General features: G+C 44.1%; 17 non-coding genes across 17 annotated transcripts; all 17 read left to right on the forward strand.

Moving 5' to 3' along the window:
• The first annotated feature begins 839 nt into the window (after positions 1-839).
• On the forward strand, positions 840-946 carry LOC138567927 (U6 spliceosomal RNA). The gene has a single exon (XR_011302305.1). It is a non-coding gene; the product is annotated as a U6 spliceosomal RNA (small nuclear RNA).
• An 8,415-nt stretch (positions 947-9,361) lies between these two features.
• LOC138567928 (U6 spliceosomal RNA) lies at positions 9,362-9,468 on the forward strand. The gene has a single exon (XR_011302306.1). It is a non-coding gene; the product is annotated as a U6 spliceosomal RNA (small nuclear RNA).
• A 2,456-nt stretch (positions 9,469-11,924) lies between these two features.
• LOC138567929 (U6 spliceosomal RNA) lies at positions 11,925-12,031 on the forward strand. Its single transcript, XR_011302307.1, has one exon. It is a non-coding gene; the product is annotated as a U6 spliceosomal RNA (small nuclear RNA).
• An 11,392-nt stretch (positions 12,032-23,423) lies between these two features.
• On the forward strand, positions 23,424-23,530 carry LOC138567930 (U6 spliceosomal RNA). The gene has a single exon (XR_011302308.1). It is a non-coding gene; the product is annotated as a U6 spliceosomal RNA (small nuclear RNA).
• Positions 23,531-25,998: 2,468 nt separating this feature from the next.
• Positions 25,999-26,105, forward strand: LOC138567931 (U6 spliceosomal RNA). The gene has a single exon (XR_011302309.1). It is a non-coding gene; the product is annotated as a U6 spliceosomal RNA (small nuclear RNA).
• Positions 26,106-28,553: 2,448 nt separating this feature from the next.
• LOC138567932 (U6 spliceosomal RNA) lies at positions 28,554-28,660 on the forward strand. The gene has a single exon (XR_011302310.1). It is a non-coding gene; the product is annotated as a U6 spliceosomal RNA (small nuclear RNA).
• Positions 28,661-31,108: 2,448 nt separating this feature from the next.
• Positions 31,109-31,215, forward strand: LOC138567933 (U6 spliceosomal RNA). The gene has a single exon (XR_011302311.1). It is a non-coding gene; the product is annotated as a U6 spliceosomal RNA (small nuclear RNA).
• Positions 31,216-36,608: 5,393 nt separating this feature from the next.
• LOC138567934 (U6 spliceosomal RNA) lies at positions 36,609-36,715 on the forward strand. Its single transcript, XR_011302312.1, has one exon. It is a non-coding gene; the product is annotated as a U6 spliceosomal RNA (small nuclear RNA).
• Positions 36,716-39,161: 2,446 nt separating this feature from the next.
• LOC138567935 (U6 spliceosomal RNA) lies at positions 39,162-39,268 on the forward strand. The gene has a single exon (XR_011302313.1). It is a non-coding gene; the product is annotated as a U6 spliceosomal RNA (small nuclear RNA).
• A 2,446-nt stretch (positions 39,269-41,714) lies between these two features.
• Positions 41,715-41,821, forward strand: LOC138567936 (U6 spliceosomal RNA). Its single transcript, XR_011302314.1, has one exon. It is a non-coding gene; the product is annotated as a U6 spliceosomal RNA (small nuclear RNA).
• Positions 41,822-44,263: 2,442 nt separating this feature from the next.
• Positions 44,264-44,370, forward strand: LOC138567937 (U6 spliceosomal RNA). Its single transcript, XR_011302315.1, has one exon. It is a non-coding gene; the product is annotated as a U6 spliceosomal RNA (small nuclear RNA).
• A 2,456-nt stretch (positions 44,371-46,826) lies between these two features.
• LOC138567938 (U6 spliceosomal RNA) lies at positions 46,827-46,933 on the forward strand. Its single transcript, XR_011302316.1, has one exon. It is a non-coding gene; the product is annotated as a U6 spliceosomal RNA (small nuclear RNA).
• Positions 46,934-52,351: 5,418 nt separating this feature from the next.
• LOC138567939 (U6 spliceosomal RNA) lies at positions 52,352-52,458 on the forward strand. The gene has a single exon (XR_011302317.1). It is a non-coding gene; the product is annotated as a U6 spliceosomal RNA (small nuclear RNA).
• A 2,452-nt stretch (positions 52,459-54,910) lies between these two features.
• On the forward strand, positions 54,911-55,017 carry LOC138567940 (U6 spliceosomal RNA). The gene has a single exon (XR_011302318.1). It is a non-coding gene; the product is annotated as a U6 spliceosomal RNA (small nuclear RNA).
• Positions 55,018-60,425: 5,408 nt separating this feature from the next.
• On the forward strand, positions 60,426-60,532 carry LOC138567941 (U6 spliceosomal RNA). Its single transcript, XR_011302319.1, has one exon. It is a non-coding gene; the product is annotated as a U6 spliceosomal RNA (small nuclear RNA).
• Positions 60,533-62,977: 2,445 nt separating this feature from the next.
• On the forward strand, positions 62,978-63,084 carry LOC138567942 (U6 spliceosomal RNA). The gene has a single exon (XR_011302320.1). It is a non-coding gene; the product is annotated as a U6 spliceosomal RNA (small nuclear RNA).
• A 2,450-nt stretch (positions 63,085-65,534) lies between these two features.
• Positions 65,535-65,641, forward strand: LOC138567943 (U6 spliceosomal RNA). Its single transcript, XR_011302321.1, has one exon. It is a non-coding gene; the product is annotated as a U6 spliceosomal RNA (small nuclear RNA).
• Positions 65,642-144,179: the final 78,538 nt, after the last annotated feature.

Below are 144,179 nucleotides of genomic sequence, written 5' to 3' on the forward strand. Positions count from 1 at the left end.
AATGGATCTGTTAAAAAATGAAACAGAAAGCCTGGAACATGTCGGAACTGGTAGTGTTTGGATTTAGCACATTTGACTGTGAGTCAGTTTATTGTATCAGTTGACCCACTGACCCCCCTTACCTCCTGTGTAATACTTTTGCTCTCGGTAGGGTTGTCCAAAGTTCCCTTCTTAAAGTGGCTTTCTTATAAAAAATACTAGACCTGCTTTTTGTGGCACACAAGCCTCATATCCCGTTGCAGTTGATAAACTCACATCATCTCCCACCAGTACAAGCTGTAAAGGAATTCCAGGGCTTATCTAAACAAACTAGACGTGGGTCAAGGTTGAGCAATCCTTAAATCAGCAGCAAAGTTAAAATTGAAATCAGCCTCAGAATCTTTTAAAGGACGGTCCAACATCTGTTGCTTACAGGGCTCAATCGGACACCCTCTGGTGCTGACGCCTTACCCACCTCCTGTTCTTGCCTTGTCCTTGATACAGCCATGGGCCCACATACACTCAGATGTACAGAGTTTTTCTCATGTCTATGGGTCTATTGTGATGCTCTCAGGCTTGCATCACCCAGCCATTGTGATGGGGAGGGGGTGTCATTTTGCAAGCACCCTGGAGCATTAATCTTTCTATCTTTAAATATAATTGGCATTAAACTAAAACCCTTAAGGACCAGATCAATACAGCAGCAACAAATGCTTATTCATTGTTGTTTGCCTCTTCATTTCATACCACCCGATATCTAAATGATGTTTGGACTTTCTGCCCTCTGACATAAGGACATTTGGAATGGCAAACCTTTGACCTGAGATCCTAATGAATGGTTTGATTGACTCTCCCTTTGCGCTTGCTTCTGCAACACATGTACTAATATTGGAATGATAATGGGAAAATTAAATTGGCCCCTGCTCTAAAGGATGACACGCACATTCGTAAAGCATTCACTATTTTTGGCACATGACAGGACAGAAACTTTCTTAATTTGCAAGTCTTTATTTTTTAATAGATCTTTTTTAATGAAGATTGAAATTGTATGTTCATTCATATTACACGACAACACAATACATTTTGCGCCAAATTCAACACTAATGCCTCAGGAGCCTTTTACTTGTGAATCCTCTTGACTGAATGAACAGCCACGTCCCCTTGAATTTCTTGACTTGTACTTTTAGAAGTGGCATGCTTCTTTTGTTTTTTTTATCCCATTCTACCAAACTCAGTATTATCACTTTCCCCCTTGTTCTGCACTCCAGCGTAAACTGCTTTGAGGTGATATTTGCAAAGATCGCTCTGAACTACAGCTTTACTTGCTTCTGGGCCTTAATCTTTAATTGGAGCTGAGCAGTGTACTCCGGACTTGGCTGCTTATAGTTGGTTGATTTCTTTTTTGATTTCTGTAACTTTCAAACAGTCCCATTGTGAAATACCATTGTCACAATGTGCTGCAGTGCATGAAAATTTAAATTTAATGGGAGGATTGAGGGAGAGGGAGAGGGGGGGAGAGAGAGGGCGGGAGGGTGGGAAGGAGTGAGTGAGTGAGGGAGGGAGGGAGGGAAGGAGGGAGGGAGGAGAGAGACAGAGAGAGAGAAAACAAAGAAAATATGGTATTTGGTGGCTATGTATTTGCATGGAAAAGATTTTAGGCTTTTAATCAAGGGGAAAGGGGCTCTGTGGCTGGTATCTCAGCCTGTTGATGCTTTGTTGAGTTGCTTGGAACATGCAAGGAAGGAGACCTGAAGCACTCCCGACCAGGTTGCATGTCTCCAAGTTACTGAAATCCCACAGACCTCCTCCCTGTGCCACAAAGTTCTGGGCACTGAGCTCTGCAGTTGTTTCCCACAGGTCGCCAAGTGCCCCAGATTTACTTTCTCATAGTTGCTAGTTACTGCTACCCCACCTCGACCACTATATTTTCCCCAGATACTTGCTACTGTGGAGTAAGCAGGGCTAAGAGAGAGGGAGAGGGGGTGTGCCTATGCAAATCATCTGCCAGTATGCTTCCTGGGAGGTCATTCCATCTCACCAGCTGACACCTGGGCAGTGGCAGGTAATTTGGAGAACAGACATATACGGACAGGCCACAGAGCAAAGGCTGAGCCGTTGATTGAGGATCCCTCTAGCCATGTCTCCGTAAGTTACCGAGGCCCAGAAAATTCCACCCTCAGCTCTCATAGAGAGGTCCTTGGCCGATCGTGGCCGATCAGGGCAGTGAAGGGTCAGGGGTGACTGCACACTGCCTCACTTTTTCACTGCTTTCTACAGCGGTAATGCCTTTGCAGAAGGGGCCTGTACAAGTGATGTTGTCCTGCGCTATGGGAAAGTGACATTTATCCACTGACATTAACCAAATTACTTGCGCTGTTCAATGCACATACATGCATAGAAATCATGTTGTGTTTTTTTGGGGAACGTCTAGAGGGTCCTGCTGATGATTTATTAAGCTGTCTGCTACTCTTGCTTTTACATAGTCCTCCCTGCCCAGGCATGTTTAAGTCATACTGTATGTCCCTCCATTACAATGAAAACTCTGTTGAAAGCACAGAGGTACATAGGAATGGATCTGTTAAGAAATGAAACAAAAAGCCTGGAAAAATGTGGAAACGGGTAGGATTTGGACTTACAATTAACTAACAGTTAGATGTGCTATCCCTTGACCCACTGACCCCCTTTCCTTTTGTGTAATCCTTTTTTTCTCAGTAGGGTTTTCCAAAGTGGATTTCATATAAAAGATCCTAGACCTGCATTCTCTGGCACACATGCCTCATATCCCGTTGCTCTTGATAAACTCACATCATCTCTCACCAATATAAGCTGTAAAAGATTTTCAGGGCTTAGCCAAGCAAACTAGACGCGGGTCGAAGGTTGAGCAATCCTTTAATCAGCAGCAAAGTTAACATTGAAATCAGCCTCAGAATCTCTTAAAGGATGGTCCAATATCTGTTGCTGGCAGCGCGCAATGGGGCAGCCTGGGTGCTGACACCTTAAGCCATCTCCTGTTCTTGCCTTGTCCTTGATCCAGCCATGGGCCCACATACACTCAGAGGTACAGAGTGTTTCTCATGTCTATGGTTCTTCTGTGATGCTCTTACGCTTGCATCACACAGCCATCGTGATGGGGAGGGGGTGTCGATTTGCAAGCACCCTTGAGCATGAATCTTTTTATCTTTAAATATAATTGGCATTAAACCAAACCCTTTAGGACCAGATCAATACAGCAGCAAAGAATGCTGATGAATTGCTGTTTGCCGCTTAATCCCATAACATCCGACATCTAAATGGGGTTTGGTCAAATGTTTGCCATAACAAATGTCCTTATGTCAAAGAGCAGAAAGTCCAGAGGTCCTAATCAATGGTTTGGTTGGCTCTCCCTTTGCGCTTGCCTTAAGGCGTCAGCACCAGAGGCTGCCCGATTGCGCCCTGCAAGCAACCAGTGTTGGCCCATCCTTTAAGAGATTCTGAGGCTGATTTCAATGTTATTTTTGCTGCTGATTTAAGGATTGCTCAACCTTCAGCCCACGTCTAGTTTCCTTGGCTATGCCCTTGACATCTTTTACAGCTTGTATTGGTGGGAGATGATGTGAGTTTATCAAGAGCAACGGGATATGAGGCATGTGGGCCATAAAAAACAGGTCTAGGATCATTTTTATAAGAAAGTCTCTTTAAGTAGGGAACTTTGGACAACCCTGCTGAGAGCGAAAGGATTACACAAAAGGTAGGGGTGTCAGTGGGTCAAGGGATAGCACATCTGACTGTGAATCAGTTTATTGTAAGTCCAAATCCTACCTGTTTCAACATGTTTCCAGGCTTTTTGTTTCATTTCTTAACTGAACTTAACTTCCTATGTACCTCAAGCAAAACATGTACTAATATTGGAATGAAAATGGGAAAATTGAATTGGCCCCTGCTTCAAAGGATGACACGCACATTCGTAAAGCATTCACTATTTTTGGCACACGACAGGACAGAAACTTTCTTAATCTGCAAGTCTTTATTTTTTAATACATCTTTTTTAATGAAGATTGAAATTGTATGTTCATACATATTACACGACAACACAATACATTTTGCGCCAAATTCAACACTAATGCCTCGGGAGCCGTTTACTTGTGAGTCCTATTGACTGAATGAACAGCCCCACCACCTTCAATTTCTTGACTTGTACTTTTAGAAGTGGCACGCTGCTTTTGTTTTTTTATCCCATTCTACCAAACTCGGTATTATCACTTTTCCCCCTTGTTGTGCACTCCAGCGTAAACTGCTTTAAGGTGCTATTTGCAAACATCGCTCTGAACTACAGCTTTACTTGCTTCTAGGCCTTAATCTTTAATTGTGGCTGAGCAGTGTACTCCGGATTTGGCTGCTTTTAGTTGGTTGATTCTTTTTTGATTTCTGTAACTTTCAAACAGTCCCATTGTGAATTACCATTGTCGCAATGTGCTGCAGTGCAGGGAAACTTAAAAGTAATGGTAGGGAGAGGACGAGGGAGAGGGAGGGGGGTTGTGGGTGGTGGAAAGGAGGGAGGGAGGGAGGGAGGGAGGGAGGAGAGAGACAGAGAGAGAGAAAACAAAGAAAATATGGTATTTGGTGGCTATGTATTTGCATGGAAAAGATTTTAGGCTTTTAATCAAGGGGAAAGGGGCTCTGTGGCTGGTATCTCAGCCTGTTGATGCTTTGTTGAGCTGCTTGGAACATGCAAGGAAGGAGACCTGAAGCACTCCCGACCAGGTTGCATGTCTCCAAGTTACTGAAATCCCACAGACCTCCTCCCTGTGCCACAAAGTTCTGGGCACTGAGCTCTGCAGTTGTTTCCCACAGGTCGCCAAGTGCCCCAGATTTACTTTCTCATAGTTGCTAGTTACTGCTACCCCACCTCGACCACTATATTTTCCCCAGATACTTGCTACTGTGGAGTAAGCAGGGCTAAGAGAGAGGGAGAGGGGGTGTGCCTATGCAAATCATCTGCCAGTATGCTTCCTGGGAGGTCATTCCATCTCACCAGCTGACACCTAGGCAGTGGCAGGTAATTTGGAGAACAGACATATTCGGACAGGCCACAGAGCAAAGGCTGGGCCGTTGATTGAGGATCCATTTAGCCATGTCTCCCTAAGTTACCGAGGTCCAGAAAAATTCCACCCTCAGCTCTTATAGAGAGGTCCTTGGCCGATCGTGGCCGATCAGGGCAGTGAAGGGTCAGGGGTGACTGCACACTGCCTCACTTTTTCACTGCTTTCTACAGCGGTAATGCCTTTGCAGAAGGGGCCTGTACAAGTGATGTTGTCCTGCGCTATGGGAAAGTGACATTTATCCACTGACATTAACCAAATTACTTGCGCTGTTCAATGCACATACATGCATAGAAATCATGTTATGTTTTTTTGGGGAAGGTCTAGAGTGTCCTGCTGATGATTTATTAAGCTGTCTGCTACTCTTGCTTTTACATAGTCTTCCCTGCCCAGGCATGTTTAAGTCATACTGTATGTCCCTCCATTACAATGAAAACTCTGTTGAAAGCACAGAGGTACATAGGAATGGATCTGTTAAGAAATGAAACAAAAAGCCTGGAAAAATGTGGAAACGGGTAGGATTTGGACTTACAATTAACTAACAGTTAGATGTGCTATCCCTTGACCCACTGACCCCCTTTCCTTTTGTGTAATCCTTTTTTCTCAGTAGGGTTTTCCAAAGTGGATTTCATATAAAAGATCCTAGACCTGCATTCTGTGGCACACATGCCTCATATCCCGTTGCTCTTGATAAACTCACTTCATCTCTCACCAATATAAGCTGTAAAAGATTTTCAGGGCTTAGCCAAGCAAACTAGACGCGGGTCGAAGGTTGAGCAATCCTTTAATCAGCAGCAAAGTTAACATTGAAATCAGCCTCAGAATCTCTTAAAGGATGGTCCAATATCTGTTGCTGGCAGCGCGCAATGGGGCAGCCTGGGTGCTGACACCTTAAGCCATCTCCTGTTCTTGCCTTGTCCTTGATCCAGCCATGGGCCCACATACACTCAGAGGTACAGAGTGTTTCTCATGTCTATGGGTCTTCTGTGATGCTCTTACGCTTGCATCACACAGCCATCGTGATGGGGAGGGGGTGTCAATTTGCAAGCACCCTTGAGCATGAATCTTTTTATCTTTAAATATAATTGGCATTAAACCAAACCCTTTAGGACCAGATCAATACAGCAGCAAAGAATGCTGATGAATTGCTGTTTGCCGCTTAATCCCATAACACCCGACATCTAAATGGGGTTTGGTGAAATGTTTGCCATAACAAATGTCCTTATGTCAAAGAGCAGAAAGTCCAGAGGTCCTAATCAATGGTTTGGTTGGCTCTCCCTTTGCGCTTGCCTTAAGGCGTCAGCACCAGAGGCTGCCCGATTGCGCCCTGCAAGCAACCAGTGTTGGCCCATCCTTTAAGAGATTCTGAGGCTGATTTCAATGTTATTTTTGCTGCTGATTTAAGGATTGCTCAACCTTCAGCCCACGTCTAGTTTCCTTGGCTATGCCCTTGACATCTTTTACAGCTTGTATTGGTGGGAGATGATGTGAGTTTATCAAGAGCAACGGGATATGAGGCATGTGGGCCATAAAAAACAGGTCTAGGATCATTTTTATAAGAAAGTCTCTTTAAGTAGGGAACTTTGGACAACCCTGCTGAGAGCGAAAGGATTACACAAAAGGTAGGGGGGTCAGTGGGTCAAGGGATAGCACATCTGACTGTGAATCAGTTTATTGTAAGTCCAAATCCTACCTGTTTCAACATGTTTCCAGGCTTTTTGTTTCATTTCTTAACTGAACTTAACTTCCTATGTACCTCAGCAAAACATGTACTAATATTGGAATGAAAATGGGAAAATTGAATTGGCCCCTGCTTCAAAGGATGACACGCACATTCGTAAAGCATTCACTATTTTTGGCACACGACAGGACAGAAACTTTCTTAATCTGCAAGTCTTTATTTTTTAATACATCTTTTTTAATGAAGATTGAAATTGTATGTTCATACATATTACACGACAACACAATACATTTTGCGCCAAATTCAACACTAATGCCTCGGGAGCCGTTTACTTGTGAGTCCTATTGACTGAATGAACAGCCCCACCACCTTCAATTTCTTGACTTGTACTTTTAGAAGTGGCACGCTGCTTTTGTTTTTTTATCCCATTCTACCAAACTCGGTATTATCACTTTTCCCCCTTGTTGTGCACTCCAGCGTAAACTGCTTTAAGGTGCTATTTGCAAACATCGCTCTGAAGTACAGCTTTACTTGCTTCTAGGCCTTAATCTTTAATTGTGGCTGAGCAGTGTACTCCGGATTTGGCTGCTTTTAGTTGGTTGATTCTTTTTTGATTTCTGTAACTTTCAAACAGTCCCATTGTGAATTACCATTGTCGCAATGTGCTGCAGTGCAGGGAAACTTAAAAGTAATGGTAGGGAGAGGACGAGGGAGAGGGAGGGGGGTTGTGGGTGGTGGAAAGGAGGGAGGGAGGGAGGGAGGGAGGGAGAGAGAGAGGGAGGGAGGGAGGGAGGGAGGAGAGAGAGACAGAGAGAGAGAAAACAAAGAAAATATGGTATTCGGGGGCTATGTGTTTGCATGGAAAAGATTTTAGGCTTTTAATCAAGTGGAAAGGGGCTCTGTGGCTGGTATCTCAGCCTGTTGATGCTTTGAAGAGTTGCTTGGAACATGCAAGGAAGGAGACCTGAAGCACTCCCGACCAGGTTGCATGTCTCCAAGTTACTGAAATCCCACAGACCTCCTCCCTGTGCCACAAAGTTCTGGGCACTGAGCTCTGCAGTTGTTTCCCACAGGTCGCCAAGTGCCCCAGATTTACTTTCTCATAGTTGCTAGTTACTGCTACCCCACCTCGACCACTATATTTTCCCCAGATACTTGCTACTGTGGAGTAAGCAGGGCTAAGAGAGAGGGAGAGGGGGTGTGCCTATGCAAATCATCTGCCAGTATGCTTCCTGGGAGGTCATTCCATCTCACAAGCTGACACCTGGGCAGTGGCAGGTAATTTGGAGAACAGACATATTCGGACAGGCCACAGAGCAAAGGCTGGGCCGTTGATTGAGGATCCATTTAGCCATGTCTCCCTAAGTTACCGAGGTCCAGAAAAATTCCACCCTCAGCTCTTATAGAGAGGTCCTTGGCCGATCGTGGCCGATCAGGGCAGTGAAGGGTCAGGGGTGACTGCACACTGCCTCACTTTTTCACTGCTTTCTACAGCGGTAATGCCTTTGCAGAAGGGGCCTGTACAAGTGATGTTGTCCTGCGCTATGGGAAAGTGACATTTATCCACTGACATTAACCAAATTACTTGCGCTGTTCAACGCACATACATGCAGAGAAATAATTTTATATTTTTTGGGGAAGGTGTAGAGGGTTCTGCTGATGATTCTTTTAAGCTGTCTGCTACTCTTGCTTTTACATAGTCTTTCCTGCCCAGGAATGTTTTACGGCCTACTGTATGTCCCTCCCTTACAACGAAAAATCTGTTGAAAGCACAGAGGTACATAGGAATGGATCTGTTAAAAAATGAAACAGAAAGCCAGGAACATGTCGAAACTGGTAGTGTTTGGATTTAGCACATTTGACTGTGAGTCAGTTTATTGTATCAGTTGACCCACTGACCCCCTTACCTCCTGTGTAATACTTTTGCTCTCGGTAGGGTTGTCCAAAGTTCCCTTCTTAAGTGGCTTTCTTATAAAAAATACTAGACCTGCTTTTTGTGGCACACAAGCCTCATATCCCGTTGCAGTTGATAAACTCACATCATCTCCCACCAGTACAAGCTGTAAAGGAATTCCAGGGCTTATCCAAACAAACTAGACGTGGGTCAAGGTTGAGCAATCCTTAAATCAGCAGCAAAGTTAAAATTGAAATCAGCCTCAGAATCTTTTAAAGGACGGTCCAACATCTGTTGCTTACAGGGCTCAATCGGACACCCTCTGGTGCTGACGCCTTACCCACCTCCTGTTCTTGCCTTGTCCTTGATACAGCCATGGGCCCACATACACTCAGAGGTACAGAGTTTTTCTCATGTCTATGGGTCTATTGTGATGCTCTCAGGCTTGCATCACCCAGCCATTGTGATGGGGAGGGGGTGTCATTTTGCAAGCACCCTGGAGCATTAATCTTTCTATCTTTAAATATAATTGGCATTAAACTAAAACCCTTAAGGACCAGATCAATACAGCAGCAACGAATGCTTATTCATTGTTGTTTGCCTCTTCATTTCATACCACCCGATATCTAAATGGTGTTTGGACTTTCTGCCCTCTGACATAAGGACATTTGGAATGGCAAACCTTTGACCTGAGATCCTAATGAATGGTTTGATTGACTCTCCCTTTGCGCTTGCTTCTGCAACACATGTACTAATATTGGAATGATAATGGGAAAATTAAATTGGCCCCTGCTCTAAAGGATGACACGCACATTCGTAAAGCATTCACTATTTTTGGCACATGACAGGACAGAAACTTTCTTAATTTGCAAGTCTTTATTTTTTAATAGATCTTTTTTAATGAAGATTGAAATTGTATGTTCATTCATATTACACGACAACACAATACATTTTGCGCCAAATTCAACACTAATGCCTCAGGAGCCTTTTACTTGTGAATCCTCTTGACTGAATGAACAGCCACGTCCCCTTGAATTTCTTGACTTGTACTTTTAGAAGTGGCATGCTTCTTTTGTTTTTTTTATCCCATTCTACCAAACTCAGTATTATCACTTTCCCCCTTGTTCTGCACTCCAGCGTAAACTGCTTTGAGGTGATATTTGCAAAGATCGCTCTGAACTACAGCTTTACTTGCTTCTGGGCCTTAATCTTTAATTGGAGCTGAGCAGTGTACTCCGGACGTGGCTGCTTATAGTTGGTTGATTTCTTTTTTGATTTCTGTAACTTTCAAACAGTCCCATTGTGAAATACCATTGTCACAATGTGCTGCAGTGCATGAAAACTTAAAATTAATGGGAGGATTGAGGGAGAGGGAGAGGGGGGAAGAGAGAGGGCGGGAGGGTGGGAAGGAGTGAGTGAGTGAGTGAGGGAGGGAGGGAGGGAGGGAGGGAGGGAAGGAGGGAGGGAGGAGAGAGACAGAGAGAGAAAACAAAGAAAATATGGTATTTGGTGGCTATGTATTTGCATGGAAAAGATTTTAGGCTTTTAATCAAGGGGAAAGGGGCTCTGTGGCTGGTATCTCAGCCTGTTGATGCTTTGTTGAGTTGCTTGGAACATGCAAGGAAGGAGACCTGAAGCACTCCCGACCAGGTTGCATGTCTCCAAGTTACTGAAATCCCACAGACCTCCTCCCTGTGCCACAAAGTTCTGGGCACTGAGCTCTGCAGTTGTTTCCCACAGGTCGCCAAGTGCCCCAGATTTACTTTCTCATAGTTGCTAGTTACTGCTACCCCACCTCGACCACTATATTTTCCCCAGATACTTGCTACTGTGGAGTAAGCAGGGCTAAGAGAGAGGGAGAGGGGGTGTGCCTATGCAAATCATCTGCCAGTATGCTTCCTGGGAGGTCATTCCATCTCACAAGCTGACACCTGGGCTGTGGCAGGTAATTTGGAGAACAGACATATTCGGACAGGCCACAGAGCAAAGGCTGGGCCGTTGATTGAGGATCCATTTAGCCATGTCTCCCTAAGTTACCGAGGTCCAGAAAAATTCCACCCTCAGCTCTTATAGAGAGGTCCTTGGCCGATCGTGGCCGATCAGGGCAGTGAAGGGTCAGGGGTGACTGCACTGCCTCACTTTTTCACTGCTTTCTACAGCGGTAATGCCTTTGCAGAAGGGGCCTGTACAAGTGATGTTGTCCTGCGCTATGGGAAAGTGACATTTATCCACTGACATTAACCAAATTACTTGCGCTGTTCAACGCACATACATGCAGAGAAATAATTTTATATTTTTTGGGGAAGGTGTAGAGGGTTCTGCTGATGAATCTTTTAAGCTGTCTGCTACTCTTGCTTTTACATAGAGTCTTTCCTGCCCAGGAATGTTTTACGGCCTACTGTATGTCCCTCCCTTACAACGAAAAATCTGTTGAAAGCACAGAGGTACATAGGAATGGATCTGTTAAAAAATGAAACAGAAAGCCTGGAACATGTCGGAACTGGTAGTGTTTGGATTTAGCACATTTGACTGTGAGTCAGTTTATTGTATCAGTTGACCCACTGACCCCCCTTACCTCCTGTGTAATACTTTTGCTCTCGGTAGGGTTGTCCAAAGTTCCCTTCTTAAAGTGGCTTTCTTATAAAAAATACTAGACCTGCTTTTTGTGGCACACAAGCCTCATATCCCGTTGCAGTTGATAAACTCACATCATCTCCCACCAGTACAAGCTGTAAAGGAATTCCAGGGCTTATCTAAACAAACTAGACGTGGGTCAAGGTTGAGCAATCCTTAAATCAGCAGCAAAGTTAAAATTGAAATCAGCCTCAGAATCTTTTAAAGGACGGTCCAACATCTGTTGCTTACAGGGCTCAATCGGACACCCTCTGGTGCTGACGCCTTACCCACCTCCTGTTCTTGCCTTGTCCTTGATACAGCCATGGGCCCACATACACTCAGATGTACAGAGTTTTTCTCATGTCTATGGGTCTATTGTGATGCTCTCAGGCTTGCATCACCCAGCCATTGTGATGGGGAGGGGGTGTCATTTTGCAAGCACCCTGGAGCATTAATCTTTCTATCTTTAAATATAATTGGCATTAAACTAAAACCCTTAAGGACCAGATCAATACAGCAGCAACAAATGCTTATTCATTGTTGTTTGCCTCTTCATTTCATACCACCCGATATCTAAATGATGTTTGGACTTTCTGCCCTCTGACATAAGGACATTTGGAATGGCAAACCTTTGACCTGAGATCCTAATGAATGGTTTGATTGACTCTCCCTTTGCGCTTGCTTCTGCAACACATGTACTAATATTGGAATGATAATGGGAAAATTAAATTGGCCCCTGCTCTAAAGGATGACACGCACATTCGTAAAGCATTCACTATTTTTGGCACATGACAGGACAGAAACTTTCTTAATTTGCAAGTCTTTATTTTTTAATAGATCTTTTTTAATGAAGATTGAAATTGTATGTTCATTCATATTACACGACAACACAATACATTTTGCGCCAAATTCAACACTAATGCCTCAGGAGCCTTTTACTTGTGAATCCTCTTGACTGAATGAACAGCCACGTCCCCTTGAATTTCTTGACTTGTACTTTTAGAAGTGGCATGCTTCTTTTGTTTTTTTTATCCCATTCTACCAAACTCAGTATTATCACTTTCCCCCTTGTTCTGCACTCCAGCGTAAACTGCTTTGAGGTGATATTTGCAAAGATCGCTCTGAACTACAGCTTTACTTGCTTCTGGGCCTTAATCTTTAATTGGAGCTGAGCAGTGTACTCCGGACTTGGCTGCTTATAGTTGGTTGATTTCTTTTTTGATTTCTGTAACTTTCAAACAGTCCCATTGTGAAATACCATTGTCACAATGTGCTGCAGTGCATGAAAATTTAAATTTAATGGGAGGATTGAGGGAGAGGGAGAGGGGGGGAGAGAGAGGGCGGGAGGGTGGGAAGGAGTGAGTGAGTGAGGGAGGGAGGGAGGGAAGGAGGGAGGGAGGAGAGAGACAGAGAGAGAGAAAACAAAGAAAATATGGTATTTGGTGGCTATGTATTTGCATGGAAAAGATTTTAGGCTTTTAATCAAGGGGAAAGGGGCTCTGTGGCTGGTATCTCAGCCTGTTGATGCTTTGTTGAGTTGCTTGGAACATGCAAGGAAGGAGACCTGAAGCACTCCCGACCAGGTTGCATGTCTCCAAGTTACTGAAATCCCACAGACCTCCTCCCTGTGCCACAAAGTTCTGGGCACTGAGCTCTGCAGTTGTTTCCCACAGGTCGCCAAGTGCCCCAGATTTACTTTCTCATAGTTGCTAGTTACTGCTACCCCACCTCGACCACTATATTTTCCCCAGATACTTGCTACTGTGGAGTAAGCAGGGCTAAGAGAGAGGGAGAGGGGGTGTGCCTATGCAAATCATCTGCCAGTATGCTTCCTGGGAGGTCATTCCATCTCACCAGCTGACACCTGGGCAGTGGCAGGTAATTTGGAGAACAGACATATACGGACAGGCCACAGAGCAAAGGCTGAGCCGTTGATTGAGGATCCCTCTAGCCATGTCTCCGTAAGTTACCGAGGCCCAGAAAATTCCACCCTCAGCTCTCATAGAGAGGTCCTTGGCCGATCGTGGCCGATCAGGGCAGTGAAGGGTCAGGGGTGACTGCACACTGCCTCACTTTTTCACTGCTTTCTACAGCGGTAATGCCTTTGCAGAAGGGGCCTGTACAAGTGATGTTGTCCTGCGCTATGGGAAAGTGACATTTATCCACTGACATTAACCAAATTACTTGCGCTGTTCAATGCACATACATGCATAGAAATCATGTTGTGTTTTTTTGGGGAACGTCTAGAGGGTCCTGCTGATGATTTATTAAGCTGTCTGCTACTCTTGCTTTTACATAGTCCTCCCTGCCCAGGCATGTTTAAGTCATACTGTATGTCCCTCCATTACAATGAAAACTCTGTTGAAAGCACAGAGGTACATAGGAATGGATCTGTTAAGAAATGAAACAAAAAGCCTGGAAAAATGTGGAAACGGGTAGGATTTGGACTTACAATTAACTAACAGTTAGATGTGCTATCCCTTGACCCACTGACCCCCTTTCCTTTTGTGTAATCCTTTTTTTCTCAGTAGGGTTTTCCAAAGTGGATTTCATATAAAAGATCCTAGACCTGCATTCTCTGGCACACATGCCTCATATCCCGTTGCTCTTGATAAACTCACATCATCTCTCACCAATATAAGCTGTAAAAGATTTTCAGGGCTTAGCCAAGCAAACTAGACGCGGGTCGAAGGTTGAGCAATCCTTTAATCAGCAGCAAAGTTAACATTGAAATCAGCCTCAGAATCTCTTAAAGGATGGTCCAATATCTGTTGCTGGCAGCGCGCAATGGGGCAGCCTGGGTGCTGACACCTTAAGCCATCTCCTGTTCTTGCCTTGTCCTTGATCCAGCCATGGGCCCACATACACTCAGAGGTACAGAGTGTTTCTCATGTCTATGGTTCTTCTGTGATGCTCTTACGCTTGCATCACACAGCCATCGTGATGGGGAGGGGGTGTCGATTTGCAAGCACCCTTGAGCATGAATCTTTTTATCTTTAAATATAATTGGCATTAAACCAAACCCTTTAGGACCAGATCAATACAGCAGCAAAGAATGCTGATGAATTGCTGTTTGCCGCTTAATCCCATAACATCCGACATCTAAATGGGGTTTGGTCAAATGTTTGCCATAACAAATGTCCTTATGTCAAAGAGCAGAAAGTCCAGAGGTCCTAATCAATGGTTTGGTTGGCTCTCCCTTTGCGCTTGCCTTAAGGCGTCAGCACCAGAGGCTGCCCGATTGCGCCCTGCAAGCAACCAGTGTTGGCCCATCCTTTAAGAGATTCTGAGGCTGATTTCAATGTTATTTTTGCTGCTGATTTAAGGATTGCTCAACCTTCAGCCCACGTCTAGTTTCCTTGGCTATGCCCTTGACATCTTTTACAGCTTGTATTGGTGGGAGATGATGTGAGTTTATCAAGAGCAACGGGATATGAGGCATGTGGGCCATAAAAAACAGGTCTAGGATCATTTTTATAAGAAAGTCTCTTTAAGTAGGGAACTTTGGACAACCCTGCTGAGAGCGAAAGGATTACACAAAAGGTAGGGGTGTCAGTGGGTCAAGGGATAGCACATCTGACTGTGAATCAGTTTATTGTAAGTCCAAATCCTACCTGTTTCAACATGTTTCCAGGCTTTTTGTTTCATTTCTTAACTGAACTTAACTTCCTATGTACCTCAAGCAAAACATGTACTAATATTGGAATGAAAATGGGAAAATTGAATTGGCCCCTGCTTCAAAGGATGACACGCACATTCGTAAAGCATTCACTATTTTTGGCACACGACAGGACAGAAACTTTCTTAATCTGCAAGTCTTTATTTTTTAATACATCTTTTTTAATGAAGATTGAAATTGTATGTTCATACATATTACACGACAACACAATACATTTTGCGCCAAATTCAACACTAATGCCTCGGGAGCCGTTTACTTGTGAGTCCTATTGACTGAATGAACAGCCCCACCACCTTCAATTTCTTGACTTGTACTTTTAGAAGTGGCACGCTGCTTTTGTTTTTTTATCCCATTCTACCAAACTCGGTATTATCACTTTTCCCCCTTGTTGTGCACTCCAGCGTAAACTGCTTTAAGGTGCTATTTGCAAACATCGCTCTGAACTACAGCTTTACTTGCTTCTAGGCCTTAATCTTTAATTGTGGCTGAGCAGTGTACTCCGGATTTGGCTGCTTTTAGTTGGTTGATTCTTTTTTGATTTCTGTAACTTTCAAACAGTCCCATTGTGAATTACCATTGTCGCAATGTGCTGCAGTGCAGGGAAACTTAAAAGTAATGGTAGGGAGAGGACGAGGGAGAGGGAGGGGGGTTGTGGGTGGTGGAAAGGAGGGAGGGAGGGAGGGAGGGAGGGAGGAGAGAGACAGAGAGAGAGAAAACAAAGAAAATATGGTATTTGGTGGCTATGTATTTGCATGGAAAAGATTTTAGGCTTTTAATCAAGGGGAAAGGGGCTCTGTGGCTGGTATCTCAGCCTGTTGATGCTTTGTTGAGCTGCTTGGAACATGCAAGGAAGGAGACCTGAAGCACTCCCGACCAGGTTGCATGTCTCCAAGTTACTGAAATCCCACAGACCTCCTCCCTGTGCCACAAAGTTCTGGGCACTGAGCTCTGCAGTTGTTTCCCACAGGTCGCCAAGTGCCCCAGATTTACTTTCTCATAGTTGCTAGTTACTGCTACCCCACCTCGACCACTATATTTTCCCCAGATACTTGCTACTGTGGAGTAAGCAGGGCTAAGAGAGAGGGAGAGGGGGTGTGCCTATGCAAATCATCTGCCAGTATGCTTCCTGGGAGGTCATTCCATCTCACCAGCTGACACCTAGGCAGTGGCAGGTAATTTGGAGAACAGACATATTCGGACAGGCCACAGAGCAAAGGCTGGGCCGTTGATTGAGGATCCATTTAGCCATGTCTCCCTAAGTTACCGAGGTCCAGAAAAATTCCACCCTCAGCTCTTATAGAGAGGTCCTTGGCCGATCGTGGCCGATCAGGGCAGTGAAGGGTCAGGGGTGACTGCACACTGCCTCACTTTTTCACTGCTTTCTACAGCGGTAATGCCTTTGCAGAAGGGGCCTGTACAAGTGATGTTGTCCTGCGCTATGGGAAAGTGACATTTATCCACTGACATTAACCAAATTACTTGCGCTGTTCAATGCACATACATGCATAGAAATCATGTTATGTTTTTTTGGGGAAGGTCTAGAGTGTCCTGCTGATGATTTATTAAGCTGTCTGCTACTCTTGCTTTTACATAGTCTTCCCTGCCCAGGCATGTTTAAGTCATACTGTATGTCCCTCCATTACAATGAAAACTCTGTTGAAAGCACAGAGGTACATAGGAATGGATCTGTTAAGAAATGAAACAAAAAGCCTGGAAAAATGTGGAAACGGGTAGGATTTGGACTTACAATTAACTAACAGTTAGATGTGCTATCCCTTGACCCACTGACCCCCTTTCCTTTTGTGTAATCCTTTTTTCTCAGTAGGGTTTTCCAAAGTGGATTTCATATAAAAGATCCTAGACCTGCATTCTGTGGCACACATGCCTCATATCCCGTTGCTCTTGATAAACTCACTTCATCTCTCACCAATATAAGCTGTAAAAGATTTTCAGGGCTTAGCCAAGCAAACTAGACGCGGGTCGAAGGTTGAGCAATCCTTTAATCAGCAGCAAAGTTAACATTGAAATCAGCCTCAGAATCTCTTAAAGGATGGTCCAATATCTGTTGCTGGCAGCGCGCAATGGGGCAGCCTGGGTGCTGACACCTTAAGCCATCTCCTGTTCTTGCCTTGTCCTTGATCCAGCCATGGGCCCACATACACTCAGAGGTACAGAGTGTTTCTCATGTCTATGGGTCTTCTGTGATGCTCTTACGCTTGCATCACACAGCCATCGTGATGGGGAGGGGGTGTCAATTTGCAAGCACCCTTGAGCATGAATCTTTTTATCTTTAAATATAATTGGCATTAAACCAAACCCTTTAGGACCAGATCAATACAGCAGCAAAGAATGCTGATGAATTGCTGTTTGCCGCTTAATCCCATAACACCCGACATCTAAATGGGGTTTGGTGAAATGTTTGCCATAACAAATGTCCTTATGTCAAAGAGCAGAAAGTCCAGAGGTCCTAATCAATGGTTTGGTTGGCTCTCCCTTTGCGCTTGCCTTAAGGCGTCAGCACCAGAGGCTGCCCGATTGCGCCCTGCAAGCAACCAGTGTTGGCCCATCCTTTAAGAGATTCTGAGGCTGATTTCAATGTTATTTTTGCTGCTGATTTAAGGATTGCTCAACCTTCAGCCCACGTCTAGTTTCCTTGGCTATGCCCTTGACATCTTTTACAGCTTGTATTGGTGGGAGATGATGTGAGTTTATCAAGAGCAACGGGATATGAGGCATGTGGGCCATAAAAAACAGGTCTAGGATCATTTTTATAAGAAAGTCTCTTTAAGTAGGGAACTTTGGACAACCCTGCTGAGAGCGAAAGGATTACACAAAAGGTAGGGGGGTCAGTGGGTCAAGGGATAGCACATCTGACTGTGAATCAGTTTATTGTAAGTCCAAATCCTACCTGTTTCAACATGTTTCCAGGCTTTTTGTTTCATTTCTTAACTGAACTTAACTTCCTATGTACCTCAGCAAAACATGTACTAATATTGGAATGAAAATGGGAAAATTGAATTGGCCCCTGCTTCAAAGGATGACACGCACATTCGTAAAGCATTCACTATTTTTGGCACACGACAGGACAGAAACTTTCTTAATCTGCAAGTCTTTATTTTTTAATACATCTTTTTTAATGAAGATTGAAATTGTATGTTCATACATATTACACGACAACACAATACATTTTGCGCCAAATTCAACACTAATGCCTCGGGAGCCGTTTACTTGTGAGTCCTATTGACTGAATGAACAGCCCCACCACCTTCAATTTCTTGACTTGTACTTTTAGAAGTGGCACGCTGCTTTTGTTTTTTTATCCCATTCTACCAAACTCGGTATTATCACTTTTCCCCCTTGTTGTGCACTCCAGCGTAAACTGCTTTAAGGTGCTATTTGCAAACATCGCTCTGAAGTACAGCTTTACTTGCTTCTAGGCCTTAATCTTTAATTGTGGCTGAGCAGTGTACTCCGGATTTGGCTGCTTTTAGTTGGTTGATTCTTTTTTGATTTCTGTAACTTTCAAACAGTCCCATTGTGAATTACCATTGTCGCAATGTGCTGCAGTGCAGGGAAACTTAAAAGTAATGGTAGGGAGAGGACGAGGGAGAGGGAGGGGGGTTGTGGGTGGTGGAAAGGAGGGAGGGAGGGAGGGAGGGAGGGAGAGAGAGAGGGAGGGAGGGAGGGAGGGAGGAGAGAGAGACAGAGAGAGAGAAAACAAAGAAAATATGGTATTCGGGGGCTATGTGTTTGCATGGAAAAGATTTTAGGCTTTTAATCAAGTGGAAAGGGGCTCTGTGGCTGGTATCTCAGCCTGTTGATGCTTTGAAGAGTTGCTTGGAACATGCAAGGAAGGAGACCTGAAGCACTCCCGACCAGGTTGCATGTCTCCAAGTTACTGAAATCCCACAGACCTCCTCCCTGTGCCACAAAGTTCTGGGCACTGAGCTCTGCAGTTGTTTCCCACAGGTCGCCAAGTGCCCCAGATTTACTTTCTCATAGTTGCTAGTTACTGCTACCCCACCTCGACCACTATATTTTCCCCAGATACTTGCTACTGTGGAGTAAGCAGGGCTAAGAGAGAGGGAGAGGGGGTGTGCCTATGCAAATCATCTGCCAGTATGCTTCCTGGGAGGTCATTCCATCTCACAAGCTGACACCTGGGCAGTGGCAGGTAATTTGGAGAACAGACATATTCGGACAGGCCACAGAGCAAAGGCTGGGCCGTTGATTGAGGATCCATTTAGCCATGTCTCCCTAAGTTACCGAGGTCCAGAAAAATTCCACCCTCAGCTCTTATAGAGAGGTCCTTGGCCGATCGTGGCCGATCAGGGCAGTGAAGGGTCAGGGGTGACTGCACACTGCCTCACTTTTTCACTGCTTTCTACAGCGGTAATGCCTTTGCAGAAGGGGCCTGTACAAGTGATGTTGTCCTGCGCTATGGGAAAGTGACATTTATCCACTGACATTAACCAAATTACTTGCGCTGTTCAACGCACATACATGCAGAGAAATAATTTTATATTTTTTGGGGAAGGTGTAGAGGGTTCTGCTGATGATTCTTTTAAGCTGTCTGCTACTCTTGCTTTTACATAGAGTCTTTCCTGCCCAGGAATGTTTTACGGCCTACTGTATGTCCCTCCCTTACAACGAAAAATCTGTTGAAAGCACAGAGGTACATAGGAATGGATCTGTTAAGAAATGAAACAAAAAGCCTGGAAAAATGTGGAAACGGGTAGGATTTGGACTTACAATTAACTAACAGTTAGATGTGCTATCCCTTGACCCACTGACCCCCTTTCCTTTTGTGTAATCCTTTTTTTCTCAGTAGGGTTTTCCAAAGTGGATTTCATATAAAAGATCCTAGACCTGCATTCTGTGGCACACATGCCTCATATCCCGTTGCCCTTGATAAACTCACTTCATCTCTCACCAATATAAGCTGTAAAAGATTTTCAGGGCTTAGCCAAGCAAACTAGACGCGGGTCGAAGGTTGAGCAATCCTTTAATCAGCAGCAAAGTTAACATTGAAATCAGCCTCAGAATCTCTTAAAGGATGGTCCAATATCTGTTGCTGGCAGCGCGCAATGGGGCAGCCTGGGTGCTGACACCTTAAGCCATCTCCTGTTCTTGCCTTGTCCTTGATCCAGCCATGGGCCCACATACACTCAGAGGTACAGAGTGTTTCTCATGTCTATGGGTCTTCTGTGATGCTCTTACGCTTGCATCACACAGCCATCGTGATGGGGAGGGGGTGTCGATTTGCAAGCACCCTTGAGCATGAATCTTTTTATCTTTAAATATAATTGGCATTAAACCAAACCCTTTAGGACCAGATCAATACAGCAGCAAAGAATGCTGATGAATTGCTGTTTGCCGCTTAATCCCATAACATCCGACATCTAAATGGGGTTTGGTCAAATGTTTGCCATAACAAATGTCCTTATGTCAAAGAGCAGAAAGTCCAGAGGTCCTAATCAATGGTTTGGTTGGCTCTCCCTTTGCGCTTGCCTTAAGGCGTCAGCACCAGAGGCTGCCCGATTGCGCCCTGCAAGCAACCAGTGTTGGCCCATCCTTTAAGAGATTCTGAGGCTGATTTCAATGTTATTTTTGCTGCTGATTTAAGGATTGCTCAACCTTCAGCCCACGTCTAGTTTCCTTGGCTATGCCCTTGACATCTTTTACAGCTTGTATTGGTGGGAGATGATGTGAGTTTATCAAGAGCAACGGGATATGAGGCATGTGGGCCATAAAAAACAGGTCTAGGATCATTTTTATAAGAAAGTCTCTTTAAGTAGGGAACTTTGGACAACCCTGCTGAGAGCGAAAGGATTACACAAAAGGTAGGGGTGTCAGTGGGTCAAGGGATAGCACATCTGACTGTGAATCAGTTTATTGTAAGTCCAAATCCTACCTGTTTCAACATGTTTCCAGGCTTTTTGTTTCATTTCTTAACTGAACTTAACTTCCTATGTACCTCAAGCAAAACATGTACTAATATTGGAATGAAAATGGGAAAATTGAATTGGCCCCTGCTTCAAAGGATGACACGCACATTCGTAAAGCATTCACTATTTTTGGCACACGACAGGACAGAAACTTTCTTAATCTGCAAGTCTTTATTTTTTAATACATCTTTTTTAATGAAGATTGAAATTGTATGTTCATACATATTACACGACAACACAATACATTTTGCGCCAAATTCAACACTAATGCCTCGGGAGCCGTTTACTTGTGAGTCCTATTGACTGAATGAACAGCCCCACCACCTTCAATTTCTTGACTTGTACTTTTAGAAGTGGCACGCTGCTTTTGTTTTTTTATCCCATTCTACCAAACTCGGTATTATCACTTTTCCCCCTTGTTGTGCACTCCAGCGTAAACTGCTTTAAGGTGCTATTTGCAAACATCGCTCTGAACTACAGCTTTACTTGCTTCTAGGCCTTAATCTTTAATTGTGGCTGAGCAGTGTACTCCGGATTTGGCTGCTTTTAGTTGGTTGATTCTTTTTTGATTTCTGTAACTTTCAAACAGTCCCATTGTGAATTACCATTGTCGCAATGTGCTGCAGTGCAGGGAAACTTAAAAGTAATGGTAGGGAGAGGACGAGGGAGAGGGAGGGGGGTTGTGGGTGGTGGAAAGGAGGGAGGGAGGGAGGGAGGGAGGAGAGAGAGACAGAGAGAGAGAAAACAAAGAAAATATGGTATTCGGGGGCTATGTGTTTGCATGGAAAAGATTTTAGGCTTTTAATCAAGTGGAAAGGGGCTCTGTGGCTGGTATCTCAGCCTGTTGATGCTTTGTTGAGTTGCTTGGAACATGCAAGGAAGGAGACCTGAAGCACTCCCGACCAGGTTGCATGTCTCCAAGTTACTGAAATCCCACAGACCTCCTCCCTGTGCCACAAAGTTCTGGGCACTGAGCTCTGCAGTTGTTTCCCACAGGTCGCCAAGTGCCCCAGATTTACTTTCTCATAGTTGCTAGTTACTGCTACCCCACCTCGACCACTATATTTTCCCCAGATACTTGCTACTGTGGAGTAAGCAGGGCTAAGAGAGAGGGAGAGGGGGTGTGCCTATGCAAATCATCTGCCAGTATGCTTCCTGGGAGGTCATTCCATCTCACAAGCTGACACCTGGGCAGTGGCAGGTAATTTGGAGAACAGACATATTCGGACAGGCCACAGAGCAAAGGCTGGGCCGTTGATTGAGGATCCATTTAGCCATGTCTCCCTAAGTTACCGAGGTCCAGAAAAATTCCACCCTCAGCTCTTATAGAGAGGTCCTTGGCCGATCGTGGCCGATCAGGGCAGTGAAGGGTCAGGGGTGACTGCACACTGCCTCACTTTTTCACTGCTTTCTACAGCGGTAATGCCTTTGCAGAAGGGGCCTGTACAAGTGATGTTGTCCTGCGCTATGGGAAAGTGACATTTATCCACTGACATTAACCAAATTACTTGCGCTGTTCAACGCACATACATGCAGAGAAATAATTTTATATTTTTTGGGGAAGGTGTAGAGGGTTCTGCTGATGATTCTTTTAAGCTGTCTGCTACTCTTGCTTTTACATAGAGTCTTTCCTGCCCAGGAATGTTTTACGGCCTACTGTATGTCCCTCCCTTACAACGAAAAATCTGTTGAAAGCACAGAGGTACATAGGAATGGATCTGTTAAAAAATGAAACAGAAAGCCTGGAACATGTCGAAACTGGTAGTGTTTGGATTTAGCACATTTGACTGTGAGTCAGTTTATTGTATCAGTTGACCCACTGACCCCCTTACCTCCTGTGTAATACTTTTGCTCTCGGTAGGGTTGTCCAAAGTTCCCTTCTTAAGTGGCTTTCTTATAAAAAATACTAGACCTGCTTTTTGTGGCACACAAGCCTCATATCCCGTTGCAGTTGATAAACTCACATCATCTCCCACCAGTACAAGCTGTAAAGGAATTCCAGGGCTTATCCAAACAAACTAGACGTGGGTCAAGGTTGAGCAATCCTTAAATCAGCAGCAAAGTTAAAATTGAAATCAGCCTCAGAATCTTTTAAAGGACGGTCCAACATCTGTTGCTTACAGGGCTCAATCGGACACCCTCTGGTGCTGACGCCTTACCCACCTCCTGTTCTTGCCTTGTCCTTGATACAGCCATGGGCCCACATACACTCAGAGGTACAGAGTTTTTCTCATGTCTATGGGTCTATTGTGATGCTCTCAGGCTTGCATCACCCAGCCATTGTGATGGGGAGGGGGTGTCATTTTGCAAGCACCCTGGAGCATTAATCTTTCTATCTTTAAATATAATTGGCATTAAACTAAAACCCTTAAGGACCAGATCAATACAGCAGCAACGAATGCTTATTCATTGTTGTTTGCCTCTTCATTTCATACCACCCGATATCTAAATGGTGTTTGGACTTTCTGCCCTCTGACATAAGGACATTTGGAATGGCAAACCTTTGACCTGAGATCCTAATGAATGGTTTGATTGACTCTCCCTTTGCGCTTGCTTCTGCAACACATGTACTAATATTGGAATGATAATGGGAAAATTAAATTGGCCCCTGCTCTAAAGGATGACACGCACATTCGTAAAGCATTCACTATTTTTGGCACATGACAGGACAGAAACTTTCTTAATTTGCAAGTCTTTATTTTTTAATAGATCTTTTTTAATGAAGATTGAAATTGTATGTTCATTCATATTACACGACAACACAATACATTTTGCGCCAAATTCAACACTAATGCCTCAGGAGCCTTTTACTTGTGAATCCTCTTGACTGAATGAACAGCCACGTCCCCTTGAATTTCTTGACTTGTACTTTTAGAAGTGGCATGCTTCTTTTGTTTTTTTTATCCCATTCTACCAAACTCAGTATTATCACTTTCCCCCTTGTTCTGCACTCCAGCGTAAACTGCTTTGAGGTGATATTTGCAAAGATCGCTCTGAACTACAGCTTTACTTGCTTCTGGGCCTTAATCTTTAATTGGAGCTGAGCAGTGTACTCCGGACGTGGCTGCTTATAGTTGGTTGATTTCTTTTTTGATTTCTGTAACTTTCAAACAGTCCCATTGTGAAATACCATTGTCACAATGTGCTGCAGTGCATGAAAACTTAAAATTAATGGGAGGATTGAGGGAGAGGGAGAGGGGGGAAGAGAGAGGGCGGGAGGGTGGGAAGGAGTGAGTGAGTGAGGGAGGGAGGGAGGGAGGGAGGGAGGGAGGGAGGGAGGGAGGGAAGGAGGGAGGGAGGAGAGAGACAGAGAGAGAAAACAAAGAAAATATGGTATTTGGTGGCTATGTATTTGCATGGAAAAGATTTTAGGCTTTTAATCAAGGGGAAAGGGGCTCTGTGGCTGGTATCTCAGCCTGTTGATGCTTTGTTGAGTTGCTTGGAACATGCAAGGAAGGAGACCTGAAGCACTCCCGACCAGGTTGCATGTCTCCAAGTTACTGAAATCCCACAGACCTCCTCCCTGTGCCACAAAGTTCTGGGCACTGAGCTCTGCAGTTGTTTCCCACAGGTCGCCAAGTGCCCCAGATTTACTTTCTCATAGTTGCTAGTTACTGCTACCCCACCTCGACCACTATATTTTCCCCAGATACTTGCTACTGTGGAGTAAGCAGGGCTAAGAGAGAGGGAGAGGGGGTGTGCCTATGCAAATCATCTGCCAGTATGCTTCCTGGGAGGTCATTCCATCTCACAAGCTGACACCTGGGCAGTGGCAGGTAATTTTGAGAACAGACATATTCGGACAGGCCACAGAGCAAAGGCTGGGCCGTTGATTGAGGATCCATTTAGCCATGTCTCCCTAAGTTACCGAGGTCCAGAAAAATTCCACCCTCAGCTCTTATAGAGAGGTCCTTGGCCGATCGTGGCCGATCAGGGCAGTGAAGGGTCAGGGGTGACTGCACACTGCCTCACTTTTTCACTGCTTTCTACAGCGGTAATGCCTTTGCAGAAGGGGCCTGTACAAGTGATGTTGTCCTGCGCTATGGGAAAGTGACATTTATCCACTGACATTAACCAAATTACTTGCGCTGTTCAACGCACATACATGCAGAGAAATAATTTTATATTTTTTGGGGAAGGTGTAGAGGGTTCTGCTGATGATTCTTTTAAGCTGTCTGCTACTCTTGCTTTTACATAGAGTCTTTCCTGCCCAGGAATGTTTTACGGCCTACTGTATGTCCCTCCCTTACAACGAAAAATCTGTTGAAAGCACAGAGGTACATAGGAATGGATCTGTTAAAAAATGAAACAGAAAGCCTGGAACATGTCGGAACTGGTAGTGTTTGGATTTAGCACATTTGACTGTGAGTCAGTTTATTGTATCAGTTGACCCACTGACCCCCTTACCTCCTGTGTAATACTTTTGCTCTCGGTAGGGTTGTCCAAAGTTCCCTTCTTAAGTGGCTTTCTTATAAAAAATACTAGACCTGCTTTTTGTGGCACACAAGCCTCATATCCCGTTGCAGTTGATAAACTCACATCTTCTCCCACCAGTACAAGCTGTAAAGGAATTCCAGGGCTTATCCAAACAAACTAGACGTGGGTCAAGGTTGAGCAATCCTTAAATCAGCAGCAAAGTTAAAATTGAAATCAGCCTCAGAATCTTTTAAAGGACGGTCCAACATCTGTTGCTTACAGGGCTCAATCGGACACCCTCTGGTGCTGACGCCTTACCCACCTCCTGTTCTTGCCTTGTCCTTGATACAGCCATGGGCCCACATACACTCAGAGGTACAGAGTTTTTCTCATGTCTATGGGTCTATTGTGATGCTCTCAGGCTTGCATCACCCAGCCATTGTGATGGGGAGGGGGTGTCATTTTGCAAGCACCCTGGAGCATTAATCTTTCTATCTTTAAATATAATTGGCATTAAACTAAAACCCTTAAGGACCAGATCAATACAGCAGCAACGAATGCTTATTCATTGTTGTTTGCCTCTTCATTTCATACCACCCGATATCTAAATGGTGTTTGGACTTTCTGCCCTCTGACATAAGGACATTTGGAATGGCAAACCTTTGACCTGAGATCCTAATGAATGGTTTGATTGACTCTCCCTTTGCGCTTGCTTCTGCAACACATGTACTAATATTGGAATGATAATGGGAAAATTAAATTGGCCCCTGCTCTAAAGGATGACACGCACATTCGTAAAGCATTCACTATTTTTGGCACATGACAGGACAGAAACTTTCTTAATTTGCAAGTCTTTATTTTTTAATAGATCTTTTTTAATGAAGATTGAAATTGTATGTTCATTCATATTACACGACAACACAATACATTTTGCGCCAAATTCAACACTAATGCCTCAGGAGCCTTTTACTTGTGAATCCTCTTGACTGAATGAACAGCCACGTCCCCTTGAATTTCTTGACTTGTACTTTTAGAAGTGGCATGCTTCTTTTGTTTTTTTTATCCCATTCTACCAAACTCAGTATTATCACTTTCCCCCTTGTTCTGCACTCCAGCGTAAACTGCTTTGAGGTGATATTTGCAAAGATCGCTCTGAACTACAGCTTTACTTGCTTCTGGGCCTTCATCTTTAATTGGAGCTGAGCAGTGTACTCCGGACGTGGCTGCTTATAGTTGGTTGATTTCTTTTTTGATTTCTGTAACTTTCAAACAGTCCCATTGTGAAATACCATTGTCACAATGTGCTGCAGTGCATGAAAACTTAAAATTAATGGGAGGATTGAGGGAGAGGGAGAGGGGGGAAGAGAGAGGGCGGGAGGGTGGGAAGGAGTGAGTGAGTGAGGGAGGGAGGGAGGGAGGGAGGGAAGGAGGGAGGGAGGAGAGAGACAGAGAGAGAAAACAAAGAAAATATGGTATTTGGTGGCTATGTATTTGCATGGAAAAGATTTTAGGCTTTTAATCAAGGGGAAAGGGGCTCTGTGGCTGGTATCTCAGCCTGTTGATGCTTTGTTGAGTTGCTTGGAACATGCAAGGAAGGAGACCTGAAGCACTCCCGACCAGGTTGCATGTCTCCAAGTTACTGAAATCCCACAGACCTCCTCCCTGTGCCACAAAGTTCTGGGCACTGAGCTCTGCAGTTGTTTCCCACAGGTCGCCAAGTGCCCCAGATTTACTTTCTCATAGTTGCTAGTTACTGCTACCCCACCTCGACCACTATATTTTCCCCAGATACTTGCTACTGTGGAGTAAGCAGGGCTAAGAGAGAGGGAGAGGGGGTGTGCCTATGCAAATCATCTGCCAGTATGCTTCCTGGGAGGTCATTCCATCTCACAAGCTGACACCTGGGCAGTGGCAGGTAATTTGGAGAACAGACATATTCGGACAGGCCACAGAGCAAAGGCTGGGCCGTTGATTGAGGATCCATTTAGCCATGTCTCCCTAAGTTACCGAGGTCCAGAAAAATTCCACCCTCAGCTCTTATAGAGAGGTCCTTGGCCGATCGTGGCCGATCAGGGCAGTGAAGGGTCAGGGGTGACTGCACACTGCCTCACTTTTTCACTGCTTTCTACAGCGGTAATGCCTTTGCAGAAGGGGCCTGTACAAGTGATGTTGTCCTGCGCTATGGGAAAGTGACATTTATCCACTGACATTAACCAAATTACTTGCGCTGTTCAACGCACATACATGCAGAGAAATAATTTTATATTTTTTGGGGAAGGTGTAGAGGGTTCTGCTGATGATTCTTTTAAGCTGTCTGCTACTCTTGCTTTTACATAGAGTCTTTCCTGCCCAGGAATGTTTTACGGCCTACTGTATGTCCCTCCCTTACAACGAAAAATCTGTTGAAAGCACAGAGGTACATAGGAATGGATCTGTTAAAAAATGAAACAGAAAGCCTGGAACATGTCGGAACTGGTAGTGTTTGGATTTAGCACATTTGACTGTGAGTCAGTTTATTGTATCAGTTGACCCACTGACCCCCTTACCTCCTGTGTAATACTTTTGCTCTCGGTAGGGTTGTCCAAAGTTCCCTTCTTAAGTGGCTTTCTTATAAAAAATACTAGACCTGCTTTTTGTGGCACACAAGCCTCATATCCCGTTGCAGTTGATAAACTCACATCTTCTCCCACCAGTACAAGCTGTAAAGGAATTCCAGGGCTTATCCAAACAAACTAGACGTGGGTCAAGGTTGAGCAATCCTTAAATCAGCAGCAAAGTTAAAATTGAAATCAGCCTCAGAATCTTTTAAAGGACGGTCCAACATCTGTTGCTTACAGGGCTCAATCGGACACCCTCTGGTGCTGACGCCTTACCCACCTCCTGTTCTTGCCTTGTCCTTGATACAGCCATGGGCCCACATACACTCAGAGGTACAGAGTTTTTCTCATGTCTATGGGTCTATTGTGATGCTCTCAGGCTTGCATCACCCAGCCATTGTGATGGGGAGGGGGTGTCATTTTGCAAGCACCCTGGAGCATTAATCTTTCTATCTTTAAATATAATTGGCATTAAACTAAAACCCTTAAGGACCAGATCAATACAGCAGCAACGAATGCTTATTCATTGTTGTTTGCCTCTTCATTTCATACCACCCGATATCTAAATGGTGTTTGGACTTTCTGCCCTCTGACATAAGGACATTTGGAATGGCAAACCTTTGACCTGAGATCCTAATGAATGGTTTGATTGACTCTCCCTTTGCGCTTGCTTCTGCAACACATGTACTAATATTGGAATGATAATGGGAAAATTAAATTGGCCCCTGCTCTAAAGGATGACACGCACATTCGTAAAGCATTCACTATTTTTGGCACATGACAGGACAGAAACTTTCTTAATTTGCAAGTCTTTATTTTTTAATAGATCTTTTTTAATGAAGATTGAAATTGTATGTTCATTCATATTACACGACAACACAATACATTTTGCGCCAAATTCAACACTAATGCCTCAGGAGCCTTTTACTTGTGAATCCTCTTGACTGAATGAACAGCCACGTCCCCTTGAATTTCTTGACTTGTACTTTTAGAAGTGGCATGCTTCTTTTGTTTTTTTTATCCCATTCTACCAAACTCAGTATTATCACTTTCCCCCTTGTTCTGCACTCCAGCGTAAACTGCTTTGAGGTGATATTTGCAAAGATCGCTCTGAACTACAGCTTTACTTGCTTCTGGGCCTTCATCTTTAATTGGAGCTGAGCAGTGTACTCCGGACGTGGCTGCTTATAGTTGGTTGATTTCTTTTTTGATTTCTGTAACTTTCAAACAGTCCCATTGTGAAATACCATTGTCACAATGTGCTGCAGTGCATGAAAACTTAAAATTAATGGGAGGATTGAGGGAGAGGGAGAGGGGGGAAGAGAGAGGGCGGGAGGGTGGGAAGGAGTGAGTGAGTGAGGGAGGGAGGGAGGGAGGGAGGGAAGGAGGGAGGGAGGAGAGAGACAGAGAGAGAAAACAAAGAAAATATGGTATTTGGTGGCTATGTATTTGCATGGAAAAGATTTTAGGCTTTTAATCAAGGGGAAAGGGGCTCTGTGGCTGGTATCTCAGCCTGTTGATGCTTTGTTGAGTTGCTTGGAACATGCAAGGAAGGAGACCTGAAGCACTCCCGACCAGGTTGCATGTCTCCAAGTTACTGAAATCCCACAGACCTCCTCCCTGTGCCACAAAGTTCTGGGCACTGAGCTCTGCAGTTGTTTCCCACAGGTCGCCAAGTGCCCCAGATTTACTTTCTCATAGTTGCTAGTTACTGCTACCCCACCTCGACCACTATATTTTCCCCAGATACTTGCTACTGTGGAGTAAGCAGGGCTAAGAGAGAGGGAGAGGGGGTGTGCCTATGCAAATCATCTGCCAGTATGCTTCCTGGGAGGTCATTCCATCTCACAAGCTGACACCTGGGCTGTGGCAGGTAATTTGGAGAACAGACATATTCGGACAGGCCACAGAGCAAAGGCTGGGCCGTTGATTGAGGATCCATTTAGCCATGTCTCCCTAAGTTACCGAGGTCCAGAAAAATTCCACCCTCAGCTCTTATAGAGAGGTCCTTGGCCGATCGTGGCCGATCAGGGCAGTGAAGGGTCAGGGGTGACTGCACTGCCTCACTTTTTCACTGCTTTCTACAGCGGTAATGCCTTTGCAGAAGGGGCCTGTACAAGTGATGTTGTCCTGCGCTATGGGAAAGTGACATTTATCCACTGACATTAACCAAATTACTTGCGCTGTTCAACGCACATACATGCAGAGAAATAATTTTATATTTTTTGGGGAAGGTGTAGAGGGTTCTGCTGATGAATCTTTTAAGCTGTCTGCTACTCTTGCTTTTACATAGAGTCTTTCCTGCCCAGGAATGTTTTACGGCCTACTGTATGTCCCTCCCTTACAACGAAAAATCTGTTGAAAGCACAGAGGTACATAGGAATGGATCTGTTAAAAAATGAAACAGAAAGCCTGGAACATGTCGGAACTGGTAGTGTTTGGATTTAGCACATTTGACTGTGAGTCAGTTTATTGTATCAGTTGACCCACTGACCCCCCTTACCTCCTGTGTAATACTTTTGCTCTCGGTAGGGTTGTCCAAAGTTCCCTTCTTAAAGTGGCTTTCTTATAAAAAATACTAGACCTGCTTTTTGTGGCACACAAGCCTCATATCCCGTTGCAGTTGATAAACTCACATCATCTCCCACCAGTACAAGCTGTAAAGGAATTCCAGGGCTTATCCAAACAAACTAGACGTGGGTCAAGGTTGAGCAATCCTTAAATCAGCAGCAAAGTTAAAATTGAAATCAGCCTCAGAATCTTTTAAAGGACGGTCCAACATCTGTTGCTTACAGGGCTCAATCGGACACCCTCTGGTGCTGACGCCTTACCCACCTCCTGTTCTTGCCTTGTCCTTGATACAGCCATGGGCCCACATACACTCAGATGTACAGAGTTTTTCTCATGTCTATGGGTCTATTGTGATGCTCTCAGGCTTGCATCACCCAGCCATTGTGATGGGGAGGGGGTGTCATTTTGCAAGCACCCTGGAGCATTAATCTTTCTATCTTTAAATATAATTGGCATTAAACTAAAACCCTTAAGGACCAGATCAATACAGCAGCAACAAATGCTTATTCATTGTTGTTTGCCTCTTCATTTCATACCACCCGATATCTAAATGATGTTTGGACTTTCTGCCCTCTGACATAAGGACATTTGGAATGGCAAACCTTTGACCTGAGATCCTAATGAATGGTTTGATTGACTCTCCCTTTGCGCTTGCTTCTGCAACACATGTACTAATATTGGAATGATAATGGGAAAATTAAATTGGCCCCTGCTCTAAAGGATGACACGCACATTCGTAAAGCATTCACTATTTTTGGCACATGACAGGACAGAAACTTTCTTAATTTGCAAGTCTTTATTTTTTAATAGATCTTTTTTAATGAAGATTGAAATTGTATGTTCATTCATATTACACGACAACACAATACATTTTGCGCCAAATTCAACACTAATGCCTCAGGAGCCTTTTACTTGTGAATCCTCTTGACTGAATGAACAGCCACGTCCCCTTGAATTTCTTGACTTGTACTTTTAGAAGTGGCATGCTTCTTTTGTTTTTTTTATCCCATTCTACCAAACTCAGTATTATCACTTTCCCCCTTGTTCTGCACTCCAGCGTAAACTGCTTTGAGGTGATATTTGCAAAGATCGCTCTGAACTACAGCTTTACTTGCTTCTGGGCCTTAATCTTTAATTGGAGCTGAGCAGTGTACTCCGGACTTGGCTGCTTATAGTTGGTTGATTTCTTTTTTGATTTCTGTAACTTTCAAACAGTCCCATTGTGAAATACCATTGTCACAATGTGCTGCAGTGCATGAAAATTTAAATTTAATGGGAGGATTGAGGGAGAGGGAGAGGGGGGGAGAGAGAGGGCGGGAGGGTGGGAAGGAGTGAGTGAGTGAGGGAGGGAGGGAGGGAAGGAGGGAGGGAGGAGAGAGACAGAGAGAGAGAAAACAAAGAAAATATGGTATTTGGTGGCTATGTATTTGCATGGAAAAGATTTTAGGCTTTTAATCAAGGGGAAAGGGGCTCTGTGGCTGGTATCTCAGCCTGTTGATGCTTTGTTGAGTTGCTTGGAACATGCAAGGAAGGAGACCTGAAGCACTCCCGACCAGGTTGCATGTCTCCAAGTTACTGAAATCCCACAGACCTCCTCCCTGTGCCACAAAGTTCTGGGCACTGAGCTCTGCAGTTGTTTCCCACAGGTCGCCAAGTGCCCCAGATTTACTTTCTCATAGTTGCTAGTTACTGCTACCCCACCTCGACCACTATATTTTCCCCAGATACTTGCTACTGTGGAGTAAGCAGGGCTAAGAGAGAGGGAGAGGGGGTGTGCCTATGCAAATCATCTGCCAGTATGCTTCCTGGGAGGTCATTCCATCTCACCAGCTGACACCTGGGCAGTGGCAGGTAATTTGGAGAACAGACATATACGGACAGGCCACAGAGCAAAGGCTGAGCCGTTGATTGAGGATCCCTCTAGCCATGTCTCCGTAAGTTACCGAGGCCCAGAAAATTCCACCCTCAGCTCTCATAGAGAGGTCCTTGGCCGATCGTGGCCGATCAGGGCAGTGAAGGGTCAGGGGTGACTGCACACTGCCTCACTTTTTCACTGCTTTCTACAGCGGTAATGCCTTTGCAGAAGGGGCCTGTACAAGTGATGTTGTCCTGCGCTATGGGAAAGTGACATTTATCCACTGACATTAACCAAATTACTTGCGCTGTTCAATGCACATACATGCATAGAAATCATGTTGTGTTTTTTTGGGGAACGTCTAGAGGGTCCTGCTGATGATTTATTAAGCTGTCTGCTACTCTTGCTTTTACATAGTCCTCCCTGCCCAGGCATGTTTAAGTCATACTGTATGTCCCTCCATTACAATGAAAACTCTGTTGAAAGCACAGAGGTACATAGGAATGGATCTGTTAAGAAATGAAACAAAAAGCCTGGAAAAATGTGGAAACGGGTAGGATTTGGACTTACAATTAACTAACAGTTAGATGTGCTATCCCTTGACCCACTGACCCCCTTTCCTTTTGTGTAATCCTTTTTTTCTCAGTAGGGTTTTCCAAAGTGGATTTCATATAAAAGATCCTAGACCTGCATTCTCTGGCACACATGCCTCATATCCCGTTGCTCTTGATAAACTCACATCATCTCTCACCAATATAAGCTGTAAAAGATTTTCAGGGCTTAGCCAAGCAAACTAGACGCGGGTCGAAGGTTGAGCAATCCTTTAATCAGCAGCAAAGTTAACATTGAAATCAGCCTCAGAATCTCTTAAAGGATGGTCCAATATCTGTTGCTGGCAGCGCGCAATGGGGCAGCCTGGGTGCTGACACCTTAAGCCATCTCCTGTTCTTGCCTTGTCCTTGATCCAGCCATGGGCCCACATACACTCAGAGGTACAGAGTGTTTCTCATGTCTATGGTTCTTCTGTGATGCTCTTACGCTTGCATCACACAGCCATCGTGATGGGGAGGGGGTGTCGATTTGCAAGCACCCTTGAGCATGAATCTTTTTATCTTTAAATATAATTGGCATTAAACCAAACCCTTTAGGACCAGATCAATACAGCAGCAAAGAATGCTGATGAATTGCTGTTTGCCGCTTAATCCCATAACATCCGACATCTAAATGGGGTTTGGTCAAATGTTTGCCATAACAAATGTCCTTATGTCAAAGAGCAGAAAGTCCAGAGGTCCTAATCAATGGTTTGGTTGGCTCTCCCTTTGCGCTTGCCTTAAGGCGTCAGCACCAGAGGCTGCCCGATTGCGCCCTGCAAGCAACCAGTGTTGGCCCATCCTTTAAGAGATTCTGAGGCTGATTTCAATGTTATTTTTGCTGCTGATTTAAGGATTGCTCAACCTTCAGCCCACGTCTAGTTTCCTTGGCTATGCCCTTGACATCTTTTACAGCTTGTATTGGTGGGAGATGATGTGAGTTTATCAAGAGCAACGGGATATGAGGCATGTGGGCCATAAAAAACAGGTCTAGGATCATTTTTATAAGAAAGTCTCTTTAAGTAGGGAACTTTGGACAACCCTGCTGAGAGCGAAAGGATTACACAAAAGGTAGGGGGGTCAGTGGGTCAAGGGATAGCACATCTGACTGTGAATCAGTTTATTGTAAGTCCAAATCCTACCTGTTTCAACATGTTTCCAGGCTTTTTGTTTCATTTCTTAACTGAACTTAACTTCCTATGTACCTCAGCAAAACATGTACTAATATTGGAATGAAAATGGGAAAATTGAATTGGCCCCTGCTTCAAAGGATGACACGCACATTCGTAAAGCATTCACTATTTTTGGCACACGACAGGACAGAAACTTTCTTAATCTGCAAGTCTTTATTTTTTAATACATCTTTTTTAATGAAGATTGAAATTGTATGTTCATACATATTACACGACAACACAATACATTTTGCGCCAAATTCAACACTAATGCCTCGGGAGCCGTTTACTTGTGAGTCCTATTGACTGAATGAACAGCCCCACCACCTTCAATTTCTTGACTTGTACTTTTAGAAGTGGCACGCTGCTTTTGTTTTTTTATCCCATTCTACCAAACTCGGTATTATCACTTTTCCCCCTTGTTGTGCACTCCAGCGTAAACTGCTTTAAGGTGCTATTTGCAAACATCGCTCTGAACTACAGCTTTACTTGCTTCTAGGCCTTAATCTTTAATTGTGGCTGAGCAGTGTACTCCGGATTTGGCTGCTTTTAGTTGGTTGATTCTTTTTTGATTTCTGTAACTTTCAAACAGTCCCATTGTGAATTACCATTGTCGCAATGTGCTGCAGTGCAGGGAAACTTAAAAGTAATGGTAGGGAGAGGACGAGGGAGAGGGAGGGGGGTTGTGGGTGGTGGAAAGGAGGGAGGGAGGGAGGAGAGAGAGAAAAAAAAGAAAATATGGTATTCGGGGGCTATGTGTTTGCATGGAAAAGATTTTAGGCTTTTAATCAAGTGGAAAGGGGCTCTGTGGCTGGTATCTCAGCCTGTTGATGCTTTGTTGAGTTGCTTGGAACATGCAAGGAAGGAGACCTGAAGCACTCCCGACCAGGTTGCATGTCTCCAAGTTACTGAAATCCCACAGACCTCCTCCCTGTGCCACAAAGTTCTGGGCACTGAGCTCTGCAGTTGTTTCCCACAGGTCGCCAAGTGCCCCAGATTTACTTTCTCATAGTTGCTAGTTACTGCTACCCCACCTCGACCACTATATTTTCCCCAGATACTTGCTACTGTGGAGTAAGCAGGGCTAAGAGAGAGGGAGAGGGGGTGTGCCTATGCAAATCATCTGCCAGTATGCTTCCTGGGAGGTCATTCCATCTCACAAGCTGACACCTGGGCAGTGGCAGGTAATTTGGAGAACAGACATATTCGGACAGGCCACAGAGCAAAGGCTGGGCCGTTGATTGAGGATCCATTTAGCCATGTCTCCCTTAGTTACCGAGGTCCAGAAAAATTCCACCCTCAGCTCTTATAGAGAGGTCCTTGGCCGATCGTGGCCGATCAGGGCAGTGAAGGGTCAGGGGTGACTGCACACTGCCTCACTTTTTCACTGCTTTCTACAGCGGTAATGCCTTTGCAGAAGGGGCCTGTACAAGTGATGTTGTCCTGCGCTATGGGAAAGTGACATTTATCCACTGACATTAACCAAATTACTTGCGCTGTTCAACGCACATACATGCAGAGAAATAATTTTATATTTTTTGGGGAAGGTGTAGAGGGTTCTGCTGATGAATCTTTTAAGCTGTCTGCTACTCTTGCTTTTACATAGAGTCTTTCCTGCCCAGGAATGTTTTACGGCCTACTGTATGTCCCTCCCTTACAACGAAAAATCTGTTGAAAGCACAGAGGTACATAGGAATGGATCTGTTAAAAAATGAAACAGAAAGCCTGGAACATGTCGAAACTGGTAGTGTTTGGATTTAGCACATTTGACTGTGAGTCAGTTTATTGTATCAGTTGACCCACTGACCCCCTTACCTCCTGTGTAATACTTTTGCTCTCGGTAGGGTTGTCCAAAGTTCCCTTCTTAAGTGGCTTTCTTATAAAAAATACTAGACCTGCTTTTTGTGGCACACAAGCCTCATATCCCGTTGCAGTTGATAAACTCACATCATCTCCCACCAGTACAAGCTGTAAAGGAATTCCAGGGCTTATCCAAACAAACTAGACGTGGGTCAAGGTTGAGCAATCCTTAAATCAGCAGCAAAGTTAAAATTGAAATCAGCCTCAGAATCTTTTAAAGGACGGTCCAACATCTGTTGCTTACAGGGCTCAATCGGACACCCTCTGGTGCTGACGCCTTACCCACCTCCTGTTCTTGCCTTGTCCTTGATACAGCCATGGGCCCACATACACTCAGAGGTACAGAGTTTTTCTCATGTCTATGGGTCTATTGTGATGCTCTCAGGCTTGCATCACCCAGCCATTGTGATGGGGAGGGGGTGTCATTTTGCAAGCACCCTGGAGCATTAATCTTTCTATCTTTAAATATAATTGGCATTAAACTAAAACCCTTAAGGACCAGATCAATACAGCAGCAACGAATGCTTATTCATTGTTGTTTGCCTCTTCATTTCATACCACCCGATATCTAAATGGTGTTTGGACTTTCTGCCCTCTGACATAAGGACATTTGGAATGGCAAACCTTTGACCTGAGATCCTTAATGAATGGTTTGATTGACTCTCCCTTTGCGCTTGCTTCTGCAACACATGTACTAATATTGGAATGATAATGGGAAAATTAAATTGGCCCCTGCTCTAAAGGATGACACGCACATTCGTAAAGCATTCACTATTTTTGGCACATGACAGGACAGAAACTTTCTTAATTTGCAAGTCTTTATTTTTTAATAGATCTTTTTTAATGAAGATTGAAATTGTATGTTCATTCATATTACACGACAACACAATACATTTTGCGCCAAATTCAACACTAATGCCTCAGGAGCCTTTTACTTGTGAATCCTCTTGACTGAATGAACAGCCACGTCCCCTTGAATTTCTTGACTTGTACTTTTAGAAGTGGCATGCTTCTTTTGTTTTTTTTATCCCATTCTACCAAACTCAGTATTATCACTTTCCCCCTTGTTCTGCACTCCAGCGTAAACTGCTTTGAGGTGATATTTGCAAAGATCGCTCTGAACTACAGCTTTACTTGCTTCTGGGCCTTAATCTTTAATTGGAGCTGAGCAGTGTACTCCGGACGTGGCTGCTTATAGTTGGTTGATTTCTTTTTTGATTTCTGTAACTTTCAAACAGTCCCATTGTGAAATACCATTGTCACAATGTGCTGCAGTGCATGAAAACTTAAAATTAATGGGAGGATTGAGGGAGAGGGAGAGGGGGGAAGAGAGAGGGCGGGAGGGTGGGAAGGAGTGAGTGAGTGAGGGAGGGAGGGAGGGAGGGAAGGAGGGAGGGAGGAGAGAGACAGAGAGAGAGAAAACAAAGAAAATATGGTATTTGGTGGCTATGTATTTGCATGGAAAAGATTTTAGGCTTTTAATCAAGGGGAAAGGGGCTCTGTGGCTGGTATCTCAGCCTGTTGATGCTTTGTTGAGTTGCTTGGAACATGCAAGGAAGGAGACCTGAAGCACTCCCGACCAGGTTGCATGTCTCCAAGTTACTGAAATCCCACAGACCTCCTCCCTGTGCCACAAAGTTCTGGGCACTGAGCTCTGCAGTTGTTTCCCACAGGTCGCGAAGTGCCCCAGATTTACTTTCTCATAGTTGCTAGTTACTGCTACCCCACCTCGACCACTATATTTTCCCCAGATACTTGCTACTGTGGAGTAAGCAGGGCTAAGAGAGAGGGAGAGGGGGTGTGCCTATGCAAATCATCTGCCAGTATGCTTCCTGGGAGGTCATTCCATCTCACAAGCTGACACCTGGGCAGTGGCAGGTAATTTGGAGAACAGACATATTCGGACAGGCCGCAGAGCAAAGGCTGGGCCGTTGATTGAGGATCCATTTAGCCATGTCTCCCTTAGTTACCGAGGTCCAGAAAAATTCCACCCTCAGCTCTTATAGAGAGGTCCTTGGCCGATCGTGGCCGATCAGGGCAGTGAAGGGTCAGGGGTGACTGCACACTGCCTCACTTTTTCACTGCTTTCTACAGCGGTAATGCCTTTGCAGAAGGGGCCTGTACAAGTGATGTTGTCCTGCGCTATGGGAAAGTGACATTTATCCACTGACATTAACCAAATTACTTGCGCTGTTCAACGCACATACATGCAGAGAAATAATTTTATATTTTTTGGGGAAGGTGTAGAGGGTTCTGCTGATGATTCTTTTAAGCTGTCTGCTACTCTTGCTTTTACATAGAGTCTTTCCTGCCCAGGAATGTTTAACGGCCTACTGTATGTCCCTCCCTTACAACGAAAAATCTGTTGAAAGCACAGAGGTACATAGGAATGGATCTGTTAAAAAATGAAACAGAAAGCCTGGAACATGTCGAAACTGGTAGTGTTTGGATTTAGCACATTTGACTGTGAGTCAGTTTATTGTATCAGTTGACCCACTGACCCCCTTACCTCCTGTGTAATACTTTTGCTCTCGGTAGGGTTGTCCAAAGTTCCCTTCTTAAGTGGCTTTCTTATAAAAAATACTAGACCTGCTTTTTGTGGCACACAAGCCTCATATCCCGTTGCAGTTGATAAACTCACATCATCTCCCACCAGTACAAGCTGTAAAGGAATTCCAGGGCTTATCCAAACAAACTAGACGTGGGTCAAGGTTGAGCAATCCTTAAATCAGCAGCAAAGTTAAAATTGAAATCAGCCTCAGAATCTTTTAAAGGACGGTCCAACATCTGTTGCTTACAGGGCTCAATCGGACACCCTCTGGTGCTGACGCCTTACCCACCTCCTGTTCTTGCCTTGTCCTTGATACAGCCATGGGCCCACATACACTCAGAGGTACGGAGTTTTTCTCATGTCTATGGGTCTATTGTGATGCTCTCAGGCTTGCATCACCCAGCCATTGTGATGGGGAGGGGGTGTCATTTTGCAAGCACCCTGGAGCATTAATCTTTCTATCTTTAAATATAATTGGCATTAAACTAAAACCCTTAAGGACCAGATCAATACAGCAGCAACGAATGCTTATTCATTGTTGTTTGCCTCTTCATTTCATACCACCCGATATCTAAATGGTGTTTGGACTTTCTGCCCTCTGACATAAGGACATTTGGAATGGCAAACCTTTGACCTGAGATCCTAATGAATGGTTTGATTGACTCTCCCTTTGCGCTTGCTTCTGCAACACATGTACTAATATTGGAATGATAATGGGAAAATTAAATTGGCCCCTGCTCTAAAGGATGACACGCACATTCGTAAAGCATTCACTATTTTTGGCACATGACAGGACAGAAACTTTCTTAATTTGCAAGTCTTTATTTTTTAATAGATCTTTTTTAATGAAGATTGAAATTGTATGTTCATTCATATTACACGACAACACAATACATTTTGCGCCAAATTCAACACTAATGCCTCAGGAGCCTTTTACTTGTGAATCCTCTTGACTGAATGAACAGCCACGTCCCCTTGAATTTCTTGACTTGTACTTTTAGAAGTGGCATGCTTCTTTTGTTTTTTTTATCCCATTCTACCAAACTCAGTATTATCACTTTCCCCCTTGTTCTGCACTCCAGCGTAAACTGCTTTGAGGTGATATTTGCAAAGATCGCTCTGAACTACAGCTTTACTTGCTTCTGGGCCTTAATCTTTAATTGGAGCTGAGCAGTGTACTCCGGACGTGGCTGCTTATAGTTGGTTGATTTCTTTTTTGATTTCTGTAACTTTCAAACAGTCCCATTGTGAAATACCATTGTCACAATGTGCTGCAGTGCATGAAAACTTAAAATTAATGGGAGGATTGAGGGAGAGGGAGAGGGGGGAAGAGAGAGGGCGGGAGGGTGGGAAGGAGTGAGTGAGTGAGGGAGGGAGGGAGGGAGGGAAGGAGGGAGGGAGGAGAGAGACAGAGAGAGAGAAAACAAAGAAAATATGGTATTTGGTGGCTATGTATTTGCATGGAAAAGATTTTAGGCTTTTAATCAAGGGGAAAGGGGCTCTGTGGCTGGTATCTCAGCCTGTTGATGCTTTGTTGAGTTGCTTGGAACATGCAAGGAAGGAGACCTGAAGCACTCCCGACCAGGTTGCATGTCTCCAAGTTACTGAAATCCCACAGACCTCCTCCCTGTGCCACAAAGTTCTGGGCACTGAGCTCTGCAGTTGTTTCCCACAGGTCGCCAAGTGCCCCAGATTTACTTTCTCATAGTTGCTAGTTACTGCTACCCCACCTCGACCACTATATTTTCCCCAGATACTTGCTACTGTGGAGTAAGCAGGGCTAAGAGAGAGGGAGAGGGGGTGTGCCTATGCAAATCATCTGCCAGTATGCTTCCTGGGAGGTCATTCCATCTCACAAGCTGACACCTGGGCTGTGGCAGGTAATTTGGAGAACAGACATATTCGGACAGGCCACAGAGCAAAGGCTGGGCCGTTGATTGAGGATCCATTTAGCCATGTCTCCCTTAGTTACCGAGGTCCAGAAAAATTCCACCCTCAGCTCTTATAGAGAGGTCCTTGGCCGATCGTGGCCGATCAGGGCAGTGAAGGGTCAGGGGTGACTGCACACTGCCTCACTTTTTCACTGCTTTCTACAGCGGTAATGCCTTTGCAGAAGGGGCCTGTACAAGTGATGTTGTCCTGCGCTATGGGAAAGTGACATTTATCCACTGACATTAACCAAATTACTTGCGCTGTTCAACGCACATACATGCAGAGAAATAATTTTATATTTTTTGGGGAAGGTGTAGAGGGTTCTGCTGATGATTCTTTTAAGCTGTCTGCTACTCTTGCTTTTACATAGAGTCTTTCCTGCCCAGGAATGTTTTACGGCCTACTGTATGTCCCTCCCTTACAACGAAAAATCTGTTGAAAGCATCGAGGTACATAGGAATGGATCTGTTAAAAAATGAAACAGAAAGCCTGGAACATGTCGAAACTGGTAGTGTTTGGATTTAGCACATTTGACTGTGAGTCAGTTTATTGTATCAGTTGACCCACTGACCCCCTTACCTCCTGTGTAATACTTTTGCTCTCGGTAGGGTTGTCCAAAGTTCCCTTCTTAAGTGGCTTTCTTATAAAAAATACTAGACCTGCTTTTTGTGGCACACAAGCCTCATATCCCGTTGCAGTTGATAAACTCACATCATCTCCCACCAGTACAAGCTGTAAAGGAATTCCAGGGCTTATCCAAACAAACTAGACGTGGGTCAAGGTTGAGCAATCCTTAAATCAGCAGCAAAGTTAAAATTGAAATCAGCCTCAGAATCTTTTAAAGGACGGTCCAACATCTGTTGCTTACAGGGCTCAATCGGACACCCTCTGGTGCTGACCCCTTACCCACCTCCTGTTCTTGCCTTGTCCTTTATACAGCCATGGGCCCACATACACTCAGAGGTACAGAGTTTTTCTCATGTCTATGGGTCTATTGTGATGCTCTCAGGCTTGCATCACCCAGCCATTGTGATGGGGAGGGGGTGTCATTTTGCAAGCACCCTGGAGCATTAATCTTTCTATCTTTAAATATAATTGGCATTAAACTAAAACCCTTAAGGACCAGATCAATACAGCAGCAACGAATGCTTATTCATTGTTGTTTGCCTCTTCATTTCATACCACCCGATATCTAAATGGTGTTTGGACTTTCTGCCCTCTGACATAAGGACATTTGGAATGGCAAACCTTTGACCTGAGATCCTAATGAATGGTTTGATTGACTCTCCCTTTGCGCTTGCTTCTGCAACACATGTACTAATATTGGAATGATAATGGGAAAATTAAATTGGCCCCTGCTCTAAAGGATGACACGCACATTCGTAAAGCATTCACTATTTTTGGCACATGACAGGACAGAAACTTTCTTAATTTGCAAGTCTTTATTTTTTAATAGATCTTTTTTAATGAAGATTGAAATTGTATGTTCATTCATATTACACGACAACACAATACATTTTGCGCCAAATTCAACACTAATGCCTCAGGAGCCTTTTACTTGTGAATCCTCTTGACTGAATGAACAGCCACGTCCCCTTGAATTTCTTGACTTGTACTTTTAGAAGTGGCATGCTTCTTTTGTTTTTTTTATCCCATTCTACCAAACTCAGTATTATCACTTTCCCCCTTGTTCTGCACTCCAGCGTAAACTGCTTTGAGGTGATATTTGCAAAGATCGCTCTGAACTACAGCTTTACTTGCTTCTGGGCCTTAATCTTTAATTGGAGCTGAGCAGTGTACTCCGGACGTGGCTGCTTATAGTTGGTTGATTTCTTTTTTGATTTCTGTAACTTTCAAACAGTCCCATTGTGAAATACCATTGTCACAATGTGCTGCAGTGCATGAAAACTTAAAATTAATGGGAGGATTGAGGGAGAGGGAGAGGGGGGAAGAGAGAGGGCGGGAGGGTGGGAAGGAGTGAGTGAGTGAGGGAGGGAGGGAGGGAAGGAGGGAGGGAGGAGAGAGACAGAGAGAGAGAAAACAAAGAAAATATGGTATTTGGTGGCTATGTATTTGCATGGAAAAGATTTTAGGCTTTTAATCAAGGGGAAAGGGGCTCTGTGGCTGGTATCTCAGCCTGTTGATGCTTTGTTGAGTTGCTTGGAACATGCAAGGAAGGAGACCTGAAGCACTCCCGACCAGGTTGCATGTCTCCAAGTTACTGAAATCCCACAGACCTCCTCCCTGTGCCACAAAGTTCTGGGCACTGAGCTCTGCAGTTGTTTCCCACAGGTCGCGAAGTGCCCCAGATTTACTTTCTCATAGTTGCTAGTTACTGCTACCCCACCTCGACCACTATATTTTCCCCAGATACTTGCTACTGTGGAGTAAGCAGGGCTAAGAGAGAGGGAGAGGGGGTGTGCCTATGCAAATCATCTGCCAGTATGCTTCCTGGGAGGTCATTCCATCTCACAAGCTGACACCTGGGCAGTGGCAGGTAATTTGGAGAACAGACATATTCGGACAGGCCGCAGAGCAAAGGCTGGGCCGTTGATTGAGGATCCATTTAGCCATGTCTCCCTTAGTTACCGAGGTCCAGAAAAATTCCACCCTCAGCTCTTATAGAGAGGTCCTTGGCCGATCGTGGCCGATCAGGGCAGTGAAGGGTCAGGGGTGACTGCACACTGCCTCACTTTTTCACTGCTTTCTACAGCGGTAATGCCTTTGCAGAAGGGGCCTGTACAAGTGATGTTGTCCTGCGCTATGGGAAAGTGACATTTATCCACTGACATTAACCAAATTACTTGCGCTGTTCAACGCACATACATGCAGAGAAATAATTTTATATTTTTTGGGGAAGGTGTAGAGGGTTCTGCTGATGATTCTTTTAAGCTGTCTGCTACTCTTGCTTTTACATAGAGTCTTTCCTGCCCAGGAATGTTTAACGGCCTACTGTATGTCCCTCCCTTACAAAGAAAAATCTGTTGAAAGCACAGAGGTACATAGGAATGGATCTGTTATAAAATGAAACAGAAAGCCTGGAACATGTCGAAACTGGTAGTGTTTGGATTTAGCACATTTGACTGTGAGTCAGTTTATTGTATCAGTTGACCCACTGACCCCCTTACCTCCTGTGTAATACTTTTGCTCTCGGTAGGGTTGTCCAAAGTTCCCTTCTTAAGTGGCTTTCTTATAAAAAATACTAGACCTGCTTTTTGTGGCACACAAGCCTCATATCCCGTTGCAGTTGATAAACTCACATCATCTCCCACCAGTACAAGCTGTAAAGGAATTCCAGGGCTTATCCAAACAAACTAGACGTGGGTCAAGGTTGAGCAATCCTTAAATCAGCAGCAAAGTTAAAATTGAAATCAGCCTCAGAATCTTTTAAAGGACGGTCCAACATCTGTTGCTTACAGGGCTCAATCGGACACCCTCTGGTGCTGACGCCTTACCCACCTCCTGTTCTTGCCTTGTCCTTGATACAGCCATGGGCCCACATACACTCAGAGGTACGGAGTTTTTCTCATGTCTATGGGTCTATTGTGATGCTCTCAGGCTTGCATCACCCAGCCATTGTGATGGGGAGGGGGTGTCATTTTGCAAGCACCCTGGAACATTAATCTTTCTATCTTTAAATATAATTGGCATTAAACTAAAACCCTTAAGGACCAGATCAATACAGCAGCAACGAATGCTTATTCATTGTTGTTTGCCTCTTCATTTCATACCACCCGATATCTAAATGGTGTTTGGACTTTCTGCCCTCTGACATAAGGACATTTGGAATGGCAAACCTTTGACCTGAGATCCTAATGAATGGTTTGATTGACTCTCCCTTTGCGCTTGCTTCTGCAACACATGTACTAATATTGGAATGATAATGGGAAAATTAAATTGGCCCCTGCTCTAAAGGATGACACGCACATTCGTAAAGCATTCACTATTTTTGGCACATGACAGGACAGAAACTTTCTTAATTTGCAAGTCTTTATTTTTTAATAGATCTTTTTTAATGAAGATTGAAATTGTATGTTCATTCATATTACACGACAACACAATACATTTTGCGCCAAATTCAACACTAATGCCTCAGGAGCCTTTTACTTGTGAATCCTCTTGACTGAATGAACAGCCACGTCCCCTTGAATTTCTTGACTTGTACTTTTAGAAGTGGCATGCTTCTTTTGTTTTTTTTATCCCATTCTACCAAACTCAGTATTATCACTTTCCCCCTTGTTCTGCACTCCAGCGTAAACTGCTTTGAGGTGATATTTGCAAAGATCGCTCTGAACTACAGCTTTACTTGCTTCTGGGCCTTCATCTTTAATTGGAGCTGAGCAGTGTACTCCGGACGTGGCTGCTTATAGTTGGTTGATTTCTTTTTTGATTTCTGTAACTTTCAAACAGTCCCATTGTGAAATACCATTGTCACAATGTGCTGCAGTGCATGAAAACTTAAAATTAATGGGAGGATTGAGGGAGAGGGAGAGGGGGGAAGAGAGAGGGCGGGAGGGTGGGAAGGAGTGAGTGAGTGAGGGAGGGAGGGAGGGAGGGAGGGAGGGAAGGAGGGAGGGAGGAGAGAGACAGAGAGAGAGAAAACAAAGAAAATATGGTATTTGGTGGCTATGTATTTGCATGGAAAAGATTTTAGGCTTTTAATCAAGGGGAAAGGGGCTCTGTGGCTGGTATCTCAGCCTGTTGATGCTTTGTTGAGTTGCTTGGAACATGCAAGGAAGGAGACCTGAAGCACTCCCGACCAGGTTGCATGTCTCCAAGTTACTGAAATCCCACAGACCTCCTCCCTGTGCCACAAAGTTCTGGGCACTGAGCTCTGCAGTTGTTTCCCACAGGTCGCCAAGTGCCCCAGATTTACTTTCTCATAGTTGCTAGTTACTGCTACCCCACCTCGACCACTATATTTTCCCCAGATACTTGCTACTGTGGAGTAAGCAGGGCTAAGAGAGAGGGAGAGGGGGTGTGCCTATGCAAATCATCTGCCAGTATGCTTCCTGGGAGGTCATTCCATCTCACAAGCTGACACCTGGGCAGTGGCAGGTAATTTGGAGAACAGACATATTCGGACAGGCCACAGAGCAAAGGCTGGGCCGTTGATTGAGGATCCATTTAGCCATGTCTCCCTAAGTTACCGAGGTCCAGAAAAATTCCACCCTCAGCTCTTATAGAGAGGTCCTTGGCCGATCGTGGCCGATCAGGGCAGTGAAGGGTCAGGGGTGACTGCACACTGCCTCACTTTTTCACTGCTTTCTACAGCGGTAATGCCTTTGCAGAAGGGGCCTGTACAAGTGATGTTGTCCTGCGCTATGGGAAAGTGACATTTATCCACTGACATTAACCAAATTACTTGCGCTGTTCAACGCACATACATGCAGAGAAATAATTTTATATTTTTTGGGGAAGGTGTAGAGGGTTCTGCTGATGATTCTTTTAAGCTGTCTGCTACTCTTGCTTTTACATAGAGTCTTTCCTGCCCAGGAATGTTTTACGGCCTACTGTATGTCCCTCCCTTACAACGAAAAATCTGTTGAAAGCACAGAGGTACATAGGAATGGATCTGTTAAAAAATGAAACAGAAAGCCTGGAACATGTCGGAACTGGTAGTGTTTGGATTTAGCACATTTGACTGTGAGTCAGTTTATTGTATCAGTTGACCCACTGACCCCCCTTACCTCCTGTGTAATACTTTTGCTCTCGGTAGGGTTGTCCAAAGTTCCCTTCTTAAAGTGGCTTTCTTATAAAAAATACTAGACCTGCTTTTTGTGGCACACAAGCCTCATATCCCGTTGCAGTTGATAAACTCACATCATCTCCCACCAGTACAAGCTGTAAAGGAATTCCAGGGCTTATCCAAACAAACTAGACGTGGGTCAAGGTTGAGCAATCCTTAAATCAGCAGCAAAGTTAAAATTGAAATCAGCCTCAGAATCTTTTAAAGGACGGTCCAACATCTGTTGCTTACAGGGCTCAATCGGACACCCTCTGGTGCTGACGCCTTACCCACCTCCTGTTCTTGCCTTGTCCTTGATACAGCCATGGGCCCACATACACTCAGATGTACAGAGTTTTTCTCATGTCTATGGGTCTATTGTGATGCTCTCAGGCTTGCATCACCCAGCCATTGTGATGGGGAGGGGGTGTCATTTTGCAAGCACCCTGGAGCATTAATCTTTCTATCTTTAAATATAATTGGCATTAAACTAAAACCCTTAAGGACCAGATCAATACAGCAGCAACAAATGCTTATTCATTGTTGTTTGCCTCTTCATTTCATACCACCCGATATCTAAATGGTGTTTGGACTTTCTGCCCTCTGACATAAGGACATTTGGAATGGCAAACCTTTGACCTGAGATCCTAATGAATGGTTTGATTGACTCTCCCTTTGCGCTTGCTTCTGCAACACATGTACTAATATTGGAATGATAATGGGAAAATTAAATTGGCCCCTGCTCTAAAGGATGACACGCACATTCGTAAAGCATTCACTATTTTTGGCACATGACAGGACAGAAACTTTCTTAATTTGCAAGTCTTTATTTTTTAATAGATCTTTTTTAATGAAGATTGAAATTGTATGTTCATTCATATTACACGACAACACAATACATTTTGCGCCAAATTCAACACTAATGCCTCAGGAGCCTTTTACTTGTGAATCCTCTTGACTGAATGAACAGCCACGTCCCCTTGAATTTCTTGACTTGTACTTTTAGAAGTGGCATGCTTCTTTTGTTTTTTTTATCCCATTCTACCAAACTCAGTATTATCACTTTCCCCCTTGTTCTGCACTCCAGCGTAAACTGCTTTGAGGTGATATTTGCAAAGATCGCTCTGAACTACAGCTTTACTTGCTTCTGGGCCTTAATCTTTAATTGGAGCTGAGCAGTGTACTCCGGACGTGGCTGCTTATAGTTGGTTGATTTCTTTTTTGATTTCTGTAACTTTCAAACAGTCCCATTGTGAAATACCATTGTCACAATGTGCTGCAGTGCATGAAAACTTAAATTTAATGGGAGGATTGAGGGAGAGGGAGAGGGGGGAAGAGAGAGGGCGGGAGGGTGGGAAGGAGTGAGTGAGTGAGGGAGGGAGGGAGGGAGGGAGGGAGCGAAGGAGGGAGGGAGGAGAGAGACAGAGAGAGAGAAAACAAAGAAAATATGGTATTTGGTGGCTATGTATTTGCATGGAAAAGATTTTAGGCTTTTAATCAAGGGGAAAGGGGCTCTGTGGCTGGTATCTCAGCCTGTTGATGCTTTGTTGAGTTGCTTGGAACATGCAAGGAAGGAGACCTGAAGCACTCCCGACCAGGTTGCATGTCTCCAAGTTACTGAAATCCCACAGACCTCCTCCCTGTGCCACAAAGTTCTGGGCACTGAGCTCTGCAGTTGTTTCCCACTGGTCGCCAAGTGCCCCAGATTTACTTTCTCATAGTTGCTAGTTACTGCTACCCCACCTCGACCACTATATTTTCCCCAGATACTTGCTACTGTGGAGTAAGCAGGGCTAAGAGAGAGGGAGAGGGGGTGTGCCTATGCAAATCATCTGCCAGTATGCTTCCTGGGAGGTCATTCCATCTCACCAGCTGACACCTGGGCAGTGGCAGGTAATTTGGAGAACAGACATATACGGACAGGCCACAGAGCAAAGGCTGAGCCGTTGATTGAGGATCCCTCTAGCCATGTCTCCGTAAGTTACCGAGGCCCAGAAAATTCCACCCTCAGCTCTCATAGAGAGGTCCTTGGCCGATCGTGGCCGATCAGGGCAGTGAAGAGTCAGGGGTGACTGCACACTGCCTCACTTTTTCACTGCTTTCTACAGCGGTAATGCCTTTGCAGAAGGGGCCTGTACAAGTGATGTTGTCCTGCGCTATGGGAAAGTGACATTTATCCACTGACATTAACCAAATTACTTGCGCTGTTCAATGCACATACATGCATAGAAATCATGTTGTGTTTTTTTGGGGAAGGTCTAGAGGGTCCTGCTGATGATTTATTAAGCTGTCTGCTACTCTTGCTTTTACATAGTCCTCCCTGCCCAGGCATGTTTAAGTCATACTGTATGTCCCTCCATTACAATGAAAACTCTGTTGAAAGCACAGAGGTACATAGGAATGGATCTGTTAAGAAATGAAACAAAAAGCCTGGAAAAATGTGGAAACGGGTAGGATTTGGACTTACAATTAACTAACAGTTAGATGTGCTATCCCTTGACCCACTGACCCCCTTTCCTTTTGTGTAATCCTTTTTTTCTCAGTAGGGTTTTCCAAAGTGGATTTCATATAAAAGATCCTAGACCTGCATTCTCTGGCACACATGCCTCATATCCCGTTGCTCTTGATAAACTCACATCATCTCTCACCAATATAAGCTGTAAAAGATTTTCAGGGCTTTGCCAAGCAAACTAGACGCGGGTCAAAGGTTGAGCAATCCTTTAATCAGCAGCAAAGTTAACATTGAAATCAGCCTCAGAATCTCTTAAAGGATGGTCCAATATCTGTTGCTGGCAGCGCGCAATGGGGCAGCCTGGGTGCTGACACCTTAAGCCATCTCCTGTTCTTGCCTTGTCCTTGATCCAGCCATGGGCCCACATACACTCAGAGGTACAGAGTGTTTCTCATGTCTATGGGTCTTCTGTGATGCTCTTACGCTTGCATCACACAGCCATCGTGATGGGGAGGGGGTGTCGATTTGCAAGCACCCTTGAGCATGAATCTTTTTATCTTTAAATATAATTGGCATTATACCAAACCCTTTAGGACCAGATCAATACAGCAGCAAAGAATGCTGATGAATTGCTGTTTGCCGCTTAATCCCATAACATCCGACATCTAAATGGGGTTTGGTCAAATGTTTGCCATAACAAATGTCCTTATGTCAAAGAGCAGAAAGTCCAGAGGTCCTAATCAATGGTTTGGTTGGCTCTCCCTTTGCGCTTGCCTTAAGGCGTCAGCACCAGAGGCTGCCCGATTGCGCCCTGCAAGCAACCAGTGTTGGCCCATCCTTTAAGAGATTCTGAGGCTGATTTCAATGTTATTTTTGCTGCTGATTTAAGGATTGCTCAACCTTCAGCCCACGTCTAGTTTCCTTGGCTATGCCCTTGACATCTTTTACAGCTTGTATTGGTGGGAGATGATGTGAGTTTATCAAGAGCAACGGGATATGAGGCATGTGGGCCATAAAAAACAGGTCTAGGATCATTTTTATAAGAAAGTCTCTTTAAGTAGGGAACTTTGGACAACCCTGCTGAGAGCGAAAGGATTACACAAAAGGTAGGGGGGTCAGTGGGTCAAGGGATAGCACATCTGACTGTGAATCAGTTTATTGTAAGTCCAAATCCTACCTGTTTCAACATGTTTCCAGGCTTTTTGTTTCATTTCTTAACTGAACTTAACTTCCTATGTACCTCAGCAAAACATGTACTAATATTGGAATGAAAATGGGAAAATTGAATTGGCCCCTGCTTCAAAGGATGACACGCACATTCGTAAAGCATTCACTATTTTTGGCACACGACAGGACAGAAACTTTCTTAATCTGCAAGTCTTTATTTTTTAATGCATCTTTTTTAATGAAGATTGAAATTGTATGTTCATACATATTACACGACAACACAATACATTTTGCGCCAAATTCAACACTAATGCCTCGGGAGCCGTTTACTTGTGAGTCCTATTGACTGAATGAACAGCCCCACCACCTTCAATTTCTTGACTTGTACTTTTAGAAGTGGCACGCTGCTTTTGTTTTTTTATCCCATTCTACCAAACTCGGTATTATCACTTTTCCTCCTTGTTGTGCACTCCAGCGTAAACTGCTTTAAGGTGCTATTTGCAAACATCGCTCTGAACTACAGCTTTACTTGCTTCTAGGCCTTAATCTTTAATTGTGGCTGAGCAGTGTACTCCGGATTTGGCTGCTTTTAGTTGGTTGATTCTTTTTTGATTTCTGTAACTTTCAAACAGTCCCATTGTGAATTACCATTGTCGCAATGTGCTGCAGTGCAGGGAAACTTAAAAGTAATGGTAGGGAGAGGACGAGGGAGAGGGAGGGGGGTTGTGGGTGGTGGAAAGGAGGGAGGGAGGGAGGAGAGAGAGACAGAGAGAGAGAAAACAAAGAAAATATGGTATTCGGGGGCTATGTGTTTGCATGGAAAAGATTTTAGGCTTTTAATCAAGTGGAAAGGGGCTCTGTGGCTGGTATCTCAGCCTGTTGATGCTTTGTTGAGTTGCTTGGAACATGCAAGGAAGGAGACCTGAAGCACTCCCGACCAGGTTGCATGTCTCTCCAAGTTACTGAAATCCCACAGACCTCCTCCCTGTGCCACAAAGTTCTGGGCACTGAGCTCTGCAGTTGTTTCCCACAGGTCGCCAAGTGCCCCAGATTTACTTTCTCATAGTTGCTAGTTACTGCTACCCCACCTCGACCACTATATTTTCCCCAGATACTTGCTACTGTGGAGTAAGCAGGGCTAAGAGGGAGGGAGAGGGGGTGTGCCTATGCAAATCATCTGCCAGTATGCTTCCTGGGAGGTCATTCCATCTCACAAGCTGACACCTGGGCAGTGGCAGGTAATTTGGAGAACAGACATATTCGGACAGGCCACAGAGCAAAGGCTGGGCCGTTGATTGAGGATCCATTTAGCCATGTCTCCCTTAGTTACCGAGGTCCAGAAAAATTCCACCCTCAGCTCTTATAGAGAGGTCCTTGGCCGATCGTGGCCGATCAGGGCAGTGAAGGGTCAGGGGTGACTGCACACTGCCTCACTTTTTCACTGCTTTCTACAGCGGTAATGCCTTTGCAGAAGGGGCCTGTACAAGTGATGTTGTCCTGCGCTATGGGAAAGTGACATTTATCCACTGACATTAACCAAATTACTTGCGCTGTTCAACGCACATACATGCAGAGAAATAATTTTATATTTTTTGGGGAAGGTGTAGAGGGTTCTGCTGATGATTCTTTTAAGCTGTCTGCTACTCTTGCTTTTACATAGAGTCTTTCCTGCCCAGGAATGTTTTACGGCCTACTGTATGTCCCTCCCTTACAACGAAAAATCTGTTGAAAGCACAGAGGTACATAGGAATGGATCTGTTAAAAAATGAAACAGAAAGCCTGGAACATGTCGAAACTGGTAGTGTTTGGATTTAGCACATTTGACTGTGAGTCAGTTTATTGTATCAGTTGACCCACTGACCCCCTTACCTCCTGTGTAATACTTTTGCTCTCGGTAGGGTTGTCCAAAGTTCCCTTCTTAAGTGGCTTTCTTATAAAAAATACTAGACCTGCTTTTTGTGGCACACAAGCCTCATATCCCGTTGCAGTTGATAAACTCACATCATCTCCCACCAGTACAAGCTGTAAAGGAATTCCAGGGCTTATCCAAACAAACTAGACGTGGGTCAAGGTTGAGCAATCCTTAAATCAGCAGCAAAGTTAAAATTGAAATCAGCCTCAGAATCTTTTAAAGGACGGTCCAACATCTGTTGCTTACAGGGCTCAATCGGACACCCTCTGGTGCTGACGCCTTACCCGCCTCCTGTTCTTGCCTTGTCCTTGATACAGCCATGGGCCCACATACACTCAGAGGTACAGAGTTTTTCTCATGTCTATGGGTCTATTGTGATGCTCTCAGGCTTGCATCACCCAGCCATTGTGATGGGGAGGGGGTGTCATTTTGCAAGCACCCTGGAGCATTAATCTTTCTATCTTTAAATATAATTGGCATTAAACTAAAACCCTTAAGGACCAGATCAATACAGCAGCAACGAATGCTTATTCATTGTTGTTTGCCTCTTCATTTCATACCACCCGATATCTAAATGGTGTTTGGACTTTCTGCCCTCTGACATAAGGACATTTGGAATGGCAAACCTTTGACCTGAGATCCTAATGAATGGTTTGATTGACTCTCCCTTTGCGCTTGCTTCTGCAACACATGTACTAATATTGGAATGATAATGGGAAAATTAAATTGGCCCCTGCTCTAAAGGATGACACGCACATTCGTAAAGCATTCACTATTTTTGGCACATGACAGGACAGAAACTTTCTTAATTTGCAAGTCTTTATTTTTTAATAGATCTTTTTTAATGAAGATTGAAATTGTATGTTCATTCATATTACACGACAACACAATACATTTTGCGCCAAATTCAACACTAATGCCTCAGGAGCCTTTTACTTGTGAATCCTCTTGACTGAATGAACAGCCACGTCCCCTTGAATTTCTTGACTTGTACTTTTAGAAGTGGCATGCTTCTTTTGTTTTTTTTATCCCATTCTACCAAACTCAGTATTATCACTTTCCCCCTTGTTCTGCACTCCAGCGTAAACTGCTTTGAGGTGATATTTGCAAAGATCGCTCTGAACTACAGCTTTACTTGCTTCTGGGCCTTAATCTTTAATTGGAGCTGAGCAGTGTACTCCGGACGTGGCTGCTTATAGTTGGTTGATTTCTTTTTTGATTTCTGTAACTTTCAAACAGTCCCATTGTGAAATACCATTGTCACAATGTGCTGCAGTGCATGAAAACTTAAAATTAATGGGAGGATTGAGGGAGAGGGAGAGGGGGGAAGAGAGAGGGCGGGAGGGTGGGAAGGAGTGAGTGAGGGAGGGAGGGAGGGACGGAGGGAGGGAAGGAGGGAGGGAGGAGAGAGACAGAGAGAGAGAAAACAAAGAAAATATGGTATTTGGTGGCTATGTATTTGCATGGAAAAGATTTTAGGCTTTTAATCAAGGGGAAAGGGGCTCTGTGGCTGGTATCTCAGCCTGTTGATGCTTTGTTGAGTTGCTTGGAACATGCAAGGAAGGAGACCTGAAGCACTCCCGACCAGGTTGCATGTCTCCAAGTTACTGAAATCCCACAGACCTCCTCCCTGTGCCACAAAGTTCTGGGCACTGAGCTCTGCAGTTGTTTCCCACAGGTCGCCAAGTGCCCCAGATTTACTTTCTCATAGTTGCTAGTTACTGCTACCCCACCTCGACCACTATATTTTCCCCAGATACTTGCTACTGTGGAGTAAGCAGGGCTAAGAGAGAGGGAGAGGGGGTGTGCCTATGCAAATCATCTGCCAGTATGCTTCCTGGGAGGTCATTCCATCTCACAAGCTGACACCTGGGCAGTGGCAGGTAATTTGGAGAACAGACATATTCGGACAGGCCACAGAGCAAAGGCTGGGCCGTTGATTGAGGATCCATTTAGCCATGTCTCCCTAAGTTACCGAGGTCCAGAAAAATTCCACCCTCAGCTCTTATAGAGAGGTCCTTGGCCGATCGTGGCCGATCAGGGCAGTGAAGGGTCAGGGGTGACTGCACACTGCCTCACTTTTTCACTGCTTTCTACAGCGGTAATGCCTTTGCAGAAGGGGCCTGTACAAGTGATGTTGTCCTGCGCTATGGGAAAGTGACATTTATCCACTGACATTAACCAAATTACTTGCGCTGTTCAACGCACATACATGCAGAGAAATAATTTTATATTTTTTGGGGAAGGTGTAGAGGGTTCTGCTGATGATTCTTTTAAGCTGTCTGCTACTCTTGCTTTTACATAGAGTCTTTCCTGCCCAGGAATGTTTTACGGCCTACTGTATGTCCCTCCCTTACAACGAAAAATCTGTTGAAAGCACAGAGGTACATAGGAATGGATCTGTTAAAAAATGAAACAGAAAGCCTGGAACATGTCGGAACTGGTAGTGTTTGGATTTAGCACATTTGACTGTGAGTCAGTTTATTGTATCAGTTGACCCACTGACCCCCCTTACCTCCTGTGTAATACTTTTGCTCTCGGTAGGGTTGTCCAAAGTTCCCTTCTTAAAGTGGCTTTCTTATAAAAAATACTAGACCTGCTTTTTGTGGCACACAAGCCTCATATCCCGTTGCAGTTGATAAACTCACATCATCTCCCACCAGTACAAGCTGTAAAGGAATTCCAGGGCTTATCCAAACAAACTAGACGTGGGTCAAGGTTGAGCAATCCTTAAATCAGCAGCAAAGTTAAAATTGAAATCAGCCTCAGAATCTTTTAAAGGACGGTCCAACATCTGTTGCTTACAGGGCTCAATCGGACACCCTCTGGTGCTGACGCCTTACCCACCTCCTGTTCTTGCCTTGTCCTTGATACAGCCATGGGCCCACATACACTCAGATGTACAGAGTTTTTCTCATGTCTATGGGTCTATTGTGATGCTCTCAGGCTTGCATCACCCAGCCATTGTGATGGGGAGGGGGTGTCATTTTGCAAGCACCCTGGAGCATTAATCTTTCTATCTTTAAATATAATTGGCATTAAACTAAAACCCTTAAGGACCAGATCAATACAGCAGCAACAAATGCTTATTCATTGTTGTTTGCCTCTTCATTTCATACCACCCGATATCTAAATGGTGTTTGGACTTTCTGCCCTCTGACATAAGGACATTTGGAATGGCAAACCTTTGACCTGAGATCCTAATGAATGGTTTGATTGACTCTCCCTTTGCGCTTGCTTCTGCAACACATGTACTAATATTGGAATGATAATGGGAAAATTAAATTGGCCCCTGCTCTAAAGGATGACACGCACATTCGTAAAGCATTCACTATTTTTGGCACATGACAGGACAGAAACTTTCTTAATTTGCAAGTCTTTATTTTTTAATAGATCTTTTTTAATGAAGATTGAAATTGTATGTTCATTCATATTACACGACAACACAATACATTTTGCGCCAAATTCAACACTAATGCCTCAGGAGCCTTTTACTTGTGAATCCTCTTGACTGAATGAACAGCCACGTCCCCTTGAATTTCTTGACTTGTACTTTTAGAAGTGGCATGCTTCTTTTGTTTTTTTTATCCCATTCTACCAAACTCAGTATTATCACTTTCCCCCTTGTTCTGCACTCCAGCGTAAACTGCTTTGAGGTGATATTTGCAAAGATCGCTCTGAACTACAGCTTTACTTGCTTCTGGGCCTTAATCTTTAATTGGAGCTGAGCAGTGTACTCCGGACGTGGCTGCTTATAGTTGGTTGATTTCTTTTTTGATTTCTGTAACTTTCAAACAGTCCCATTGTGAAATACCATTGTCACAATGTGCTGCAGTGCATGAAAACTTAAATTTAATGGGAGGATTGAGGGAGAGGGAGAGGGGGGAAGAGAGAGGGCGGGAGGGTGGGAAGGAGTGAGTGAGTGAGGGAGGGAGGGAGGGAAGGAGGGAGGGAGGGAGGAGAGAGACAGAGAGAGAGAAAACAAAGAAAATATGGTATTTGGTGGCTATGTATTTGCATGGAAAAGATTTTAGGCTTTTAATCAAGGGGAAAGGGGCTCTGTGGCTGGTATCTCAGCCTGTTGATGCTTTGTTGAGTTGCTTGGAACATGCAAGGAAGGAGACCTGAAGCACTCCCGACCAGGTTGCATGTCTCCAAGTTACTGAAATCCCACAGACCTCCTCCCTGTGCCACAAAGTTCTGGGCACTGAGCTCTGCAGTTGTTTCCCACAAGTCGCCAAGTGCCCCAGATTTACTTTCTCATAGTTGCTAGTTACTGCTACCCCACCTCGACCACTATATTTTCCCCAGATACTTGCTACTGTGGAGTAAGCAGGGCTAAGAGAGAGGGAGAGGGGGTGTGCCTATGCAAATCATCTGCCAGTATGCTTCCTGGGAGGTCATTCCATCTCACCAGCTGACACCTGGGCAGTGGCAGGTAATTTGGAGAACAGACATATACGGACAGGCCACAGAGCAAAGGCTGAGCCGTTGATTGAGGATCCCTCTAGCCATGTCTCCGTAAGTTACCGAGGCCCAGAAAATTCCACCCTCAGCTCTCATAGAGAGGTCCTTGGCCGATCGTGGCCGATCAGGGCAGTGAAGGGTCAGGGGTGACTGCACACTGCCTCACTTTTTCACTGCTTTCTACAGCGGTAATGCCTTTGCAGAAGGGGCCTGTACAAGTGATGTTGTCCTGCGCTATGGGAAAGTGACATTTATCCACTGACATTAACCAAATTACTTGCGCTGTTCAATGCACATACATGCATAGAAATCATGTTGTGTTTTTTTGGGGAAGGTCTAGAGGGTCCTGCTGATGATTTATTAAGCTGTCTGCTACTCTTGCTTTTACATAGTCCTCCCTGCCCAGGCATGTTTAAGTCATACTGTATGTCCCTCCATTACAATGAAAACTCTGTTGAAAGCACAGAGGTACATAGGAATGGATCTGTTAAGAAATGAAACAAAAAGCCTGGAAAAATGTGGAAACGGGTAGGATTTGGACTTACAATTAACTAACAGTTAGATGTGCTATCCCTTGACCCACTGACCCCCTTTCCTTTTGTGTAATCCTTTTTTTCTCAGTAGGGTTTTCCAAAGTGGATTTCATATAAAAGATCCTAGACCTGCATTCTCTGGCACACATGCCTCATATCCCGTTGCTCTTGATAAACTCACATCATCTCTCACCAATATAAGCTGTAAAAGATTTTCAGGGCTTAGCCAAGCAAACTAGACGCGGGTCGAAGGTTGAGCAATCCTTTAATCAGCAGCAAAGTTAACATTGAAATCAGCCTCAGAATCTCTTAAAGGATGGTCCAATATCTGTTGCTGGCAGCGCGCAATGGGGCAGCCTGGGTGCTGACACCTTAAGCCATCTCCTGTTCTTGCCTTGTCCTTGATCCAGCCATGGGCCCACATACACTCAGAGGTACAGAGTGTTTCTCATGTCTATGGGTCTTCTGTGATGCTCTTACGCTTGCATCACACAGCCATCGTGATGGGGAGGGGGTGTCGATTTGCAAGCACCCTTGAGCATGAATCTTTTTATCTTTAAATATAATTGGCATTAAACCAAACCCTTTAGGACCAGATCAATACAGCAGCAAAGAATGCTGATGAATTGCTGTTTGCCGCTTAATCCCATAACATCCGACATCTAAATGGGGTTTGGTCAAATGTTTGCCATAACAAATGTCCTTATGTCAAAGAGCAGAAAGTCCAGAGGTCCTAATCAATGGTTTGGTTGGCTCTCCCTTTGCGCTTGCCTTAAGGCGTCAGCACCAGAGGCTGCCCGATTGCGCCCTGCAAGCAACCAGTGTTGGCCCATCCTTTAAGAGATTCTGAGGCTGATTTCAATGTTATTTTTGCTGCTGATTTAAGGATTGCTCAACCTTCAGCCCACGTCTAGTTTCCTTGGCTATGCCCTTGACATCTTTTACAGCTTGTATTGGTGGGAGATGATGTGAGTTTATCAAGAGCAACGGGATATGAGGCATGTGGGCCATAAAAAACAGGTCTAGGATCATTTTTATAAGAAAGTCTCTTTAAGTAGGGAACTTTGGACAACCCTGCTGAGAGCGAAAGGATTACACAAAAGGTAGGGGGGTCAGTGGGTCAAGGGATAGCACATCTGACTGTGAATCAGTTTATTGTAAGTCCAAATCCTACCTGTTTCAACATGTTTCCAGGCTTTTTGTTTCATTTCTTAACTGAACTTAACTTCCTATGTACCTCAGCAAAACATGTACTAATATTGGAATGAAAATGGGAAAATTGAATTGGCCCCTGCTTCAAAGGATGACACGCACATTCGTAAAGCATTCACTATTTTTGGCACACGACAGGACAGAAACTTTCTTAATCTGCAAGTCTTTATTTTTTAATACATCTTTTTTAATGAAGATTGAAATTGTATGTTCATACATATTACACGACAACACAATACATTTTGCGCCAAATTCAACACTAATGCCTCGGGAGCCGTTTACTTGTGAGTCCTATTGACTGAATGAACAGCCCCACCACCTTCAATTTCTTGACTTGTACTTTTAGAAGTGGCACGCTGCTTTTGTTTTTTTATCCCATTCTACCAAACTCGGTATTATCACTTTTCCCCCTTGTTGTGCACTCCAGCGTAAACTGCTTTAAGGTGCTATTTGCAAACATCGCTCTGAACTACAGCTTTACTTGCTTCTAGGCCTTAATCTTTAATTGTGGCTGAGCAGTGTACTCCGGATTTGGCTGCTTTTAGTTGGTTGATTCTTTTTTGATTTCTGTAACTTTCAAACAGTCCCATTGTGAATTACCATTGTCGCAATGTGCTGCAGTGCAGGGAAACTTAAAAGTAATGGTAGGGAGAGGACGAGGGAGAGGGAGGGGGGTTGTGGGTGGTGGAAAGGAGGGAGGGAGGGAGGAGAGAGAGACAGAGAGAGAGAAAACAAAGAAAATATGGTATTCGGGGGCTATGTGTTTGCATGGAAAAGATTTTAGGCTTTTAATCAAGTGGAAAGGGGCTCTGTGGCTGGTATCTCAGCCTGTTGATGCTTTGTTGAGTTGCTTGGAACATGCAAGGAAGGAGACCTGAAGCACTCCCGACCAGGTTGCATGTCTCCAAGTTACTGAAATCCCACAGACCTCCTCCCTGTGCCACAAAGTTCTGGGCACTGAGCTCTGCAGTTGTTTCCCACAGGTCGCCAAGTGCCCCAGATTTACTTTCTCATAGTTGCTAGTTACTGCTACCCCACCTCGACCACTATATTTTCCCCAGATACTTGCTACTGTGGAGTAAGCAGGGCTAAGAGAGAGGGAGAGGGGGTGTGCCTATGCAAATCATCTGCCAGTATGCTTCCTGGGAGGTCATTCCATCTCACAAGCTGACACCTGGGCAGTGGCAGGTAATTTGGAGAACAGACATATTTGGACAGGCCACAGAGCAAAGGCTGGGCCGTTGATTGAGGATCCATTTAGCCATGTCTCCCTTAGTTACCGAGGTCCAGAAAAATTCCACCCTCAGCTCTTATAGAGAGGTCCTTGGCCGATCGTGGCCGATCAGGGCAGTGAAGGGTCAGGGGTGACTGCACACTGCCTCACTTTTTCACTGCTTTCTACAGCGGTAATGCCTTTGCAGAAGGGGCCTGTACAAGTGATGTTGTCCTGCGCTATGGGAAAGTGACATTTATCCACTGACATTAACCAAATTACTTGCGCTGTTCAACGCACATACATGCAGAGAAATCATTTTATATTTTTTGGGGAAGGTGTAGAGGGTTCTGCTGATGATTCTTTTAAGCTGTCTGCTACTCTTGCTTTTACATAGAGTCTTTCCTGCCCAGGAATGTTTTACGGCCTACTGTATGTCCCTCCCTTACAACGAAAAATCTGTTGAAAGCACAGAGGTACATAGGAATGGATCTGTTAAAAAATGAAACAGAAAGCCTGGAACATGTCGAAACTGGTAGTGTTTGGATTTAGCACATTTGACTGTGAGTCAGTTTATTGTATCAGTTGACCCACTGACCCCCTTACCTCCTGTGTAATACTTTTGCTCTCGGTAGGGTTGTCCAAAGTTCCCTTCTTAAGTGGCTTTCTTATAAAAAATACTAGACCTGCTTTTTGTGGCACACAAGCCTCATATCCCGTTGCAGTTGATAAACTCACATCATCTCCCACCAGTACAAGCTGTAAAGGAATTCCAGGGCTTATCCAAACAAACTAGACGTGGGTCAAGGTTGAGCAATCCTTAAATCAGCAGCAAAGTTAAAATTGAAATCAGCCTCAGAATCTTTTAAAGGACGGTCCAACATCTGTTGCTTACAGGGCTCAATCGGACACCCTCTGGTGCTGACGCCTTACCCACCTCCTGTTCTTGCCTTGTCCTTGATACAGCCATGGGCCCACATACATTCAGAGGTACAGAGTTTTTCTCATGTCTATGGGTCTATTGTGATGCTCTCAGGCTTGCATCACCCAGCCATTGTGATGGGGAGGGGGTGTCATTTTGCAAGCACCCTGGAGCATTAATCTTTCTATCTTTAAATATAATTGGCATTAAACTAAAACCCTTAAGGACCAGATCAATACAGCAGCAACGAATGCTTATTCATTGTTGTTTGCCTCTTCATTTCATACCACCCGATATCTAAATGGTGTTTGGACTTTCTGCCCTCTGACATAAGGACATTTGGAATGGCAAACCTTTGACCTGAGATCCTAATGAATGGTTTGATTGACTCTCCCTTTGCGCTTGCTTCTGCAACACATGTACTAATATTGGAATGATAATGGGAAAATTAAATTGGCCCCTGCTCTAAAGGATGACACGCACATTCGTAAAGCATTCACTATTTTTGGCACATGACAGGACAGAAACTTTCTTAATTTGCAAGTCTTTATTTTTTAATAGATCTTTTTTAATGAAGATTGAAATTGTATGTTCATTCATATTACACGACAACACAATACATTTTGCGCCAAATTCAACACTAATGCCTCAGGAGCCTTTTACTTGTGAATCCTCTTGACTGAATGAACAGCCACGTCCCCTTGAATTTCTTGACTTGTACTTTTAGAAGTGGCATGCTTCTTTTGTTTTTTTATCCCATTCTACCAAACTCAGTATTATCACTTTCCCCCTTGTTCTGCACTCCAGCGTAAACTGCTTTGAGGTGATATTTGCAAAGATCGCTCTGAACTACAGCTTTACTTGCTTCTGGGCCTTAATCTTTAATTGGAGCTGAGCAGTGTACTCCGGACGTGGCTGCTTATAGTTGGTTGATTTCTTTTTTGATTTCTGTAACTTTCAAACAGTCCCATTGTGAAATACCATTGTCACAATGTGCTGCAGTGCATGAAAACTTAAAATTAATGGGAGGAATGAGGGAGAGGGAGAGGGGGGAAGAGAGAGGGCGGGAGGGTGGGAAGGAGTGAGTGAGTGAGGGAGGGAGGGAGGGAGGGAAGGAGGGAGGGAGGAGAGAGACAGAGAGAGAGAAAACAAAGAAAATATGGTATTTGGTGGCTATGTATTTGCATGGAAAAGATTTTAGGCTTTTAATCAAGGGGAAAGGGGCTCTGTGGCTGGTATCTCAGCCTGTTGATGCTTTGTTGAGTTGCTTGGAACATGCAAGGAAGGAGACCTGAAGCACTCCCGACCAGGTTGCATGTCTCTAAGTTACTGAAATCCCACAGACCTCCTCCCTGTGCCACAAAGTTCTGGGCACTGAGCTCTGCAGTTGTTTCCCACAGGTCGCCAAGTGCCCCAGATTTACTTTCTCATAGTTGCTAGTTACTGCTACCCCACCTCGACCACTATATTTTCCCCAGATACTTGCTACTGTGGAGTAAGCAGGGCTAAGAGAGAGGGAGAGGGGGTGTGCCTATGCAAATCATCTGCCAGTATGCTTCCTGGGAGGTCATTCCATCTCACAAGCTGACACCTGGGCAGTGGCAGGTAATTTGGAGAACAGACATATTTGGACAGGCCACAGAGCAAAGGCTGGGCCGTTGATTGAGGATCCATTTAGCCATGTCTCCCTTAGTTACCGAGGTCCAGAAAAATTCCACCCTCAGCTCTTATAGAGAGGTCCTTGGCCGATCGTGGCCGATCAGGGCAGTGAAGGGTCAGGGGTGACTGCACACTGCCTCACTTTTTCACTGCTTTCTACAGCGGTAATGCCTTTGCAGAAGGGGCCTGTACAAGTGATGTTGTCCTGCGCTATGGGAAAGTGACATTTATCCACTGACATTAACCAAATTACTTGCGCTGTTCAACGCACATACATGCAGAGAAATAATTTTATATTTTTTGGGGAAGGTGTAGAGGGTTCTGCTGATGATTCTTTTAAGCTGTCTGCTACTCTTGCTTTTACATAGAGTCTTTCCTGCCCAGGAATGTTTTACGGCCTACTGTATGTCCCTCCCTTACAACGAAAAATCTGTTGAAAGCACAGAGGTACATAGGAATGGATCTGTTAAAAAATGAAACAGAAAGCCTGGAACATGTCGAAACTGGTAGTGTTTGGATTTAGCACATTTGACTGTGAGTCAGTTTATTGTATCAGTTGACCCACTGACCCCCTTACCTCCTGTGTAATACTTTTGCTCTCGGTAGGGTTGTCCAAAGTTCCCTTCTTAAGTGGCTTTCTTATAAAAAATACTAGACCTGCTTTTTGTGGCACACAAGCCTCATATCCCGTTGCAGTTGATAAACTCACATCATCTCCCACCAGTACAAGCTGTAAAGGAATTCCAGGGCTTATCCAAACAAACTAGACGTGGGTCAAGGTTGAGCAATCCTTAAATCAGCAGCAAAGTTAAAATTGAAATCAGCCTCAGAATCTTTTAAAGGACGGTCCAACATCTGTTGCTTACAGGGCTCAATCGGACACCCTCTGGTGCTGACGCCTTACCCACCTCCTGTTCTTGCCTTGTCCTTGATACAGCCATGGGCCCACATACACTCAGAGGTACAGAGTTTTTCTCATGTCTATGGGTCTATTGTGATGCTCTCAGGCTTGCATCACCCAGCCATTGTGATGGGGAGGGGGTGTCATTTTGCAAGCACCCTGGAGCATTAATCTTTCTATCTTTAAATATAATTGGCATTAAACTAAAACCCTTAAGGACCAGATCAATACAGCAGCAACGAATGCTTATTCATTGTTGTTTGCCTCTTCATTTCATACCACCCGATATCTAAATGGTGTTTGGACTTTCTGCCCTCTGACATAAGGACATTTGGAATGGCAAACCTTTGACCTGAGATCCTAATGAATGGTTTGATTGACTCTCCCTTTGCGCTTGCTTCTGCAACACATGTACTAATATTGGAATGATAATGGGAAAATTAAATTGGCCCCTGCTCTAAAGGATGACACGCACATTCGTAAAGCATTCACTATTTTTGGCACATGACAGGACAGAAACTTTCTTAATTTGCAAGTCTTTATTTTTTAATAGATCTTTTTTAATGAAGATTGAAATTGTATGTTCATTCATATTACACGACAACACAATACATTTTGCGCCAAATTCAACACTAATGCCTCAGGAGCCTTTTACTTGTGAATCCTCTTGACTGAATGAACAGCCACGTCCCCTTGAATTTCTTGACTTGTACTTTTAGAAGTGGCATGCTTCTTTTGTTTTTTTTATCCCATTCTACCAAACTCAGTATTATCACTTTCCCCCTTGTTCTGCACTCCAGCGTAAACTGCTTTGAGGTGATATTTGCAAAGATCGCTCTGAACTACAGCTTTACTTGCTTCTGGGCCTTAATCTTTAATTGGAGCTGAGCAGTGTACTCCGGACGTGGCTGCTTATAGTTGGTTGATTTCTTTTTTGATTTCTGTAACTTTCAAACAGTCCCATTGTGAAATACCATTGTCACAATGTGCTGCAGTGCATGAAAACTTAAAATTAATGGGAGGATTGAGGGAGAGGGAGAGGGGGGAAGAGAGAGGGCGGGAGGGTGGGAAGGAGTGAGTGAGTGAGGGAGGGAGGGAGGGAGGGAGGGAAGGAGGGAGGGAGGAGAGAGACAGAGAGAGAGAAAACAAAGAAAATATGGTATTTGGTGGCTATGTATTTGCATGGAAAAGATTTTAGGCTTTTAATCAAGGGGAAAGGGGCTCTGTGGCTGGTATCTCAGCCTGTTGATGCTTTGTTGAGTTGCTTGGAACATGCAAGGAAGGAGACCTGAAGCACTCCCGACCAGGTTGCATGTCTCCAAGTTACTGAAATCCCACAGACCTCCTCCCTGTGCCACAAAGTTCTGGGCACTGAGCTCTGCAGTTGTTTCCCACAGGTCGCCAAGTGCCCCAGATTTACTTTCTCATAGTTGCTAGTTACTGCTACCCCACCTCGACCACTATATTTTCCCCAGATACTTGCTACTGTGGAGTAAGCAGGGCTAAGAGAGAGGGAGAGGGGGTGTGCCTATGCAAATCATCTGCCAGTATGCTTCCTGGGAGGTCATTCCATCTCACAAGCTGACACCTGGGCAGTGGCAGGTAATTTGGAGAACAGACATATTCGGACAGGCCACAGAGCAAAGGCTGGGCCGTTGATTGAGGATCCATTTAGCCATGTCTCCCTAAGTTACCGAGGTCCAGAAAAATTCCACCCTCAGCTCTTATAGAGAGGTCCTTGGCCGATCGTGGCCGATCAGGGCAGTGAAGGGTCAGGGGTGACTGCACACTGCCTCACTTTTTCACTGCTTTCTACAGCGGTAATGCCTTTGCAGAAGGGGCCTGTACAAGTGATGTTGTCCTGCGCTATGGGAAAGTGACATTTATCCACTGACATTAACCAAATTACTTGCGCTGTTCAACGCACATACATGCAGAGAAATAATTTTATATTTTTTGGGGAAGGTGTAGAGGGTTCTGCTGATGATTCTTTTAAGCTGTCTGCTACTCTTGCTTTTACATAGAGTCTTTCCTGCCCAGGAATGTTTTACGGCCTACTGTATGTCCCTCCCTTACAACGAAAAATCTGTTGAAAGCACAGAGGTACATAGGAATGGATCTGTTAAAAAATGAAACAGAAAGCCTGGAACATGTCGAAACTGGTAGTGTTTGGATTTAGCACATTTGACTGTGAGTCAGTTTATTGTATCAGTTGACCCACTGACCCCCTTACCTCCTGTGTAATACTTTTGCTCTCGGTAGGGTTGTCCAAAGTTCCCTTCTTAAGTGGCTTTCTTATAAAAAATACAAGACCTGCTTTTTGTGGCACACAAGCCTCATATCCCGTTGCAGTTGATAAACTCACATCATCTCCCACCAGTACAAGCTGTAAAGGAATTCCAGGGCTTATCCAAACAAACTAGACGTGGGTCAAGGTTGAGCAATCCTTAAATCAGCAGCAAAGTTAAAATTGAAATCAGCCTCAGAATCTTTTAAAGGACGGTCCAACATCTGTTGCTTACAGGGCTCAATCGGACACCCTCTGGTGCTGACGCCTTACCCACCTCCTGTTCTTGCCTTGTCCTTGATACAGCCATGGGCCCACATACACTCAGAGGTACAGAGTTTTTCTCATGTCTATGGGTCTATTGTGATGCTCTCAGGCTTGCATCACCCAGCCATTGTGATGGGGAGGGGGTGTCATTTTGCAAGCACCCTGGAGCATTAATCTTTCTATCTTTAAATATAATTGGCATTAAACTAAAACCCTTAAGGACCAGATCAATACAGCAGCAACGAATGCTTATTCATTGTTGTTTGCCTCTTCATTTCATACCACCCGATATCTAAATGGTGTTTGGACTTTCTGCCCTCTGACATAAGGACATTTGGAATGGCAAACCTTTGACCTGAGATCCTAATGAATGGTTTGATTGACTCTCCCTTTGCGCTTGCTTCTGCAACACATGTACTAATATTGGAATGATAATGGGAAAATTAAATTGGCCCCTGCTCTAAAGGATGACACGCACATTCGTAAAGCATTCACTATTTTTGGCACATGACAGGACAGAAACTTTCTTAATTTGCAAGTCTTTATTTTTTAATAGATCTTTTTTAATGAAGATTGAAATTGTATGTTCATTCATATTACACGACAACACAATACATTTTGCGCCAAATTCAACACTAATGCCTCAGGAGCCTTTTACTTGTGAATCCTCTTGACTGAATGAACAGCCACGTCCCCTTGAATTTCTTGACTTGTACTTTTAGAAGTGGCATGCTTCTTTTGTTTTTTTTATCCCATTCTACCAAACTCAGTATTATCACTTTCCCCCTTGTTCTGCACTCCAGCGTAAACTGCTTTGAGGTGATATTTGCAAAGATCGCTCTGAACTACAGCTTTACTTGCTTCTGGGCCTTAATCTTTAATTGGAGCTGAGCAGTGTACTCCGGACGTGGCTGCTTATAGTTGGTTGATTTCTTTTTTGATTTCTGTAACTTTCAAACAGTCCCATTGTGAAATACCGTTGTCACAATGTGCTGCAGTGCATGAAAACTTAAAATTAATGGGAGGATTGAGGGAGAGGGAGAGGGGGAAGAGAGAGGGCGGGAGGGTGGGAAGGAGTGAGTGAGGGAGGGAGGGAGGAGAGAGACAGAGAGAGAGAAAACAAAGAAAATATGGTATTTGGTGGCTATGTATTTGCATGGAAAAGATTTTAGGCTTTTAATCAAGGGGAAAGGGGCTCTGTGGCTGGTATCTCAGCCTGTTGATGCTTTGTTGAGTTGCTTGGAACATGCAAGGAAGGAGACCTGAAGCACTCCCGACCAGGTTGCATGCCTCCAAGTTACTGAAATCCCACAGACCTCCTCCCTGTGCCACAAAGTTCTGGGCACTGAGCTCTACAGTTGTTCCCCACAGGTCGGCTTCAGGGGGATATCTTTTGTTCTTGATTTAAGCCTATGGTATCTGTCAATACCCTGGTTGGGGGTTGAATTGTTAGAGATGATACCTTTGGGCTCATTAATGTACGTGGCTGTGCATACATTTGGGCAAGGCCGTAGACTAACGGTGGCTTTAGGGTCTTGATTGCATTATTGGTGGAATGGCGATGTATTGGGTAGGACACGGGATGGGGTGGTGGCGAGGGCATCCGAGTTTGGATAGACCATTTACGAATGTGATGAAAGTTCATCTTGAGCAGGGAGTAGCGTTATGAATAATATGATATGGGAACATGATACTTATGATGAGGCCTAGCATACTCTGGTTCATGTGATCAGTGTAGCATGTGATGCTAGGAAGAAAACATCTGGGTAAAGTCCACTTACAATAGGGAACCAAACATACACACTATGAGACTAGCCCCTAACGTAATTTACGAGTCCTAGGGCAAATTAAGATCACAGAGGTAGCGAGAAGTATATGTGATACAGTATTACTTCAACAGTTAAAGCGACAGTTCTAAGTAGTCAGGGGTGAGGAGGCCTAGTGGTAGATGAGCACAGTCGAGGTCGGGCTATCAGGAGAGTACAGGTGAACCTAATCCTATATTTATCTATTACACATTGCTTGTAGTTAGCCGGCAGTATCATTAGGGATTAAAACGAACATACAAACATTAGCAATATGGGGTATACAGATGATTAAGACGGTTAGCTTATATAGTCTTCAGCAATATGATATATAGATGACAAGCAATTGGATGTGCAGTGTGGCTTAGAGCAGTTTGGAGCGAGAATAAAGAAGAATTACTACCAATAGACTAGCAGGGTGTTATAACCTGAGTAGTGCTTACGGCAGTAGGACAGGCGGTATACAAATGATTCAATTGTCAGGCTCTAAGCCCTGGGCGTCAATGCTAACTAAGAATGCATTTCGATAGTTCAACGTGATGGGGGGGTCACTAGTATATTCAGCTGTGCATACAGTGAGGTCCATATAACGCCAAGTTAGACTCTAAAGAAGCATATCTGGTCTTTCGTAGTGCATAAGAGTGAGGTATGGCTGGGTCGTTCACTACTTATTCAGATCAATGACATAGCTTAAGTGTTGTGATTGGGGAGCATGTGATGACAGTAGTCCAGCTACAGTGTAACTCTAGAATATGTCCACGGGCAAGATGGTCATACGAATGAACAGCATGGGATATGCAAGTACTTACAGATACGCTTGAATATTCACCAGTCACCGTATCCTGCCGCGGACAGCCGCAGACTGGCCCTTAAGAACGCGGCCGGCTTCCGCCCCCGGTCGGGGGGTTCCACGGAAATAGCGCAGCACAGCCAATCAGCTGGTCGCTATGGAGGGTGGTCTGGGCTTCGGTAGATTTAGGGAAATTGTGCGGCCATTTTGGTTTAGTCAGGCTGCCTCAGAATGTTAATGGGAATGTATTACAAATCCCTGGATTTCCCTGTGCTTAATTGCACACGAAGTGGATTCTAGAAGAGTGCTGTGCAGTGGCTCGTAAAGCGGAGTCGATCCTCACTATGACTCGTCTGGTCCTGCAATCGGCCGCTGGGGGGCTCCTGCCCTACCCACCGGGCTGAGGAGAGAAAGCATGATGTATAAGGTGAAAGTGCAGAGTTCAATAACATTCTATGGGTATGCAAAGGAGATCTGAATGAGGCATGACGGGTAATTGTCAGAGAAATTAAAACACAAGTAAGGTTTCAGAGCAGACAGAGAGCTTGGAAGGCTGGCCGACATTTAGAAGTGTAATACTAAGCAGTGACAACTCTGAAGTAGTGGCAAAGTGAATATGCTAGGCCTTGAAAATAGACAAAGAAAACAGTTTGTCTTCTGGGTGCTTTGTAAAAAATAAAAGTACCCTCTACATTTACAAGGCAGACATGTTGGCCTTACTAATATTTGCATATGTTTAAATATGCAGTTGGTGTGTGTCAACAACATCTACAAATTACAAAGGCAATGTCAACTGTTTGGGCTTTTGTGCAGGCATGGGAAAGGTACTTGCCAAGCACTGGCAAAGTGATATTAACTGGCCATTGATAGCAGTGCCTGGTAAATGCCTCATACATAAAAACAAACTTTGGCAAAGCCACAGTTTTGGCTTAATAGGACTTCAGTTAAGAACACACATATCGCTTTTAAATCGAGTGGCTGAAGGCAGACCTGGTTAAGATATTTTGGTTACACCAGTAGTGGGCTTACTGCTCCAATCAAGTCATTCACTCTCAAAAGACTGATTTGAAAAAAGTCTTGCAGGCACTTCCAGTGCAAAGTTTGATGGTAACGATTGAATAAAATGAGCTCAAAGATTTTTGAACAGGAAGGGGCAAGAACTTGGCAGTTATGGCTACAGGCATTAGCAGTCCACGGGCCGTCAATGGGTTGGCAAATAACCAAACAACACCTACAAGCTTTGTGTCCCTCTTGTTCTCTAGTCAATCGTTTTTGTCTTAGAGGTGGCAAGCCCAAACTAAAGAGGGATCACACAAATGTCCTGCGGACCATGACACGCCCCAAGTTATTACAACAATGTGTAATATTGTTGTGCTCAATTTAGAAGCACAGGAAGAAAATAATAGACATTAAACTTCACACAAAATCTTGATTGGCAGCACAGAGCAATATATGTAATCCTAACCTTATCTCTTAATTATGGCTTTTGTCTAGGCTTATAACAGTGACAGCTAATAATCACTAACAGTTGCGCTCAGAGTATTCTAAGAATAATTTTATGTAGGATTGTGGAAGCAATTAGCGCCACTCTTTTTTGTTCTTTCGGGCAATTTCTGGAAAAGAATATTTTCTGTTCTTCGATCACCTGCCTCCTATTCCACCACTGTGCACAGGGTGGCGCCAGACTTCCATCGATTGTGGCATTGAAGGCGATCTTGAATGCAGCCTTTTGCTAATGGCAACTCGCTCAAACATGCAGCTATTGCACTGAAGAGCATTGGTTTATATATACAGTGCATACGCAGTTCCATAACAGTACAGTGAGGTCTGCATTATTCAGCTCATTTCTTTCAGTGAAGAACATTATTGTCTCATAGACTTTAACACGCCTCACTGTTGCTAAAGCCTATATTATTGACAAAAGACCATTTTAAATGTCCAAAAATGCGATCAATAAACCTGTGAAAATGGAGCTTGTGTGCTGGCGACGAAAAGCCAGTTAACGTTATAGTGACACAGTTCAGGCAAGTCACATTCTTTGTAAATGTGTTTGTAGCCAGACTATCCTGCACAAACCAGTCTGAAATGTATTCTAGAGGCAGGGACGTCATTTCACCAAAATGCCAGGGGTAGCGGAAGTGACATCACACGACCCTTGACCCCTGAAGACATCACATAAGGTCATTTAATTTGACCCCGCCCCCATATGACATCACAGGAAGTGATGGCAAAACGACCTTTATATTTTCTAGTTGCATCTAGCACCCGGGATTCCAGGTGCTGTCATTTCAGCCATACACAGGAATCAAGGCACATAGGGAGGCATGATTTGTCCACGATTACACATTTGGGGAATGCCATTTTCCAGATTTGAAGTGGGGTCCATATGTAAAACATACAGAATGCCGTATTTCTAAAAGGGTAACTGAAATCTGTAACGCAGGCTACAGCTGGTGTATGAAACATCTATAAATCAATGGACACAGAAGTACGTGTTCTCTATGGCGTTGCTGTGTTAAACAAGCCAAAACAGCACTGACCTGAGGAGGCGTGCGCTGCTGTTTAACCCGGAAAACATTTTTGCACCGGCAAGGCCTGAAAATGTAATCATTTACCAGGATTTAGTATCAACAAAATTCCCTGGTTATAAATGTATATATGATTCGGCTACTACTACGATAGAAGAAACCTAATAGACTGGTTTGCGTACACAGAGGGTAGTGCACCCGATAATGTTATCTTTGCTGGAGCATAATAACTGGGAATGTTTCTTTCAATATACCCAAGAGCCCCCACCCCATCGATTATTATCTGTGCGTAATAGTGGGTGCCAGAGGACTTAAATGGTATTTTTTTCTTTAATGTAATATCATTGCTGCACCAGACAGTTATTTAAAATTGAAAACACCCACAAGGTGCTTCTCACCGGTGACTCACTGGCAGACTAAAAGGCGCTCACTGCACACTGCCCCTTTGTCAGACCCAGTGGTGCCCAATGGTGTAGCACAAAATTTGGCAACTCCCCTGCGAGCATTGCTGTGTCCCCCCCACACCCCTAAGCGCCTTAACAAAGCACAGGGCACGCCACACCCTGGGTCGGTCCGGACCACCACGTGTGCGGAATGTCCATAATGATTATGGTCCTGCATGGGCATGCACTACTCCAAGCAGAAGAATTAAATATGTTTTCCAATCAAAGCTTAACTCTTTAATGTAACATAGAGGGAAGGGGGTGGTGCCTGGTCCACACATATAGCAGCCACCAGTGGTGGCTGGTGAGTTGTTTTTTGTAGGGTTTGTAGAGTGTAGGGTAAACTATGAAAAAAAGTACAATAGATGCAAGTCACCAAAAGTGCACAGGGCATTTCCCAATGCATTATCATGCGGGCCACTGCAATATATGCCAGTATAAAATACATGTGTATGCTGGCTGTGCCCATACATTTCCATGCTGGCTTCACTAACATATGCTAGTATTCCCATATAAGACCATACTTATGTTTGCTTTAAGATGTTTTTCTATAGTATCATCACTGGCATTGGGCACAAAAGTGGCTCTGCCAATACATGCCAGTACTCCTATGTAGGTATTAGTTTGTCCATTAAAAGTGGCATGTCACAATAGGATAACTTCTCCAAACTGGTTCCAATGTAAGCCAGTCTAGACCCATATGAACACTTATCTTGCTTGATTCATTATAGATGATCAGTTAATAAAAAGTCATGACACAGTGAAGAATATACAGGCAGCTACACCAAAACATCACTCTAGCGAGGTGACACTACATATCATGCTTGCTTTTTTAAAGATGATGAGTAATAAATGTCATGCCACAGTAAGCAATGGCTAGAATGACTGCACGAAAATGCCAGTCTAGCTAGACAGTGGCACACATGAACTTGCCTTTGCCCAAAAATACCAGTAAAACATGGAAAGTGAAACAAGGATGTGGCAAACATGCTCTAGTTATCCCCAGTCTCCCAGGGCCTTATACACACACACACACACACACACACATGCATCCCCTTTCGCCCACAGGTCACTCAACCATACATCTCCTCTCGTACTCTCTCACACTGAATTCACCACATGGGCACACACCAAACCCCACCCAGAACATTCAAACACACACTACCACATGCTCATTCACCCATCAGTCACTCACACACACATTCTCTTACATCCACTCATTGCCTTCTCTACACAGGCACACACTCACCCAGCAAGAACATTCGGAAACACACATCACATCACTTCTCATTCACCCACTAGTCACTCACACCTTCTCTTACATCCACTCATTGCATTCTCTACACAGGCACACACCAATCAGAACATTCAAAAACACACATTACATCACTTATCACTCACTTCACACATGCAAAACACTCATTACATGAAAACCATCTTACCGTTTTCTTGCAGCTTCGCTCCGTCCTTCCAGCCCCCCTCGGCTCCTCTGTGCTGCTCACAAACAGGAACCAGGAAGCTATGAGAGCTTCCTGGTTCCTGTATGTGAGCTGGAAGGAAGCAGAGGGAGAAGGGGTTGGAGCTGAACGTAGCATGTGACATGTGCCACATGTCATCATCAGCTTCAACCACTACTGAGTACTTTCCCAGCTCAGCCTTCACCGTGATGGGTGAGGACTGGGCCAGGGACTCACCAGACCTGGTGTGGCGAGCCCCTGCCGAAGCGTGGGAGGGCCTGTTACTACGGGAGCACCCTTTTTTAGGGGAAAAAATAATATTTTAAATAAAAAACAATGTTTTTTACTTTTTACATTTCGGGTCGCAAGGGATTCCCAGGGCTTCCGACCCGTGTCGACCCCAAAATGATGTCCCTGTTTGTAGCAAGAATCCTCACTATAAATATGACAAATATTGCTTATTTATTTTCTTAAATATCAGCCGATTTTGCAAATAAATAATGATAAAGTGCCACATGCTCATGGGCCTCAGCTTCCCTCCCCAGATTCAAGGGTAAAGTAACCACTGCCTCCCACATTGATTCCGGGTGACTACCATCCGCAACCACCCGCTGGTAGATATTCAGAAGGTGGGGTACAATAATTGCTGCAAAAGACTTATATAAATCAGCAGAAAATCTATCTGGACCAGAGTCTTTCCCTGAAGCAAAAGCCTTGAGAGCCCCATGGATCTCTTGTGCGGTGATTGTACTGCACAGTTCCTTTCACTTTGAGTGAACCAATAAAGACCAACCTGAGACAAATAGTTCTCTATCGATGGCCTAGGGTGCTGTAATCTTGGAGGAATAAAGCACACCCAAAAAGACCTCCAGAGACTGTGTAATCTCATTCTGGTATGCACTAGGGCACCAGCCCATTTCTTTATAGCAGTAATGTGGGATCTAGGGGTTTCCACCCAAACTGCAAGGGTCAACAACCTCCCTGGGCGCTGGCCCTCCCCATATTGGTGGACCGACGTCTGCCTATATTAATACTTCACTTCCCTCTCAGCCGCCTCTCTAAATTGTTCAATTTCTTTATTAAATTGTGCCTGCAATACTGGGTCTGCAAGGAATTCAGCATCTGAATCAATACCCCAGTGTCACGACCCTCGCCCAAAACCCCCTCTGGCAAACCCATTGGCCAGGTGGAGTCAGGACTCAGGCCTCTAGAGCCTGGCATTCTCTTCAAAAGCCTTCATGGGGCCAGTCCTGGCACCTATGGTGCCAGGCTCATACACCATGAAAAACAATGTGCTTGAGAACTACTTTATTGTATTGTCAGCCAACATGGAGGCATCCACATAGCTTGGTTCCTAAGAACCAAGCCTTGTGGTCTAATGTTTTGGGTGTGGTAGCCTAGGGACTACTTTACCTGGACTATTTTGTTGGGGCTATTTAAACCACACCCGAGCAAGACAACACGATTCGCGTTACTTTGCAACTTGCAACGTGACGCTCGCCGTGTCCAGCTATTCCCTCGAACCTCAGAGAAGCAGAACCTGCAAGGAGACAAAAGGAACATCATTAGCAGCAGCATCGTACCCGCAGTCTTCATCTTTAAACACTTGCAGCTACTGATAACAGCTTCCTCGAATCTGCACGCCTCAAGGACAGAACGGCCTGTAAGAGGAAGATAGAGGCAACATTAAAGAAAGCTGTAGAGACATTTACAAATTACAAACTGCTAAAAAGGCTTACCTGGCAGGTCACCTCTCGGTTGGCACCACTCCGGACATTCCACTCACGCTGAAGAACCCACTGCGACCTACATGGAAGGAAAGCACAGGTTAGCAAAGGCAAGAATTTGCAGCGCTGCGCATAGCCTTACTTACCGCATCATAGCACTCTTAGTGCGCCATCATTTACCAGCAGGGCTCAACCAAGCCAATTCGCCGCGCTGAAGCTTTGCATACCTAAGGGAGAAAAAAGAGACATTTTAAACAAAGAAAGGCATGCAGGATAGCAACAAAACTAAAGAACAGCAATAAGACCTACCTGAACAATATCAAACGGGCCGGCGTCAGTGAAGTAACTGGACTGCACACGCCCATGAAAGACAACACGCCCCTGCAAAGAAGGCAGGATGGAGAGCACGCCTAATTCTACCACAAGGTGAGGAGAGGGCGCCAGAGGGACTGAAATCCTATGGGGGTGGAGGGAGGATACTTATTACAGTTGGTCAGTCTTGAACACAGTCCTCCTGTATTTTCAGGCAGAACCTTCCCCGCAGACCACATCAGGGCAAAGCTGAGAAGCATACGAGCGAGTAACCCGGCTGGGTGGAGTCCCTGTGGATACCAGGTGAGCGTAACACCCAGAGCAAAGTTTCACTATCAACCAGTTCCACCCTTATTGTCTTACAGATTCCTGACTCCTTAGCAATGCATAACCACACAGAGTACACCCTTAAAAGCTTCCCAAAGGACAGAGTAGGAGGCTACCATTGAAAAGATCTACTTAAAAAGATGAACAATACTTTCCTTGATCGATTCGCTAAACACCACTTCAGCGAGGCTATCATTCTTGAAAAACCGACTGCTACCACCACGCTTCTTGCCAGGAATATCCATGGCTACCACCAACGGCCTTGATCCAGCAACATATGCACCAAAATCAAACAATATGTCACCCATCCAGTACATCTCTGAAAAACCAAAATGTAATCCAATTTGGAAGCTGAGTGATGTACTATTGACCTACACCTATAGCCTCTTTCAAGCCTGTGACAATCCCACCAAACATCTATAAGTTCACTGGTGGTGCATATCTGCTGAATCTTGTACGTGGCCCTAGGAACCGATCTGTTGAGCCCCCCTGATCTATCTAGGCCAGGTGCCAAGAAGGCATTAAAATCACTCGCCCAAATGATGACGTTTGACGAGAACTTCCGAAGTTGAGCCTCAATCCACTCCCATGGATCAAGTGAGTCAGTGTTGGGACCAAAGTAGTTGACCAATGTGACGCCCTAGCCATGTAGCACCCCAAAAAGTATTAGCGCCCTCCCCGCAGCATCCTTCACTAGGTCGGCAAAATGTAACCCCAGTACTCCACAGATAACAATACAGACACCCCTTGAATAGTGGGAAAAAGAAGAGAACTATCTGTAGCACCCCCAGGATCTGGTGAATCCGTCTCATCCGATGGAGAGAGGTGTGTCTCCGGCAAGAAGTCCACATCTATGTGATGTCACTGCATGTATAACAGTACCTTTCTATTTTTGGAGTGGCAGTTAAGACCTTGGACATTGGACTTAAACCCGCAATGTGGGACCCAAACAACAGCAGTTAAACCAAATCTGTAAAGCATACTCCACTGTTCTATAGCACAGGGGAAACAGAAGAGGGATCAGCGCGGTCACCTCACACAGCAGCCGCACTGCTGCGTAAACTTAATAAACATAAAGCCACCTGAGCCCATACAACCTGCTGTCTGAATAAACAACACGATAAAACCATACATAACACCCCTCACCCCATTCCCACCTCCCTCTTCCCCACAAGCAAGCCCATAATGCCTGTCAGAAACAACCCAAATGAATTCCTCAGACTCCAAACCCTCCCCGGCAAACCCCAACCCGCCAGTTGAATCCCCACTCCAAAATCCCAGTGCCTCTATTGCGGTGTCGCAAGAATATCACAAGAAAGCTCAGGCAACCCCACCCTACCCACTGGCCGCCTACATACACAGTGCGGCACAACAACAACACCCGAGCAAGGGACACACAGCGACATCAGCCACTGTCTCTCAAACCGGAGTATTCAGGATTATTACTCCCCTTTGAGGGTATGGAACCAGTTAGCGTAGAATCCAGAAAGTCAGCAGCTTCCTCCGGAGATTGGAAAAACATTGCCCTCCTTTTATATTCAACCTAGAGTTTAGCGAGAAAGAGCATGGCGTACTTGAGGCCCCTTTCATGCAACCTCTGTTTGACATCGATAAATGACTTCCGGATGCCTGGACCCTGTTGGAAAAGTCAGGGAAGAGTTGAATCGGGTTACCTTTGTACAAATGTTCTCCCAACTCCCTGGAGCGGTACAGGGCAAAGTCTCTGTCCTGATAATTAAGCAACCGAGCAATGATAGGTCTAGAAGGGGCTCCAGGGACAGGTTCCTCCCCCCAGGGATTCAATGATCCCTTTCCACTATGAATGACATTGAAAAGCCATTTTGGCCCAGAGTCTCATGAAGGATAGCTTCAACACGGAGTTCCATTGGGCCCACGGCCTCCGATTCAGGAATTCCAATGATCCAAAGATTGTTCCGGTGGGATCTAATTTCTAGAACTTCCTGTTTCTCTGAGATTTCCTTGTGCGCTTTAGATAGCCTGCCGATTTCCCTCGAGGAGGTTGAGGCCATTTCTTCAACCGTGGACAAACGGTGTTCAACCTCATCAAGTCTGTCTTCGTGCTTATTAAGCCTGACCTGCATATCATAAACTTTGCAGGTCAGTGTGTCTAATTTGGCATCTAATGACTGGATTCCAGACTGCAATTGGATGAACATATCCTTGATGTCCTGCATGGCTTCCGATGGGCTATCAGGGGTCGGCTCCAATCCATCAGCTGGCTCAGCGTTCAGTGCCAGAACTGTCTTACTCTTGGTGGAGGCAGCAAACTGTAATGTAGCCTGGCGCTGTTCTGATTTGGCCATCTCCAAAGGGCACCCTGTGTGTAAGGTTCAAGCCAGCAGTCACACCACTGATGCGCCAATCAGGGGAGCAGAGGAGTAGCTAGCGGATCTACAGGGTGATAATGCTGTACCAATTCAGCCGCCTGTCTTGGAGCAACCGTGGGACACCATGATAATTGCCCACAGGTCAGCTGTGATGAAATCACCATGGACCCGTCCTACTCAGATATCCCCGGTCAACACACTCGATGCTGGTGTCAGGATCTGTATTTGTTAAAGGAGTACTTAATGTGGGAGGCACCAGTCCACAAACACTTTATCCACTGAGCCACTTAAATGGTATAGTTCTGGACCCCAGGTGCAGGAGGGTGAAGGAGCAATAAACAGAAGCCATCTGTGCAGTACAATAGGAGCTGCCCTACCCCCTGCGACAACATGAGTCACAAAGCACCCAAATGCTGGCAGGGCAACTCACCCCGCGGCTGCAAAGGGATTCGCAGGAGTCGGCCAAGCCAGGATATCCTCAGACAGTGCCCTACAGATAGCGTCAGGGTCTTTGGTTAGTGCACAAGATGAGATGCAGCTATGCACTCAACTGCATCATCCACATGAAAAAAGCCAGGTAATGTAGGCCCCAGGGGTTAACGAGTGGACCGCAGTACACTAGCAGCCCAAATCTAAAGTCAAATTCAAATTCAGTGCTGCCAAACTGGGTCCCCGGTGTCTTGCTCACATATGTTGCAACGCAACCTCTGCGAACCACTCCTGAGGCAGCATGTGTCCCGAACCTCAGGGCATGCCAGGGCATGCTTCAAGCACTCAGCATTGCGACAGCCCCAGAGCCACGTACCAAACTGAGGGTCTGCGTGGTATCGCAGTGGGGCTGTGCCAACCCCACTAATGAGTCTCCAGCTTATCTGGGTCCAAAAAGGAAGCACGCCCCCGTTATCCCAGTGACATTGCCATCAGGAGGCAACAGAGCGGCTGTTCTCTGTGCACATTGCATGGTTGAGCGGACGTTATACATGATCCCTAGATAAATCAAAAAGCTCAAGCGATGCCTGCTGCTCTCCCATTTTGGTAGGCTACTCTGCTGCTTCGGCTCTGCATAGGATAGATGAAGGTAGAGCGGGAGCTCACTCAGAGGTGGCCATCATGGCTAGGCTCTCGAGCGCCCTCCATTCAAGCACAAGGTTTGATGGTAAGGCTTGAGTAAAGAGAGCTCAACGAGTTCCCATGAGGAGAGGTTTTTTGGGGGGGGATACAATGTGATGCAAATTGTGCATTTTAAAGAATATTTATTCATAAACACTGGTCCAAATTACTAGCCGCATTTTGAAGTAACTTATCAACCTGGCCTACATGAGCCAAAAAAGTGGTCCACTTTTACTGAAAGAACTGGCCCACGCTAGCATTTTGCATTTTTGGTTCAGGAAAATCCCCTCTAAATCGGTTAATTTAAGGTGCCCTCACCCAACTTTGGTTGTTTGAATTACAGGCTCCCCAGTTGCGAAGCACTGGCTAACAGAACACCCTGCTGTCCTGGTAGCCAAGGCCAAAATGTCTGTATCCTCCATTTTAGACATTTTCTGTGCATGGTTTAAGCTTTGGTAAGTCTCTGAGTGAGCCACTGCTTTCCCTTGCCTGACTCTTGGAAAATTGCTATTTCTGACTTTGCCCTTATATCTGCTGGGCTCCACCGCTAGAAACAAGCAGGGTCTGTGGATTGTGTGCCTCACAGTACCCACAAACTTTGGCCCGTCTCATACTACATTTTAATGACATAACTATATGGCTGACCGATGTCCATGGTGAAGGGCCCTTGACCTCCTCGGCTGTCCTTCCAGTCTAAAGGGACATGCACAGTGTCGCTATGGTTCTCAGGCATCCCCAAAGCTTTCCCATTGGTAGAATGGATCCTATATGTCATGCGACGAATGGTGAGTGGAAGCTGCAGATCCCCCATATGCAATCTCTGGGGCTCAATAGGCAGCGGTTGGTGGCAACAAACTCCCATATTTACCCTCTCTCCTCCTCCAGCCACCAGTGTGTGACTTCATCGCAGTCTGTATTATTCTTACTTGTCCCCGCATGTCCTGTGTCTTGTATCAGCAAGCATCAACAGACCCAAAAGGGTGGGCATAATGTGTCAGCTCACCAGTGTGCAATCTCTACATTTAACTATATGTCCTAAAGAATGATAGTGCCTCTCATGATAAATGAAGGAACACAACAGAGGAAGAAGTGCTGTAAGTATTTGAATGCCTAGGGGTACCAAGGTCTATAAAACTGGCAACTGGGATCCCGAAGCCTCTGACAAGTCACTTGTGAACACTAGCATGGGCAGGAAGAGGGACAGAAGAGTACTATTGGGGTGGTTTAGCAGAAAAAGGAGGCGAGAGATATTGGTGAGGAAGTGTCAAAGCTCGGGCTGCCAGCCTCCTAAACTTTAACTTGCCAGCCCGATACTCTCATGGTCCTGCTTTTCCCCATTTGACCAAAGCCTTATACTCCACTTCATTAGGAATAAGAAATACATTGACCCCCGCTATGGAATGACCACTTTCTAGAAGTGAGTATCATAGTGTGTAGACAATCACCTGCTCTGTGGCATAGTGCATGTGAGCCTTGTCTACTGGTACTGTTAGCTGGAACTCTGCTTTCCTTGAACCCCCTAATTTGAAGCACACTGCAGATTACACTGCACGGTAACTTCCTGCACCATCGAATGGCTGCGACTCTAAGTGCTCCAGGTACTCCAAAGCCAGCTTCACCCACTGGCGCTCAATGTGGGTTCTACTGCACTGGCTAGTGCTGGAACTAAGGGAAGGAGTAGTGTAAGGGAGAATTCTCATAAATGTGCTAATTCCCTTCACCTTAGAGACCCCCAGCAACTTTGCTGGATTTTGAGGACTTGGTTTTCTTACCTGGAAAGAGTGTGAGCCTTTTTCCCCACTCTTTCATGTGATTTAATGGGTGTCCAGACAGTTGGTCGACTGAAAACTGGTCGAAAGACATTTGGTCCAAATGGTCAAATTTTTATTTTTTTATTTTCACCCCTTTTTTTGGGGGGGGGGTCCCCCCCAACCCCCTTTTTTTTCTAAAAAAACCCTTTTTTTAAAAAAACGAAAACCCGAAAAATAAATATATAATTTTAAAAAAAATTCGACCATTTGGTTTTCGACCAAATTGGTTCGACCATTTGTCCAGTCGACCAATTTTTTTCGACCAAATGTCTGGTAACCCATTTAATGTATGTTTTACACTTGTGTTCTTTGAATATGGGGTTTTAGATAACTCCATAGGCGGCACCTTCCAAGGATATCTTTTGTGACTTCCCAAAGGTTTAAAGATATTATTATTATTTAATGTGATTTAGTTTACATAATAAACTTTACACATATACATATTGTCAATATAGACTGTGTGGTAAATAAATGTACAGTACAATATAAAAATCTTCATATAAAAACAATACAATATAATTACATTAAAAAAATAAGTCATTCATTGTCTCTTAGCTTTGTCATCCTCAGTTTGAGCCACACATACTGATTATCCTTGCCTCATGGTCATAAAATTATATCGCACGATGTAGCTTCCTTAACAGTGGCTCAAATTCCATATTGAGGCAAGGGCCTAACCAGATCCTAGCAGTCCTCATATAGATATGCCCAGCTTCACTTCCACTCTTAACCAGATAGTATACAGTATAGTTAACAAGCACATACTATTGGTGTTAATACAATAATTCCAAAAAAGCATATTCCCTATGGTCTCCCAATTATGTACATGCTTTCCCAGATGTAATGTTATGTCTTTCATCATTGCCAGACATTCCGTAAGCACATGCTTAGCTGTCTCGAGGAAATCCTGATTCTTATAATGTCGACAGTAGCGTTGTTCTTTGGGTATCTTATCTATCACCCCCGTAGTCATCTTTATGGGAAGATGTTCAAGTCTTAATAGTAGTATAAATCTCCTGAGCCTATGGGACGTGCATAACAACAGATATTTCTGTGGTTTCTTAAATGAGTATAACCTAGTTTGTACAAAGTCATACCTTTCTAGCTTACGAAAAAGGTTTAAATACATTCTCTGGGAAAAAGTAGTTTATCCCAGAGAAGGTAAAGTGAAATTGACTTTACTAGTCTTTCCAAATTCATAGATCCAGCACACAACATCTTACAATGGAGTGCTGGAGGGGTTACCTAGTATCCCCTGGGTCTAAATACTCATGTAACAGTCAAATGCTATCCTTTCCTATTGAAAAGGCTTGTGGCAGTGGTCTTACAACAAACTACCATGATTTTTCCCGACCGCGAACACTGGTAGCTAAAAATCACGGGAGCCATGTTTTTCAAGATGGCGCCCTAAGCCCCTTGGTGAAAAAAGAAGACCGGGACCGGGGTTTAAACAATTTCTTTTTGGAAAGGTCCTTCTACAGTGTGTCTCTGCGCGCCAAACCAGGTTTGGTCCCTTTGTTCGTGTGCCTTTGGCAGGCTTCAGGAGTGAAGGCCACCTCTGGCATCTGAGTATCTGGGGTGGCCAGGAAGTGAGGGTGATGGAGGTGCCCGAAACTACCTGGGCTTAGTCTCCTAGGAGACCCAAATGCACTCTGGCTTGATTGGCTGGCTGACTGTCCAGCAAAGACAGCCACCCTGCTGGGTGAGTGACAGCTAGGCTGGAATGAATGAGAGAGAACTGTTTAAAAGGCGAGTCTCCTGAACTGGAAGGCAGAGTCGACCACTGGAACGAAAGAACCGAAGACGAGCTGGAAGAGGACAGCTGCTGCAACTCCTGGACCTTGGTTTTCCCGGTGATGCCCTGCTGCAGGTCCGAATTGCCAAAACTCCATTCGACAGAGAAGCTCCTTCAAGGACGGCTTCTTCCGTTGAGTTGGTGGGACCAATCAACTCGTAAGACAACTGGATACCATTTCAAGGCTGGTTAGGATTAACCAGGGAGAGGGACACCAGCTTGTGTTCTTGAATCTACAGCTACTGGAAACTGAAGTGACTCCATCTTGTTTGCTTTCTTCGATGATCCCATGCATTGCAGGAGTCCACCGACGTCCTCCCTCTTGTCCCCACAACTGAGGCTCAGGAACAGTGAGATCTGCAGGAACTGCCAGGAAACCACAACTTCAGCAGCATTAGGTTCTTCAAACTAAGGTACTATGCCCATGCGATTGAGAAAACCTCTCTCTGCCGGTGAAAGTTTGTGGAACTTTCGCAACTTGCAGGCCTAATCAGCTTGTGATCCCACATATGATTCGTTTTCACCAAAACTACTTCTAAGACCTTTTGCAAAGACTTTGCTGTTTGATGCCAGAACTGCTCTTTCCTATACATAGCACTAGCACGTTGACTTTGGCCTGGCGTATTGACTTGAATTGAACTATTCTAGTGAACTGAAACTATTTGCACTGTCTAGCAAGTATATGTAATCTATTCTGCTACCTTGTGCCTTTTTACTCCTTTTGAAAGTTACTGAAGTGCCATTTTGCTCCCAATTCAGGTGAGCCTAACTTGTTCAGAAACATATTGCTTTACTACTTAAGTATATCTGTGTATATTATTAAGTTGCCTAACACTAGTGAATGTTTCATAAATGATTGTGTAAATAAATTAATAAGTATAAGTGTCTACTTGAACCACTGTGATTGTAAGTCCTCTGTGTAATATCTTGTAATGCTCACCTGACCTCTTGAGATAAGCCTGACTGCTCAGCCCTGCTACCACTAAACTGTGTAGTACAGACTTACACCAAAGGATGGTTTTTGCTTACACCTCTAGCCCTAATTGTATGTGGTGGTCCCAGAGGGAACTGCATGCAATTCTGTCTAACAAGTAACAAGCCGCAACACCTCTTTGGCGACCCCTATCATGCATTAACATTTCAATAGAATTACATTTCAACTTTCACTTTTTGTACTTTGTCTGTGAGGTCTCCTGTCATTGCTGGAATCAACAAAATGCATACTCCTGCTGCTTGATGCATTTTACTTTTGGTGTGACAGATGTCCATCTGCTAGGGGGAAACTCTCAGATTCTGTTAAATGTGATGGGCTCTAGTAAATAGGTTTTTCCATAAAATACAGATCTGTTAACATTCTGGTGTTGGTGGGTTTGTACATGGATGGGCCACTGCACATTGGGTGCATATTTAAACGTAGCAACAGCCATACATGAGATACCCCGTGTGCACCTGCTGTAAGTGAATGCCAGCAGGATGAATGTAGAAATGTACTTACGATTTTAGAAAATGCTCCATCTGATATGGGCACTAAAAAGTGTAAACACATTTCTGGCTGCCAAATCTGCTACACAAGTGATAGCTGCCCACATATTGAAGGGCGCATTTAGGATCACTTCAGGAAGTCTCCTCCGAAAGAATTACTCGCTAGGATATCTAGCACCAAGGTTACCCTAAATATCTCATTGACCTTTTTTGGAACAATTACAGGAATCCGTTTTGAATGTATAACTGTACATCCCCATGGTCTGGTGGGAGTTTGGTTACAGTGAGATGATGCTATATCTGCTTTGAATTAGTGGACTCTGTTATGAACCCCTTATTCAACAGGCAAGCATGCTCTTCGGTTAAGCAGGTCATATAACTTGCACATAAAAGACTGTATATTCCAATGATTCATTTTAAACCAACTAAAAATAGCTTTACCATTAGAATTTTTAAATGCGCAAATCTTATATTGTCTGGTGTAATAGAACATTCATGTTTGCCCTGACCATTAATAGCTACCAAGTTTGGGATTTTACAGATTTTTCGCAGGTTAGAAAGGGTAAAGGACGCTAACACGTGATTATATTGAATGAGAAAAGAATAATGAATTTTGAACGAACAAAACCATCTAAATAAATAACACAATGTTTTTCATTATTTGTGGGGGGTTTCCCCCAGCCCTCTGATTTATTTTTAAAATACTTTTCCCCCACACCAAAAACTACTATTCCCATTCCCAACCACAACTTTTTAATTCGTTATTTATTTTTTTAGATGTTTTGGGCTTGTTCAAATATCCACGAGTTGTTTCCTATTTCATAATATCACTGCATAACGTAAATGACAACGTCTGTATAGTATGGTTACTAATGGGAGTAAAGGTAGCAACAATATTTCCGTATCCCCCCCAGCTTCTCATTATCATGCTTACAATTTAAACAGACCAAATCAAACATATTCATGAACATAGCCCATGCAGTGTCTCTACCCAGATTAGCAGGCAGGTGATTATTGAGCTGTCCCAAATCAATGTCCCCATTAGTAGAAGGAATCCATTCAGATAAATGAGGTACATTAAGATCGCCCCCTATAATTATTCTTCCTTCAGGATATTTAACATACCAGCAACCTAGGATTATTTCAAGTGTGCTTAAAATAATTTTTACCGGGTCCAGCCCGGTGGAGAATAGACATTTATAATCAATATATGGATATCACTTGATTGAATACTGATTGTGTTCGATAGTACATAAGGTGACAAAAAGGCAGTCCATTTGATAGCAGATGGAGCTCCAATGATAAGCCCACTCGAAGGGCGGCCTTGAGTTCCACTTTCGGCACGTCTCGATAGTACACTATAACCATCATTGGACAGATCTTTAAACACCCAAGTTTCCTGCAACATGATTAAATCACTCACTCTTACAACTGATGACCCCAATGGGTGTTTCATAAACGAGCAGAATCCTCACGTTTTCCAACAGAGAATTTTGATGGACCTCAAATACGTAGAATGCCAATATGTTTCATAATCTGGTTGATCTATGGAGAGTACTTGGTTAGGTGCCCCCACCATCTGTGGTTAACGCTGGTATTGTGACCCAGCGTAAAAGAGCAGATTTGAAATGAGCCGGGTAGAATAATTTCTCAATTTTTCCAAAAGCGTCTCTGTGGAGGGGGTACAGCAAACCATGAGTGTAAATCCCATTGTCTGTAGGGTACTTGAGCAAGAGCATTATAAAAAAAGACTGTGGAAAAGATGCCAGCTGGATCAGCGTCCATATGGAAGCACTGTCCCATTTAGGGACCTCTACGCAACATATATCACTACTCTTAATGGCTCTGAGCCACAGAACATTTCTCCATAGTAGCAGAAGCCTTGATCTATTTAAGCAGGGGCTGTCCAATGTTAGGGGATGACTTCTTCCAACTTTACCATGGTCCCCAGACTCATATCAGTGGGGATATTAGCAGCGCAATGTTCATTACTTGAGGTGGGCAGTCGAGCCTTTGTGCTCTTGTGAGCCTCTCCTTGGACAACCTGTGAGGAGGGATGAGTTTCTGAAAACTGGACACAAGTGTCAGGGTCTACTCTTTCGCCCCTACACCCCTCCAACATTTTAGAGGATATCATGGGTAATCAGGTTTTAGTGGACATATCCATTTGTCCAAAGGGCTTCTCAATTCAACTTGTCTAATAGAACATTGACCCTGGTCCTGGATAACAATAAATCTTGACCTTGTTGATGGAATAGCTTTCTGCTCAGGGACATCTCGTACTCTATTCGAATGTGTAGCATTCGAGAATTCCATTTGTTTAAGAGGGATTGGGAGTTTTTCCATTATTACCTGCTTCAAGCATTTGATCTTTTTGCTGCGAGTGGTCTTTAGCAATGAGATTTCGATGCAGAGTGCCTTGATGGTCTCCTCCTCCGTTTCCGCAGTAACCCGCAGAGAATCATTCTGGTGCTGTTTTAATAAGAAATGCTCTGTGTTTAAGACCTGATTTGCCTCCTTACTAGGCCTTGGCCAATACTGCCCCAGCTAATCATGGGACATGATTTAATTTGCTGTGGTGTGGCCCGGTTGCATAATGAATGGAATCCCCCCATTTGATTGATCCAGGCTGTATAAATGTTCAGGGCTGGTTGCCAAGTTCACATCAACCACGTTAGCCATTATACACTTAGGATCATGCTGGTCCTTTGCCAATTCAGAGCACAGAGACAGAAGGGTGTCCATCCTAGCCGTTAAAATTGTGAAATTAGAACATGATAATGCGGTCCTCCCTAGGATGGTCTGCTGTGTTGCAATTCTCCTGCATAGTTTCTTCCTACAATGCTTCAACACTTGATAAAAGCGCCTCTAAACTTGGGCTCACCGATAGGTAAGTACTGATTATGTTGTCACAATGAAGTGTCGAGGAGTCCAGAGAATTTAAATTCAGATTATAACAAATCTTCAAGAGCGATCCATCATTATCAATAGTAAAAGATTGATCTGTATTATATATGTCCAGGCTAGTAGTTAGTGCCTTTGAGGTCGCAGTCCCTGGTGGCAGATCTATTGCCAAAGAAACTGTCGGTGCCACCACCAGGAAGTTAGTAATTTTAGATTGCTTTTTGAGTGCAGGTTTGTTGTTAACTATGTCCTTTGCCCCTTTATTTTTGTGTGGCGCACCTTTAATTGAGCCATGGTTCCTGGGTGGGCTACGGGCTCGCTTTCCAGACTTAATGCATGTACCTCATAGACAATATTTTCGTTTGCCAGAGTGTTTCATAACTACACCAAGAAAATTAGAGCACCCCAGAGAGGTGAGAGGGGGAAGAGGCTTACCTACTAGCCGGTGATGGTAATGTAACTCCAGGTGGGGGAGAAGAGAAATATAAACAAGACTTAGGAAACCTTCCAGCTGGTCCTAAGCAGCAAACTCAGCTGGGGGAATCACTCCAACCTCACATCCACATGAACACAGGAACACTCTGCACACTCTGCCCGGCGTGAAGTAAATATAGTCCTAAACACTTCCTCTGGCTCCCGTGGCGATGACCAGTAAAGAAAGACTGCAGATTACCAAGTTGTCTGCAAACTCCAAGAAAAGCCTTCCCCATACAGGTACACTCTGCACACTCCCATCCACTGTGGCAAACTTAGCATATAAGAGGTGAGCCATCCCTCATAATTGAGTCATCTTTGGACTCAAGAAGAAGGATTTTGCTGGATCTTTATTAGGGTACAGTTTGCCCAAAGTTCTTGAACATTGAGATGAAGATAAAGCTTTTTGAGGAGTGAGTCAGACCCTCCCTTCAACCTCTTCAGAAGAAAGTTTAACCTGGTGTTTTGGACAAGGAATGCCTACTGCTTGTACACTGGTACCAAGGACTCCACCTGCTGAAGTGGCAAATCCTGCAAGTGTCCCTGGCATCCTTCCTAGATGGTAGAGCAGAGGAAGGACTCACCTTTTACAGAGACTTTGCACTATACCACACAGGAAACTGGAACAAAAGATGCTGCCTTTGGCTCGCTCCACAATTTTGAACCACATTGAGAACTTTGTGAGCTAAACCGACCAGAAAATTGCCTTATGTCCCAAGATTCTTTGAGCCAAGTGCCATTGCCGCTTGTTGACACAACTTGACACTGAAAAGCCCAAGAAAGAAGATATTAAGGAATCTACTCTGTATCTACTGTGGTTCTGTCCCCCTGGCCCACTTCTATGGGCCCTGGTGACAATTAACATTCCACTGTTTATGTTTTTAAAAAATGTATTCAAAAACTTGAACATTACTGCACAGACTTGTATCTGTCTACCTGTTATGGACTTGATGGTCGTGCAGAGTATGAATACCTCCGTCCCCAAGTACCACACAGACAACACCAGAAACACTGCCTGTGCGGTCTTTGAGGCCACAGGTGTGGTAGTCCGTCGGGCCTGGATTCAGGAACAGCCAGAAGAACCCCTTGAACGCTGTAAGGCAATGGATTATGAGGTTATGCACAGAGCAGGAAGAATAAACACAAGAACACAGGTAACTCGACACTGCTTACCGATGTGTACTGAAAGGTTGCCCAGAGACGTGAGGAAGGACTGGACCCCAGGGCAGGAGCTGGATGAGGTCAGGAGTGTAGACAGGTAAACACCTAGCGTGGGGCCTGAGGCCAAGTTCCTAAATAAAGAGACGTGATCCGTAGAGTATCCAGGGACGATACCGTGGTCAGGCAACAAGAGGACCAAATTTCGAACAGTAGAAGGGCGCGGCAGAGCAATCCGTGGAGCAAAGCGTGGTCAGGCAACAGGAGGTCCAAAGTTCGAACAGTAGAAGGGTGAGGCAGAGCAGTCCGTGGAGCAAAACGTAGTCAGGCAACAGGAGGTCCAAAGTTCAAACAGTAGAAGGGTGAGGCAAAGCAATCCGTGGAACAAAGCGTGGTCGAGGAAAACAATCCGTAAGTCAAACCGAAGAACTAAGCGTCACGTGATCCAGGAGGAAAACAGCTGTGAAGCAACGCTACTTGTTTCCGGAAGCCTTTTAACCAATGTCAGAAGTCACGTGATACATGACACGGAAGCGTCGCTGCGTGATGGAACATCACGTGATCCGTGATGCGCGGGTCTCCGTGGGCAGCGCAAGGCGCTATGACGAGACGGAATCCTCCAGTTCAGCTGCCAAGAACGGGAGGGGCGATAGACGCCAGTTCTGCCATGCTGTAATCTGCCATGATGGGCGAAGGGATGCAAGGGAGTACGTGAGCCAGGGTGCGTGTGTGAGGTAGTGGGAGGGACGGAAGGCGAGGGCGGGGAAAGAGCACCTGTAGGGGATGCACTTGGTGCGGGAGACGTGACACTACCCCTGTATTCAGACACGGAGTGCCCCATTTATCCAAAACTTCACATATTCTGTGTCTTCCCATACAGACGTGAATTATTGTGTTTTTAATAGTGTATGTGTATTTTTAGTTTAGTTACAGAACCCTTTTTTATGCAACCTTGATTGGGTATTTCTTTTAGTTTGGTACCACAGTGTTGCTGTTCTTTTGGATGCTTTCTTGATGGTTCACATCCATTTTGAAGAGTATATTATGCCCTTGGCCCATTCTACCTTAAAGAGGCATAGGAGGAGTATCATTCATGTTGTGGCTGTTTTGCCTTTATAATTGAGATCACTGTTGGTTTAGTAGTAGTTTGAGGAGTAGAAGTTTAGACAACCCTTCTCATGCCTGTCCTCCTTTAGAGCATTAGTAATTTTGTCACACTGGTGGCAAGCAGTTAGGACCCAGCACGAACTATGCCTACAGCATAGTCAGCCAAAATAAAAGAACTACACAAGCAATGTTAGTTACCAATATGGCCACATGGCCGCAGCGGTTTACAAACTATTGAATGGGGTTGTGAAGCGGAATGCAACACTTTTGGAGTAATGGTCAAGATATCTTTTACTCTGAAATGACTGAAGGGAGACGGGAAGCAATTTGTAGAAATATACACAGATGTCCACAAATTAGGGCGAAAGAGCCAGGCGGCTTGTAAATACCACACATTGGACACCAGAGAGAATGCACAGGCAGGGACTAAGTGACTCAAAAGCCTGCTGGGGCTGCAGTCATAAAATAGGTACACTAGAACACATGATTCCGGATTGTAACAAGGTATGCCACTTTTGGGGTGAGATGCCTGAGGTGTTAAACAAAGTGCTGGTGGTGGATTTGGAATATGACTTTGAAACATTGATTGTGAGGGAAGATGTGATTTTGGATGCCCTAGCATATGCACAAACAAATTGAGTATTTAGAACAGCATTATTAACTAAGAGACTGTGAATCAGACAAACATCCTTCTACAGCAATATGGGTCCAGGAAATGTATACGTTATCCCCAAATTGAAAGAGTGATAATGAAACAACAGAAGGAAGATGTGCTTTTTCGGGACCTCTGGAGCAGGCTTTTGAAATCGGAAATGGAGTAAGGGCAATGTACAGAGAGAGGTTTTGTTGGGACAGAGGGGAAAGAGGTAATATTTTAATTGTACGGGTTTATTATTGCAAAAAAATGTTTAATTGCCAATAAAAAAAATAATACAAAAGAATAAACTAATGAACTTGGAAGCATTTCCAAGCAATCTTTGCAGTCAAGGAACTGAACATAGATATCATGAAGTGCCTGAAATCCACTGCTCTCAGTAATCTGTGTCTGTGAAGGGGATTTCCTCATGGCAGTAGGGTTAGTATACCTGAAATGCTGATTCACCACCATGCATTGGAGGAAGCAAGGTGGGCTGAGAAGACACAAGGAACAAGTAATGACCTTTAGCCCCAAAGCCAAGTACCAATTCTAGTTGGAGGTGTGACAGTGGATGGGCACAGTGATAGCTGTTTCCAACATTCATCCCAAGGAATGAGTAGGGTGGGTACTAGTGTGGTTTCCCAAAGGTCTAGAATTTCAATTCAGCTTCAATTTTTAGTTAGGTCCCGAGTTTCAACCAGACCCCAGGATACTCTCAACGGAGTCAAACCAGCAGCTAGAAAGCTCCTTTCACAAAAGAAGGGTGTAGACCTAGCAGAACAGAAGAAGAAACATCAGGGAGTTCTAGTACAAAACAACAGCTAGATCAATTGATGCTAGAGCTACACAAGCTGGATCTTCAGGAGAAGAGGTAGGCCCACAGACAATCCTTAGAGTGCGAAGGAAGTATTTCAAATCATGAAACCAAGCACCAGAATAGGGATGAGTAATGACTAAACCGCCTACTCAGCCATGACACCGCCACAAACCAACAGTGATCCCAATCACAAAGGTAAAACAAAATCACACAAAAAAATCTTTTCTTTTATATTGTGATGTTAGGCAGAATTATATGCAGGACCCTTTGGGAACACCACACACAATTAAGACTACAAGTGACAGTACAAATTCACCTTTCGTACAAGCCTGCACTACACAGTAAAAGTGGTAGCGATGGCTGAGCAGCCAGATTTATCTCAAGAGCAAGTGAGCAGTATCAATAGTTACACAAAGGACAGCAATTACTATGCTTCAAACAAACACTGACTCAAGGTTTCTGAGTAAAAGAATATACATGTATTTACACATCAGTTGTATAACATTTCACAAAAGTAAAGCAGTTCAAAAATGGAAAGACAAAGTTAGGCAAAAATTGAGCAGCAACAACAGATAAGTAGGCAGGGCAATCTAGAAAGAGGAACTACAGTGATGGAATCAAATCAAATAGGCTTAGGGCTAAAGTCAATAGGACAAAAGTCTTTTGGTCAAGATCACACAGTTCTGGGAAGTTCGTGATTAAGTCTTTGCCAAGAGTTCCGGACGAAGTTGGTCGGCAGAAAAGTTAGTTTAAAGAGAAGAGAAGGACAAGCCCTCGGTTTGGAGAAAGATTTCACACACTTTCACTGCGGCTGAACGAAACGAACAACCGGATTTGCACAGTACCTCTAAATGGAGAGGAAGCTGTAGCTGAGGCTGACGTTCCTGGCAGTTCCTGCAGGCTCACGGTTCCTGAAGTGACTGTCGGACTGACATGAAGTAGGAAGACTGGAGGGTCCTGCACTGCCCAGCGAAGAAACCAGCATCAGAGCAAAGCAATGAAGAAAAGGTGCGCTCCTTAAAACCCAAGCACAGTCCGACCTTCCTGGCTCTGCACAGCGAATATGACCAGAGGAGGGAGTCCTGCCTTGTAGTTTGGGTGAACTGGTTGGTCCCACCAGCTCAGGGGAAAAAGATTCCTGGAGGATCTTCTCTGTCATTGGAGTTCGAGGATTCGGACCTGCAGCAGGGCTTCACCAGGCGGTTCAGTCGCGGTAGGGATCCTCTTCTGTCAGCTCATCAGTTCTTTCATTCCAGTGGTGACTCTGCCTTTCCGGACCCAGAGACCCGCTTTTGATGCAGTTTTCCCCCATTCACACAGCCTGGCTGTCAATCACACAGCAGGGTGGCTGTCCTGGCCGGACAGTCACCTAGCCAATCAAACTGGAGTGCGATTTAGGACCCCTGCCATGGGTTCCCTTGGTAACCCAACACCCCTCCCTCACATCCTGCCTACCCAGACTTTTAGGCGCCTAAGGAGGGCTTCTGTGTAGAAGCCCACGAAGAGATGGTGAACAAAGGAGCCATACCTGCTTTGGCACGCAGAATAAACACGAGAAAGATATTTTCAAAAAGAAATGGCGAATAAATCCAGCCGGAACTGTATAAAACCGTACATGGTCCAGCGGGTTTAAGTTCGAGGCTACCAAGATAGCCTAAAACAATACCAAGGTTATTTAAGATAACCGCGGTAGGAAAAATAGGGTAATTACCACTGCCACCAGCCAAGTTTTAATGAAAAGGGAGCAAAACAATGCTCCAAGAGAAACAGACAAAAAGGGATAAGTATTAACCCTTTCCAGTACTCCAGGTAAGATGGTTTGTACTGGGTCTGTGGATTTAAAAAGACTAATAAAGTCAATGGCAACTTTACATGTTCTGGGAGACAGTAGTCAGTCCCAGAAAATGGAGTGTGAGTTGGGAAGTCTAAAAGAGAACCCTGTGTCAATGCACTGAAGGTGCTGTGTAACACACTGTAAAAGATGATGCCCGTGGACTAGGTGAGACTCCACAGTCTATGAACACAAAAAGGTTAAACACACACAGCAAAACACATCTAAAAATGGGAAAAAGGGCTCACACTCTTACCAGGTGAAAAAAATAAATCCTACAAATCCATCAAAGCTGCTGAGGGACTCAGTAGGTAAGGGAAATTAGCCATTCTTGAGAATTCTCCCTAACATGTGCTTCATGACACACACCAGCTTCTAAGCATGGGACCAAGAATCAAATTGGTACTGCTCAGTTTAGTTTTGTTTCCAAGACGAGTGTGCTGCCCCTCAGCTATCCTCTCCGATACACACTTAACAGACACTGTTCGGACACAGTTAGGAGACATAACTACTTCACCTTTTGTGATAACCTGTGATGAGGGAAATCAATACTCTCGAGAGGGGTGTGAACGTGATTCAGAAGCTACTCAAACAGCACAGTGTGACAGTCAAAAATAAAGGGAATGTCCAATCAAGGTTCTATAAAAAATATTTACTTTAATTATACACACCATCTGCAAGAATAACTAAATAGAAACATATGGTGCAATACTCACCCCTATGGAAAGAGCAGAGGCTATGCAAGGATAGAAGATATGGCACACTGGATAATGTTCTGCCGTTCTTTGGTGGTTCGACAACAGTGAACCAGGCTTCTAGGTGCTGTTTGTGCAGTTGGAAGAAGCTCAAGTATGGCGGTTGTGTTGTTCTAGACAGTGAGTGATGTTGAACTGGAGCTTGTTGCAGTTTGAAGCAATGCTTAAAGAAGGGCAGATCATGACAGCCCCCAGAGTCGGTGTGACTGTCAGTTCGACTGCATAGGTGCCCATGACTGGATGCGCTGTTCTATCTGGTCAGTTTGATGAGGTGCCTGAGGAAGTGCGAATTGTGAGGGCCAACATGGTCGGTCCCAAGGCCGGTCTGACGGTCAGCTTAATGGTCGGTTCAGTGGTCGGTACAATGGCGAAGATGCTGGTGACTGGATGCACATTTCAAGTCGGGCAGTTTGATGCAGTGTCTGATGATCATGGCTCGATGGTCCACCAGGGTCTGTTCGATCACCGATGAAGATTGTTGCATCTTCCACCTTCGAACCACCACTCACCCCACCAGCATCTTCACTGCCAAAGAGCTTGAAGTTCAAGCAATAACGTGCTCAGCTTAGAGAGGCAGGTAACTGGTTTGAACGTGTAGATCTGTAATTCATACACTGAGTGAGTGGCAAAGGTAGCTCCCAAGGGTCTTTCTCATTTGATTCAGTTGAGTGGGCTTGCATCATGGCTCACAGGATTTAAGTTGTGGGAAATTCAGGAATCCTAGCTGCCTCGGCTCTAAGATGCTGTTTGTCCCTCTTAGGGTTCTCAGGGTCAAGTGTAGTCCTTGTTCTCAGGTTCCTAATGCTAGGGATGCTGGTGCACACTTTCGGAGGTCCTGCACCACGATGAGGTCCTGGGCAGCAGTGTCACTGACAGAGGCACTGGTCTTGTTTCAGCAGCAGGTCACCCCCAATGTGCCCCGGGGATAGGTAGGGAACAGAGCTTGCCTTTGTCTTGGAATCTGAGTCTTCACCTTTATCGGTAGAGGGCTTTGGAAAGTCTAATCTCCCAAAAGAGTTCCAGCGGTTTCTTCCTTAGGTGGTTGTTCCAAAGTGAATCTCAGAAGGAGTGGAAGACCCCTTCTTTTAAAGGCAAATGTCTATAGGTGATAGGACAAAGGCAAGCCTGCTTTACGGGTCCAATCCCTTTTCTTTGAACAAGTGGACTTTGCCTTCTGACATCACACTCAAAGTGCTTTGTTTTTTTAGGCCTTTTGGTATGCAGCACAGTGGTGTGAGACTAATCCTTTTGGCAAGGGTGTGCTTTTTGATTCCTGTTCCCAGGACTGCTTCTGCACACTGTAGAGGGTGTTAGCTGCCCTCACAAAGGATCAAAGGGAGGCAAACCCCACGTCTACAGTCTTGCTGGGAGCATCAGAGATAGCGTGGCTGGGAAAATACACATAATCCTTCCACAGCTGAACTGGGTTCAAATAGCTGACATGCACTAACACTCTATCTGGGGCTCCCTTGCCCCCCACAGCCCCTCCCGCACTAGCTCCCTTCTCATCCCCTACTGTCCCGGCTCCCCTTCTGGCATTGGCTCCTCTGTCCCCTTCTACCTCTGTCCCTCAAGCACTCTTACCACTTATTGGGGACTCTACTGTCCCCTGCTCCCCCGTAAGTCTTTCACGGATGACAATCTGCACCACATTGACACGCTTAAAACTCACTCAGCTGTCAAGCACTCCTCTGACATCTGCAACCTCCTCGAACTCCTGGATATTGATGTTCTTGCCCTCACAGAAAATTGGTTCAAGGAATGCTCTGTCACGAGTTTTGACACAGTTCTCTCAGAAGGCTACAAGATACACTCTCTGCCTAGACCACACATACCAGGTGGGGGAGTAGTAATGATCTTCCCTGAGTGGACCCCTGTGTCTGTCATTCCTACTCATCCTTTGAGTGCCTGGTCTGCAGGCTCTCCCTCTCTCCCAGCTCCTCAATCCTGCTGGCCACCTTCTATCGGCCACCTGGTCAGCCCTCCCTCTTCCTTTCAGAATGGGCTGACCTGGCCTCCTCTCTGCATTCCTCCTCTTCTCAACTCCTCCTACTGGGTGATCTCAACATCCATCTCGACTCACTTGATTCCTCATGTCCTTTCCGTAATCTTTGCGACTCTCTCTTTCCATCTTACCCACAGTCCCAACTCATACCACTGGCCACACTTTGGAGGCTCTCATTTCAACTGACATTCCTCTATCTACCCCTCTCACCACCTCTCTCTCCTGGACCAATCACTCACTCTCCTAAAGCTCTCTTCTCCTCTTGCACCGGTAAGCCCAGAACTGCCTCCCATTTACATGCTCATCCGACCCATGAAAGGAGTGTCAGTAACCGCCTGTGCCTCTACCAACTCTGGTCCTTCTACTCCTATGGCTGACTCCCACCCTGACACAGTCCTCTCAACTTTAGCCTCTCAGTTTCCAACACTCTTGATATTCTTGTCCCTGTCATGAGGGTAAGACTGAAGCCTACCAAAAAGTAAAACTCTTGGTACAACTCTGAACTGGCTGCCCTTAAACGCAAGGCAGACGAACAGAAATGGGATTCCACGGGCGAACCCTTGACAAACTTGCCTGCTGCCTCCTTCAAAGACAGTATAGACTCTGCATCTGCTCTGAAAAAAAGAATCTTTATTCAAGCCCGCATCTCTGCGGCATCCAATAACACGGCCAAACTCTTCAAAGTCTGCAAGGAACTAGCCAATCCTACCACAGCCTCCTCTATCATTGCACTCACCCATGCCCTCTGATTGGATCTGGCTGCACACTTCACCACAAAAACACAGGATATCCTATCCTCTCTCTATTCCTTATCTCTTCATGCACCAACATCTCCTGTACCGCCATGGCCACCCTCGTCCCTCCCCTTCTTCTCTCTCCCCTTGCTCACCTGAGGAGGTCATTAGACAAGTCCAGTCTATAAAAACCTCTTCCAAACAGGTGCACCCCTGTCCCTCCAAAACCATGAAGGACATCAGTGGCTGCCTTGCCCCAGCCTTGGCCAACCTCTGCAACCTCTCCTTCACCACTGCAGTTTTCCCCACTGCTCTTAAGCACTTCCTTGTGCACCCTCTCTACAAAAAACCTTCTGCTGACCCTTGCATTCTGGCAAACTATCGCCCTATCTCTATCACTCCTTTCCTGTACAAACTCTTGGAGAAGTTGGCTATTTATCAGTTTATCCTCCACACTGAATCTGTTGGTTGCTTCCATGACCACCAGTCTAGCTCTAGAGCATCCAGAGGCACGTAAACTGCTCTTCTGGACACCCATGAAGATTTTCTCTCAAATCTTGATTCTAACTCTCTCTCTGACCTCATTCTACTCGACCTCTCCTCTGCCTTCGATACAGTGAATCACAACACCCTGATCGCACGTCTCTGTGATACCGTGGGCATCACTGATCAGGCCCTGGTGTGGCTAATCTCATTTATCTGTGACCGCCCATCCAAGGTGGAATTGGGGGTCTTTCTCTCCCCTATTACTCTCTCTAGTGCGGTGTCCCCCAGGGATCTAACCTATCCCTCTGGTCTTTCAATGGTTACATGGCCCCCCGGCCCATATGATAGCCACCTTCAACTCCAACTTTCAATGTTACGCAGATGACACACAGCTCTCCTTCAGGCTACACTCTGCCTCTTCCTCACTCATACCAGACTATCTGTCCTCAATTCAGTCGTGGTGTGCTGCAAATGACCTCTACCTCAATGTCAGTAAGAGAGAGATTGTCCTCATTGGGACCCCTGCTTACGCCTTCCCTCTTTCTCTCTGGCCGGCCTCCCTTGGCCCTGTGCCTCCACCTACCAACGAGGCAAAAAATCTGAGGGTCACCTTCGACACCACTCTCTCCTTCTCGTCTCACATTGCGGACATCTCTAAAAAGTTCCACTTTCAACTGCACCTTCTCAGAGGTATTCTTCCTTTTCTCACTTTCCCCCAGAGGCTCACCGTCTCCAGAGCCGTGGTCCATTCTAGGCTAGACAAGTGCAACAGCCTCTATATCAACCTTCCCCCTTCTACCCTCCATCCCCGTCAACTCATCCGTAACAGAACTGTTAGACTTATCCTTGGCCCCAAGCCAGGGGACTGCCTCTCTCCAGTGCTGAAAGCCTTCACTGGCTGCAAGCATTAGGTTCAAGACCCTTTGCATTGTCCACAAGGCTTTCTGTGGCCTGGGACTGCTCTATCTGCAACACTCTCATCCTAAATACTCTCCTTCCCGAGCCCTACGCTCGTCTTCCTCCAACACTCTGCGTGTGAGCCACTTATCCAAGCTGAGACTTGGGAGAAGATCTTTATCCACTGCAGGTGCCTTTCTCTGGAACAGCCTCCCTGCCTCTCTTCATCTTGAGCCAGATCTCCTTAAGTTCCGGAAGCTCCTCAAGACTTTCCTCTTCGCCTCCTCCTTCACTCTCCCTCTTCTGTACTAACCCAATCTTTCTGCTCTGTCACTCTCTGTTCTCTACTTCTGCTCAGATTCGCTGACTGGCTGCCTGGTGTACTATCAGTGCCTCACAGGTCCCAAGCTCTCCTCGTCAGCCTCCTAGACTTGCCCCCAGGCATTGTACTTGCCACAGCACAACAGCACATAGGTTAGTACCCATGAGAGTGGTATCTCTCTGCACTTTACCCCAGGTTCTGATGGGACTGGGCGCACTTGTTCACTATTGCCCCATAACCTTCTTTCCTGTGCACCCGCATGATCCGAATGTACCATGCCTAGTAAGATCGCTTGTCTTGTCTCCCTTATGTCTTCCCCTCCCATCCATGTTTGCGCTTTGAAACACTTGTGTATAAGCACATTATAAATAAACAATCAATCAATCAATCAATATATGAGGTGTTTTAGTGAACTCCCCGAAATGGCCAGTCAAACTTTTGAGGCATTAACACATATTTCTCTGAAGTATCTTAATGGGCGGGTAAGTGAAAGCAAAGTTGGCACATTTGAAGAGGGGTTTCCTTTCAGTTCATGTAAGTGAATTATGAGCAATTGTGAGGTAGTCATGTACACTAGATGCTAGTATAAATCTATCACCAGAGCTTGCAAAGGCTCCTGACCAACATACAAGTACTTATGTAAAAAAAAGACTCATGTGAGCACATCCAAGTCACAGTGTATGGCTTCTCACAGAATGAAACAAAAGGATGGCAAGAACAAAGGTTCTTGCCGGCTGCGCTTCCAAGAAATTACCCCAAAAATGGAATGGGAAATACCAGCCACCTGGCCCGTCAGCTTCCACAGAAAAGAAGAGTGATAGTAACTCTAGCAGTAGGGCACCAACAATATCAACAGACAAAAATGTTCTCTGTTTGGGACTTCAACCATAAAAGGGAGATCAGAACTGTAAGGGAAGACCCAAATATGTCACAGTCAGTTTTGGTCTCATGGAAGAGTCCATAACCAGTGTGGGCATCCTTGTAGATGAATTCCCTATAGGGTAAGTAGCAGCTACATTTTCTATAGTCATTCTGAATGGTAAAGGCACTGGTCTGCAGGAGCAGACACTCATTTATGAACACTCTGACATTTTTGTAGTATGTCTCCATGCCTTTAGTGTAGTGTCATACCTGTCAGGTGACAGTGGGTGCAATACGGGCATATCATGAAAGACCTAGTTTGCAGTGACAGAAGGTTTGATGGCCTCGGCCAGTGCCCTATGTCAATGGAAGAGACTAGCTTGTTAGGTAACACCACCATGCACCACATGACAGTTAAAAACTTTATTTCTCTAGCATGTCTCATTGGTAATACCTTCCTTCTCTCAAAATAATTGAGGCATTACCTAGAGTGAGAGCTATGGAACCAGCCATAGAAGTTCCAGTTAATTCCATAGGCTCCATGGTTCTTCCTGCTGGACAGTGCGATAGACTGGACACACTTGTAGCTCCCAGACCACATCATAAATCCACTGTGTTGCCTGCCTCTGAAGGAGAAGGCCCACTGGCCACTGAAATTAGTACTATTCTAACGCAGGATGTAGTGATCTTAGGCTTCCCTACTGGTTTAGAAAAGGAACCTGCGATTCAGGACACAGTAGCTTTAGAGCTGAGGGACCTGCCAGTACTGAGCATGTTTCCCTCTGCTGGAGGTCAATGTGAGGCACAGAATAAACCAGCCCATTCTGGTTTGTCTGCAAAAGCAGGAGGCGGCAAAGGCTCAGGGTGCAACCCCTGTGTCATTCTGGGTGTAGTGGAAGAATGATTGCCTGGACAGTGAGCCCAAGAATTCTGAGGTGGGGCGACATGAGACTGATTGTTCCCCAGTGCCTACTGGACTCAAGCATTCCTTTGGCATGTTATGTAGGAGTGACCAAGTTGTCTTGCCAATTTTAACAGCCCAGATGGGCATGAAAATCAGGGAATATGTGTGCTGATGCTAGGCTTGTCAAGCTTCTGATAAGTATCGTGGTGCAACAAAGGCCCCCTTAATTACAATACAAGTGGTTGTTTGGTTGTTTTTTTAGGGAATATGGATTGGTTTTTCGGGTGCTTTGTATCCTCAAACCATCCCAGGGAACTGGTACATTGTGGTAGTGGTAGAAAATGCCACCTGGCTGAACGAGTCCCTAAGAGGAATATTAAAAAGTCTGTTTTGGTAAAATCTCTGAGAGGGATGTTCTCTCTTGTGGGGTAATCCAAAGAAGTCGTTTCTGACAGGGTATCCAACTTCATATCTGCATGTATTAAGGTAATGTTGGAGGGATGAGGAGTTACTTAAATGTTGTCGGCATCCTTCCATCCCCAATAGGCTTGTTTAGAGCTTCAACAAGACTCTGAAAGGCATGATTGGTGGCTTAGCAGAGCACCTGAGGAGAATGTGGCATTTTCTACAGCCATTTCTACTGTTCACCAACAGGGAGGTGCTACCGAACTGAGCAGGGTTCAATCCCTTAGAGGACTGATGATAGGATGTCCAAACAGAAGCTCAAAGTCTAGTGGGATGAGGGTGGGAGGGCAATCCCTGTAATCCTTCCCAGAACATATTGTATTATGTGCTTGGGTTGAGATCCGAAATGGTCCATTAAATGGAACAGGACAGAATTAATTTGAAGGCTAGCCAGGACAGGTTGAACACTGCCATGATCATGAAACCACAGTCATAGAGTTATTACAGTTGTTATGGTTATTGGAATCTTTCAGACCCAGTGCACTTCAGGATCAGTGGAATGGAACCTTCATGATTATGATAAATATCAGTAAGGTTGACTACCTCATTGATACAAAGTGACCTGTACAGATACATCAGGGTTTTCATGACAACTGGGTGCAAACATATTACAGTAAGGATGACTTGGTTTTGGGACTGACAGTGAGTCTGAGGAGGGGAATGAACCCCTACCAAACATGCTACACACAGTAGCCACAATTGGGTCTATAGAATGAATGCAAATGTTCTCTGATCTCACAAAACAAATAATAACAGCTGTTCTAAGATGTTATAAGATGTGCCAAAAGTAGCACTGAGGATTCTGGTGGTGCGAAAGCGTTCAAACATGGTAAAATCTCGTTACATTTTGAAGCGGTAGATAGCAGGATCCAGTTGCTTCACTTCTTCTGCTGCTCTGGGTCCCAATTTAGGGGTTCAAGGACAAGATCAGTATTTATTCTCTTCATTCCCAACAAAGGGAGTCTAGCTAGCACCTGCAGGATTCTTTCACCTCTGTTGGGGAGCAACTGGCAGAGAGATTAGGTCTTCATCCAACAGCAGTACACCCCTAATGTGCCCTGGGTATGGATAGAGATCAGAGCTTGCGTCTGCCTTGGAACACTCATCTTCACCTCACAAATGGAGGGCTTTGGAATGGGCTCCTTTAATAGGGTCCAAACAAAGTCTTCTAGAGTCCTTTAAGGTTCAAGATGAATCATAGAAGTAGTGGGTGACCCCTTGGTCATAAAGTCAAAAGGCCACAGTGTATTGAGTAAACACAAACCTGCTTTAATGGATCATGTCCCTGTTAAGGTAACAAGTGGCTTTTGTCTTCGTCCATCACTCCTAAAGTCCTTTGCTGTGCAGAACATATAAGAGATAGAAAGGAAAGATAAGGCCACAGAAAGGCAGGACGGAGGAACCCTTTCTTTTTTACATTATGCCCTGTCTTGCTGCCTAATCCTGCTCCCTTCCCAAGCCTGAAATTTCAAGTCCATTTGGTAAGCAAAACCCTTGTGTGTCTCAGGCACTTTTGTTTAGGGTGTGTCTCTTAGAAGTTTGGTTCCCAAGACTCCCCTGCTGATGGTTTCCTGGGCTGGAGAGAAGTGTTACTCGACATCACAAAGCATCAAAGAGAGACATCTTTCCCTGCGTAGTATTTTAATGACTGCAGCTGAGACAGGCAGTCTAGAGAGAATACACACAACCTGTCCATGGCTGGCCTGGGCTCACAGTGTTGACATGAGTATGCTGCAGATCAGATATGGCTTTAATAATTATGAGAACTACCAGTCGCCATACCAAAAGGCAGGTATGTTTTTTGTTTTCAAGACCCTGCAACTGGGTGGTAGTTTATCATGATAATAATGGTTTTGGATTAGAGGAGCAGATTTAAATTCAGCTTCTGTCTGTAGTATCTTTGCTGTCATATCAGCTGTCAAACAGGGCACTTGTGATCTCTGAGCCAGCTCCACACCTCTGGAGTGCTTGAGATGAAGAGCAGGAGCTGAAGATCAGGAGACTGGTGCAGCTGGACACAGGTGCTCACTATATTTTTGGTATTGTGTTTAATAAAAGGGAGTCTGTTCAGCAGAACACCGCTTCTGAGATGGATTATGTGCATCATTTTATTATAAATAAAATAAAAAAAGATAGGCCTTCTACACCCTTGCCAGGTGGCACTAAATTAGATTCAGGGTTAGACCATTCCTAACACTCAGACTCAGGTGAGAGTGTTCCTTGGTCTCAATGGGTATTACTTGTCTTCCATGAAGGGATATGGAACCGTTGCCCTTCCATTGAGTGATCTCAAGTATAAAAGCATTACGAAGAAATTCACTTGAACTCCTCCTGTCAACCAACTTTGGTTGTGGAGTGGCCCAGTTCTTAAGATCTTGGATTATGCACAGGATCATATCTAATACAGATAGATAGTTTTCAAGTTGAAATCATACATTTTTGCTTCTTTATGTCAGACAGAACAAAAGCCTCTCAAGTGGATAATCACCATGCATGTTTTCAAAGCTTTTATGGTGGGCCATAACCTTACAAGTATTGAACATGATCATACAACGTATGCATTGATATAAACAATCCATTGGGATAGCCTCAGTAGATACTTCAACTTTGCTGAAGATCCAGACTCTTGTGAGGATTTGCGGAACCATCTTTGGCTGGGGGCCGTTTGACAGAATACCATCTGCGCGTGTAGACATTGACAAGCCTTTTTGATTTTTGTAATCCAAATAATGCTGGTAATTCTTTCTCAGAAAATGAGTTCTGCTAATCTGACTTGAGTTTCTTAAATGTTCTCTGTTAAAAGGTATAGTGCATTTGTGATCCCTTCACGGAGCCCTGCCTAATGACACACCAGCAACTTCCATCTAGTCTGACAGGGTTTGTACTTTTTTACCGAATTTAAAGATGTGCATGTACAAAAAACCCCCAAAAATGCTACCACCAAAGGTTCGAACACCAAATGTTTGAACCTTTGGTGGTAGCATTGTAGGTAAGTATATAAACAAAAAAGACTGCGGGGGATGCAGGGGTGTCCCCCGCAACACCTCACTCACTATTCTTTAGAGTATAGTGAGAGGGGTGTTGCAGGGGAATCCCCTGCAGCTACTGAAAAAAAAAGATCACGTGAAAAAAAAGGTAAGTAGGGTTTGTTTATGTTGGGGATGTGGGTGATATAATATATGATATGATATGATGGGTTATTTATAACGCGCTTAATACCCAGAGGTTTCTAAGCGCTGACCCGGGGATCGAACTTGTGTTGCTCATTGTCGTCTTGTTTCCGAGGCCAGCACATTCATTGCAGCTGAGCTATCCTCCCGAGACTCCCGAGGGTGGGGGTGTCGTGGGTGTGTTGCGGGTGTGGGTGGGGGTGTAAGTATGTAGGGGTTTTTAAAGTGTGTTCACATGGGAAATGTGCGAACCTTTTGTGGTTCGCACATTTCTCATGCAAAATTTCCGGCCACGGGAAAATTAGCTGCAGTCAGATCACATAGATCCATTTGACAACAGAGTAAAATGTATATTCCTGGCAAGCAACCAGTTGAAATCTAAAGTGATTGCTGTTATTAGCTGCCCTTAACAGTGGACAACCATTGTCGTATTATATATAATTTTGCCTCCCCAAAGCGAGGTGGCTAGTTGATAAACACCTATAAAGCTATTTCTGGTTTTGATATAGTGGTCTTTTGGAAGCTAAAGTTATGAATGGCCGAACCCATTTGATGCACTTTTATTTATCTGGCTTTCCAGTGAACACAACACATGTCAGTGGTTTGTGTATTATTGTCTGGGGCTGGCTTATCCTAACCAAAGGAAGTTAGGTTCGGACCTACAGGAACTCATTGTTCTATGCTGTGAAGGCTTCAGGAAGAACAGAAGAACAGGCTCTGCCACCAGGCAGCTTGCTGACACCTACTTCTTCAAATAAAGCACTGCCAGTACAATGGGCATAGCACAGAAGTGTGATAATGGCTGGAGCTTCTTTGATATAAAATTGGGCAGACAGGAGAGTGGGAAATGTAAGTAGCTGCAACGCGTTGTCTCCAGGAGACGGGATTCAGCATCTTGTAATTTCTTAAGCCATCCATACTTAATGTTTCCCTTCCCAACATCCTGCAGACACGGTTCTCTGGGACTCATTTCACCAGGCAAAGACTCTTGTCAGAGGATCCATGATTGGATCCTTAGAGGAGGCTTGAAATTGACCAATCCACTATATCAAAATGAGGGGGGATGAGACACCCCTTAATTGAATCATCTTTGGACTCCAGAAGAAGAAGGATTTTGCTTGAAATGTATTACGGTAAAGTCTGCCCAAAACCCTCAGCCATTGCATTCAAGATAAAACTTTCCAACAATTGAAATAGACCCTTACCTCAACCACCTCAGAACTACAGAGGAACATTTCAAGTGACATACTTTTGGACTAACCGTACCTTCTGCTAAGAATCATATCCAGGACCCTGCCTACTAGAAGTGGCAGCCCTGTGTGTGTTCTCTGGCAACCTTCTGGACTGGGACTTACCTTATCCTTTACTTTGAGATCCTGTACAGGGTCCCACAGAAACCAAGGAACAGAGGAACAGCTCTGTACTCTGTCGAGTTGGTTTGCAACTGTTTAAATTGAGAAACAATTTGAGTAATTTCTGAGCCACTACAAGACCCACTCTGCTGCCTTGAGCATTTCGTACCTTTTGAGATGTCTTGACACAGATTAAACCCATCAGGGAGTAACCAATTTGAAATATTTGAAGGATGACTCAACCCATCTAGGAGCAATTGACTCAAACTGAATACCAACTCACCAGTTGGGAAGCCCTATTCAACCCCTTTCAAGACTCTCAAACCACATGGAAGTACCTAGTATCCAGGTCTGCCATTTCTGAGCTTCCAGCACATGCCCACAACGTATTTGTCATGGTTCTGTCCCCTGTGCCTGGTGTGAAGGGTTTTAGAGGCGTTAAAGACAGCACTTTGCCTTTTTAAAGACCTATTAATTAAGCATCAATGTTTCTGCAGAGAGTATTGTCTGTCTACACCTGTCTCCACATCCACATCGCCCCTTTTTTTAATCAAAAGTATGCATACCCTGATCCATACTTTAAATGGGAGCTTTGGCAGCTGGTACAATTTTTAAGTGGAATGGCGTAAATATTTTCCCCAAATATGCCCTAGTGAATGAACGTAGCAAGGGGGCCCAAACCAACCAAGAGTGGTTTGATAGGGAGAGGGGTTCTACTCCGGCAAAATCTTTAAAATAATGGGTTACGATTGTGCATTTTACAGCCCACTATTTTGGAAAATTAGGTAAAAAGACTAGCAGCTTGTAATTGGTTTTGTAGAGTAAATCATGAACAAATCCAATAAATGCTAGTCACCAACAGTGCCCAGGAGCATTTCTCCAAAATATTTTCATGATGCCTTTGACACATTTTGTGGGCAATATGTTTTATACTATCACTTATCACCTTGTCAGAGCCACTACATGTCCATACCAGCTACTCCAAGATATGCCTGTATTTCCAACGTTTACTTTGCACATAATGCCAGTAATGATACTACAAGAAAACATGTCCACACTTGTTCTGCCAATATATGGCACTATTGCCATGTAAGATCATACTGCAGTTGGCTTCACCATCAAAAATGCACGCCACAGTATAAAAACATGTCCACACTCGTTGCCCTAAAATGCTAGTCTAAATACATAACAACACTTAACATACTTGCTTTATCAAAGATGCACAATACCACATTTCATTCAACAATACGAAATGGCTCCAATGGCTGCATTAAAATGCCAGTCTAGCTACATAATACCATTTGTCATGCTTGCTTTACCAAAGATGTCCAATGCAAAATGTCAAGTAAACGGAAGGCAGAAACATGTGTATAGGGTTACTGTTGGTACTCTTGTTCAGAGGAGAATTGCCTAGTATTTTGGGGCTGGACTGCCGAGTGAGTGGGACCAGACTGATATGCAAATGGTTATTTCTCCACTATGAAGGGTACAGGTAGCAAAAAAGTGGTTGTAGACCCTCCCGAGTGGCTCCCTTCCCATAGAACAGGTTATTTGGCCATGCTTTTTCTCAGTAGAGGGGCTCTCAGACCTCTTTGTGCATTCCACTGTAAGAAATGGATAGACTGGCTGCACCAAAATATCAGTTTAGCCAAGTAATACAACTTTTCATGCTTGCTTTATCAAAGATGACCAATACGAATAGTTATGCAACAGTAAGAAACAGTTCAACTAGTGGCACAACAATACCAGTGCAGCCACAGAAAACTTTTATCATGCATGCTTTAACAAAGATACCCAGTATAAAAATGCCATGCTTGCCCCCTGGTGCACCAGCACCTCACATGCACACATAATCACATTAATTATGAATGTGATTATGTGTGTGTGCGAGGCGCAGGAGGGCCCTGGGTGCATATAATGTGCACGAAGTGCTGGGACCCCAGGAGACTGCCATGGAATATTTTTTACTGGCATAGATACCCAGTAAAAACTGTCATGCTTGCCCACTGAGGCCCCTTGTGCCTCACAGGCACACATAATCAATTGTGCTCCTGGGAGGCACTGGGGCCCCAGGTATGGCATTTTTTACTGGGCATCTATCATATATGCCCAATTTAAAGTGGCATGCCTTGCACTGTCTCCCCAGCACCTCACACACACAGATAATCAATTATGTGTGCATGCAAGATGCTCGGGGCTCAGATGTCAGTCATGACATTGCATGCAAGGCACTGGGATCTGACCGAATTGTCATGGCATTCTTTACTGGGTATATCCAGTAAAAATAATTCCAGGCCACTCCCCTGGACTTCCAGCACCACACACATGCATATAATAAATGTGATTATGTGTGTGAGGTGCTAGGGGGTGCAGAGGGCAGGCATGGTATTTTTGACTAGGTATTTATCATAGGCCATCACGTCACCATCACATCGCCCCTTGCGACACCTGACTCTCAACGCCATCTGTCCCTCTCCTCCCCGCCACCCTGTACATTTGTACCCCTCCTCTGTGTTGCACTGTATTTTACCCCAGCTGTATATCCGTTTTGTTGTTAACTCTGAAAAGCTCTCCATTGTGCATCTCTACTGTTGTATACCTCTGTAAAGTGGTCCGTTGTGTATCTGGTCTGTTGTCTAACTCTGTGAAATGCTCCATTGTTTCTCGAAGATAGGTTACAACCCCCCTCGCCCCCACCAGCTCACCAAGATCAGCTCCTCAGGACCATTGCAAACACATGCGCATAACACGCATTTCACCCATCATCGTACACTCACTCATTACACAAGAATACACGCATCCATACACATATTTAAATTGACTTACCTTCTGCTGGGTCCTGAGTTTCCTCCCTGGATTTCAGCTCCTGCATAGCATGAACAGTAGCCAGGAAGAAAGTGCTTCCTGGCTCCTGCACATGCACTCAGCAGCCCAAGTGTTGGAGATGAAGCACCCCACACCATTTGCATGTGCAGGGAGGTGCATGAGTGCCCCTTGCACATACAAGTATGCAATTCGCAAGCAATGGGCTATGCAAGGCTGGGGAAGAAAAATGCCCCAGCCTTGCATGGTTCAGTTAGTATGTATGGCAGGGGAACAGAACTCAAATGGGAACCTTGTTTTCCTTTGGCAGTTCAAGCCAGCCCAGGAGCACGCCCTCAGCTGCAAAATGCGGCCGAGGGAGCGCGTAGTGTTTACACTCGGATAACTACTTGCAGGGGCGTTGCTAAGGGGGGGGGGCTAAGGGGGCTATAGCCCCTGATCTTTTGGCTGTAGCCCCGGATAGAATCTCAGGAGCTACAGCCAAAAGATTAGCTAGCCCCCAGTCCCAACAGTTCCGACATCAGCTTAGCCCCGGGTCTTTTCCAGACCTAGCCACTCCCCTGACTACTTGGCATCTGCATAATGGGTGAGGGTGCCTGTGGATCAGCGCCCCCTTGCCCTTTATGGACGAGATGCCACTGAATGGGAGGGTTATCAGTGTTTTTAATTGTGTGTTTGAATTTTTGTTTAATTAAAGTCTCCTATATGTACTCAAAGGCAAACACACGCACACGTGTGAAAGGGACAGCATGGGGGTTAATCCACCTCTCACGTTGTGTAAGTACCTGTTTGTTCAGAAAGAAAATTCAGAAAAATGATTTTGAATGATTCAATCATCAAATTTCAATCCCTATAGTCACTGTAGTGAATTCCGCAGCGGATCCAGGCTATTCCGGATGTTTGGCAAGGCCATGAAGGCCCACTTACATCCTCTCAATCAAAATGACTTAAATTAAAATACGAAATAGCTCCTTTTTAATCCGTCATTGAAAGATAGCTTTAATTGTCCTTCATTTGGCCTGGCCAATAGACATCAAAAAACCTGTCAAAGCTGTTTGTTCAGTTGAGGCCTCTGTGGACCAGTCAGGCAATTTCGAGTGGCACAGTTCATGAATTATTTCATCTTTTCATGTTAATCCTTCCTCTAGACAATACAGGCTTTTGAACACTCTCTAATTGTCTTTACGTTTTTCACTTTGCGACAAGAAAGTGTGCATTACAAAGTGAGAGGGAAAGAAAAGAGGCGAGCAAGTAGCGGGAAAAAGTCAATTATCGGCTCCTCTGTGTAAGACAACAGCCCTTTGCGAAGACTGATAACCGTTTTTTTTAACATGTATTATGCAATTAACCTTTTGTTTCTGATCTTCACAAAGCTAACTGGATCCTTCCGTGGGAAAAAAAAATGTGCTCCATCAAACAGAGTTTGTGGGGACCATTGCAGAGTGCTATGCAGAAAGGTTTGCCGGCGTTTCCCTCTCGAGGGAATCTTCGCAGGCTCTATGCAGTGACAGCCTTGCAGTCGGTATTTTCCCGCGCTGCTTGCCGGATGGGGCTGCTCGTTGCGTTCGGGCGGACAGGAAAGTACAGGCCAGCGCTATGGCCTGCCTGAGACCCCGAGTAACCTTTAAATCGCAGTTTCTTAAATTTGGCCAACAAAGAAAGAACTGGTGTTTTACAGCCCGGCGTTCACCTGTGGAGTGGAGGATACAGTATTTCTTATGAGTTCGAAAAAGATTGGCATTGCCATAAAAAATTTAGCGACGTTAAAGAGAATGATAAATTGAACAAATCTATTTCTTATTTCAAGTGACTGGACCTGCAGCTTGATGTGTGGAATAATAGCATTACCAAATTATCTAAGTAATTGGTGACTTTACTTAAGATCCTCGTTCTTAGCAACAACCCAGTTTCATCTGCTTCAGGTACAGCCTGTTTGGGGTAGAATTAGCAGAAATAAATGCAACAATCAGGTTTATACGATGGAATAATTTGGTAGTACAGAGTGTGATTAGCATGGACTTGTGAGTACTTTTCTTTCCTGCTCACAATCTGCTATGAACGTAAAAATTAGACAAACGTACTCAGGAGTCTGAGGAAACAGACAAAGCAAGACTACTTTATTTATTTATTTAATTTTTATTAATAATGTGATATAGTTTATAATTACAAGCAATATATCAAAAAGCAATAGAAGAAAAAGGGTAAGCAAGATTAAATATATAGTAAAAAAAACTCTTTCTAAGTACCATCATAATTAAAATTTAGGATTTAGAATTTAAAATTCCCATCAGTAGTTAATAACACTTTCTGCTTATGCAGAGTTCAAAATCGTAATATACAGTGAATTCATATAGAAATGTCCAAGAGTCTTTCTATTTTTAGCCAGACATTAAAAGTAGCAATTTGCATCTGCAGACTTTGAGCATTAATGAGACGCTGCCAGAACATGAATTCACATATAGATTCAATGTCGTGCACATGATTACTATAATATAATAAGTACACATCAATCATGTTTACACATTTAGTCAATAAATGTTTTGCAGTTTCTTTAGTTCCTCCGTCCTTGCATACACGACAAACTCTTTCCAAGGGAGGTCGAGCGCTATATATGCTTCTATATGTCAGTATCTGCAGGTTATCCATCCTCAGCAAGAATATGACGAGTCTAAGCTTAATTGAAGGGGAAAGGTTCAGATAGTTCTGCATTTGTTTGAACAAGTAAAGCATATGATGAATATATTGGTATTTGCAAAGTTTCCCAAGATGTTCATAGTTTTCAAGCCAATCCCAGAGGTCAACCTTTTTTGACAGAGCAATTTTAAGGGATGGGTGAATCTATCACCTCTATTAGTCCAACATATTTCCCTCAAATATATTTCAGTTATGGATTTAAGATGGCAGTTGGTTGCTTCCTTAGAGATTTCTGAGTAGATAGCTCTCAAAAGCTGATTCTCTGGGTTATTGCTCATCCTTAAATACAGTTCTGTTCTCCTTTTCAGAATAATGGACTTTAAAGAGGAAACTCCAACTTCCAGTCTGAGTATCGCCATTGGGATAGATTGGGGAAGTCCTAATATTCTCCGCCAGAATTTCCCTTCAGTCACTTGCAGCCAACTCAAGTCCATCTGTAGCAATGCCTCTAGGCCATATACTACCATAGCGGTCAAAACCTGTGTGTATAGTTGGCGAATTCCACACAGGCTGAGGCCACAATTATTACTTGAAAATTGACTTATAAGTGATGTTACTTGAGCGGCCCTAATTTTCCTTGATTGAATACAGGAATTATAGCCGTTCTTTGCGTCCACTTCAACACCCAGATACTTGTATTGCTGGGTATATTTAACTTCCACTTTATTTATTTATGCATTTATTATTTATTGTGCATTTTTTAGGGGCTTTTTACATTGTGTTTCAAAGCACCCACAGGGCAACAGAGATGGAACATGGGATGGAAAACAATTAATACCGTGGGGTATAAGGACAAACCTCTAGGCCTTGTGAACATTTAGAGCGTGCAAGTGCATGTAGGGAGAGAGGAAGAGGGGGTAAGTGCTGGAGTGCCCATGCTCATGATGGAGCAGCAGGTTTAAGTGCCCAGTGTAGGAAGTGCTAGGGAACTGTCATCTGGAAAAATAAATGTGTAAGTGCAGGCCTACAGTGGTGAAGGCCAGTAAGGGCCAGGACAAGTGCTATGTTTAGGGAGAGACTGAGGCGATTGGGTGTGGAAGGCCAGGGCCCGAAGGAAACATAAGGTCCCTGGTCACTAATCACAGTGACTGTGAGATTAGCAGAGGAGGGAAGGAGAAGGTGAAAAGGAAAACCTTGAGGAGCTTCTGCAATTTGAGGCGGTCCGGCTCAAGACGAAGAAGAAGGGGGAGGCTGTTCAATAAGAGGGAGCCAGCTGAGGAAAGAGATTGACCTCCAGCCCTCTGCTTAGCAAAAAGCTTGACACACAGAGAGTTGGTACCAGAGGAACCTAGAGGTCTTTAGGGAGAATATCTAGTAAGAGCAAGTTGCAGATAGCGTAGTCCCTGGCCCCAGACAGCCTTATGGATGACGCAGAGGGATTTGCACTTGGTCCTTGCTGCAACTTGGAGCCAGTGAAGAGTTTTAGGGCAGGAGAGATGCAGTCCCTGGTCTTGAGGCCAAGGATACCTCTTGCTGCCCCATTCTGGATTAGCTGGAGGGGTCGTAGAGAGGAAGAGGGTACATTCAAGAGAAGGCTATAGCAGTATTCTAGCCTAGAGAGAACCAGAGCTCTGGTAACATTGAGCTTCTGAGGGAAAGTGACAAAAGGGAGAATTCCTTAAGATGCAAGTGTTGAAAGTTGGATTTCCTGGCAATGTCCTGAATGTGAGGGAGGAAGGAAAGAGAGGAGTCGAAGATGACACTGAGGTTTCTGGCTTCAGATGTAGGTGAAGGGGGAGAGCCCGTAGAGGAAGGCCAGAGGGGAAGAAAGAGGGTGCAGGGTTCCCAATAGAAAGGATCTCAGTCTTGCTGGCATTGAGGCAGATATTGTTGGACGTGCACCAGGACTGGATGGCAGATAGGCAGTCCAGGATGATGGAAGATGCAAGAGGGTCAGCAGGAAGTTTGAAAAAGAGTTGTGCGTCATCTGTGTAACATTGGAAGTTGGAGGAAAAGGAGGAAATGAGGAGTGCCAGCTGAGCAAGGTAAGGGTCAACGAGCCACGGGGAGAGGGTGGAGCCCTGGGGGACCCCACAGTTGGAGAAAGAGGTAGGTGAGGAGAAGTTGCCCAGAATAACCTGGGATGAATGGTAAGTTAGGAAGGAGGACAGCCAGTCCAGTGCCTGCTCTGAGATACCCAGGGTGTCATGGAGCCATTCAAAAGCAGAGGAGAGTCAAAAGCAGAGGAGAGATCGAGTAGAATAAGGATAGCTGGAGAGTTAGAGTCCAGAGATGTAAGCAGTTCTTCATGGGCGTTCATAAGAGCAGTTTCAGTGCCTCTGGATGCTCAGAATCCAGATTGATGGTCGTGGAGACCGCCAACAAGTTCAGTATATGAGGTAAATTGGGGGAAGGCCAGCTTCTCCAGGAGTTTCACAAGGAAGTGGGTGATAGAAGTAGGATGTTAGTTGGCTGGACAGGCAAGAGAGACAATGTTTTGTTTGATGATTCTGGAGGAGCAAGGGGAAATCTGTTTGGGTGAGCCCTTCATAAAGCGGACAACTCTGGTGACCTCAAAAGGTGTGGCAGGGGAGGAGGAGGAGAGAGGGCTGCAGGAGCATGGGAGGCCATAGGAGACAAGGGAGTGTGGGAGGGGTTGGTGGAGAGAGTAGCAAGGGTGCTGAGGATGTTCAAAGTTTTAGTGCTGAACTGTGTGGCCAGTGCGTTGCAGAGGGCCTGGGATGGAAGAGGGGAGGAGGACACTGCGGAAAGGTTGGCTAGTTCAGTTCAGCAGTGTTGTTGGATGCACCACATTTATTTACATGTTGCAACCAGTATTAACAGCATCCTAGCAACCCACTGCCCAAACTAATAACCCAACCCGCCTCCAGTTTTCCTTGTCTCATATCCTCTTCATGGTCTTACCTGCTTACATTGGTCGTACATCCATTTAGGTATCCCCGGCCCCCATTTAGCACAATGGAACACATTGTAAACAATCATAGTCCATCTTTGGTTTCCTACTATCCTCCTAGGACTGCGTGGCTCTTCACTTCTGAGTCAGTCCCTCTAATCTGACGATATCGGTTGTTGTCCTCCTCAGGAGTGGGGTGTTGGCCAATGCACCCTGACGCACATATGGTTGTGAATAGTACCCCATTATTCAAGCAGGTTTTGGCCAGTACAATCCAAGATGGAGCTACAAGTGGCCTCCACGAGGGGTATCCCCACAGGGCTACACTGCCTAGACTCTCCCATTTCTATGGAGAGGTTAGATGCACCAATAGGCGACCCCTCATTTTGCAAGGTCCCTGCAGCAATAGAGGATTTTCATTACCACCTGTTGAGACAAAGTCGGCCCCGTTATAATGAAGGACCCTACCTAGGCCACATTATTCAGACCTTCCTACGTCCTTGAGATATATACATTGATAATCTATTATAATGGGCCTGTTTTAATGTACATTCTGCGCTCTGTCAATCTGACCAGAGGCTGTGTATATATTTACTTGGACCCCATTCACAGTTTACACTTAAAAGGACTGCAATCTAAGAGACACGAGCTGCGCTTCTCTTTATGACCTAGCAACTGAAGACGTGTCATCGGTTTACAGAATTCAGATGTGAGAGAAACACCACTGCATGCTACAATATTTTTGAGACCGGGCTACCGTTCACTTGAGAGACATACCCGTGTCCCTTTTCCTGAGACACATTAAATGTATTGCTGATACGACTGCGCTCTAACACGTGACTGCTTTTTTACTTTATAGACACCAAAGAGCAAAGACTAACGCTTCCCCCCGTTGCTACGTGACACTCCTTAGTAGCGTTATACAACACTCACTAGCACTCTTCTACATACACACAAACAGGGCATCAGGTAAGCGCCTAAAATGCTTTGAGCTCATTATGTCCTTTGACTGCATAGACAGCCCAGAAAAAATGACATCATTTTTTACAACCTAGGACTGGATGCCACTTACAGTACTTGTAAATTAAGAGGACTGACATTCCCCTATTATATATATACTTATAAAGGTAAGTTACTCGGTGAGTATCCTCTAGACCTAGTACTTTGATAGTTGGTACCCCTGGCTCTACCATGTTTTTTTGTTGCAAAATGAATTGAAAAATGATGCTCTCCAATGCACATTTTTGTGTGTTCACAGACATACAGTAGAAAACTTGATTTTGAAGGTTTACCTGTGACCAAGTGAGGAGAACCATATCACCCTCCCCTCCCCCCAGAGGTAACTTTATTAAGTTTTCCATGCCAGTCTTGGGGATAACGAAGGGTCATTTTCTTTCCCCTCCAGAAAGTACTTATAGCACTAATGGCCATTTATTTGTCCCTTGGGTATTTTGCAGTGTGGGAACTTCAAGTTTTGTGTGAGACACTAGCTCTGCCACTATATTACATATCATATAAGGTACCAGTGTAAGCGTCCCTACAACAAAGAGTGACTTAATTTGCCAGTTCCTGAGGAATCCTCAACATTTATTGGACCTACGAACAGAAACATGTTGAGCAGCAGCCTTTGCTTACAGCAAGGGTCCACTTATAACCTTCGGATCTTACAATAAGCAACCAAAATGTGTGCGATCTGAAACTCAACACAGAGCAGGATAATTAATTTGGTTTTTGTAAACCAGTTAGTCCTAATCCTGTTAGAAGAGTCACAATATCACTTTACTAATTAATTATTGTTGCTTCTTTCCTGTGCACTTTATTTGTATCGTCTAAGAGCAATTGATTTTTTGAGTCTCTGTGAAACTGTATTTGTCTATGTGTGTTATACATTTTTTAGCCATGTTGTGGCAATTCTATATTTATTGATTAAAGAGTTTCTATTTTTTCAATTTTTTGCTTTTTGTACTCTCACTTCCTTGTGTTTTCCACCACTGAGTATACCTAGTTTTTCCTGACCCCCGTTTTCACCTATAGGAACCATCTGCCTTTACTACAACAGTTTAACAAGCACTTTTTGCAGTATTAACATTCTCGCCTCATTTTTATCAGAACAAAAGAGAGTTTGGAATGGGGGACAGACCGAAGAGACAGCCAGCTGTAGGGTTAGTTCTGTATGACTACTACCCCTGTTTGGCAACACCACCACATACAACACCGAATGGTCCATGCCAATGGAAGAAAAAACGCTGTGATACATACTATGGTTGTAATGTAAGGGTGCTCAGATACTTCTTTGTTTACAGCGCACAAAATATCTCCCTCCATACAAATGTGCGATGATCCATATCAAACGCCTTCTTTTCCTTTCTATACATTGTCTCCAACACCTGCAAGCTCTTTGTCATATCTGTCACATGTTGTACTGCTTCTTCTACTCCTGACAGATCTTTAAACCTTTGTGGAACTAGCTTTGGTCACCTCTTCAAGAATTCAACATATACTTTTATCTTCCTTCTTTCTGTAGCTGCCAAAAAACAGTGAATTGCTTTATACTAGTATGAATGGTGAAATGGAAATCAAACTCTGGTGAAGCCACTAACTCTACACATCAATCCTTTCCTTGAAACAACCTTCTTCCTACTAAGCTATACCCAACACCTGCACCTTCCCGACACAACCTGTACCTGACCAACACTATATGTCCTTCAGTTAATTTACTTAAGCAATGCAGTGGTGGGGGCTGTAGAGGCCATAACTCCCAATTTGAACCAATGTTAAAAACAGATCGGCAGTCAGTCCCTAGGCAGGGATAAGATATTGAGGGGCATTGCTGTTTTGTTTTATTTTGAATACTTCATGGTGTGTCACCTATTCCCAAGTGCGCCCTGTCCACGGTCAGAGTGTGATTCTGCTGGCTAGTGCCCATAGTCCCTGTATTGGCCCATGCATTGCAATCAAGCATTCCTTTTCCTCACAATACCAGCTAATGTATTTCTAAAAGCTCCTCCACTGCCACAAGCGCCCTGGTATGCCAGAATCATTTTTCAACAGTCTGGGGCAACTGATATGTCACACATGTTCCTGAATCAATATCAATTGATCATTGTTCAGATCATCTTGCACCTTTTTCAATGCCATGTCCCATTCCAGATTCCATCCAGCTTCCAGCACGCCATCATTGTTCAGAAGGGTCCCCTGAGTACCTTGTTGCCTGTAAGCTCTGCACCAGCTTTGAGCCAGGTGGCCTTCTCCAGTCTATCTAATCAACTCCTGGAAAAGCTGGCCATCTCCCAGCTTAATCTTCACACTGAATCTGTTGGTTGTCTCCACGACCATCAGTCTGGCTTCAGGGCTGCCAGAAGCATGGAAACTGCTCTTCTGAACATCCGCGAAGACCTGCTCTCTAACCTTGATTCCAACACCCCCTGTGTCCTCATCTTACTTGATCTCTCGTCTGCCTTCGACACGCTCAACCATGCCATCCTGCTCAACCATCTCCGTGATAACCTGGGTATCACGGGTCAGGCCCTGGCGTGGCTGACTTCTTTTCTCTCCGATCGACCCTCCCAGGTCCAACTAGGGTCCTTCCTCTCCTCCATCTCTAGCTCTACCTGTGGTGTTCCCCAGGGGTCTAACCTCGCTCCCTGGCTGTTCAACTAATACCTGGCACTTCTTACTCACCGCATTGCTGCATTCTGCCCCAAATTCCAGTGCTATGCGGTTGATACTCAGCTCATTTTCGGGCTACCCTCATCCACTTCTCCCTCTCTCATCTCTGACTGCCTGTCCGCCATCCAGTAGTGGTGTGCCGCCAACGATCTCTGCCTGAATGCCAGCAAGACTGAGATTCTCATCATCGGCACACCCACACCCTCCTGTCCCGTCACTCTCTGGCCGGCCTCTCTTGGCCCTCTCCCTGCTCCCACCTGTGAGGCTAAAAACCTCGGGGTCATCTTCGACCCCACACTCTCCTTCTTTCCACACATCTCTGATATCTCTAAGAAGTCACACTACCAGCTGCACCTCCTCAGAGGTACTCTACCTTTCCTATCCTTCCCGCAGAAGATCACTGTCTCCAGAGCCCTGGTCCTCTCTAAGCTGGACTATTGCAACAGCCTCTTTCTAGATATGCCTGCTTCTACCCTCCGCCCTATGCAGCTCATCCAGAACCAGACTGCGAGACTTGTCCTTGGCCTCAAGCCCAGGGATCGTATCTCTCCAGGATTGAAATCTCTGCACTGGCTCCCAGTGGCTGCGAGGATTAAGTTCAAAACCCTCTGCATCATCCACAAGGCATTCTGGGGCCAGGGACCTCAATACCTGCAACTCTCTCTTCCTAAATATCTCCGTTCTCGAGCTCTTCGGTAATCCACCTCCAACTCCCTCAGGGTCAGTCGCTTCTCTAAGCAACAAGTTGGTGGTAGATCACTTTCTTCAGCCGGGGCCTCCCTCTGGAACAGCCTCCCTGCTCCCCTGAAACTTGAGGAGAACCATCTCCGGTTCCGGAAGCACCTCAAAACCTTTCTCTTTGCTTCTGCTTTTTCTCCTCCTCTCCCCTGCTGAGTTCCTGGCTTATACTGAAAATGCACCGATTTACTTGGCCATCCTCTGATCTCGGGCCCAGGCCCCCCCCCCTCCGCCAGTCGCACTCCTGCACTGCCCTCCTGGAAACCCCCGCCCTTGAGGACCTGTCCTACCACTAGCACTTGACACCTGATGCCTGCACTTACCCTTCTCCCTTGCACTTGCCATCTGCTGGCCATACTTTACTTTGTTATTGATTCTATTATCCCATGTATTGCACTGTCCCCTTCCCCCTTCCCCCCTGCACTTCCCCGTACCCCCTTCCTATGCACTTGCACGATCTGAATGACACTTGGCCTAGTAGGATCGTTGTCTGTCTTTCCTCTATTCCCCCTCCCTTGCCTTGTCGCGCCTTGAAACACTTGTGTATAGGCGCGTTATAAATGCCATATCATATCATACCCTCTAAATTTGAACCCTTGTTCATCCCCATGTTGCAAGTGTAGTATTAGCTGCGCTCCACATTTTGTCCAATGCTTCCCTTTTCTGCTGCCCTTCCAACATTTCCTCTTGTTGCTGTGCTAATCAGAAACCAGCCCCCTAAGTACAATTTTGATAATGGGTGGTCACCTGAAAAGCAGACAAAGGAACAGTAAACAAAATCATTGCTACTGTTGCATTCAATACCATGTATCTATAACCAGTCCTTTGTGGGTTTTATACTGCATTGTACCATACATTTTCTTTATATACTTGAGTGTATTTTATTATATCTTACATTTCTACTTCTGGTGATTGTACGTGCTGAATCATCGTGCATGTGCGATTCTCTGAACTGTTTGAAAGATTACACTGGGATTCTGTAGAATTTGAACACACATTAACCTACCTAGTACTGTTACACCCATCGACGATGGTCAATAAATACCACTCCAACTGTACTTGTCATCCCTTCTCTTCTCCTATTATAATACTGACATCTTCCAGCTCACAATATCCTGGCACCACCACCCGCTACATTGCCATGGGCAAGTTTACCACACCCAGAGCCATGCTTGCATTACCACCAAGGTGAGTTTAAAACTTTCAAATAGTCTTCATCACTCATCCAATTAGGCAGCGCCCGTTCCCATGATCCATTTAGATCGCAAGTTCCTCCTTGCCACTGTACTATCCATTGTTTCTTCTACCACGGCCAAGTCTTGACATCTGCTGATGTCACAACATTAGTCAAAATATACTCTGTACAAAAGAATTAAGCTCTCCTAAAACTATGTTAGCATAAGCCAATATAGAAAAAAAGATCAGCCAGACAATAACAGCTACCGCCTGTTTGCTGTGGCTTTTATGCACCCTTGTTGTGTGATCCTGAACCGTCACAGCTGAGTTAGAAGTCAGTAGGATTAGGTAGGGCCCCTTCCACCTTGGGGTTACAGCAGTCTTTCTCTAGTGAACCTTTATCAGGACACTGTCACTGGGTTGTAAGGAATGTCCTGGAAAATCTGGTTCCTTTGGCAGAGCAGCTTGGACCCGATTGTGAATGAGACTGACAAAGGACAGTGTCTTAACATTGTCCAACAATCGATCATCTGATAATTTCAAATTATCTGGTCACAGGTGGTGATACGGGTAATGTCATAGGTCTTCCGTGGAGGATTTCATACAGACTCAACCCAGTTTTCCTGGAGGGTGTGATCCTCGTGCAAAACGGAACTAGCCGGAGGGGGCCATCAGCGTCAACACTACCCTTCCTGTCCGTTTTTACAACTGACTACTTGGTGGTGTGTAGTGCCTAATTTATGATGCTATCAGTGACAGCACCCTCTATTTGCCCTCACAGGCACACACTAACCTTCTAGCTGGTGTTTTTTTGGTATGGTATCTTGCAGCTATTTCACATGTTAAATCTGTGCATATCATATGAATTGTGTGAAAATGTGAATCAAAATTGGGCATATAAAAAACATTTTAGGCATAGGAATTCAACAAAACTAAAAAGACAGATCACTGACTAATACCTTAGATCACGTGGTCATGCGCTAGTAGAGAAAACACATCAGTGTCTCAGATAAAGTTCCCTTTAATAATTTTGTTATCGCTGTGCATCTGTTGAATGCTGATGAGAGTGCGTTTTGTTCAGGTGTCTGTGAAAATGAGCGAGGGAATTTAGCAAGCAAGACTGTGGAAGTTTGGTACCATTTTGCAGCACTTGAAGGCAAATTATTTTGGTTTAGCACTTTTAAAAATGAACACGTATGAAGTGGAGTTCACAAAGCAATAGGATGCATTTAAAAATGTGATACAGCAGCCCGAAACAGTGTTTTTCCACCTCATGAAAATGAATCCTGGTTACTTCCAAGTAATCACACTGAGTTCTAGTCTTCCTCGTCCCTGTCCTTATTACATGATGAGTGCAGTTTCCCATACAGTGGGCCTCATTATGAGTATGGCGGTAAGGTAACAACGGTGCTGGTAGCGCTACCGGCACCGTTGCTACCGTACTGCCATACTACGAGCTGTGCTCACGGGTGCCTGTCAGCCCCCCAGGTCTGCCCTGACCGGTGCCTCCAACGTCCACATTCCCATTGAGCCCTGTTCGGCTCAATGGGAATGAGGATGTACCGGTTCCTGGCACCCGCAAAAGTCCAATTACCGGATCCGGCAGAGCCGGAATACTCCAGTAATTGCCCATTCGCGGGTGCCGGACCCGGTTATGAGTTTGGAGGTAGCCTTGCCGGTTTTACTAACCCTGTAATGAGGCCCAGTGTTTCTTAACAACCCTACCCAACTCAACATAGAGGGGCTCCGTCCAGGCCTTGGTCCTTTCTCTCTATTTAGTTGCATCATCTTTTTTTCTTCTTTTTATCACATGACTATAACTTGCCTCATCCCCCTAACACAGGCCTGTGAATACCCAGCCAGTAACACTGGTGGGAAGAAGGGAAATGCGACTGCGACGAGAAAGGCTAGGACTCTGTGTAATGGGCTGTTTGTGCAATTTTAATTTAAAAGCTTTAACATAACCACAATACATACACTATGTGAGAATCTGTTTTAAAGGACTACATCATCATGAATCAGATTCTAACCTAATTATTAATATCATCTACCATCGGAAAACACAGCACACACTTTGCTTTATCCTACACGCATGGCGATGGGAAATACTGCTGCTAGGTGTTCTGCCTAGGCAAGGCTTTTCAGGCCCTCTGACCTTCATTTCAAATACACCCCCCTCCCGATCTCTTCTATCCATTTATCTTACTTGAGCTAAAGATCCCTCAATCTTATGAAATGTCCCCAAGAAGGTTCATTATCCTTCGAAATCTCCCCCTCTCAGTCTCATTCCAGAGCTCATTAAGGCTACGACGTCAAAGGAGCTGAGGTAACCCCTGCAGCAGATCCACCGCTCTGATGGCGCATTTAATTATTACATTCACATCACTGTAGTGAATGTTGCATGTCCTTCCAGTGAGTGGGATTTTTACAAATATAAGTGATGTCTTTTTTAAAACCCGAGCGATCTGCCTTTGTTGGAATAACAAATCACCACAGAGACAAAGTTGACTAATGATGACAGCTGGTGCAAAGGTTGCATTTTAACTCCTCCATCTAGCATCCTGATGCCTACAATTAGAAATCATAAGCCAGTCACACGGATTAGTACATTAATCACTTTTTGCTGAAAACGTGTGTTGAAGGAATAGGTTGGATATCTGGCAAAATCCGAAAAATCTCAAATTTGGGTTTAACAACGCTCATTTGCAGTGTTAAGAATCGACAGAAACTTTGGCTGTTGACAGTAACTTCCCTTTTCCATAGCATTTGCTAACAGTCTGGAAAACAACTAGAATGGCGAGCAGTTTTATATTCACTGTGCTTATGCTGCTGCCAACATTCCCAAGATGGTCATGTCTTGGAGTTGCTAGTGGCCGGGTGAAGCCAGGTGGACATCTTAGTAAGGGAGTTCTTCTCCTGGGAGGGTGGACAGGTAAATAGAATGAAGCTATTATTGTTTAAAGTGTGATCATTCTACAAAGTCAACTCCAGGAGTTGGGAAATAAATAAATGGAATAGAATTTCGTTGTTGTTTTACATTATTTAGTCTGTGCTGTTCAAGTTGGTAGCTAATAGATAACTGGATCCCACCACTTTGTACAGCAATGCATCCCAATGGGAATGGTGCCAAACTGGGTACATTATTCAGTGATTTAGTGGAATTTGCCATCCCAGCTCCCCTGACTCCCCACTTTCCAAATATATGAGGTTCCACCTCCTATTTAGCACAATTTTTTAGACTTTTATTTTCCTCCAAAAAGTACCTATCTCCTAAATGCACCTCCCTTTCTGGGGCCAGTGAGGGTCTCCCTCATTGACTTTTCTTCCTGTTTTTCTTCTTCTTCAAGGTGTGCAGATGTGCTGAACATGATTCTGGCAGGATTGGCTCACCTCTTGAGGTTCAATGGGGCAGGTCCACAAGCCTTTGACTGCCAGAACTCACGGCAGGGCAATGGGTGAAGGGAGAAAGACCTGGGAATGGTTGATGTTCTATCCAAGTCATGCCTAGAGTCTCATAGTCATGGAGGCCTCCTGGAGTGTGTGTGTCGGAAGTGGGATAAAGAGGAGCAACGTGATGCACTGCATGTGTACTAGAGGCTGGCAATTCAGGAGAGACGAGCTGACAGTAAGTGAAGCTCCAGGTGGGGTAACTAGCTTTTCCTGCTTTCTCCTAGTGATTTGTTCATGAGTGACCGTTCCATGGGGCAGTGTTTCAACAAAATTCCTCACTTGGTATCTCGCTATTCCTCTCCATCCTCCATGTGGTGAAGGCATGCTATTGCAAGTGATAGAAGTGTACCAACAAAGTAGTGGAACTCGGACTTTAGCAGGTGCTACAGTAGAAAAGAAAGGAGCAACGGGTAACACGTTTTTCAAGGGTTGCAGTCATGCTGGTTGACAGTCAATTGAGCTGAAATAGATTTCAGCTTAGCTGTAACTGATATCCGGTGGAAAGTGGAGAAGTGTGATTCAACTTCATAAAGAACAGATCCGCAGTGGTGAAAATGGTTGTAAAAAGTAGAGTAGCTATTAATAGTAAATAATAAAAGTAGTGGAACACTGCTCCTGACCGCTCCCACTCAGTTTGACCACTATGAGTCGAGTCCATACTGCTCCAGAGAAGAATGACCCCGATGTCTGTGTGAGGACATCACATAGCAGGTGTAGGATGTTTTAATAGAGAAACATCTCGTTTGGGGGAATTTTCCACCGACCCAAGATCAGGGTGCAAAATATTTATTTATTTAAGTTCTTTTAATGAATTTGGGTCTGACAATTTATCCTCATTTAGGACAAGAAACATGCTGGGTTGAACAGAAGGTCTGCTTATTAATAAAAATAGAAATAATTAAATCAAGTCAAACATAAACACAATATACATCTATAAAAATCGAATGTACATGGTTACTAGAGTGAAACCTTTCGCATACACCGGTCACTTGAGTGGCCACAATGGCATTTACTTGAAAGGGACCTTTTTAAAGCATATGCATCATCATATGCACAATATATTTACTCTGAGTGGACATTCGCCATGTGTTAAAAATGAATGAGGACTCAGTACAAAGCTTGCATTTTATAGAAAAATTAATTAAAACAAAACATTTATGTCTATCTAAATGTCTTTACTTCTCCTTTTTTCAAAATAAAAATCACCCCCGCCTTAATGAATGGAGATTTCAGAATTTCAAACAGCATCCTAGAAAACTCAATTGAAAGACAGGCTACTTGAAATGTCTGAACATATAATTACAAGAGATTTACATGCATTCATCTTGAAAGTTTGCTAGATTTCCTTGAGTGTTGTCTCCATTAAATTAATAAATAAAACTGCCCAATTTTCATTTTTTCTGGGCAACTTAAATGTGGGAAATGGTTAGCAATTAACAACCTTTTCTCCTTATCCTTGAATGGGTCAATGGCAGTAACACAGCTCTGCTTTGTGATGTAACCAGTGAATGACTTCAATTACAATATTCTTCTATCTATGTATACAGTGAGATATCCTTCTGGTTCCCAAAATAATGTAGTGCTTACATTTTACACGGAGAAGATGTCAGGGAATCTCCCAATATGCATAGCATAGAATCTATTTAATCAAATCTATAATTCCAGAAGCACTTACCCTTCTGAAATATTTACCAATTTCCCAGCATGTACAGTCAATTTATTTACTTTCAATCCCTCCGTAATTTCACAAATAAAAAGGGTCTGAGATTTAATCTATTCCGCTTTTAGAGTATACTTCCCTTCTATTATATTTCCCCTTGGCTGTATACTTATGCAGGAGTTGTTTTGACTGTCTCACAGGCAGGTGAGTAACCTCTTAAGGACTGGTTCAATTTCCCTGATTGCTGCCTTTTCCACCGAGAATGGGGTTGAACTTTAACTCTGGATAGCCCTACCTTGCAGTGTATTGTTGCAATCCTAACATGGGTCCAAAAGGAAATAAACCTATTCTACTCTCCTGTTGTTGTCAATTCTCCTTCTGTCAGTCTATCAGTCATGTCAGATCATCCTAGTCAGTGAATGAGGAAGTGAGCGCCCAGAATCTATGGGTTTGGACTTTTTGAGATTAGATCCTCTCTGTTTAGAAGTGGGTATGATTTATCTAACGTGATTGGATAATGTTCCAAAAATGACAGCAGACTAAAGATCCCCTTCATACTCATTGGCCATATTAATTAAGAAGGAAGTCTAATGGGAGTAGCTTCTACACCCAGGTTCCCTCCCAATTGATGTTATACCATCGTAGATGATTCTACATTAAACAATTGTGGTTTTCTGAAACATCATGCTTCTCACATGTAATCCTGTTATTAATCGCCTTGTCACATTGATCACACTTAAATGAATCCATTGATGTTAGGCTGATTTCAACACAACGTGCGATATGTGTGTTACAGATTTTTGGGGTTTACACTCTGATACGTTGGTAAAAAAATAATATTTCCATCTCAGAATAACGGGCCATTAGTGGTACACCTGAGAAAACAGATACATCGTATACAGAGGTTCATACGAAGGCTTGACTACGACTCCATATCCCTGATATCAAGTTTGTTAGGCAAAGGATTTCACTGCCTCGTATCAACACTGGGCCATCAGTGAGATTTGGAGTTGAAGCTTAAACAAGCTGACCTGGCTGGAGATCTGCCGCACCATTGCCTTTGCTCCCTCCTCCTAACCCACTATAAAACTCACAGTTGTTTGCATTGCTTGGTTTAAAAGTTTGACAGTGGGAGCGGGAGGGTGGCAAAATTTAAGCTATTGCAACAAGCAGCTTGGATGTGGTGGCGGCCCCTTTTCATGCTCCTCCCCTGGTAATGTTCCTTTTATAATTAAACATGTGTGCCCACTACCTTTGAAGGCATTCCAAAAAGGGTCTTTTCCTTACTCATAAGGGGAAATGTCCCATCCAAATGTGGGATTCCCTATTCTCTGTGCATATGCTTTTTTTTTAATACTAAACATGAGCAAAGGCAACGCAGTCCCAGGAAAACACTGTGCATATAAGCCAACTCGCAGGATTCCCAGAATGAACTACTAAAAGTAACCCAAAAGACAGGACTAAAGAAAATAATAACACAAGTGATGGAAATGTCCTGGTCTAACATGAAAGCTGGCAAAATGGAACAAGTCTTGTTTCACACACTTTTCACAGCTTTAATTGTATGTCCTAAACAATAAATACAAATACAAACGCAAAACTATATATCTATCAAGAGGAATCCTTAAATGACTGACTGACGAGCAGAGAGGAAAGCTCTGTGAATGGAGAGAAATGTGATTAAGTGGAGAAGGTCATCTTTATATGGACGAAACACTGCAGGCATTCATTTTGCTACCATAATTCTTTTCGATGGAAGCAGGTGGGCTGATTGCGAATATGGGGTGGAGGGCAGCAGAAAGACCCTGAGAGAATGGGCATCCAGGATCCAAAAAGGAAAGAGGTCATGGAGATGTCCCCATGCATAAAGAAAAAAGGGGTCATGATAGTGTTCCCCCTGGAAGGCAGCCCTTGCCCCCCATAAATCCTAATTTAAAAAAGGAACTACTACATCTTATACTCCTTTTTACGGCAGAGGTAATTGAGGCTCGTGCCCAAAAATGCCATTTGGATGCTTATGGCGTAAGCATCCATCAGAGTCTAACCTTATTTCCTATAGGCTTGCTGTTAGACGCTTTAAAACTCTTATCTATCAGGCCAAAGAGATACATCTAAACTCTTGGAATTCAAGGGCAAAATCTAGGCCTAAGGAGCTTTACACAATCCTACAAGAACTGAAAGTGTGTGCCATGCCTGTTTCCTCCCATGCTGATAACTCTTGGTGTCAAAACATTCAAACAGCTTTTCTAATAAAGCTCTTACTCATCAAAATAACATCAATGCTCAGGCCAAATTACTATCCGGCCACACACCTCCTGTCATAAATGATGCAGATTGTGTCAATGACTCTTCTGTTTTTTTGTTTAATATAGGCTCTGTAGAGGAGGTCATTGTAGTTGCAAAGCTGAAACCCACTTCCTGTAAATAATGTATTTCTACTCTTGCCCCATGTGTGACTGCCTTTATTAACCAATCCTTTTGAAGAGTCATATGTCCCTGAAAGTATGAAGGGGGCATGGTTAACACCTATGCTGAAGAAGGAAAATCTACATCCAGCAGAGGCAGGGAACTGCCGACCGATCACAAATGTTCCCTTCATCCTAAAAATCTTTGCCCAGCAATCTGGATTTCAACCAAATTATGGGACTGAGTCTGCATTGTTGGATTTAAAATCATACATTGCAGGCATTGTGGATGAAGGTAACACAGCATTATTGTTGCTATTGGATCTGACTGCCCCGTTTGATCTTGTTGGTCACCAACTTTTGGCGGACAGATTGATCTCAGTTGGCAAATGCTGTAAAGAGGCAACTGCCTGGTTCAAATCTTTCTTGGGCCCCAGGAATATGAGAGTAACCAAGGACAATGCTTTTTCTGCTATCTCCATTCTATTATGTGGCGTCGGCCAGGGGTCGTGTCTCTCGCCATTACTTTTTAATATCTATTCACAACTTCTCTGTGCTCTTCTGTCAGCTATGGGCATATACTTTGGCAAGTATGCCGACGATACACAGATTGTCATTAGGCTATCTGGTGAGTATTGTAAAGACCTGGAGCATATGAATTACATCTTTATGGAAATTCAGAATTGGATGGTCATGAATTCTTCGGCTCTTAATGATGCCAAAACCGAGTTGCTTGTCCTGGGCACGCAGCAACAGCTCAAGAAAATGGACGCAATATACAAGAAATTTTTTGATTGGCCAACACACTATTTAAGTCTCAAAGGCTGTTAACACCATATTCAGTTCATGAAATCGAACATGGCAGCAGTTTCAAACATTTTGATGCACCTCATATTTTTAAATGAACGCAATGTCCACAAATGTTATGCCTAACCCTGATTGGCCCACATCACTCTGAGGACACTGATCCAGGAAGTGAGTCTGGGGACCAAATGGAAATATTGCACATTTTGTTCACTACATTGTGCCATTTTTTTAAAAAAGTACTCAACAGATTAACCCCAAATTTAGAAAACCACGCTTTCAGGACCAGGACACCACTCCTTGCACAAGTTTGGTGCACATCTGTCCAGCAGTTCAGCCTTTAACCGCAAACACATCATTTTCCTATTCAACTCATTCTAGATTTTGAAAGGTTTGGGCCTCCCCTACAACTTCCCCCCCCTTGATGAATCTGCACCAAAGTTATAACTCGCCAAAAGATGCTCTTCCATGGGAAAGCCAATTTAACCATAACAACAGAGTCTCTAGCACTGACCCCGTAATATATTGCATACTCTGCGTGTGACCTGAAATAGGGCAAGCAGCTCTGTCACTGCATTTTCAAAATAAGCTTCAATGGGCCTCATTATAAGTGTGCCAGTCTGGAAACAATGGTGCGGTAAGTTTACAGGCACTTTTGTTTCCGGACCAGCACAATACAACTCTGCCGGGCAGGTGCCCTCCTGCCCAGCAGGTCACCCGCCCGCATAGTTTTCACTGAGCACCGGCACAATTATCAATGGTGCCGGTGCTCACGTGTCCCCATTCCCATAGAGTCATATGGGTCTCTTTGGGAATGGGGACTAACGAAATTGCCGGCACCTGACTTCCCGGCCGCCGGACTTGGAATAGCCCGGTGGCACAAGGAAGACAGGTGCTGGTAATTATTTACGGGTCCAGCAGCAACCCATCGGTAGCACCGTCAGGGTTACCGCCAGACCCGTGATGAGGGCCAATATCTGCTCATCATGCTCGAACAGTTGCTTTGAAAGTGTAATAATGCAGAAAAGCAGGTTTCCCAAAACCCATTTATAATCGGGAATAGCTACATACATACCGGATACTGTTTTCATGGGAAACATGCTAAATCTTAATTAGATCTATTAAATAGACCAAACAAATGACAACAAATTTCAAGGAAGTGGCAAGGAAAAAGGTAATAATAATACTTAAACGAGGAACAATTGACTGAAAAAAGAATACAGTGAAGAAATGAAACAAGAAATGACAAGACAGCAATTGCAGAGACAATCAAGTTATGACACACAATCAATTGAGTGAAAGCATTTGTTTTAATTAAATACAAGTGATAAAGTAATGCATTCAACCAACAAACCAAACAATGAACAATTAATTAGAAATACATCAAAAGAATTATGATTATAGTTCAATAAATGTAATCAGTTTTACTTTGGCTTCTCTAGACAGACATGATAACATTCTCATCAATAGTTGAATATGAATGATCCTGTAGGTCCCTGTTCCGATTAGCTTATTGCTTGATCTGCTTTGCACCTTGAAGTAACCTACACTGAGAATGGGCGCGTGTCGCTGGCTGACATATCCCGGAGCAGGCGTTGGGGGGAGGCGAGATTTGGTGTGCTTTTGCATACTAGGTCCTTCTGTGCTCTCTCCTCACATGTCACCTCGCCCTGGTATGGTGCAGTTCATTGTGGTGCAAATATTGCAGATGCGGGGCATCACAGTGGCTTATTTATTTATTTGTTTTTATTTATTTAGCATTTGTAAAGAGCACCTAATCCGAGGGTATCTGGGCGCTGGAGATGGAGATACACGGTAAGAAACATTTACAGTTACGGTAGATACCACAGGCAACATGTGATAGGTAATTTATTCATAAACATGCGTCTTTACAGATTCTACAATATGTTAAATAAAATATACAATTTCCTATCTGAGGGTTCTCAGTGCTCAATCTCAGTATAGTCTTAGCAGGAGTAGATATTCAATTTGTGGTGAAGTGGTTGCAGCAGATGTGGGACTATGTATTCACTGAGAGGAGCCAAGTTTTGAGTTTTCTGTGGAATGAGGAATGGGATGAATCAGTTCTGATGACTAGAGGGAGAGTGTTCCAACTTTTAGCAGCTACTACTGGGAAACTGCGACCCCCGGTTTTAGTTCTTTTGAATTTGGGCACAGAGAGGAGGTTAGCTGATGTAGCACGTGTGGGCTTAGTAGTTTGCGTTGGGATGAGCAGGTTGGTGAGATATTTGGGTGCGTTATTGATTAGACATTTATGGGTAATCACCAGCGTTTTAAATCTGATTCTGTCAAGGACCGGTAGCCAGAGTGCATTGCGTCTAATTACCGAGAAATGGTCTCTTCTCGGGATGTTTTAAGGCAGCTCAAAGGGTGTTGTTTTGTGTGACATGAAGTGTTTTAATGCTGCTGGTTGCGAAGCCAACCAGTAGACCATTACAATAGTTGAGTTTCGATAGGATAAGGGCTCTGGCCAAGGTGAGGCAACTGTCAGGTGAGAGGTATGGTCTACATGCGTTGCTGAGGTTAGCTGTTTATGCTGCTGATGAGACAGTTGCATTGACTTGTCTTGTTAGGGTTAATGAGGAGTCCAGATATATGCCCAGGGTTTTGACTTCTTTTGAGACAGTGATAGTGTTCCCATCTATTATGAACAGTTTATATCTAGGGTCAAGTTTCTTTAGGCTTGTTTGTGTGCCCACAAGTAGTAACTCAGTTGTTTCGTCGTTTATACAGAGTTCTTGTTGGGCCATCCAAGATTGGATCATTTGATAGAGGTTATTGAGAATGAGAGAGTCTTTGTCATAGTCTCCCAAAAGGTGCACTAGGATCTGAGTGTCATCCGTGTAATTAGTGTACGACACTCCAAGTTCATCTAGGCAGTCGAACAGGGGCTTGGCAAAAATGTTATACAACGTTGGTGACACACAGGATCCTTGGGGCACGCCACTGTGGCCTTGGGGTCACAGTGGACTGAGGATGGAGCAGTGGTTGCGATGTTAGAGAACACTCTCATTGTCCGCTCTAAGAGTAAAAGATTATATCGATGAGATAGCTTTTGGAGAGAATTGGCAGCTCTGGCTAGGTGACAGCACAGTATTTTGTGGTTCACTAAATCAAAGGCTGCTGAGAGGTCTAGGAGTAGTAGGATAGCTAGGTTACTGTTGTCAATTATGGCGTCCATTTGGTTTTTAAGGTCTAGGAGTGCCGTTTCGGTGCCATGTCTAGGTCGGAAGCCTGATTGTCGTAGACCTAGGAGATTGTTTGTTTCTAAATGTTCTTGAATTTGAATCTAGGCTGCACAGTCTAGTATTTTCAAGAGGAAATGGACTGTTGTAATGGGACGGTAATTGGTAGGGGTATTTCGGGTCAAGTGATGTTATTTTTTATAGAAGTCGGAGGAGATGAATGGAGCAAGTTCTGTGACACAGGGCCTCATTACGAGTCTGGCGGTAACCGAGGTGCTAAAACCGCCTTGTTACCGCCGGACTCATAGTACCATTCCGCCTCCGTGATTCCCGAAATTACCGGGGCATTGCAACCCCCGTTTTCTGGGAATCACGGAGGCGGAATGGTGTTAATCCCCATTGAGTCCTATGGGACTCAATGGGAATGGGGATCATGGAAACACCGGCAGCATCTCGTAATGCTGCCGGTGTTTCCTCGTCCGCCTGCAGGCGCGTGGTGTTAAACCCGCCAGTTCAAACCTGGCGGGAACATCACCTCCCGCCTGCAGGAGTCGGGATCAGGCGGTCCGGAAACAACGGTGGCGGGGCGGGTTTACCACCACCGTTATTTCCAGACCGCCTGATTTGTAATGAGGCCCACAGTCTTTGTTGCATGGGGCAGGGCAGATACCTAGAGAGTTTTAAGCTAGAGATAATCTTGGTAACCTCTGATGTAGATACTGGCCTGAATTCGAAAGGATGTGGCATGGTTACCTTGTCTTTTTTGTTTGCGATTTTGGTTTGGAGCATTGAGTCTGTAAGGGGGTTCTGTATGTTATGTTAGTGCACCAAGTTTCATCTTTTTGGCACGTTTTGTGTGGATTAGTTGGTGACTCAAGTTCCCTTAATATGGTAAATAGTTTTTTGCTACTAGATTTAGCATTTGCTATTCGCTCATTGTAAGTGGAGCTCTTAGGTTGGAGTATAGCTTGCTTGTATTTTTTAAAGGTGAAGGTAATGACGTTGTGGTCAGACCACGGGCAAGGGGAGTTAGCTGTGATGTTGGTTGACACGTTCAAATTGGTGAGCCAATCTAGGGCTTTGAAACGTGGTTTTGAGCTTTGTTCCAGATGTCGAGACTGGTCCTTCTACGACCACATTGATGTTTTGCAGATTTCATGCAACCGTCTCATGCATGAAGGTGCTGAAATCCGGGGACAGGAGTGGGGTGTCCATATGTCATGTACCCTCTCATGTCCGGAGGGTCCTAACAGGTAACCATGCAAAATGTGCAGCCGATTGGTGTGGAATTGTATAAGGAACAACGCTTTGCCACAAACCCAGCCATAGCCATAAACCCACACATTTTCACTTTTATAAATATAGAAGGTATAGCGATTTGAAATAATATAGATTCATGAACACTGAAAAGCGAGATAAATACATGTTTAACATGCATAGGTGCCATGAAATCAATTATACCATTTACTTTCAAATAACACCATTTTACACGTGAAGTATTTGCAAAACCATTGTTAAGTTATGGAAACATCTTACAGCCAAGCACAGCTGTTACTTTATTATGAATTAACAAACCCCTGCCGAACATAATCAGACTGAAAATGGCAAGAAATGTCGGTGTTGACATGATAAAGCATTCGACCTTTGTTCCAAGCTTCCTAAAATGTCACTTCAAGCCAGTGTGCTATTTGACAGCCTGATTATGACCCAGTAGGGGCACTGTAGAGGACATGTGCATACTCTAAAAAGCCATTGATAAATACAGGGGGAACCCCTCATTAAAGGCCCTTCAGGCGCATTGCTTTTTCCACCTTTCCGAGACCGCACGTTTATCTCTCCAATCCAGCACCTCTTACCAAGATGAGCATTTGGAAAGCTAATTAGCACAGAATGGAAAAGAACTCTAGCAGCTCAAAAAAGGGAGAGGGGGTTGATTGTTTATTTGTATAGCGCCTATACACAATCAATCAATGTGTTTCAAAGCGCTTCAAGACAGGGAAGGGAACATGGGAGAATGCATTGACATTCTTACAAGTCCATGATATATTCAGAATGTGAAAAATAACTATCATAATCAGCCTGGCGACATTTCAGATAGTGCAAATGCAAGTAACATAGAAGGTAGATTGGGGGTGGGAGGGAGAAGGAGACAGACAAGCGTCTACATTACTATGCCTAACGACAATTGGTGTAGTGCCGGAAATTAACAAGAGAAGGGAAGGGTTGACGAGGTGTTGAAGTAAGGGAGAAGGAGAAGAACAAAACAAGCTGTTATCATGACGAGTCAGATAAAGCCGGTGGGGGTGGGTGGGAGTACAAGAACTAGGAGAGAAAAGGGTGAGGGACAGACAATCTGCTATCACACAAGTCAAGATGGAGTGATAGAGTAAGCAAGGGAAAGAGTCAGACTGGTGGCCACATTTCTATGCCCGACAGCAATTGAGGTAATGCCAGAATGCTGCAAAACTGGGAGCCTGGGGGGGAGGAAGGAGAAAAACAAAGTAACAAGACGGGGCAAGGGAGGAGGGTAGGGGCACAAACAAACAGCAAGGGGGGCTTTGGGAGGGAGGGGAACACAAACGAGGAGCATGATGGGCATGGGGAGGGAGGGGAACACAAACGAGGGGCATGGAAACACAAACGAGGGTCATGATGGGCATGGGGAGGGGAACACAAATGAGAGGCATGGGGAGGGGAACACAAATGAGGGGCATGGGGAGGGAGGGGAACACAAACGAGGGGCATTGGGGACATGGGGAGGGAGGGGAACACAAATGAAGGGCATTGGGGGCATAGGGGAGGGAGGGGAACACAAATGAGGGGCATGGGGAGGGAGGGGAACACAAATGAGGGGCATGGGGAGAGAGGGGAACACAAAAGAGGGGCATTGGGGACATGGGGAGGGAGGGGAACACAAACGAAGGGCATGAGGGGCATGGGTAGGGAGGGGAACACAAACGAGGGGCATTGGGGGCATGGGTAGGGAGGGGAACACAAACGAAAGTAATTGCAAGTAATAAAAGCATGCACATGTAATACTATGAATCTTTCAATGCAAATATTTAAAAAAGACTGGAGAAGAAATTCTGAGACCTTTGTGTCCATATTATTATTTTTTTAAAGCAAGGAAGACTGAAGAGAATTCAGGGCACAGATAACATCAACTTTTTTTGGCCAGCGAAAAATGTTTGATTGGGATCATGAGGCAAAATGTCAAAGCTGGCACCAGTTACAGTCACAGATAGGCCATTTATCGCCACATGTATGTATGTGTGCAGGCTAAGTTGTACCCATCTATTCTTACATCCAAACGTAAATAGTCAAAGTGCTACACTAGAGCTGTTGCTTTCTAGTAGCTCAGTGGAGTTTGTGTTGGAAGATGTAGGAGCTAAGAAATCACAGATGTGCGTATTCAGGTACCACTCCATGGTAGCCAGCATCATAACTGGAATGGTTGAAGAGTTCAAATTGATGAGGTTGAAGATGTGCTATGCCTCCGGTGGCTCTGGTGGTCATATTTCTTCCTAGAGGGTATTTTCTAAGTTAATGGTGTCTTGCACGAACAAGTTCACCAGAAAGCTCCAGATTAGTTTTCTAGGTTGTTAGGTAGGTTAAGATAGTGCATCGTGGGGGATTTAGATTCAGGCTAAAAGGCTTACAGCCGAAACCTTTCTGCGGGAATGGAGGGTGGATATTGCAATTCGATGTTCCTGTAGTTCAATAGGATTGCTGGGTGCACAGTATCCAACAGCAATGCATTAAAACAGTTAAACGGTGCAATTTGCAGATTCAGGATCTCCAGATCCCCAGCATATTGCAGTTTAGAAAATATGCCTTATGGCTGCGTGGTATGCTGCAGCACTGCACCAGAAGCATCGAAAGCACAGATTCTGGTTTCAGACATTATGGTATTTCAGTAACCAGAATAATACCGGAGATGACAATTCTGCCTGCATGATATACAACATCATAGCTTTACGATGGGTGTAAACACATGCTGTAAGTGCTTAGTTTCAGGCGGGTAAAGGTGTCCAGCATTACCCAAAAGGAAAGTGCTGAAAGGCAGATTCTGGTTCTGTGCCTTCTGGTTGCTTCGTAAAGTGCATTATGAGTGGTCAAGTATCTGGCTGAAAGTTCTTCAGCAGTACTACATCAAGAAGGTCTACAATTGGCAAGTTACAGGTATTCCAGTTGGTCAGAACAATGCATTGTGTGAGATGTAGTTTCTGGTTGACTTATATCTAATATCACAGCATAATCCATTTTGAAAAGTGCACACCATGGGTCCAGGTTTTCCAGTAGCTCATGGCTATGCCTCCTGGAAGATTGTGTTTCTGGCTGCGAAGTGTTCAGCATCGAAGCATCAGGAATCTTTAAGGTTGATTCAAAGGCAAGAGTTTTCAATAACTCTGGCCACTGCATCTTGGGAGAATCTAGTGGTAGCTTCCTGGGATTCAGATTCAAAGCATGTGGAAGGTTGAAAGGTGTAACTTAGTGCTTCAGTTCTTCAAGTTACTAAACATAGCATACCAGGCAGCCAGAATCGTCACCTGCAAGATATCTTGAAGCACTGTATCAGAAAGGTTGAAAAGTGTGGAGCCCAATTTCAGGTTTTCTGTAGCTGAAAATTGTACATCTTGGTTTGTGCAACGCATGCATTTTAATCAGCATAACATCATCAGGAAGTGTGAAATGTGTAGACCATGGTTCATGTCTTGCAATATCTTAGTACAATGTATTTCGGGAGAACTATTATTTTTTTTGTAAGTTTAAGGAAAAAACATATTTTTTAATTATAACCAGCTATTAAATACCTACAGACATTACTCAGAGGAAAGCACTGCATGATACGATTCTAAAGGCGAAAGATCAATAAACCTTGAGAATTCTTCCAATATATACCATTACAATCTTAATCATCAGTTACATCAGTGCATTAACAATGAATAAGAAGCTAACATATTTCATAACTGGCCTAATATGTCATGTGTTCCACAAATTATTTTTTTAAGACTTACCCAATCAATGTGAAACACTGCACAAACAAACACACAATGGAAGATACAGCAAACATGTGCTTGTAAAATGCTTCAGTTTCAGAGCAAGACCAGGACTTATTATCTACCAAGATGTTACATTGAAATAGTCTAGAAAGGCAAATGAATGCCCTGTGTTGAAAGAAAAATAGATTCAATGTAGACTTACCAACGCAATGGTATGCAAATTCCTTTTCCAAATTTGGGGTTGCACATTGTTTTCAACTGCTAGGTCACACTCTTGTTCCGACATCCATCTTGGTCCTTCAGTTGTATTAGTGATAATAGGAGCGCTCTCTCATAACCTATAAATGCTATCCAGATCTACTATAGTTTAGTCTCTGAATCTGAATGTTGTTACACGAAATGTATTCATTCGATATGATTCTAGTGTATGTTTAGATCACAATCAAGGCTATAATGCAATATACTTGAATGTTTGTTTCAGAATCCAATTGAATCAAAAAATATCTGTTATCTTCAATTATGACAGTCATTTATTGTAGATTGCCAACACGTATTTCGATGCTATGTCTTTTTCAAGGCGTGCAAATTATTAGATTCCTATTTCAAATGAATGGTAGGATACAAATTCATTAATCTGAATAATTATGCCACTATGTCCTGCATCACCTCATACTTGAAGGCTCTGTATTTCATACATCTGTAATAAATTCCTTGCGTTGGGTTGCTATGTATATAGAAATTGTCTTTCAATTCAAAATTGATTTGGTATGTGCTCTATCCCAGCCGTCATCCGTGTCTTTTCTGGTGGGTACGTATTAAGTCAAATTCATAGTTGTTTTTCCTGAGGCACAGTAACTGAGAGGTTCTACCAAACTCTTATTATTCCGTTTTACTGGGAATAAGTACATTTAAAACTTTGAGGCTTTAAAACAGTTTTTTTTATATTGTTTATTCTGTCTTGATCAGGAAATACATTACAACCAGACCAATAAACTCTCCATTATTGCACCCATAAACGTAACAAACTGAAGCCAATACGAGAGAGGTAGTAGAAATCTCAATTTTAGTTAATTTAATGAAATAGGAATCCCACCTCTAGGAATTGACTAACACATGTGATAACTTACACAGTCAAGGTTTCCAAAGGAAAAATTTCCCATTTATACGAATGAGTTTATTGCACCATATATGTTGTGAGATGAATTCAGCAGGCTTTCTGATATATGGGAATACAACATTCCTAAAATGCCCCACCACGGTCATAATACTCAGATGTTTCTGCCTTTTATATAACAACAGTCATCAAGAAATAAGAGAGTGACGAATAGTATACGCCATGCAGGCATATTATAACTATGATCAGGTAAGATCCACGCTTGGATTTCTTTGAATATATATGCTCAATGATAAAAGTTGAAATCCAGAAATTAGAGAACCATTATTTGACTGGAATATTTCTAGCATCAACACCTCAGGAAGGCTCAGTGATGTCAATACTGGTTTCTGGTCTTCCAATATCTCCTAACAGTGCATCTTGGGAAATACAGCATAGACAACATATTTAAGAAGTTGGATAGGGTATTGTAGATGGCTTACCGTTTTTATATTGTGAATCCTAAATGACATCAATACTTCAAAAAGAAGAAACTCCTCCATATAATCTTTACAATCCATGATGCACTTGCCTCAGTGTGAAGTGCTGAGAGTCCTTGCAATGAATTGAGCTCTGCAACCCTACCTGCCCCTGCCCCAACCCGCCAACAAAAGCTCCCACTGGAGTGTTCTGGGGAAGTCTTAGGTTTAGGGTGGGGAAGGCTGCAGAGGGGATGACATGCATAGACTAGGTTGGAAGAGACTGTCGGCCCTAGGGTAATCCACATACTCAAACTGCTACATGGACTACTTCCTAAACATAGAGCACCGATATACATTGGTGCACATTAGGCTAGAATCAATCAGCTGCGTTGTGGGAGACAAGAGCCCTTTTGTGTTTTTCAGTTGCAATAGATATACATCTCCCTTCTTCCAGATGTTACCAGGAGGGAAAGATAGCAGTTCACTGTGCGGAACCAAATCTGACAAATTAGCAGTTTTTAAATAAGAATATGAAACATTGTTGTGAGTTAAAAGACACAATGTGTGTACAATAAGTAGCCATATAACGTGCAAGCGGACATTCGAAACAGAAACTCTGCATGTGCAAATACTGCTAAAGCTCTGTGACCTCTGGAGAGTATTAACCCTATTCTTAAGAAGTACAAGGTTTTCACTTAACTATAATCATACATCTTTGATGTATTGCTAAATAATTGTTAATTTTTTGAATTGTTGTTTGAATGCATTACTGTATCACTTGTATTTAAAACAAATACCTTCACTCAAGTAATTGTGTGTCATACCTTGATTGTCTGTGCAATTTCTGTCTTGTCATTCCTTTTTTCATTTCTTCACTGTATTCCTTTTTCACTCAATTGGTGCTCGTTTAAGTATTATAATTGCCTTTTTCTTTGCCACTTCTTTGAAATTTGTTTTCATTTGTTTGGTCTGTTTAAAAGCTCTAAATACGATTTAGCATGTTTCCTATGAAAACAGTATCTGGTATATATAAAGCTATTCCCGGTTATAAATGGGTTATTGCAAACCTGCTTTTCTGCATTATTACACTTTCAAAGCGACTGTTCAAGCACGATGAGCAGCTATTGAAGCTTATTTCGAAAATGAGGTGGCAGAGCTGCTTGCCCTAGTTCAGGTCATACGCAGAGTATGCAATATATTACGGGATTAACGCTAGAGGCTCTGTAGTTAAGGTTAAGCTGGCTTTCCCATCGGAACCGCAGTTTATGGGTGACATAACTTTGGTGCTATTGCACGAATAAGCACAAAACTTTGCAAAAAAGCTAGATCTGACTGTGAATGATTTTTCAAACTTTTGTTCAGATTCTTCAAGGGGGGGGCAAAGTTGTAGGGGGGGTCTCAAACCTTTCAAAATCTAGATTGACTTGACTAAGAAAGTGATTTGTTCGTGGTTGTAGCCCGAACCGCTGGACAGACTTGTGCGAGGAGTCGTGGCCTGGTCCTGAAAGCGTGGGCTTGCAAATTTGGGGTTAATCCGTTGAATACTTTTTAAACAATTGGCAAAATGGAGGTAAGCACAATTTGTGATACTTCCATTTAGTCCTCAGACTCACCTCTGGATCAGAGTCTGCAGAGTGCTCTGGTCCAATCAGGGTTAGGCGTAACATTCGTAGACATTGCGTAAAGGCACTGATTGGTCAATTGAAAAAAATGAGGTGCGTCAAAACATCTGAAACTGTTGCCATGTTTGAACTGAGTACGCTGTTCGTGGATCCTCCAGTATAAAACAGTTTTAAAAGCACATTTATGGTTGTGTTGAGAATGAAAGCTGGCCTGCGAGGGTGGAGAGAGAAGAAGGGGGTACAATATATGTATTATTGGCTGTAAAAATGGTTGCATGTTTTCCTCTGTCTTTGAAGTCTCCATTTCTGCTTGCAATCATCGCTAGATGTCGCAGACCGCTTTTGATATCCGCCAACAACCATTGACAATTGTGAAGTTATGTTATATGCTACAACAGTTATTGCTTTGGTTTTAATAGTTATGCAATAGGACTACTAAGTGTGGCTGCCAGCCATGCCCCGAAAAATCGGACCACCGGCCGTGGCCACAGCCACACCTACTTTGCGTTTAATGGTTATGTAATGAGAGTTTTGAACTGTAGCTATAGATGTTGAAGTCAGGGTAAGTTCAGCCATGCCCCGATCAATGTGGTCACTGGCCATGGACACATTTATGATTACTTTTGGTTTTATAATTATGTAATGGGACTTTTACAGTGTGGGTATTGTAATAATAGTCAGGGTAAGTGTCATTTTGGCCATGACCTGTGGCCAGAATTTTGGGAGCATGGCTGAAAGCTGCTGGCCATGGTCACAGTACACTTACTTTGAGTATTACTGTACCCACTCTCCAAAACTCCCATATCATAACTACTAAACTCAAAGTGTGGTGGATTGATTTACGTTGGCAAGTAGTGGACATGATAACAAGGGATCCTCTGTTTCTTTGTCTGGAAAGAAAAGAAAATATAGTCAGTTGTAGAACCTGGCACGGAGGATATTCATACTTTAAGTTGAATACATGAATACCCTTTTTTCTACCCGTGTTGGTAGTACATGGTAAGCTCTATGTTTTCAACAACATTTGTTGTTGTATTAACATGTTCTAATCATTGGGTCATGGGGAAAAAAATCCAAAGTGGATTGAAAAAACATTTTGTAAATGTACTGTTAATCAAATGTACTTTTTCTTCAACCTTTTCTCAATTCTTTTAAGACTGATGTTTGTGGAAAGGAAACAGATTTGGTATGAGCAGACAGTTATATGATGGTAGTATGGTGGTTTAAATAATTAGATAGGCGATGGTGTGTTCTAAGTGTAATGTAATTAAGGCATAATTTTATATGATTGTAAATATGAATTTAAACTATGACTACATTTTAGTTTGAGGAATATTAAGTACGCATTTGTTAGGTTTGCTGGCAACCTTTGTTTTTAAGTAACGGAAGTGTCATTACCTTCAAACCAACCACTTATTTTGTTCACATGTGCAGTCTAGTATCCTGAAGTTGTTGTGCACCAGTGTGGTATGTTATGCCTATGGCTGTGAATGTTTTTTTTTTGTAAAGAGATACTTGTGCATGTGTGAAGTTAGTGAGTTTACAATTATTTTTAATGCCATTTGTGTTGTATCTTAAAAGCATTAATATTACATATTGGTCATGTGAATATATTTGTTCTAGCAAAAAGTGCTGTATTCCGTATGGGTTCTGTAGACAGACATGATAACATTATCATCAATTGCTGAAAAATGATGATCCTGTAGATCACTGTTAAAAGTCGCTTATCACTTGATGTGCTTTGCACTCTGAAGTAAACTGCCCTGAGAATGGGTGTGTGTGGCTCGCTTACTTACCCCAGAGCAGACATGGAAGCACGAGTTAGTGTGCTGCAGCATAGTGGGATCTTCTGTGCGCTCTTCCCACCTGTTGGTTCACCTGGCAAGTTGCACTGAATTGCGGTGCAAATATCTCAGAATCGGTTTGTCCTAGAGGGTTTGAAATTCAGAGGCCTTTGAGATTTGTTCCTTGTATCGAGATGCTTAAAATGAGCTTTGTTGAACCACATTGATGTTTCACCAATTTGAGGCAACCGTCTCATGTGTGAAGTGGCTGATATCTGCGGAAAGGGGCAGGGTGTCCAAATGTCATGTAGCCAGTAATGTCCGGAAGGTCCTAAGAGTTAACTATGTATAAAGCAGACAATCTGTCAGTTTGTTCCTTATACAATTCCATGCCGTTACACAAATCTGTACCACATTTTGCATAGAGAGATTGTTAAAAGATTATTTGAATGTCACAATTAGGCTAATATGCCATGATTTGGATTATGGAGAAGTTGTTGCAAAGTAATTGCATAACAATTTAGCATAGATACCTACAAAAAGCGTTAATTGGGAGCATTATCTTCAGAAACATGTTTGTAGAGACTGCATATATGTTTTCAAGTGTATGAAATCTGTAGGATATGTTGTATAGGCATGTGTTCACTTTCTAGTACTTCCAGTAAGTACATTAGATATTCTTGCATATCCTCTTGTGTGTCTATAGTGAATTTAACAATTCTGGCACATTGGTCTAATTCCTCTTTTATCCCTGAAACACTGTAGATAGCATTAGGGATGTAGGTGGAATTTCGGTGCATGATGAGGAGTTGTAAATATAGCTATTTTGTACCATTTACATAAATATAGTCCACAGTTAGTGGCAATTAGAATAGTAAATTGATTGCTATATTTACATCACAATTTACTCCAGTTGTGTTGTTACATTTAATAAAAAAGAGAATGGGGCCTCTGATTTGAAGGTACTGCATTTGATTTGTGTCTTTTAATGGGGATAATGGGGCGATCTGCTATAGTTTCAGTCTGTGGTAAATGTCATTTTAAAGGTTTCTTTTTTCAGACACAGGGTACATATCCAGATATGGAGTTAAAAGTGCACATAGTCTCTTGTATTCTAAGATGCAATGAATGTCAGCATTGACCTTGTTTGCATCAATCTTCACTAAGAATAGGCCAGTGAGAGCACATTCATGTCTTTGTACAAAGTAACTCATACTTACATTGAAGACTGTGATGCCAATATATGCAAGTTCATGGTAGAGGGTTAGACCTTGTGAATGGTAACAGCGGATGCAGGAGACCGAAAGAATTGTTCTCTGCCTGCATAGATACATTTCTTTAAAAGGAAGGAAACATGCTGTGGTGCTGGATTGTCTCTTACTTTGTTCAGGTTTTTTAAACTTGATAACAAATGGGGTATTGCTTTCATTTGGAGATGTTTGAAAGCCAACAACTCTTCCAATTATTCCATTGACTAAACCTTGTTCTACGCCACGGTTGCATTTTAGTTTCATCCTCCGGTGTAGGCAGAGAGTTCATACTTTTTCTAATCCAGCTGTGTTTGAGATTTTTCTAGGCTGTTTAGTTGTGATGTTGCTTTTTGATCCATAGGGAGTGTCTTGCCATACAGTTCTACTTTGTTTTTCCAGCTGATGTGGACTGTGGGTTACATCTCTTACTTGAGCTTGGTTTCATTAAGTTGGTCACAGTTTACAAGGTTTGGCATTAAAAACATGTATTGTTGATGATGTTGTGCTAATTGCTCAATTACATTAGGGGTAGATGTGTTTTGTCCATATGGTTCATTTATTAGTCCACTTTTAATGAAGACTGTGTGGGTTCAGTAAGCACACCAATTCTAATGCTCTTTAATATGTGAGAATGTTTTGGATCTGCAGACTGACACATGTTTTGTGCAAGTTGTCTGTTGTGAAAATGATGTTATAGATCATATTTCTTATGCTGAAAGTGTGGTATGACATTCTTTGTAACCTAAAGTTTTGAATATGGGTTGCCCTTTGACTTGTGTTAACTGAAGAATGTTTCCATAGACAATGACGTGTTCCTCCAAACAGTTCTTCGTATCCAGTCTTTACGACGTTTCCATTCTTAGATTAATTAAACCAAGCATTAGGTTGGAAACCATGCTTACTTCATCAACTATACCAACTTTCATTTGTCGCAGAGTTCTGGGTACTTCATTTGAAGCTTCTACTGACAATTTGTAATTTTCTAATTTGTTTTGGTGGTCCTCCGATGTTGTGATCAGCTAGACCTGTGGGGCTGTTCCAAAAGCTGCAAGGTTATTTGTTTCCTCTTCTAAGAAAAACTTTGGATTGTTTCATTTAACAATGTTTTGCCAAAACCAGCTCCACCACTTAAATACAAGAGCAGAGGTTTGTAATTTGTAAAACTGCAAGTTTTAAATTCATGTTTTAATCCATGTTCAATGTATTCATTGACTTCTAGGTAAATGGTGAGTTGTTCATCCTTTAACTGTGGTTTGAGCACCAACAAATCTTTTTCAGATTGTTTGGACATCCATGGTATTTGTTTACTGCATTTGTTGCTATTTCTGCTACATTTAGAATGAGTGGTTCTCCAAGTGTTTCTTGGCTTCCTGTAAGAGAAGGTTGACTCCCTTCAGGAATGTCTTTATCTAGCTGCCTTTCTATTTATTCTTCTTCTTGGTGTTCAGTATCTAACATTTCTTTGTATTGTTTAAAATTCTCATTTGTTTTACTATTTTCATTTGCTTTGAATGCAACTTTAAATGTGTCATGGTGACCTAACAATTCTTTCCCTTTTCTCCAAGGTTTGAATATTTGTAGTACGGTCCTGTAATGAAATCCCTTATGCGCTGTAGATTTAAAGGATAATTGTACATGGTTAATTAGGCTCAGTTTTCAAATTCTCACTGGACTTCATTCACAATTTATGGCTTATTAGTACCCGGTAAGGGCGCAATCAGAATGAAAGAGCCATTCTGATTGGCCCTCGCCAAGTCATTAACTGGCCGGGAATCCCTCTGTTGGGATTCCACAGCCTTTGTCCCCAGCGGGGGGTGTGGCAGCCCCTCAGCCAATGAGGATCTTCGAAGCGGGGCCATCCCCGCTCCAAGCCTCCCCACGGCTGAGAGGCTGCCTTCGCCCCTCACTGGGGACTCAGGTAAAGCTTTGTCTTTTTTTTCTCCATCCCTCCATCCCTCCCACTTCCTTGCCCTCCCCACCCCATTTACCTTCTATCCTTTGTCCCCAGTGGGGGACGAGGGCAGCCTCCTGCCATGTGGAGACTCTGAGTGGGGCCATCCCCGCTCTGAGCCTTCACACCGCTGGAGGATTCTATCATCCCCGTCGGGGACCCAGGTACATTTTTAATTTTTTTTCCTTTCCCCTCCCTTCCGCCCTCCTAACCACACTTACCTTCTTTTTTTTCCGGGAGCAGACGTGCTGGAAACGCTTCTGTATCCAGCGCGTCCGCACCCAATGGCCACCATGGAAAGGGAAAACGGACTCCGTTTTCCCTTTCCATTGCGCCCATTTTGTTTGACGTCATTTTTTTTTCTCCAGAAATGCTGCAGCGTTTCGGGACAAAAAAAAAGCTTTTAGTGCCCCGGTCACGCAGTTTTCACGGCCCTGGTTACTAATAGCTATATGCCCCTCGCGGCGGGGGCATTACCGACTGTGGTAATGCCCCGGGGCCTTCATTAAGGCCTTCGCTTTGCTCGGGCCTATAACTATGGGCCCCGGGGCATTACCTGAGTCGGTAATGCCCCCACCGCTCGGGGCATATTGCTTAAGTATTTGCCAGCCATCTCATTTGGTAAGACATTATTTTTGTATGTGTAGTTTTGTGCAATGACATACAAACACATAATATCCAAACAGACATAAGGCTTTGGAAAACATGTGCCAATCAGATTTTTTTTAAGATGTCTTGACTGTTTGAATCTATAGCTACAGAAAATACTATTTCTTAGTAAGATTTTAGTACTCTTTTTCACGATGAGGCTAGACCAAGGTTGAACCAGAGAATGTTTTCAGATTTCCCATACAAGGATGTACCTGTTGAACAATAAGAAGCTTAATATGACCCACAGTCTCTATATGACAGCATTTTGACACCAAAGCTGTACAATGTTTGTGAAAGAGTACATTTGTCAGATGAGATGTTATCCCAGAGTTCTTTTACCCACCTGTTTTTTTTAGCTTTGGTGAGATAGGCTATGACAAACATTGCAAATGCAGTTGAAATGTCTGCAATGTACTGAATGTCTATGTTAGCATTCCACAAGAGTGCAATGGTAAGATTGTAATCATTGATGTACGTGGATGCTTCATCTCTTCGATTGTTATATGTGTATTTGGGCGATTTGCTTTTCACACTGTGCTAACAGAAGACCTGAAACAATTTAGTTGACTTGTGATACGAACTGGTCTACTGAATCCAAAATGAATTTGGTGAAGTATTTCCCTTTGTTTCTGTATCAACGTCGACACACTTATGTTGATGAAAACCTAAGATTTATTTCCGTAGGTCATTATTTATCTCTTCTGAGGGGATGTTACAGTTAATGAACTTTTTAATGAATTGTAAAACAGTGTCATCACTGTCATGGCCAAATTTGGTTACAAAAGGTTTTTTTTATCCACAAGAGTGAAATGTTCCACTTCTCCAAGTGGAGGGCTTTTTTTTATTATTATAGATAAAGTTTAACATCAGATTCTATGTGATTTCATCAATTTATTTAATTGAGGGAGAAT

Source organism: Ambystoma mexicanum, chromosome 2p, assembly GCF_040938575.1.
Source record: "Ambystoma mexicanum isolate Mex_15411 chromosome 2p, UKY_AmexF1_1, whole genome shotgun sequence".
Lineage (NCBI taxonomy): Eukaryota > Metazoa > Chordata > Amphibia > Caudata > Ambystomatidae > Ambystoma > Ambystoma mexicanum.